At 50.3% G+C, this 140,000-nt stretch overlaps 4 protein-coding genes across 4 annotated transcripts in view; 1 reads left to right on the top strand and 3 right to left on the bottom strand.

Moving 5' to 3' along the window:
- Positions 1–7,106, bottom strand: part of Coro1c (coronin 1C) — a 71,605-nt gene extending 64,499 nt beyond the window's left edge. Inside the window, exon 1 of the mRNA XM_032886457.1 lies at positions 6,986–7,106. The gene's annotated coding sequence lies outside the window, so the exon portion shown is untranslated. The remainder of the gene's footprint in view (positions 1–6,985) is intronic.
- Positions 7,107–41,818: 34,712 nt separating this feature from the next.
- Ssh1 (slingshot protein phosphatase 1) lies at positions 41,819–98,319 on the bottom strand. Its single transcript, XM_032886634.1, has 15 exons — positions 98,202–98,319; positions 93,722–93,762; positions 73,650–73,753; positions 69,555–69,619; positions 69,026–69,147; positions 63,279–63,347; positions 62,142–62,207; positions 58,529–58,723; positions 57,197–57,290; positions 55,595–55,723; positions 53,085–53,131; positions 51,954–52,100; positions 49,860–50,060; positions 46,578–47,127; positions 41,819–43,639 (listed from the first exon to the last, which is right to left on the bottom strand). The coding sequence occupies exons 1-15, from the start codon at positions 98,268–98,270 to the stop codon at positions 42,413–42,415; spliced, it is 3,126 nt and encodes a 1,041-aa protein (XP_032742525.1). The 5' UTR covers positions 98,271–98,319; the 3' UTR covers positions 41,819–42,412.
- Positions 98,320–106,097: 7,778 nt separating this feature from the next.
- Positions 106,098–126,748, top strand: Dao (D-amino acid oxidase). The gene is made up of 12 exons (XM_032886623.1): positions 106,098–106,442; positions 112,255–112,454; positions 114,436–114,550; positions 117,066–117,142; positions 118,000–118,065; positions 119,940–119,994; positions 122,028–122,132; positions 122,884–122,966; positions 124,233–124,350; positions 125,030–125,128; positions 126,176–126,315; positions 126,492–126,748. Exons 2-11 carry the CDS (start codon positions 112,264–112,266, stop codon positions 126,305–126,307), a joined length of 1,041 nt encoding a protein of 346 aa, XP_032742514.1. The 5' UTR covers positions 106,098–106,442; positions 112,255–112,263; the 3' UTR covers positions 126,308–126,315; positions 126,492–126,748.
- Positions 126,749–128,408: 1,660 nt separating this feature from the next.
- The window catches only part of Svop (SV2 related protein), a 60,325-nt gene continuing 48,733 nt past the window's right edge, over positions 128,409–140,000 (bottom strand). Inside the window, exons 12-16 of the mRNA XM_032886696.1 lie at positions 137,477–137,584; positions 135,161–135,272; positions 133,792–133,873; positions 132,418–132,507; positions 128,409–129,979 (exon numbers count right to left, since the gene is read on the bottom strand). Coding sequence (XP_032742587.1) covers positions 129,773–129,979; positions 132,418–132,507; positions 133,792–133,873; positions 135,161–135,272; positions 137,477–137,584 — 599 coding nt within the window. The 3' untranslated portion in view covers positions 128,409–129,772. The remainder of the gene's footprint in view (positions 129,980–132,417; positions 132,508–133,791; positions 133,874–135,160; positions 135,273–137,476; positions 137,585–140,000) is intronic.

Below are 140,000 nucleotides of genomic sequence, written 5' to 3'. Positions count from 1 at the left end.
AGCTCCGTGAGTGCCCCAGAGCAAGCCTTCCTGGCTCTGAGGAGACCAGCTGGACACCTGGAACAGACAGATGGACAGCCAAACAGATCAGATGAACACAAGCATAAGGTAGAGACAATGGACACATGTTTGAATAGGCATCTCCAGATAGATAGGTGTGAAACCCAGGCCTCAGTGTGAACAGGCATCTCCAGATAGAGAGGTGTGAAACCCAGGCCTCAGTGTGAACAGGCATCTCCAGATACAAAGGTGTGAAACTGTGGCCTCAGTGTGAACAGGCATCTTCAGATACAAAGGTGTGAAACTGTGGCCTCAGTGTGAACAGGAATCTCCAGATAGATAGGTGTGAAACCCAGGCCTCAGTGTGAACAGGCATCTCCAGAAACAAAGGTGTGAAACTGTGGCCTCAGTGTGAACAGGCATCTCCAGATAGAGAGGTGTGAAACCCAGGCCTCAGTGTGAACAGGCATCTCCAGATACAAAGGTGTGAAACCCAGGCCTCAGTGTGAACAGGCATCTCCAGATACAAAGGTGTGAAACTGTGGCCTCAGTGTGAACAGGCATCTCCAGATACAAAGGTGTGAAACTGTGGCCTCAGTGTGAACAGGAATCTCCAGATAGATAGGTGTGAAACCCAGGCCTCAGTGTGAACAGGCATCTCCAGAAACAAAGGTGTGAAACTGTGGCCTCAGTGTGAACAGGCATCTCCAGATAGAGAGGTGTGAAACCCAGGCCTCAGTGTGAACAGGCATCTCCAGATACAAAGGTGTGAAACTATGGCCTCAGTGTGAACAGGCATCTCCAGATAGAGAGGTGTGAAACCCAGGCCTCAGTGTGAACAGGCATCTCCAGATGGACAGGTATGAAACCGCAGCCTCAGTTTCATCACCTGCCCCCTAAAGTTAAAGATGCTTCCCTCTGCAGAGCCTGAACTTGAATTCAGTGTCTAAAATGCTCAGGCCAGAGGCTGGAGACACGACTCACATGTGCTCTTACTGCTCTAAGAGTCCCTAGGTAACTCCAGCTCCAGAGTGGATGGAATGAATGGATGCCTTGGGCTTCCATGGGCACCTTTACCACCCTGCCGCTGCAGTGAATTAAAGAGACAACCCTTCTGCAGAAAGACGTAAGGGGATGTTTTCACTTAGACCAGAAATGATCATAGCTAAAGAACACCAACTGCAGTCAGGTCCTGCGAGAGACACAGAGGGTGAAAAGACACCTTTAACCCCAGCACTCAGAAGGCAGAGGCAGGGGAATCTCTGTGAGTCCCAGGCCAACTTAATCTACATACTGAGTTCCAGGACAGCCAGGGCTACAGCGTGAGAACCCATCTCAAAACAAACAAGAACAAGTATGTCACCTTAGGACTCAGCTCTACCCACTCCTCTGAGCGCCAGTCCGGCAGGTAGTACCGCTGACCTGTGCCACCAAGGCCAGCCTGTATGCGCCCAGTGGCTCAATCATATCAAACCGTTGGCCCTGGTGAAAGAGACTGTCAGAGGGAGGAAGCCCAGACAAGTAAGCCTGGCCTCGGGGAAAGGTCTCACTTCAGTTTTACATCTGAGCACGCTTGGAGTAAGAAGCTGACTGGGATTCCTGAGGGGCGGAGGGGAATCACCCTCCCTTCACTCTCTCTCTATAAAGATGTCAGCAATCAGGAGCCACACTGTCTTCAGATCACCTCCGCTAGCACTCACACAGGAAACACCCAGTGGGCACTGGTGACTAAGCCATGAACAAGGAGGCAGGACCTCAGTCTACCCTCTGTGGGGCTCATCCTGGCCTTCTGTTTCCACGGGAAAGAGCTTTTCTGCTGCCTGTTCAGATTCAGACCTAGATCCCTGTGGCATACAGCAGTGATAAATTATGATATTCCAGGGCAGGAGCAATGTCAACCAGTGTGAGAGAGTTGTCAGGGAGTCAAACCTCCCATAGGACAGGAAGGATCCAGAGAACGGGAGGGGAGAGGCATGAGCAGGCACCTCAGGAGACCTGAGAGCCGACAGCTCAGGGAGCGGCCCAGAGAAGACACAGGAGCAACAGTGCAAGACGAGGCAGGTTGCCATGAGAAACTATTTCCATCCACGGTCACGTTGACAAGTCTGGGGCTGGCAGCACACACAGCTCAGTGGCTGAAGATGTTCACGGCACAAACTGCCGTGAGAGCTGGAGCTCCAGAACCCACACAGAGCTGGGAGTTGTCTGATGACCTCCACAGGAACTGCGGCATACGTGCCTGCGTATGTCTGCTGTTCATATACACACGCGCATGCATACATGTACACACACCATTCACATGCGCACACATAATTCACACATACTCGAGAGGAAACAAAAATAAATCTGAACGTATTTTAAAGGATGGGCAGCTACAAGATTTTAAAAAGCAACCTTTTTCTATTCAGTAGCCCTCTCAGGGATTAATTCAATTCTTTCCCCAACCCTCTTACATTTGGCTTTTAACTTATATAACTAAACTGCCAGAGTATTTGGGAGTTGAGGCAGGGGGATTGGTGTTGAGGCCAGCCTGGGCTAAAGAGATTCTGCTCCAAAACATAAGGAAAAAAAGAAAGAAAGAAAGAAAGAAAGAAAGAAAGAAAGAAAGAAAGAAAGAAAGAAAGAAAGAAAGAGAGGAAGAAAACAACAAACCAGACAGATAAAAACGTGACTTAAGGGCTAAGTGAATAATTTCTAGTTTGCGGGAAATGGCTACTTACAAAAATTTAGTTTTGTACTTCAATGGGCACAATCAGGAAACTAGCTCATGAATGGCAAACTGTATAACTGAAAGGGTGCTTACAAAAATAACTCTTAAAAAGTAAACCATCTTTACTTTAAAAACAGGTGAAGCATCTAAATGGAGGGGTCTCCACAGAAGACAGGCAAGTGCCCACAGATCTCCTGAAACAACACTTTCCATCACCGGTACACAACAGAAGCCAGACCCACAGGCACTCCTCCCCACTCACAGGCTGGCTAGAACCAAAAAGCAGGGAATACAGTGTTCACCGTGAAGATACACAAAAACTGCAGCCTTCACTCATTGTGGTGTAAAAACACCCAGCACTGCAGCTGCTCTGGAAATCACCATGGCAGTTCCTCCAAAGAGTTAAATGCAGGCTTATCAGATAACCAGCCATTGCACTCTCGGGTGAACACACGAGAGGAAAGAAAATACATTTTCACACACACACTGACGAATGCTCACAGCCGACTTACGTGTAGTAACTAGCCCAAAAGGCAAACACCCAAATACCCATCAAGCACGAATGAACAAACAAAACATGGTGTGTTCACACGATGAAATATCGTTCAAGCATAGATTATTCCACACACACTACAGAATACATAAATCCTAAAGTATGTTGATAAGGTGAGGAGCGAAGCCCACCTACTGAACTGCACACGTCCGTGGTCTGCCCTAGGATGGCAGAACCACAGAGGCGGTCAGTGGACCAGCACTGAGAAGGGAGAGCGCCGGTGGGAGGCTGTGGTGCACAGAGGGCTTCTCAACCTGGGTGGGGAAATGCTCTACACTGGGCTCAGTGGTTAATGGCTGCGCTGCTCTGTGATACCCTCATGAACTGTGCACCTCATGTGAGTTACAGTGCATGACATGTGAATCAATAAAGCTGCTGCTAGGGGTTGGGGATTTAGCTCAGTGGTAGAGCGCTTGCCTAGGAAGCGCAAGGCCCTGGGTTCGGTCCCCAGCTCCGAAAAAAAGAACCAAAAAAAAATAAATAAATAAAAATAAAAAATAAAGCTGCTGCTATGAAACAAAAAAGACCTCACTGTACGCTGTCAGAGGACTAAGCAGGTGCTAAAATAGTAGAGAATCTGGTTCGTGAACTTCAGAACCTCAACTAGGGCAACGAAAGCCCAAGAGATTCCATTACTCAACATCTAGGTCCTAGGCCGTGCTGAAATATTCATGAAGAATTCCATGTTTTCATACAGAAGGCCATCTCTAGTTTAAAAGACGCCGGCAAGTGCACAGAGGGGTTTTGGTAACTTGTGAAGCAGCGAAGCCATCAGATGGAACACAAACTATCCCAGGAGCCTTTCCCACATGGGTCAGCGGGCTGAGTAGCTCTCACTATGCCACCCCCAGGAGAGGTCAGGCACTTCAATCACTGTTTCTAAAGCTTCAGTTTGTGACATTGCAAAATACTAAATGAAGATTGCACTCTCACAAACAACTGAGCCTTCCACGTCCCCACTTACTTAGCTAAGGGACTAATAACATCTCAAATGCCCGATCACAGAAGCATTAGAGCGACCCCCCTCACAGCTGGAGTGGATCCCAGAAATAATGTTTAAAAAATGGCATTTAACAATCCTGAATCTAATCCTAATTCATGAATAGACACAAACACTGATCAGCATGGTCTAGTCAGACAGCGAACCGTGAAACAACAAGTGACCGTGCAAACTTTAATGCTCTGCAGCAACGATTCTCCAGGATGGTTAGGTTAAATACATTCATGACACTCAGAGACTGGGAAGATGAGGCTAAGGTTAAGTTAAGAGCACTTGCTGGGGGCTGGAGAGATGGCTCAGCAGTTAAGAGCACTGACTGCTCTTCCAGAGGTCCTGAGTTCAATTCCCAGCAACCACATGGTGGCTCACAACCATCTGTAATGGGATCTGATGCCCTCTTCTGGTGTGTCTGAAGCAGTGACAGTGTACTCGTATACATTAAATAAATAAATAAATCTTTAAAACAAAAAAACAAAGGCATTTGCTGCCCTTCCAGAAAACCCAGGTTCAGTTCTCCAACCCTGCGGGTGGCTCACAACCCTCTGCTGTACCAGCTCCAGGAAATCTCATGTCTCTGGCCAGCAAGGGTACGCTTGTATGCACATAACCACCACACACACACACACACACACACACACACACACACACACACACACAGAAAGCATGTTCCAAAATTATTTTTTTTCGGAGCTGGGGACCAAACCCAGGGCCTTGCGCTTGGTAGGCAAGCGCTCTACCACTGAGCTAAATCCCCAACCTCAAAAATGTGTAGCCCAGGCTGGCCTCGAACTTGTGATCCTCCTCCCTCTGCCTCCTTCAGCAAATCCTACCGGTGTGCGCCACCACAACCGGCCCAATTTCTTAAGGAAGTATGTCTCTGACCTTCACATCGAGTCTGTGTGACTGTCAACCACCAAACAACAGGGCACTTCTAGGGCTATGATACAAGGCAATTCCGCTTTACCACGACTTTTTTTTTTTTTTTTTTCTATTCACATATGTGTCTTAGTTCTGGTCACTATTGCTGTGATAAGACCATGACCAACACAGCTTGGGGAGGAAAGAGTTTATTCAGCTCACGCTTCCACATCACTGTTGATCATCCAAGGAAGTCAGGAGAGGAACTAAAACAGGGCGGGAACCTGGAGGCAGGAGCTGATGCAGAGGCCACAGAGGGGTGCTGCTTACTGGCTTGCTCCCCAATGGCTTGCTCAGCCTGTTTTCTTATAGAACCCAGTACTTCCAGCCCAGGGGTGGCCTCACCCACAGTGGGCTGGGCCCTCCCCCATGAATCACTAATTAAGAAAATGCCCCACAGGCCTTCCTACAATCCCATCTTATGGGGACATTTTCTCTATTGAGGCTTCCTTCTCTCTGATGACTCCAGCTTGTGTCAAGCCAACAGAAAACGAAACAGTACAATATGTAACCTCCTAGATCCGATGTTTAATGCCAGGCCGTCTATCCAAACATTACTGAGTGTGAAACACGCTGCCAAGTCTCCCCAGGTCAGTGTTCTCTAACATATGCAGAACCAAGTGCAGTCTTCAGCTGCTCTGAGACAGGAATACGAACTACAATTTGCCTTCACAACTGAGCCGGCGGCAGGAAGCAACTGCTTGTACTTAATCATGTTCTTGCCTCTGCTAGCAGGCCCTAGTGTCAGGGTTCTGCCAGACAAGGACAATGAGACGCATTATTATATAGGGTGACTAAGAGCCTCGCGAGTACTGTTTTAGAATATAATCCCAGTGAGGAAAGCCGCGGGACAGGGGTACAATATTTTGTGCCAACCATTTCCAAAACTAAACATATGTGGCCCTGTGTATAAGCACGCTCTGCGGTCAATTCTTTTCAAATGCTTACAGGAAGCAACCCTGGGAGAGACGAACAACTTGCAATTTGCTTCTCCCTCTGAATCCCACGACCGAAATGTGTAGAGCAAGCCATTCTGACACCACAAAACAAGGGCAGCCTACATGAAGGCCAAATATAGGATGTGATTCTAAACCACGACGGAGCGAAAGCCTGCATTTCCTTTTCCAGCACGCAAAAGAAAAAAAAGCCCTTTGAACACTCCCAAAAAAGGACGTCGGGGCCGGCACCTCCCTCCGGGAGGAAGCCCCTTTCTTCTCAGCAAGCCCTGCAGCCGGCCACTTCCCCCAGTGCATTCACATCACTGGAGATAGGGCTGCCGTGCGAACGCCCGCCAGGGGACCGGCGGCAGAGCTGGGCTGGGCGTCCCCACCCTCTACCTCTGATGTCATCCTAGCCATCTCGGCGCGGCTGAGCCCCACCTGCCCCGCGGGTCACTAGGTTCCGCACCCGGACTCCCTACAGTGTTCCTCCTCCAGGCCACGCCGCTGCAGCCCGCCCCTGCCCCAGGTCTTCAGGGTCCAGGAGGCTATGCACCAGGAGCCAGGCGGAGCCCCGCCCGGACGCGCCCCGCACACCCAGCCCCGCACACCCGGTCCCGCACACCCAGCCCCATGTGAGCGCTCGGCCGCGGCCTCTAGCAGCCCGCAGACACCGCCTCACGGCTGCCCGGCCCACGGCTGCCCGCAGACGACCATTCCCCGGCCGCAGCGCCCGGGCGCGCGCGTGCGCCCCGCGCACTCGGCGCCTCCGGCTCCTGTCAGCCCCGAGCTTCACACTCGGGGCCCGGAGGCCCGCCCGCCCCAGCTCGCTCCCGAGCCGCCCCGCCTGAGCGCGCGCCGCTCACCAGAGCCCGGGTGCCTGAGGCGCCGCCGAAGTCCCAGCTGCAAAGCCCCGCGAAGCCTTCCAACCGCTGCCGCCTCCCGCCTGGCACTGAGCGCCGCGCGGGGAGGGCGCGGCCGCTGCTGCCCAGGCCGCGTCGCGCGGGCCCCGCCCCCGCGCCGCGCCGCGCCCAATCAGAGCCGCCGAACCGCGCTTCGCCACGCCCACTTCCGGAAGGTCTGGGTTAGGTGCCGGGTGCTCCTTAGAGCGCCCCCTCTGGTGGCGTGGGGAGACGCAAGGAGGCTCGAAGCACACGCCCGCTTTCCGGGGCACTTGAATGGCCCGGTGGCCACGCCCACGGGCTCCTTCGAGCCCCACCCAGTTCTTTAGAACCCGAGCGGGCGTTCTTAAACTCCACCCATGGCCCTGAGGACCGCAGCTAACTGCCCACCGAGTCCCCCCAAACCTAGCTCCCCTCCAGGTCAGTGCGGCAAATCCCCGCTCGGATTTCCTGAAGCCCCGGGGAACCTATTATCATCCTATTTGCAGTATCCCAATCCCTGCCCACGGTCCTGAACATACTTAAACCAGAAGCCCCGCCTCCATCAGGGTTGGCTCAAGCCTCTCACCCACGCTCTCCCTCTCCCATGCTATCAAGGGCAGGGTGGCAACCCTTGGGCTGGACCGCACCTACCAGAGAAAGCTAAAGACTCCTTTCCTCAGGTGAGGCTTTAAAGACTAAAGTCCCTCCATATGAGTACGCGGATTCTAGTCCCAGCCCTATTACTCTCAAATGAAGTGAGCCAGGGACCAGTTCGTTCACCTTCAGTTTCCTAATCTTGAGTATAAAGTTATCACATTACTAGCCAAAGCCCCTTCAGAAATATCAAGCTTTGAAATACCAAGATCTACGGAAACTGGGTCCACGGAACTGGGCTAACTGAGAGGTTGGGACATTTATTTCCCAAAGCAAGACATCTGTACAGTTTGTAGGGGAATAAGTTCTCACTTTGTTTTAGCCTCAAAAATGTCCAGGAATCAGTGGTTGGCGTTCAGAGTTAGAGCCCCTGAATTCCTGTTGAATGAATTAGGTTAAACTGCCACCTCAAAACAGAAGGCACATGCCTTTGGTCCCAGCACTGAGGAGGCTGAGGCAGGTGGATCTCTGTCTGTAGTTCCAGGCCAGCCTGGTCTACATACCCAGTTCCAGGACATCCAGGGCTATGTAGAGAGACTCCATCCCAAAAATAAAATAAAATAAAAATCAAGCAATGTGTGTGTGTGTCTGTGTCTGTGTAAATTATGTGCTGTGTAAATCAAGGTCTAACAGAATCAAACAGCTTGCTCAGCAAGTTTTCACCCTCTTCAGTGTGATTGGTGTGTTTATTTTACGTGTATGCATCTGTGTATGTAGTTACACCACCTGCATGGAGTGCCCTCATAGGTCAGAAGAGACTGAGCTAGCCCCGACCTGGAGTTCCAGCGGGTTGTGAGAGGACCCCTTTGGTGCCAGGAACCAAGAGTCCTCTGAAAAAAGCAGGAAGTGCTCTTGATGGCAGAGCACCTCTTCAGCCGGGGCTGGGTTTCTTTATCTGTGACTATGATAACAGCCCCTCCTTGGCAGTGCTCAGTCTCTGGCTGTGACACACATACAAGCCGCACCTATTGCTGTCTCTGCTGTGACTCAACCGTATGGAGAGTGGGTTGTGTTTTGCCTCTAAGCTAACCAGACGGACTCAATACTTCATACCCGGGAAGCTTTGCCACTACGCTGAAAGCATATGGCGATGTGGAAAAATCGGTTGCTTTTGTTATGATCCTTAATGCTTAATTAAGCAAGGGCATAGACTGTGAGGGCTGAGTGTGTCGGGGAGAATGGGTGCAGACTGCTTGAGAGAGAACTAAGAGACACAGAGAATGGACCACGACTTTGGAAACAGAAGCTACCCAGCTGAATACGGCAGGCACTGGATGCCTGATGGTTACAGAGATGTCATAAATTCTTTCAGCAACCCCGTGGCCATAAAAAGACTTCCCAAAATCCGGCTATAAAAGTGAAGACATGGAGAATTAGAGACGTTAACTTGCCTAAAGTTACCCAGCATGGACGAGGTGGAATCCTCATTGGTCTAACGACATAGCCAGCTCCCTTAGCTGGTTAGTGATTACCCGGACTGCCTCAGGGGCAGCGGAGGAAAGTGAAAAACCATGGACTTTGGATTTTTGACAGACTCATTTAATTCAGACTGAACTTAAGGTCATCGTGTTACAGATACTAGACAAATCAGTTCCTGATATCTTTCTGGTGTGTGTGTGTGTGTGTGTGTGTGTGTGTGTGTGTATCATACATGGCAATTATGCATAAAGTGGGTGTGTGCATGCGGAAGTCAAATGAGGGCATCAGGTGCCTTGCTCTGTCAAGGTCCATCTTATTCTCTTGAGACAGAGTTCTCACTGAACCTGGAGCTGGGCTGGTACCCTTCAAGAATCTCCAGCAGTCCTCTCTACACCTCCAACAGAGCTGGGGAGGGAGGGGGAACTTCAGCTGTCTCCAGCATCTAACTGTAGGTACTTGGGATCTGAATTCAGGTCTTATCTGCTGGTCCCATTTCCCCTCCTTTTCTACTCTCTACAGAGTTTGTGACCCCAAGGTTCTAAAGTAGAGCCTCTACCAGTAAGCTCATCCCAACCATTCCAAGTACCCCTAAACATGCATGTCGAACCCAGGTGTATGCGCACATGGGGAGGCCAGAAGACAACATTGTGACAAGTCTTTATCACACCCTACCTTATTTTTTAAGATAAGTTCTTTCAGAAAGAAAAAAAAACTATGAATTTACTAATTATTGACTCCCGTTTTGTAACAGTTTCCTCCAAGATTGAAACATTTCATTCTTCAGGGAAAGCTCCTTAAGCAGGAAGATAAACAACTCAGGATACTTCAAGGAAGTCCCTGAAACTCACCAGATTCACTCGCTCCTCCCTACAAAAAAAGCAGAGAGTTTCTCTGAGTCAAGCCCAGCTGCAAAGAAGACTGAAACCAAACCAGCTGCCTGGAAGAGGTTTAGACCAACCCAGGCACCTGGAAAGGACACTCTAACCTGTCGAGATACCTGCAGGCTGTGTAGTGTGCTCTCGGTTCCCAGCTTTGTGGGCTGTCACCCATGCTGGGGTGGGCTTTGGTGATATAGCTGTCTTTGAGTCATTTCTGTTCCTGTAAGTAACCCTTCACCTATACTCCTGTATAACCCCAATAAGAAACAGGGAAAGGGACTAACATTTGAAATGTAAACAAAGAAATATATCCAATTAAAAAAATCATTGTTCACAAAGTTGGACTTTGGTGGTAACTATATTTTGGTCTTTCTTGGGCTCCCTATCTAGGGTGCGTAGACATATGTGTTGTGTCTCCCTGGGAAAGTTTTGTCATACAACAGCTCAACCAGCTGGCCATCCAGCTCCAGGGGTCTACCTGTCTTCACACTCTAGCCCTGGAATTAGAGGTGCATGCTACAGACCTCGATTTCTGCATGGGTGTTGGGGATCCAGACTCAGCTCCTCACGCTTAAGCACTTTACCTGCTGTGTGAGCTATCGATCTATCTGTCCCCCAGTCTTTGAAGGATGACATTAGAAGTAAGGTTAACCAAATTCCCACAAATGGCACCACCACAGTGAGGGTCTCAAGGATTGGACTTCCCACTGCTGTCTGTTTCTGATCCTGGTTTTATCCCTCCTCTCCCTCCCCACTGCACTGTGGTATGGAAATGTGAAGCCAGAAGCAGCACCTTACTCCATACCTGCCCACATGTAGCCGACTAGCTTCTCCTCCAGAACCAGCAAGAAAACTGGATAACCCTTTGCTATGGGAAAACTTGACCACTCAATAGCAAGTAATTTTTCTGTAGCAAATAAGGATATGAGCCTTAAGTTGCCAGGGCAACTGGAAGCTAAAGAATTAGCCCCAGGGTAGCATTAAATGAATGAATGAATGAATGAATGAATGAATGAATGAATGACAAGAGGCTTGAGTAATGACAAAGGTCATGTTTTCTAACTGACCCATAGAAAAGCTTGGAGGGCTGGAGAGATGGCTCAGTGGTTAAGAACACTGACTGTTCTTCCAGAGAGGTCCTGAGTTCAAATCCCAACAACCACATGGTGGCTCACAACCATCTGTAATGAGATCTGATGCCCTCTTCTGGTGTCTGAAGACAGCCACAGTGTACTTATGTATAATAAATAAATAAATCTTTAAAAAAATATTAAGGGGTTGGGGATTTAGCTCAGTGGTAGAGCGCTTGCTTAGCAAGCTCAAGGCCCTGGGTTGGCCCCCCCACTCCGGAAAAAAAAAAAAAAAAAAAGGCCAAAAAAAAACCAAAAAAAAAAAAAAATTAAAATTCACGCTACATTGACCCAATCTTGATTCTCTCAGCTTTGGGTATTTGTTCTGTAGAACAGGAAAAGCACCAAGTGAGTAACTGAGCTCCACACCGGGTGTTTTTCTTTCCTCTTCTCCTCAGTGCCGGAGACTGAGCCTCTTGTTACCTGTGTATCCTACAACCACTGAGCTGCCCCCTCGGGCCTACACCATTTTCTTTCCTTCCCTGTTTTGGAACATTATAGAGTAACTTGTAGATGTTAAAACTAAGACAAACAAATCGACCAGAGCCTTCAGCCATTTCTGGCAAAACTGTAAGGCAGCATCCAGAGCCTGTCACTGGCATTGACATAGTCAAGATAGAAGAGGGTAAACTGCAGGATGTGACATTGAACTACGCCTCCATCCTGCAGTCCAACCCCCTTCACGGCTGGCCAGCACTCACTGGGTCTGTCTCTCTAAAGTTGGGCTTCCTAAAGCTGTCATAGAAATGACATTGTATAATCCACACGCCATGGATATCAGTCCTTTACGTCGAGGGCAAAGCTCAGGCGGGAGGCGTGCACAGCCTTTGCACAAATGGACAGTGTGTTCCTTCTTAGTGCTGAGTAGTGTTCTGGGGTATGTATGGGCTTCACCGTGTAAATATTAAAGCCATTTACATTTTAGGGCTGGAGAGGCGGCTCACTGGCTAAGAGCATCAGCTGCTCTTGCAGAGGACCATGGTTTGGTCCCCAGCATGTGCATGGTGGCTCAAAACCAGCTGTAACTCTAGTTCCAGGGGATCTGATGCGCTCCATTGGGGTAAAACACAAATGGTACACGTATATGCATGCAGGCAAAACACTCACACCCATTAAGTATATACATATTGACATATGTGTACATAAATTATACACACACACACACACACACACACACACACAGCACTAGAGAGATATCCCAACTGTTCAGAGCACTGGCTGATCTTCTAGAGGACCCAGGTCTGATTCTCACACACAAGGTGGCTCACATCCATCTGTGACTCCAGTCACCTAAACACTTTGTTCTTACAATTCATGAAGTCAGAGATAAAACAGACCAGTGATAACCCTGTATAAAAAAAAAAAAAAAAAAAAAAAGCCGGTGCATGCCTTTAATTTCAGCACTTAGGAGACAGAAGACAGAGGCAGGTGGATCTCTGTGAGTTCAAAACCAGCCAGGGCTATGTAGACAGACACTACCTTAAAAAACAAACAAACAGTGGGGTTGGGGATTTGGCTCAGTGGTAGAGCACTTGCCTAGCAAGTGCAAGGCCCTGAGTTCGGTCCCCAGCTCCGAAAACAAACAAACAAACAAACAAAAATAATTTTAAAGAAGTGGAGATTTGAGGCTGGAGTGATGGCTCAATGGTTAAGAGCACTGACTGCGGGGTTGGGGATTTAGCTCAGTGGTAGAGCGCTTGCCTAGGGAAGCGCAAGGCCCTGGGTTGGTCCCCAGCTCCGGAAAAAAAAAAAAAAAAAAAAAAAAAAAAAAAAAAGAGCACTGACTGCTCTTCCAGAGGTCCTGAGTTCAAATCCCAGCAACCACATGGTGGCTTACAACCATCTGTAATGGGATCTGATGCCCTCTTCCAGTGTGTCTGAAGACAGCAACTGTGTGCTTATATGAATATGCAGAAATGGCCCACCTATAGTATTTAATAATGACAATAACAATGATTTAATAATAATGATGATGACTTAATATTTAATTAAGTGGAGACTAACCAAGGAAGAGGTTCAAGGCTCACGACCTCTGGCCTCCACAGATTCAAGCCAAGCCTATTGACACACACTTAACACCAACAACATGAGAGGCAGAGGTTGGAGGATCACTGAAAGTTTAAGACCAGGGTGGTCTGCACACAAGTTCTGGACTACTAGACTACATCCCGTCAAGATCCTGTCCGAAAAATATATAAGCCATGTATGGTGGTAAACACAGAGGAGCAGGAGTTCAAGGTCAGCCTTTGATAAATAAGGATTTTGAGGCCAATCTGAGCTACATGAAACCCTGTCTCAAGAAAACACGTATGTCCATGTACCACTTGTGTGCCTGGTATTTGTAGAGGCAAGAGGGAATCAGATCTCCTGGAACTGGAGTTACAGACAGTTGTAGGGTGCCATGTGGGTGCTGGGCATTGAACCTGGGTCCTCTGGAAGATCAGCCAGTGCCCTTAACCCCTGAGCCATCTCTCCAGCCCTCATTTTTATTTTTATTTTACTTTTTAAATTATGTATATATGTGTGCATGTCTGTGTGTGAGTATGTGTGCACATTCATGAAGGTGCCCTCTGAGCCACCTGATGTCGGCCCTGGGAAGTGAACTCACGTCCTCTGGAAGAACAGTCCCTGCTCTAAACTACCCAGCTTTCTCTGAAGTCTTGTTTTGTTTGATTTTTGGAACAAGACCAGCCTTGAGGCCTGGTCTGGCCTCAAACTCACTCCATAGCCAAGACTGGCCTTCTTGCACTCAGGTGAACGAATTCACTCAAAGAGACCAGTAGCAATTCCTCCACAGACAATGCCCCCATGACCTAATTACCTGGTTCAAGACCTCCCCTCTCCCACCTTTGAAAGTTATACTGAGTCCCAGCCCAACTTTGCTGGAGTCTAAAATCCCAGCACATGAACATTAGCATGTGAGTTCACAGATGTGGAACCCATGAGCCATTGAGGATCAGCCATGTGTGAGGGCGTGTATCAAACTCCTGCTCCCTTGCTGTGTACTCTCCTTTGGTGCTCTCCACTAGAGATGTCAACATAGAAAAAGGGTGTGGCTAGCCGCAGGAGACATTCGGAACCCCATCCGAGAGGCAAAGATGACTCCAGAACACAACTTCTACCCAATCCTTTATGAAGTCAACGTCTTTGGCCTTCAAGTGTTCACACCTCTGGGTAGGACTTTGCAGCTCAATAGAAACATGGCACGTGGTCCCAGACGACTCTCCGTGAGGAAAAGTAATCCAGGTTACCAGAAGCTGCGGGCGCTTTCTTAAGCAGGACGGGACTCTCTAAAGGAATGTATGTTATTTAATGATGTACAAAGACCTTCCAGATGTGCCAGTCTCCTTGGAGACTCGGGCACACTAAAGATGTAGCTCAGGCCCCTGAGGACCAGACAGCCAGTGGAGCAGAGTCAGGTTCAAGCGATAAAGTCTGAAAATCAGAAGCTCTGAGGGTGCAGAAGACTGAAGCCCTAGCTCAAACAAGTAGAGGAAAGCTGGTTGTGGTGGCCCGGGGCCCTTAATCCCAATATCTGGGAGGTAAATCCCAGAGTGTCCTCCGGGCTACATAATAAAGTCAACCTGGGCTATGTCAGGGCCTGTCTCACAAAGGAACAGAAAACAGGCAGATGGTAAAGAAATTCAACCTTCCTCATCCTTCGTGTTCAGGCTCTATGGTGTGTATCCATGGGATCATCCACTCTACTCTGTCCCCCCATTTGTATGTTTATTCATATGTATGTATGTATGTATGTGTGTACGATGTATGCATGGTGCATGTATGTATTATGATGTGTGTATGCATGTATGGTGTATGTATGTATGATGTATGTGTGTATGATGTATGTATGTATGATATATGTATGTATTATGATGTATGTATTATGGTGTGTGTATGTATGATGTATGTATGTATTATGATGTATGTGTGTATTATGGTGTATGTATGTATGTATTATGATGTATGTGTGTATTATGATGTATGTGTATATTGTGATGGATGTATGTATGTATGTTTCTCATGAGGGCTCTCTGTGTGTAGCCCTGGCTATCCTGGAACTCACTCTGTAGATCAGGCTGGCCTCGAACTCAGAGGTCCACCTGCCTCTGCTGCTAAGTGCTGGGATTAAAGGTGCGCGTGGCTATTTAAATGTGGGTGGCATACGCACTCATCACCCAGCACTCGGGAGCAGATGGAAGCAGGCAGATCCTAAGTTCCAGGGCAGTCTGAACCCGTTGCCTCTGGAAACCCCCTCCCAGACTCCCAGACACACCCAGAAACCATATTTAATCAGCTACCAGGACATCTACTGTGTAGTCAAGTAGACACACCAGACCAACCGGGATGACGGGGGTGAGCTACTCTGTTCCCACTTCCTGTTCTGTAGTTACTCGTTTTCCTGCAAATGTCTTCAGTGTTGGCCGTCAGTCAGACAGGAAAAGAATCCCATAAATTCACGGTCCCTAAGCCCGGTGCCTCCCTTTGGTAGTCCTCGGCAGAGCGCCCGATGGAAGGTTTCCAGATAATGCAGTACCGCCAATTTTCCAGCACTTGAATGTGAACCTTGTCACCCAGAGTGCTCGGTCACCACCAGAGTCTCCTTACATCAGCAATAAAACATGGATCTGCACTGTGAGTGCAAAGGTGCCCTCTGCGCATCCAAAGCACGGCCAGGCCTGCACCACTCAAATCGGAGACCTCCACCACGTCGTAGGGAGAATTAATGCTAATCAATACAGCAAGGGCTTGCACGGGTGGCTCTCAACTGTAGGCGCCTGGTTCCCGCCTTCACCCCTTCCCCTGAGAGACATACCTTACCGTGATAACTAGAGACATTCTGGGTTGCAGCAGGCAGAAGGGTCTGAATTTTGATGGGCAGACCCAAGGATTCTGTTACACAGTCTATAATGTGAAGGACCACACCCACGAGGAAGTGTTAGGCCTCAAAGATGGAAGGACCCCGGCTATTCAGATGCAGGAAAACTTAGTGATTCTTACTGGGTGAGGGACTTGAAAGAATATAGCTGCGATATCTCGTACAATCAGGGACAACATGGTAGGGATGGCGAGATGGCTCAGCAGACAGAGGTGCTTGCACACAGGCCTGACGAGCTCAGTTCGATCCTGGCTCTCCAAAGTGGCAAGAGAGAACCTAATTCCACCAATGCTCTGTGGTGTGGATGTGTGCAGGATGAGCCTGCATTCACACACACAGGAGCTTAAATAATTAATTTTTAAAAAGGAAGCGTTGCCAGACATTGGAGGCATGTGCCTTTAAAGCTCTTGGGAGGCAGAGGCAGGCACATCTCTGGGAGTTCGAGGCCAGCCTGCTCTACAAAGCAAGTCCCGATAGCAAGGGCTACACGGAGAAACCCTGTCTTGAAAAACAAAACAAACAAACAAAGGAATCCTAGCACCTAGCACTTGGGGGTCAAAGGGCATGGGCTATGCTCACCACTGCAGCACTGCAGCCTGCTGACCCAAGCCATGACCTCATCCGCCTGTCTGACCAATGCAGCTACTTTGAAACTCTGTAGAGATCACCCAGCTGGTGCCGTATTGGAGACCCCCGTGCCAAGCTCAAGGCTGAAGCCTCTTTGAGAACATGTCATTCACTGGGGAGAGCCTTCAGGGGTAGAGCAGTACCCAGTGTACCCTGCCATCTGCCCTGCCCCATTTGGTGGCTGTCAAAGCGTGACATGGAAGTCGAGGTTTCTAAGAGCTTGTTCTGTGAATGACAGAAGCAGGGACTTTGGGTGAGACAGAACATCAAGGATAGTCTTCCCCTTCACCCATGTTGCAGGCCCTGCGGCCAGCATTCCACATACCTTGTCTGAGTTCAGTCCTCTCACCCCCACCCCTCAGTGCTGTCATGAGGATATAATACTTCAAGGATAAAAGCCAACGGTCTGACTGAGAGCGCAGACATGAGAGTAAATCCACTCATCCACCAGTAGTGATCCATCCTACCTTCTGATGCCTCAACTGACTTCATCTGTAAAATGGGACGCTTACCGCACGAGCTGTGCAGGACTCTCTGGAAGACTACAGGCTTCCATAGAGACTAGGTGCAGGAGAGATGCTTACAACCACCTGAAATCCTAGGTTCAGGGTGATCTGAAGACTCTGGCCTCCATAGGCAGCACTTGCATTCATGAGTTCGCACGTATATGCACACATGCACACAAGAATACATGAATACACAGGTAAAGTGAAAGTAGAACCTTATAAAATCATGAGGATGGATAGGTGGATGGTTTAGCAGTTAAAAGGGTGATTCGCTCTCCCAGAAGGGATGAAATCAGTTACCAGTACCCATGTCCCCCAACTGTGACTCCAGTTCCAGGGGCCTCTGGCAGCTTTAAGGACCTGCAGGTGGATCTCTATGTGTTTGAGGGTAGCCTGATCTACACAGCAAGTTCAGGCCATCCCTGGCTACCTATTGAGACCATAGATAGATAGATAGATAGATAGATAGATAGATAGATACATACATACATACATACATACATACATACATAGCTAGATACATACATACATAGCTAGATATATACATACATACATACATACATACATACATACATGGACACATAGATACATAGATGGATACATAGATGATAGATACATATTACATAAATAGATACATAGATACATACATATATAGATACATAGACACATGGATACATAGGTGGATACATAGGTACATAGATGATAGATACATACTACATAAGTACATAGATACTTAGATACATAAGTATATATATACATACTTACATAGATTCCATTACAAAGGGAAACTGGAACAGAGCCTGGCACACTGCTTGTGCTGGGTGTGCCCTGGTCCCCACCAAGAACACTGCCATGCGCATAAGGGACTTGAGCCTGCAGGAGGGGACTTCTTCAACCACTAGCTTCATTTTACCAAGTCAGTGCTGGGTGGAAGTCTGGAAGCAGTTCTAACAGACATTCACAGCCTCATCCATTCTAGAAATTCCAGGATGATCTTTTTGCCATCCAGGGGTCCTGCCCTGAAATCAAAGGGGATGTGCTGTTAAAGGTCCCATGAATCTACGGGAATGGGAACCTGAATTGTCAGAAATCACATGGGGTTGCGATGGTCCCCAGATGCTTTCCTCTACAAAAAGAAATAGTTGTGTGCGTTGTGGCCCTCCTAAGTGCTAAGTACCTCCCTACATCATCCATTGCTCCATTAACTTTCATAATGATTCGGGGTTGGGGATTTAGCTCAGAGGTAGAGCGCTTGCCTAGGAAGCGCAAGGCCCTGGGTTCGGTCCCCAGCTCCGGAAAAAAGAACCAAAAAAAAAAAAAAAAAAAACTTTCATAATGATTCAACGAACTGCCTATTGTGGGCCCATTCTACAGATCAATAAACTGAGGCCCTGAGTGCTGCTGAAAGCATTTGACTCACACCACACAGCTGGATTCTAAGATTGCGTTTGTCTTATTTTGTGACACGGCCTCACCAAGGTACCATGGGGGCTGTATAGTAATAATTGTGTAGTCACTGGACAGGGTTAACACACTCTAGTCTGGGTACTAGCTCATGTTCATCTCCCATTGGATCCTTAAGATACCTCAAACAGCCAGGCTTATGCTGGTGTAGGAAGAGGCACACAGATCTGTGAGTTCGAAGCCAGGCTTGTCTACAAAGAGAGTTCCAAAACAGGCAGGGCCACAGATAGAGAAACTCTGCCTCAAACAACAACAACAACAACAACAACAACAACGAGAGCTTAAACAGACAAATTACACTTAGTATCTCCTTCAGAAAAGGAAAATAAGTAAGGCTCGAGAGGTCCAAAAACTGCCCAGGGTCACACAGCTTGTAGGAAGTGTGACTGGAATTTGAACCCGGTCTGCCGCTTATGTAAACAAGGTCATGTTGGATACCAAGGAGACTCCCACTCCTTTAAATATTTCCCAAATCCTACGATGTCTTGGATGCTGAGTAGACATTCATAGAACATGCTAATGACAAATCCAGGCCCTGATAGGCCTTCGAATGGCTCGGGGCTTCATCATGTGGGGCAGCTTCCAAAGATGAGGGACAGAGAAAAGGAAGCCCACTTCCGTTCTGTACCGCTTATCCCAGCCGCGTGGCTGGGCCGCCAATGAAGCCAGATGTTTTTGCTTACTCTCCTCTTGAGAGTACAGAGAAGAGGGGAATTAACGTAAAACAGGCTGGGCTTGCTTGCTGCCCAGCGTGGTCTATTAGATGGTTTAGCTGGGGACGAGTAACAAGCTGTGAACATCCTATTGTGGACACGCTCGCGGCCACAAATCAAAACCCGCTCTCCACGAGGGAGCAGAGCCGAGAAGGCGAGCTGCTGCAGACGTGGCATCCAAACACACCCTAAGACACAGGAACTCCTATCAGAAGGTTATGCAATGTCACACATGGGCCAGTCCCATGACAAAACAGGAAGCAGCAATCTGGGGGTGGGGGGACGACTCTGGAGTGCTGGGTCATAAATCTTAAAGGTGCTCCAGTCTTTGATCCGCTATCTATTGCTGTAAAAGACGCCACCGGAACCATCTAGGCAGAAAATAACATGCTGACATTCGATTTCTGAGCTTGGGAATCCGGACGTCCGACTGCGTGGGCTTGGCTCTGGTGCGGTCTCTCCCGAGGTTGTAACCAGCTGAGAGTTGGCACTGTGGACAGCTGAAGGCTTGAAGGCCCATGGCCTCTCTGGGGTGGGTGGCGCACTCAGCTAGGCTGATTGAGAGGCTCGTGACTCGGAGGCAATGGGCGAGGTGGGGAATGCCTACGATTCCCGCATTCTGGAGGCTGTGCTACCTTTCACCACCTGACATCACCGGTTCTGTCTTGCACCCAGGCCAGCTTTGGCTCAACGTGGAAGATAACACAAGGGATGTGTCTTAGTCAGTTGAAGAGGGTATAAGTGTGTACCGTAGGAGGGCGGCTTGAATACTGAGACCTGAGACGGCTGCCATCTGTTACCCTCTGCTGAGGGCACGCCCCCTGGTTTACAGACAGCCTCCTTCCCATTGAATCCTCACACAGAGCAAGCAGTCGCAGAGCGCTCTTCATTTTCTTACAGGAACAAAAATCTCAACGCAGGGTCTTATCATGACTCTATTCAAATTACTTTGCAGGGGTTGGGGATTTAGCTCAGTGGTAGAGCGCTTGCCTAGCAAGCTCAAGGCCCTGGGTTCGGTCCCCAGCTCTGAAAAAAAAAAAAAAATTACTTTGCAGGAGCCCTGCCTATAGTCCACCGCACTAAGGTTGGGACTTTAACCTTAGTGGACTTTGGGGAGACAAGATGTTAAACGCATCAATCGTAAAAGTGAATGCTAGCAGGCGTAGCTTGTTGAGGACCTCTTGAGAGTAGCCTGCCATTTCTGAAAATATAGCCCACCAAAGATGACACACAGGAAGCCCTGGGTTTGATCCCCAGTACCACATAAAACCAGGCACGATGAGAAGTACCTGCCATTCTAACAACTCAGGAACTGAAGGAAAGAGGATTAGAACCTCTAGGTGGGGGAGGGGGGAGAATGGGGAGGGAAATACCCATATAGAAGGGGAAGGGGAGGGGTTAGGGGGATGTTTGCCTGGAAACGGGAAAGGTAATAACAATTGAAATGTAAATAAGAAATACCCAATTTAATAAAGATGGAGGGAAAAAAAAGAACCTCTAGGTCATCCTTGGCTATGTAGTGAGTTCAAGGGATAGCCTGGGCTACTTGAGACCCTGTCAAAAACAAAAAAGAAAACAGAAAGATGAATAGAAAAATATAAAGGAAAGAAAGGAGAAAAGAAGGCAGGTATTAGGATTGTTGTAGGCAAGAAAGATGTTCATGGCAGCTTTAGTTACAATAGAAAGAATTAAGGTGTCTTAGAGGCGGTTACTATTGCTGCAATAAAACACCCTGGCCAAAGCAAGTTGAGGAGGAAACAGAAGCGCAAGACCCTGGGTTCGGTCCCCAGCTCCGAGGAAAAAAAAAAAAAAGAGGAGGAAACGGTTAATTTGGCTTATACTTCCACACATAGACCATCACTGTAAGAAATCAAGACAGGAACTCAAGCTGGGCAGGAACCTGCAGGCAGGAGCTGATGCAGGAGTCATGGAGGGGTGCTGCTCACTAGCTTGCTCCCGGTGGCTTGCTCAGCTTGCTTTCTTATAGAACCCAGGAATGGCCCCACCCACAATGGGCGGGGCCCTCCCCCATCAATCACTAATTAAGAAAATGCCCTGCAGGCTTACCCACGGCCCAATCTTATGAAGGCATTTTCCCAACAGAGGCTCCCCGCCTCTTCTGTGACTCTAGCATTTATTGAGTTGACATAAAACTAGCCCGCACAACAAAGACCATTGTGGATCCATCTTATGACCCTGGCACTCCTCATAATGGAATAAGATTATTCAGCAAGCAGACGTCCAGAGGAAGAAGAGGAACAGCATCTCTCTGCTTTGAGCAACAGTGACTTCTGCAGGCGGGTATGTGTTGGGTAATGTAATTCAGGGAGCAGTGGGCTGGACCCAAAGGAAAGCTTATGTTTGCTTCTGTCTTCCCAGGATACTTCCTCCTCAATCCCCAGAAAGTTCACAATTCTGAACCCGGCTGGCTTTTCTGATCAGAGGCTCAGCAGCCACCTGCTGGGTTTGCCCTCGAGCTGTAGACAGCCATCTGGTTCCAGGGACTATCTTTCATAGACCTCTCTAATCCTCTCTGTCACCCGCACCCATGAACAACAGAGCACCCAGGGCTGGGAAAGGCCAGAGGTCCTCCTTGTCCCCTGGGTTATTAGCAGATGCTCCGGTCCCCTCCCCCAGCCCCACCTCCAAGCCAGTGGGAGATACCAGCCATGTTCTTGACCCTTAACACATTAATTATCCTGGGATTGCAAAGAAAACGAGCTCTTTCTGGAAGAAACCTACGGCCCCATCTGGCTCTATATTCCCTAAGGCTCCCAGGCCTGAAAAAAAGCTTTTTGTGGCTACAAACACAGGTTTCTTCCAGGCAAAACGCCGAAACCCAGCCGATGTCACTGACTGGAGCCGAGGCTGATCGAATCAGAGAGGCAGACATTACCGCACCACACCCCAGGTCTAGAAATGACAGGGACAAAGGGCTTGCTGTGATTGTAGCACCCATGGAAGCAGCTGGTGGGCCAGACCAGCTGTGCCGACAGAAGGATTGTCTCTGGCAGTGATGCATCCTGGGAAAGCCACTTCAGCTCCTTGGGTCCATTTCCTGTCCTCTGTCCGTTAGAACAGGGCCTACCTCTCATTTAACGAGATAGCACTTAAATTTTAAGCCAAGTGTAGGACACGTTGAGAGCGTTAGAAAAAGTGGCCGCCACAATTAAGTGACTCTGTTAAAGGGGAGGGAGCGGGAGGATGCTACTGTTGAAATTTGTAAATACCCATCATTCCACACGTCCTTGATGATTCTCAATGAGCTATTCCCAATGGGTAATATGGCGTGCTTTTTAAAAATCACACAGTGGCCTGTTTATTCTGTTCTTTTTTTTTTTTTTTGGAGCTGGGGACCGAACCCAGCGCTTGCCTAGCAAGCGCTCTACCACTGAGCCAAATCACCAACCCCGGCCTGTTTATTCTGAAAGGTGGAAAAGTGTGGGAGCCAATCGGGAGCAGAGCCCACCAAAGGACTCTGCTCAGGGCTACTGGCCCTTTGACCTGGGAGAAGGTGCTGTGCGCCAGTCGGTAAAGAAACCGAGACCCTCTGAACATCTCTCCAGCTCACAGCTGATGTTCAGAGAGTCAGCTATGAGAATGGAGACGTATTCTCGAATATATATATACATATACTGTCTCTGTCTTCAGACACACCAGAAGAGGGCATCAGATCCCATTACAGATGGTTGTGAGCCACCGTGTGGTTGCTGGGATTTGAACTCAAGACCTCTTGAAGAGCAGTCAGTGCTCTTAACCACTGAGCCATCTCTCTAGCCCTGGAGACGTATTCTAAACACATAGCAAATACTGTTTTATTCAGCTGCACGCACACACGCGCGCGCGCACGCACACACACACACACACACACACACACACACACACCCCAATATTGCCTACTAACCTCAACAAATCTTTTTTTTTTTTTTTTTTTTTTTTCGGAGCTGGGGACCGAACCCAGGGCCTTGCGCTTGATAGGCAAGCGCTCTACCACTGAGCTAAATCCCCAACCCAACAAATCTTTTTTATCTCAAAGAAGAAAGAGATGTAGGTTTTTCTCCTTCTGCACCAGAATCTTCTCTTTTCAGCCATTGGCTACTGGGTCCCAGGTCTGCATGCAGGATGCATATTCATGTGCACTGGGCATGTGCACTGCCCGGACTCTTGATCCTTACATGTACTGCTCTACCCTGACTCCATTTCTTCTCCCCTAGTGCCTTCTCTCAGTCCTTGCCCCCTTCTTCTTCATCTTGGCCTGAGTGAGGGAGCCTACCATGCCTACCTTAAAAGGCCCATAGCTGTAGGCTCACACCTCTGGCAGTGAGTTCAACCTGCCCTCATCCCTTCCCTCCTCTCCCCATCCCTTCCCCTCCTCTGCCCTCCCTTCTCCTCCTCCTCCTCCCTCTTCTCTATTCCCACCTCCTCCCACCACCCTCCCCACCCCCATCTCCTCCTCTCTCCTCCTTCCTCCCTCTTCCTTCCTCCTTCCTCCTCCTTCCTTCCTTCCTCCTTGGTTTTCCCTCCTCACTCTTCAGTATTCCCACCTCCTCCCACTACCTTCCCCTCCCCCCATTTCTTTTTTTACCTCTCAGGGTTTAAAGACGGGTGGCGCCTCATCCCAAAATGACATTGAAACCCATTCCTTGACATGGCAAAGCTGCAAGGTGACTGGGTTGTTGAGGGAATAAATAGTGTCCCCAGGGAATGAATGCAGTGTCCCCAGGGAGTGAATGCAGTGTCCCCCAGAGGATGAATGCAGTGTCCCCAGGGAATGAATGCAGTGTCCCCAGGGAATGAATGCAGTGTCCCCAGGGAATGAATGCAGTGTCCCCAGGGAATGAATGCAGTGTCCCCCAGGGAATGAATGCAGTGTCCCCAGGGAATGAATGCAGTGTCCCCCAGGGAATGAAGCAGTGTCCCCAGGGAATGAATGCAGTGTCCCCAGGGAGTGAATGCAGTGTCCCCAGGGAATGAATGCAGTGTCCCCCAGGGAATGAATGCAGTGTCCCCAGGGAATGAATGCAGTGTCTCCAGGGAATGAATGCAGTGTCCCCAGAGGATGAATGCAGTGTCCCCAGGAATGAATGCAGTGTCCCCAGGGAATGAATGCAGTGTCCCCAGGGAATGAATGCAGTGTCCCCAGGTCCCCAGAATGAATGCAGTGTCCCCAGGGAGTGAATGCAGTGTCCCCAGGGAATGAATACAGTGTCCCCAGGGAATGAATGCAGTGTCCCCAGGGGAGTGAATGCAGTGTCCCCAGGGAATGAGTGCAGTGTCCCCAGGGAATGAATGCAGTGCTCCCAGACTCAAGAGCAGTGGTTTAAAGCAAGGCCACCTCAAAGCATCTCAGTTCTGCACATGCTTGCTTGCTGTTTCGTTTTCTGTCAAGTTCTTGTGCAACATGCAGTCTTTGCCCGATACGCATCTGGGCTTTGCAGGGAAGACGGATGGTGGCCACTCCCAACCGCGAGCTGAATGAACTGTGCAAAATAAATGATCTGGTCTCAGGTGTTCTGTGATAGCAACAGGAAACAGAGAGACCAAAGTACCTCAGGGAACAACCCACCCAGCTTCGGAGACCCAAATTTCCTCACACTCTTGCTTCCTCTACCAGCCCTTGTGACACCTCACAACCACCTCCCGTCTCCATTGTGCCATCTTTGTTACATGCAGGCCAGCTAACCAACCATTCAGTGTTCCTTCACGCCAGGCCCCATGCCGGCACTGGCCACCGACCCTCTCGCTGAGGCACTGGAGTCCATCCCTGCTGGCTTCTTTCTTTCTCTCCAAAACATTTTCCACGCAAGCCTTGAGCGTAGCCTCTAGCACAGTGTGCCCACAGCCCTTTCCGTGTTGGGGCCAGTGTCCTAAGTATGTGCTGTCCTCTAGACACAGTGTGGCTAAGGACACTTGAAACGAGGCTCGGGTGGCTGAGGAACTGAACCGTAGTTTACTTCTTGTGAAGTTTAGACACAAGGGTCTGGGGGACAAGCTGACACCGCCCCGTGGAGTTTCAAGCCCCTCCGTGCTCCAGGGCCCCCATGCTCAGTTTCAGTTTCCTGATAATGACCTGCAGCACTCATCATGGCTGGGCCCCACTCATCACCTGTCCAGGCCACTGTCACACTGGTTTGCTTAGAGTCTGTGGAAACGGGAGCACAAGCTTCTGCCTCCACCCAGAACATTCTTCCCTACTCACAACCCCCACTCTTTTATCTCACTCTTTCTGGGTTTCCTTCTGGCTTCTTACACATGCTTTGGAAACTTTGTGTCACTGTGAGGGGCTGCACCAGTGCCAAGCTGCCCCTCACTGCCTGCCTGTCCACCAGAGATGTTCTCCAGAGATTCCCCAGGCTAACACAGGAAGGGGCTGTACGGGGAAGAGGGATGGCGGCCAGCAGGAAGGGCAGGACATGTGCCCACTTCCTTTCAGAATCAGCCATTGCAGGGAGGGCTAAGGAAATGGCGCATGGCCTTGGAGAGAGAGCATGGAGTTTTGGAAGTCCCACAGGCCTGACAGGGACATAGAAGTAGCGTGGTCAGGGGCACACCCCAGCTCTCATCCACTCAGGTGTTCTGTGAATACAATGTAGTGCCATCACCCTGTCTTGTTTGTAAGAAGAGTTGCACATTGTGTCCATACTTTAATCCCAGCTCTTGGGGGGTGGGGGGCAGAGTAAGGAAAATCTCTTTGAGTTTCAGGTCAGCCTGGGCTACATAGCCAGACCAGAAGAGGATTAGACATTGTGACAGCAGAAGGGGATGTCGCTGCAGTGTGGTGGCAGAAAGTCTGTGTGGACCCAATGTATCCCCAGGTGGAACCCTCCTGTGATGCCTGTGGTGTGTCGGGGAAGTGGGGGTGAGGGGTGGGGTATGGGTGAGGTTGGGGGTGTGTGGAACCCTCCTGTGATGCCTGTGTATGTATATGTGTGTATATGTCTGTGAATGTGTGTGATGTGTGTTTGGTATGTATGGTGGTGTGTGTGGTGTGTATGTGGTATGTGTGTGGTGTGTGTGTGTGTGGTGCATGTGGTATACGTGTATAGTGTGTGTGGTGTGTGGTATGTGTATGTATGTGTGTGTGTATGTGTATGTATGTGTGTGTGTGGTGTGTGTATGGTGTGTATGGTATATGTGTGTGGTGTGTGTGGTTTGTGTGGTTGTGTGGTGTGTGTTATGTGTGTAGTGTGTGGGGTGTGTGTGTGATATGGTGTTGTGTGTATGGTTTGTGGTGTGGTATGTGTGTGTGATATGGTGTTGTGTGTATGGTTTTGGTGTGGTATGTGTGTGTGTGTGTGTGTGTGTGTGGTGTGGTGTGTGTGTGTGTGTGTGTGTGTGTGTGTGTGTGTGTGGTGGTGTGTGGTCTGGTGTGTGGTGTGTGTGTGTGTGTGTGTGTGTGTGTATGGTGTATGTGTATATGGTGTGTGTGGTATGTGTGTGTATATGGTGTATGTGTATATGGTGTATATGTGTGTGTGTGTGTGTGTGTGTATAACCCTCCTGTGATGTCAATGTGTGGGAGAATAGAGATGGCCCTGAGGACCTCACAGCAGACCTGCAGCTCCAGCCCACAACCTCTGCAGATCAAAGTGAGGCATGGTCTGCAGGGCACTGAGCTGAGGTTGTGGGTTGGTTGGGAAGATTGACCTGGAGTCCCACAGGCAAGGCCTGGAGGTCGGTAGGCATGGCTGACAGGGATGTGTGGTGACACAACTCTCTTCTGCTTTCCTCTCGGTAAACTGGCAATGCTACCCCAGACCCCTATGCTGCTGGCACTGACTCCCCTCCTCCTGGAGGACAACTGGTCTTCCAACCCCAGGGTGCACTATGTATCCCTTTCTGGACACAGACCCTGGAGTGCGGCAGAGCTGCCCCACTCCTTGTCCTTAGGTGATGAATTTGATGTCCTTGGGAGCCTCAGTTTCCTTGAGTGTAAAGGGGGGGCGAACACAGGGCTTCTGCCCTGGAGGCATCAGGGCTGGAGGTGTGAACCAGCAAGGCACTTGTAGTCACTGGGGAAAGTGCTCCCACACCTGTGTGCAGCACATCCTCAGACCAGGGAGACCCCTGCCGAGGCCGCAGGGAGGATGGTTGAGCTTCGCCTCCGCTGGTACCAGCGGGGACTCGGGCACAGTCGCATGACGGGGATCATGCTGATAGGTCAAATCCCACTTTCCTGTATAAGTAACTGGGTCCCCTGGAGTCACTTTTGGAGGCTCTCTACTCTCTTCCAGATCCTCCCCACACCTCAGCTGCCATCCAATCAGAGGAGCTCTGCTGGAAAATGACCAGTCTCCATCACAAAAGGCCGCTGCAGAGCATTGTGTCCACGTAGGCTGGAAAAACACAGAAAGCCCCTGGGGAAAACCTCGGGGTAAGGTGAATGTTCAGGGCATACATTGGGAGAGTCAGTGCTTTCCAAAAATCTGTGTCCCTACTGTGTGTGTGTGTGTGTGTGTGTGTGTGTGTGTGTGTGTGTGAGAGAGAGAGAGAGAGAGAGAGAGAGAGAGAGAGAGAGAGAGAGAGGGAGGTGTGGTCTTAAGAAGGGGTGGAAAGAGAAGACCACACCCTTGTTTTCTAGTAGCTCATTTGGGGTCACCGAGGCCATGTTCGCAGGGGCTTTAACTACTCAGATGCCTCTTTCGTTTCCACCACAACCCAGGGATCTATGCTTTTATCTGCCCTGAGTAAGGCGTCTGAGACATAAGGTCTAGAAATCACCATTTGTCTGAGGCCACCCAATGGCCATCAATACTGAAATAGAGCTTTAAACCCCCCCCCCCGAGATTGACTTAAGGGCCTGAATCATATCCTTGTAATGCTGCTGAGACCTACTGTGTGCCAGTCGTTGAGCTCCAACTCTCCCGCAGACTGCCTGTGTGTTTCCACAAAAGCGAACACAGACGCTGAGAGAGGTTATGTACAGCCAGGAAGAGGCCGAGCAAAACTGTAACTCGGGCCTGCCCAGCACCCCTAAACCTCTCATGACCAAGAAAGGAAGAGAGATAAGCTCCTACATCCATTTATTACGGTGATCCTCACTTAGTAGTCAACTCAATTCAACAAGTATTTATTGAGCACATACTATATCTGGCATAGGGTAGACCATGATAACTCTGCCCTAGCTGATACCTTCAGGGAGTTCACTGTCCTGGGAATTCCCACAGGGTGCTGACACGGAAAAGCCATCTTAGAAGAGTTTAGTGGAAGTCCTTCCAGACATGGCTGCCTGGAGGAGGCAGCCCCATGAGTCTGTCTGCTTCTACCTGCGCTACCTGTGTAAGTCATTTATGTGTAAGTCTAAGCATCCTCGGAAGAGGTGACCCGAATTGTGCAGTATGACTAAAGAAATGTGTCATCCTTCAGCGAAGATCCCAGTCGAGCCCCCATCGCAGCTGCAGCTATAAGAAAGTGGGAGTGAGGGGTTGGGGATTTAGCTCAGTGGTAGAGCACTTGCCTAGCAAGCTCAAGGCCCTGGGTTCAGTCCCCAGCTCCGAAAAAAAGAACAAAAAAAACAAAAAAAACAAAAAAAAAAGAAAGTGGAAGTGAGAACAAGGTGATCACTTTGTCCATGTCAGGGTTACTATTGATGTCATTAACATCGCTTGGAAGGGAAAGGGTTAATTCGGCTCACCCTGCCACTTCATAGCCCATCACTGAAGGAGGTCAGGGCAGGAACTCAAGCACCGAAGGAACCTAGAGGCAGGAGCTGATACAGAGGCCATGGAGGGGTGCTGCTTACTGGCTTGCTCCTCATGGCTTGCTCAGCCTGCTTTCTTATAAAACCCAGGTCCACCAGTCCAGGGATGGCTCCACCCACAATGGGATGGCTCCACCCACAATGGACTGGCCCCACCCACAATGGCTGGGCCCTCCCACAATGGCTGGCCCCACCCACATCAGTCTCAAATTTTAAAAATGCCCTAGAGTTGGATCTTATGGAGACATTTTGTCAACTGAGGTTTCCTCCTTTCATATGAATCTAGCTAGTGTCAATCTGACAGAAAATTGGCCAGCGCACACTTCCACGGGCTTCTCGAGGGGGTAAGTAGAGTGGGCACGAGATTCTCAGAGCCCAGAAACACAGCCCAACAGACGGGGCACAGACGTGGTGAAAAGAGGGTAGCCACCACCCCAATTCACCTATGGCTTCTCAGAGTGAGGATTGCCTGCGGCTTCAGGGAGCCATGGAGGACTTCTGGTACCTAGAAAAAGCAAAGGGATGGGACTAGGGGAGTATGGGGGATTAGTGGAGCAGGGCGGTAAGGCATTAAACCCCAACCTAATGGGGAGGCTAAGGCTGGATGATTGCTGTTTCAAGGCTAGCCTGGACACTTTTTCTAAGACTCTGTTAGGGAAATAAGGAAGCTGTTTAGCCTGTGTGAGGCCCTGGGTTCAGTCTGCCTCCTTCCCTGCCTCCAAAGAAAACCCACTTTGCATATTCTTGTAACCTTAGCGGGGGAGGGGGTTATATCTTAGAAAATGTATCACTAATACCTGTGGGCTGCAGCTGGTTACACGGGATCAATTCACTTAGCCAGCCATCTAGTTTGACAGATCTGTGCAGAGCCCCTCCACACTAGGGGCTGTTTACTCTGCAGTTGTATAAAGTGCCTCCCGGCTCAGGCTCACTCTTCCTCTATACCCCACAACTGTCACCAAGACTGCATTTTTTGGGCTATTCATGAGAAACATCAGCAGCTCCCAAGACAACAGGGCAGCGAGTTCCATCTGGAGGAGCCGAGCTGGTAGGGAAGTTCTGTGGGCGTGGCTGGAAGCTGGTCCAGGCAGGAAGTTTGGAAGCCTCTGGCTCTTAGGGTTTCAAAGAAGAAAACAGAGAATTAGGACTGGGTGTGGTAGCATCCATAAAGCCAACACTAGGAAGGCTGAGGCAGGATAATTACTGTAGGCTTGAAGCCAGCCTGGGTTACAGTGGGGTGAGACTTTGTCCCAAACAACACCAATTAAAAAAAAAAAAAAATCAAAAAAGGCGGCTGGGAGGCAGGAGGGATGGCTCAACTGTTAAGATACTGGCTGCTCTTCCAGAGATCCTGAATTTGATGCCTAGCATCCACACGGAGGCTCATGACTGTAACTCCAGTTCCAGGGGATCTAATGCCAGCCTTTGGCCTGAGTGTTCTAGGTGCACACACATATACAACCGGCAAAGTAGCACATAAAATAGCACCGAATAAACACAAAGGCAGCCCCCGCCTGGTGGTACAGCCGGTAGCTCCAGCGCTGGTTTAGCGAAAGCAGGAGGATCAGGAGTCCAAGGTCATTCTCAGCACCGGAGCAAACCGAGCCAAATCCAAATGAAACACACACACACACACACACACACACACACACACACACACACACACACAAAGCAAGCAAAGGAAAAGAAAAAAATCCCCAAAACAAAACCAAAAATAGAGAATTCTTCAGGAAATCTGCACGGGCTAGATATGCAGTTAGCCTTACCTCCCAGATAAATGTGTGTGTGTGTGTGTGTGTGTGTGTGTGTGTGTGTGTGTGTGTGTGTGTGTGTCTCGCACGCGCACGTGTACAAACTGTGCACATGTGTAGGAGATCTGGGAAGTTTTCCTAATCCCTGCCCAGCTGTAGACCTTGCTCCGTCTGGTGCCCAGCCCGCCCTCCTCCTTCGTGGGCCAGAGCTGAGCTGCCAGGCGCCACCCCAGCCTTGTGTTGTGGCAGATGTTTTCGGATATACCATGGCAACCGCGGAACAGGATGTGCCTCTGTCGCTGGCCGGCCGCAGCAGGGCCAAGCCCACGCTCCCAGGCTGCCCTGTTCCCCTCCTCAGGATTCCTCTGGGGAGAACTGCCCAGGACCTGGTTCTGGTTCTGGTTCTAGAGAGTGGCAGATCCTGTACTTTGGATGGAGTCTGTCAGGGAGGAGGTGTGCACATCCCTGCGTTTGTGTGCGACTCTTGGTCCTTAAGGAGGCAGGAAGCAGAGGGTCTGGTCAGTGAATGGGCCACCCATTGTCCTCGGACTATTACAGCTTGTCCTTGAAGGATGACTTATGCCCCAGCCTTGATCAACTACTTCACAACTTCACATTGTACACAAGACCACAGTTCTGAGGGGCTTACTATGTGCTCATTACCCAGTGATTTCCCTCTCTCTCTCTCCGTCTCTGTCTCTGTTTCTCTGTCTCTCTCTGTGTCTCTCTGTCTGTCTCTCTTACTGTCTGTCTGTCTCTCTCTCTCTGTGTCTGTCTGTGTGTGTCTCTGTCTGTGTGTGAGTGTGTGTGTGTGTATTTGGGGAGGTGAGACATGGGTTTTCTCTATGTAGTCCTGTGATATATATATATATATATATATATATTATTTTTTTTTTAATAGGATTTTCCCTATGTTGATCAGGCTGGTTTCAAACTCACAACCCCCCTGCCTCAGTCCTCCCAGTTGCTGGATTATAGCTGTTTACCACCATACTTGGCTTACCTGGTAAATTTTAGGGGGGTGGGGTTTGAGACATGGTTTCTCTGTGTAGCCCTGTCTATCCTGGAACTTGCTCTGAACCATGCTGGTCTTGAACTCAGAGATCAACCTGTTGCTGACTCAGGAGTACTGGCTCGAAGGCGTGCACCACCACTGCTTGGCTTTACCTAGTAATATTTATAACTCTACCATGGGTTATTTTGTTTTTCCTCTTTTGTTTCTTTGTGAGCCAGGATGTCATGTAGCCTAGGCTGGCCTTGATCTCCCTTAAACTTTTGCAGAATTGAGTGTCTGCAGAATGACATTCCTCCCCTATCTCACCTCCCCAACCATCCTTCCTGTCAGTGCCTGTGACAGCAGCCATACAGCAGGAGTATGGGCCTGTGAGGAGTTCTACGTATATCATTAGGGATCCTCACAGCAGACATCACTGGCCCTGTTGGTAGCTCTGTCTTCACTGCATTTGTGTGCTCAGCTGTTTTGTTGAGACAGGGTCTTAGTATGTAAACCAGGCTAGCTTTGAACTTCTAATCCCACTGCCTCAGTCTTCCTAGTGCCAGGATGCATGTGTACCTATGCCACTTGGGGCCCTACTTGGATATCCAAGTTCAAGAACCATAGGAAACTTGGCTCTGATACAGCACTTTGGGGAGAAGACCCCCTCCCTTTCTCTCTTTTCTGTTGTTTTGTTTGTTTGTTTGTTTTTTGTTTTTGTTTGAAAAGGGCTGGAGAGATGGCTCAGTGGTTAAGAGCACTGACTGCTCTTCCAAAGGTCCTGAGTTCAAATCCCAGTAACCACACGGTGGCTCACAACCATCTGTAATGAGATCTGATGCCCTCTTCTGGTGTGTCTGAAGACAGCTACAGTGTACTTATATATAATAAATAAATAAATCTTAAAAAAAAAAAGAAAAGAAAAGGAGTCTCACTATGTAGTCTTAGCTGGCCTGGAACTTACTATATATATATATAGCCCAGGCTGGCCTCAAACACATAAAGATCCATCTACCTCTGTCACCAGAGTATTGGAATCAAAGACATCCACCCCCCAAGTCTCCCACCCCGTCCCCATTTCTGCCAGAATATACCTTTTAAAAATTTTTTTTTGCCATAGAGTCTTATGTAGCCCAGGCTAGCCTGAATCTATAGCCAAGACTGGCATTAGATTTCTGGTCTTACTGCCTCCACCTTTCAAGTGCTGGGGTCGCAGGTGGGCACCACCACTCCTGGGTCCTCAGTTCTCTCCTGTCCTTAAGTTGCTAGTTGTCAGGCCTCGTCACTACTTGTCACTCCCTACCAGCTCGATGCTCCCGGGCCTTTGAACTGTTCCTGGCTTTTCTATATCTCCAAGAAGGTGGGCAGAGGTGTGAGGGCTCCTCAGCCTCCAGCCTCCAGGACAGCAAGAGGCAAGCTTGCTTTGGAAACGTGGTCTCTTGTAGCTCAGGCTAACCTTGAACTCACTCTGTAGCTAAGGATGACCTGGAATTTCTGATGCTCCTGCCTCCACCTCCTCAGTGTTGGGGTTGCAGGCACAAGATGCCACATACAAGTTACTGTCTGCCCCCATGCCTGAAATTCAGCTTTGTGTACTTGACCCATGAGTCACATCCCAGCCCTGAATCGGGCTTTCAGTGTTAGATGCGGGTACATCCTCCTCTGGCTTGGGAGCTAATAAATAAAAATCTGGTGAACATTTTATTTGCTGCAACAGTTTACTAAGAAAGGAATTTCGGGCTGAAACTGGTTTCTTTACATGTCTACTTTAGGATACATAGGCAGTTTCCCTTTAAAAACACAGCAAATACTGGGGTGGAGAGATGGCTCAGGGGTTAAGGGCACTTCCAGAGGTCAGGAGTTCAGATCCCAGCACCCACACTGCGGCTCACAACCATCTGTAATGGGATCTGATGCCCTCTTCTGGTGTGTCTGAAGACAGCTAGAGTGTACTCATATACATAGAGTAAATAAATCTTTAAACACACATAGAACACACACACACACACACACACACACACACACACACACACACACCATATGGGAGGGGTGTAGCCAAGGTGCATGGGGCATGAAGTGGTGCCAACCTCTGAAGAGCTGAAGGTTAAGCCTTGGTTCACCTTCCCCAAAAGCAACAGGGGCTTTAAAGATGGCTCCATTAAAGGCACAGGTGCTTTTCTGCAGTCCTGGGTTATATCCTAGTGCCTGCAAGGTGGCTCGCCAACACACCATCATCTGTAACTCCAGCTCCAGGAGATCTGATGCCCTCTTCTGGCCTCCCTGGGCATCAAGCACATGCACTCAGATTTATGAGCAAAATATTCATATGCAAGAGCGAGAGCGAGAGCGAGAGAAAAGAAAAGGAAAGGAAAGAAAAGAAAAGAAAAAGAAAGAAAAGAAAAGAAAAGAAAAAGAAAAAGCTCTTGCCATGAACAAACACTGGGTTTTCCTCCGTGGAAAAAACCACTTGCACTGTACCCAGCCAGCCCTGGGACTGAGACCGTTACTCCACAGATAAACTCAAGGGAAAGACAGCCAACTGAAGGACCTTTCTTGCAGGGCCTGGAGCACATAGGTGATCTGGTCTTGGGAAAACCCATGTGCTGTTGGGTGTGCATGGTGGGCAAGGGGGGGCTGTGGGTGTTGTCTCAAAGTATGTATAGAATGTGGCAGAGTGCGAGCCTCCAGCACTTTCTTATTTCAGTGGTTTCTCCATACAGCGATCAGGATTCCCAGGGCATTATGGGAAAAATACACACTACTGGCCCCTGCCCCGGACCAGCTGTTCTCAATCCTCCTTAAGTTGCACCCTTTAACACAGTTGTGGTGACCTGCAACCATAAGATTACTTTGTTGTTACTTTGTAACTGTGATTTTGCTACTGTTACGAATCATAAGGTAAACATCTGATGGGCAGGGTAGCTGATATTCAACCCCTGTGAAAGGGTCGTTTGGTTCCCAAAGGAGTCTGGACCCACAGATTAACAACCACTGTCTTAGATCGTTTTGGGCTGGAGCCCAGAGAAGTGTGAGCCCCAGGTTGGTATCTCTTGGCATCTGAGAGGGAGCAGGAGAGATGGCTGGACAGTTCAGAGCACGTTTTATTCTGAACGGAGGACTGGGATTTGGCTCCCAGCACTCGCTTGCTTGTTCACTAATTTCAGCTCTTTTGATCTCCTTGGACACCAGGCAGGCATGTGGTGCACAGACATGTGAGCAAAACACCTATATGTAAAAAATAAAATCCTAAGATTTTTTCTTTTTTTTTTCTTTTTTTGGAGCTGGGGACTGAACCCAGGGCCTTGCGCTCGCTAGGCAAGCGCTCTACCACTGAGCTAAATCCCCAGCCCCCTAAGATATTTTTAAAGCCATATTTTATATGTAGTGTTACAGTTTGATCCAAATTAGATTTTTTGCCACCGACCCCTCCCTCCTTTCTATCCATGTTCCTTTGTTTTCTGTCTGAGGTGGAATTAAGGGACTGCATGCTAAGTGAGTGCACCGCCCACTGGCTTCTATGCCAGGCCATAACTAGAGTCTCACTTGGTAGCCTAGTGTTTTGTGTAGTTACTGACTGGTTTTGTCTGTCAACTTGACACAAGCTGGAGTTATCACAGAGAAAGGAGCCTTCCTTGAGGAAATGCCTCCATGAGACCCAGCTGTAAGGCATTTTCTCAATTAGTGATCAATGGGGGAAGGCTTGGCCCATTGTGGTTGGTGCCATACATGGGCTGGTGGCCCTGGGTTCTATAAGAAAGCAGGCTGAGCAAAGCCATGGGGAGCAAGTCAGTAAGCAGCACCCCTCCATGGCCTCGGCATCAGCTCCTGCTTCCTGACCTGCTTGAGTTCCTGTCCTGACTTCCTTTGGTGATGAACAGCAATGTGGAAGTGTAAGCTGAATAAACCCTTTCCTCCCCAGCTTGCTTTCTTGGTCAGGATGTTTTGTGCAGGAATAGAAACCCCGACTAGGGGTTGGGGATTTAGCTCAGTGGTAGAACACTTGCCTAGCAAGCACAAGGCCCTGGGTTCGGTCCCCAGCTCCAGAAAAAAAAAGAAAAAGAAAAAGAAAAAGAAAAAAAAAAAAAAAAAAAAGAAACCCCGACTAAGGCACCTGAATCTCAAGACGCTCCTCCTGCCTCAGCTTCCCAAGTGCTGGGGTTGCCGATGTGATCTTCCATACCCAGCTCCGGCCACAGCCAGGTCTTTCTTTTTGAAACGAGGACACATGTATCCCAGGCTGACTTCAAACTTGCCAAGGATAACATCTGACTCGTGCGTGGTCCTGGTTCTGGGCAAGCGTCATTGTGCCTGGTTAACCTCTCACTTAGCTTTCCACATTAAATTACTCCCGGTTAGTTTTGGTTTACACGCAAGGTGATCCAGGGCTGTTCACGTGGCAGCTTCACTGTGGTGAGGTGATGTGCCTATACCCATCGGTCTCCTGTGAATCCAGTTGGGTGACAAACTGGGATGACCTGGTGAAGAACTTCGGCACCTGTGGGCACCGGGCTTTGGGTTCTCCCTGTGCACACTGCAGGTCTGGAGTGTCTGGCATACCTAGTCTTCAGGTTGGGAGGGCAGGTTGGATAATCTTCCTCACCAGCAGTGACATTGCAGCCAACGTGGGGAAGACTGGGAGTATCCCTGGCTCTTCTGGACTGTGATTTTAAGACATGGTAACCTGACTTCTCCAGTGTCCAGGTATTGCATTGGGGACCTTAAATGTGACTCAAGGGGCCACACGGTGAGGAGTGTCACAGCTGATGTTAACTTTTAAGAGGTGTGGGCTAGTGGAAGAGTGCTTGGATCACTGGGGCGGTATCCTTCAGGACGGTACTGGGGACCATTCTGGTCCCTCCCCGAAGCTCCTCCGATGTCCATCAGTTTTCCTTTGCCCTGCCCTGCACATAGCCCAGCGTGACCTTTGCAATTATGAGCTGAGGACTCAAGATGCTTTATACTTTTAGATTTTTTTTAGGGGGGGGAGGGTTGTTTTGATACAGGATATCTGTAGCCTTGGTTGGGCTGGGAGTCACTGTGTAGACCAGGCTGGCCTTGGACTGAGATATCTGCCTGACCCTGCCTCTCAAGTGCTGGGATTAAAAGCGAAGACCACCAGGCATGACGTGTTTTGTCCTCGTCCAATCCCAGCCACAGGCAAGAGAACTGGAAGGAGGAGGTTGGGGTGGTGCCAGCACCATTGCTCTGGGTCTAACTCCTGCAGCTGTTGAGGAGAGCCTTGAACTCAGTAGGTTCAAGAAATCGAAGAAAGGCGCCCACAGTCACGATAGGGGAAAGGGCACACCGGGCGTCTTGGCAAGGGCCCGAGGCAAAACGCAGTACACACACAGGCACGCACTCACGGGACATGTATAAAGGAAGTGTTTATTCTCATCACGAGAAGCACGCAGACTATTATGTACAGTACACACCAACAGAAGTAAAAAAAAAAAGTGCACTATGCCTCTTCTACTGAAAATTCACAGTACAAAAGATACTGCCTTTTAAATATATAATATAAAAAACAAGAAAAACAATACAAAAAAAAAAAACCCATCGAAGTTGTAATGTGACGAAGGAACCTGGCACGGTGGTGGCTGCGGGCGTTTGAAAGGTGAAGGATGCGGTCTGGTGCCACTCCTCCTCTGGAGTGAGCTGTACCCATGTAGCAAGGAGCTCAGGACACAGGCAGAAGAGGAGGGAGTGTGAAGGGGTGGAGGGTAGGCGTTGGCAAGCCTCTATAAACTAGAGGGCGACCTTGAGAGGTTCAGGTGGTGTGGTCTTGGGCTGTGGTTCAGGGAACGCTGGGCCTGCACCACCTCTCGGCTGCCTGGCAAACCAAATCTCGTCCTTCACTGCCTACCTCAGGTTTTCGGGGTTTGCCGATGTCCGCATAGCCTGCGGGGATTCAGCAGGCTGGGTGGAGTAGTCAGGACCCAGGATGTCAACTGCATAGCAGAGTGACACACGTGGATGGGGGGTAGGGACGAGCTCAGGTGCTAATCTTAACCACCGGGACCGAAGTACCCAGCCACGAAAGATGAGAGCTGAACGGCTGCACGTAAATACACAGTATTTGTAAACGATTATTAAGGCACTCAGTTGTAAAAGAATAATTACAGGGTAGAGGAGGAAGCAGCTGTCTTCTCATGCAGCGAGGCCAAGGGGCCAGGGCAGCAGAGGCTGTGTGTCTAAGACAGGGACTGAAGGAGGGGCTGTGGTGTCTACCGCAAAAGGGAACGGGGTAGTCAACCCTTCTCCAGATGGCCCCTGGTGGCAGCACTGCAGATGGATCCAGGGCGACTTCCCTGCAAAGCTGGTGGACCCACACTGTGTGAGGAACAGCATACACCAGGTTGATCGAGTAGAATTCACTTATAAGTATAGTATGTATAATGCATACACAAGGCATATGCAAATACTTATATGCATATGTCCATACACAGTGGACTCTCACACCTCCACAGTAACAAAACCAAGGGGCTTTGGATAGGGGAACACCAATGACCTTCATCTGCTCTTACGGTCAGCAGGAACCTAGCCTCTAGGGTGGGAAGGAGAGTTTCCCTCACCAGCAGTGACATTGCAGCCAATGTGGGGAAGAGTGGGAGTTCCCTGGTCCTGCTGGATTGCACAGCTAGGCAAGGGACCCTAGGTACACCGGTTACCCTGAAGGCGTTGGGTGTGCCTCAAGAGCCCCGCTGAGCATCAGCCAACCCACTGGGGTTGGAAATGAATTCTCACACCAGTAACTGCCAGCGGGTAGAAGGTAACTCTTTTAGGGGGCGGTGATGTGTGATGTCTCTTGTGTTCTCGTCCTTGCTAAGGAGAAATGGTCCCCGAAGAGCAGGAGATTCGCAGGCCTTCCGGGGTGGTCCCTGAGATTGGTGCCCAAAAGTACAGGGCGGCTGTCAACATCTAATCTCTCTGAACTTGGTTCCATCCTGAGGCACCCTCCAGGCTTTTCTAGGGCAGAGGATGCTGGGTCGGATCTTCAGCTATAGCAATGGGAGCAGAGCAGTGCAGCCATCTGGGAACCTGTGAGAGCCACGGGGATGAACTGCATGTGGCCAGCAGGGCTTCCATACTGAGAACAAGGGGTGGGGGGTTTGGAAAGACACCTTGCTCTTAGTTCATGCAATCGGGCATCCAGACACCCCCCACCCCACCCCCCTGCCCAGTACCCATCTCCCTTACACGTCAGGAAGCCTTCTGTGTGGACATACAAGGCCACCACATGGCTCAGGCTTTTGGGAAGCTATGGAAGGGCAGGCGAGTGAGAGCGAGGAAGAGCAGCCGAGTTCCCAGACCATCGATCAGAGCAGAAGGCTCTTCTTTCAACAAGGACATTCGGTGAAATTGGCAGCCATCAAAACTGGTGGCTCAACGCTGCCTAAGTCCCTGTACCTTTGTTTGCTAAGATTACACACACACAGCTAAACTAGCCAGGCATAGAGCAGCTCACAGAGCTAACATTTTTGGGGGAGGGGTGGGGGGTGGAGGTCAAAGTTCTACACAGCCTTGAACCCAGGGATCCACCGGCCTCCCCATCACAAGCGTATGCGACCGACCGTGCCTGGCTGGAACAAACTTTTCCTGAGACAATACGGGAGTTGATGCCGCTGCTGAGGTACGCCGTAGCTTAGCGAGCGGGATAGTTTCACGGAAGCCTTTCGGGTTAAAGGCGGATCCGTGTTGACAGACAGAGCCAACCCTCCAGGAGGAGTGGAAACCATGACTGCAGGGATTCGGTTCTAAGGATGGGGAGGTTGCCGGGTGCACCAGTGCTTCTAAGGCAGGTGCAGGCAGTCTGCCAGCATCCAGAGACCTCCTCCAGTCCGCCCTCCTCCTGTCCTGGCTCTCTGAACAGAAATTACGGCTTTTCAAAATGAGGGTTTTCAAAAATCCTGCCGCTCTTACAGATGGGATTAAAAAACGCAGCGGAAGCCTATCATTACCAAATCTAGGGAATTATTTTGACACAAAAATTGACCCACCATGTGAAATTGAACTTGGCGACATCTATTAAGCTTGGCCTTTTCTTTTTTCTTTTTTTTTTTTTGCTTTTGTTGGCCGAGGGGAGAGTAGAAGAAACCCACAGGGTTTCAGGAAAAAGTGGATGATCGCTTTTTAAGGTGACTGCCATTGACAGGAGTGGGAAAATAAAGCCCTGTAAAAAAAAAAACATTAATTAAAAAAAAAAAAAAAAAAAGTCACGCCAGGTAGAAGAGTTCTGAGACAGAGCTCGCAAAGACCCCCACGGGAATGAAAAGAGAACTGGCCTGGATCCTGGAGACGCTCGGGCGTTCACCAGGATGGCCGTTTTGAGACTCCGTTCTAACCAGTGCGGTGGAGGCCCCCATCCGTGTACTTCCAGAACACACCATATCCTTAAAGATGCTGTGGTCTCACGGAACTGTCTGGCTGAACCAGTCAACCGCAGGATGGAGCTGTGGTCACCTCCACAAGGACTCCGTCTGCTCAAGAGGTAAAAGGGCAGCTGGCAAGTCTGAAGTGTAGGCGGGAAGGGTTTGGTCTGAGATATCCAAGGAGCAAAGGCAGCCTTCAAATACGTCCCCTGTCTTCCTGCCATGTTACAAGCAGCCCTGGGGCATCGCAAAAAACCAGTCAGCAAGCTTTCTACCGGGGCTCGCAGAGAAGACATCTGAAGCAGGTAACGCCATCTTCTGGTGGCAAGGTTATTTACCACTTCTGAGGTAGAATCGCACTCTGTGGCCCCGACTGCCCTTTAACTCACGATGGACCTGCCTCAGCCTCCTGAGGGTAGGATCACAAGTCTAGACCGTTTACCCTTAAAAAGGTTACGACTAAGCCTGGGGGCACGAAGGGATGACACCTGTGATCAAAACAGGATTTGGGAGGCTGAGGCAGGAGGATTGCTGTGAGTTTGAGGCCAGCTTGAGCTACAGGATGAGAGGCTACCTCAAAAATAAAAACAAAAGCCAAACCCTTGAGAGGCAGAGGCAGATGGATCCCTGCTGAGTTCGAGGCCTACCTGGTCTCCAGAGAAAGTTCCAAGGCAGCAGAGGGTACTGCAGAGAGAGAGGAAGGAAGGAAGGAAGGAAGAAAGAAAAGAGGAGGAAGAGGAAGAAAAGGAAGAAGGGAAAGAAGGAAGGAAGGAAGGCAGTCAGCCAGCCAGACAGTGGTCGCACACACTGTTAATCCCAGCACTAGGGAGGTAGAGGCAGGCAGATCTCTGAGTTTGAGGCCAGCCTGGTCTACAGAGAAACCCTATCTCAAAACACCAAACCAAACCAAAACCCAAAACCACCAACAGAGCCCAGGTGATGTCACAGGGCTGTGCGCCACCATTTGCCGAACACCAAGTCAAGGCTTTCTGCTGGTCGGCCTCGCTGCTTGTCTCTTTTCACGATGGGCACCAGGAGAGGACCATGATTTGAACTCAGAGCCCAGGCCCCCTGCTTCATTGAGCTAACCTGCACTCATACCTGTGCTGTGGCCAAGCCTCCTCTGCCCCATCGTTACAGCATGGCAAGCTGGAGACAAGGAAGCAGTATTCTATTCTCCCCATGGGAAGGGACACTTCGTAAACATCTGTGAAGCTTTTTTTTAACAGACTCTCTCCTCTCAGAGTGGCTCCTGGGGAGCGTCCTGTAAGAAAGTACCCGTTGCTGACCTGCCTTTCCTTTCAACAAATGTGGAGATGGCACTGAACGAGAGCCTTGGGTGGGGGTGGGGGTCACAGTGTCTCAGCGGGATGAACCACATCCCAGACCCACGACCTCATGTCCTGAGGTCCGGAGGTGGTCTGAATCCCAAACAGGATGCCTTGTTAGCAGCAGACAAGGCTCAGCAGTGCCCTTCTCTGTGACTGGGTGATGTAAGCTTGAAGCCAGCAGCTGAGGACCCATCCCCCACCCCCTCGACCGTGGGCACCAGGACTGTTATACGGGCCGCTGCCACTAAGTGCCTTCCTCTGATGATATTTTCTCACTGTTCTTGGGATAGTCAGGTTCAAAGTCTTGATGCTTCTGCGGGTCACCACCCTCAAAAGAATAAAACAAACCAAACCCAAAACCCCCCACAATTCTCTTGGAAAAACCCTTCTGGACACAGCATTGTTCCTCGGATCGAGCCTTGGTCATTACTATTTTATAAATGAAATGCACAGTGAGCGGAGAGGTAGGCCTTGTGTTGTCCTTGGAGGATTCTCCCTCGAGGACCGGATTGAGCCAGGAACATGGGCAGCGGGGACCTCACCACTGTGGCTCCTTTACTCGTTGCAAACTGAGTATTTTGTATGTACACACAGTTTTTTTTTTTTCTCTCACTCTCTCCACCAGGCTGGCCCAACACTCACCAAGTAGCTGAAGATGACTTTGAACTTCTAATCCTTCTGCTTCCACCTCCAGTGTTGGGATGTGGGTGTGTGCAGCCTTGTCTGGTTTTTATGGGCTGCTGGGGAATCAAAGCGAGGGCTTGGCGCATGTCAGGTACACACTCCCAACAACGGAGACAAAGCCCCAGTCTGTGTGTATGCATCTGAACCGGACTCCGGGCTGACAGTTCCCGGGTTGCCCAGGCCCCACCCCTGGGTGTCCCCCCTCACAGGTTCTAGGCGGGGAAAGCTCAGAAGGCTGAAGTCGTTAACACAAATCAAGACTCGAGAGCGGATCAAGACGTTATGAAGACCTCGCAGAGCCGGAAGCTAGTCAGCTTTTGTTCACCCTCACTGGGCTTTTCAAGTTCTCTGGGGCGGATTTCCCTGATGGTTTGGAGGTCGCAGAGGGGTCCCTAGGTGCGGCCTGGGGTTCGGGCAAGAAGGAAGAGAGAGTGCACTTGGCATCCTGTGAGTCGGCGATGGTTGACGTGTCAGCCTCACTGGACAGGTCCTCCGTGGAGAAGTTGAGACTTCCCAGCTTGGCGAGGGAATGGGAACGTTTCAGTGGGGAGGACACGGTGAGGCCGGCCAGGCGGAGCCGCGTCTCGATCTCCTGCGCCCGCTGCTTCACCAGCCCTGGCTTCCCTCGGACACTGTGGATGCTGTCGCTGCTGGAGCTCCGGGTCAGGTTGGAGCTGATGGAGGAGGGGGTGGGGGTGTAGCACGCGGACTTCAGGAAGTCTTTAGAGAAGTCTTTACTGGTGTGATCTAGGCGGAGGAGGAGGGTAGGCGGAGGGCTCTTCTGTGAGGCTCCGCCCACAGGCTTCTCTTCAGTTCCAGCTTGGCTGTCTAGGGCTGGGTGTGCAGGCTCCTGACCCTCCTCGGGGATGCTGGCCTCCAACCTGCTGGCGGCACTGTCCCGGCAGGTAGATGGTGAGTCTGAAGGCAGGCTCTTCAACCTCTCCAGCTCTTTGGTGTGCTTTCGGACCAGGCCTGCCTTCTGCAACTGGATGATGGACTCCTGATGTTGCATCAGGTAGCTATTGGCGGTCGGCTTCTCCCCCTCTTGACTGAACAGGAGCCTCAGGTCCTTTGAGGGCTTCGGATCTTTCTTGGTCGACAGTTCTTCCTTTGCCGCCGCCTCCGTATTGGCTGCGTTCTTATCACAGTGGGAATTCTTCGACGGGAGAGATTTCTGAAGGGCTTTCGAGGTCTCTCTGGAAGGCTCTGGAAGGCTTGCTGGTGGTTCCGGGGCAGACCCGGCTCCAGAACCACTGACATCTGGCTTCCTGGAGCCCGCTGGTAGTAGGAATGGAGAGGTGTTGGCTGGACCTGAGGTTGGCCTCTCCGGAGCTCGGGACCTGCTGCTCGTGTGGGCCATTGGGGAAGACGTGACGTGGGGGAGGAAGGTCGGCTGGGTGCAGATGGCAGAGGAGCTGGGGTCTTCATGCCGCTCCATGAAGGCCTCAGGAGCCCCGCCAGCTGCCGGGTACATGCAGTCGGCACAGGATGTATAGGGAGGCTTCACTTTGCTGAGGATCCCAAACACCGCATCACGCTGCAAGAGACAGAGGACAGTGAGGCGGCTTGATGCCATGCCAAAGACCAAAAGCACGAAGAGGGTAGCCATGGTAGGGGAGGGTGGCTGGCTGGCTGGCTGGCGCCGTGGTGGGGGAGGGGCAGTGCTTTCATTTCATTTGTTCAGGATTACAGACCCCTAGGGACACACTGGATTGTGAACAGAGGTCAGCACAGTGTAAGAGATGTCTTGATTTTCCACAAGCCAAGATGTTGTCCTGGGCAGACCTTAAGCCATACGACTGGGATAGACTCCCAGTACCCCCCCCCCTTTCTCTGTCTGTTTCCATCACCCACCAGGCTGACCCTTCCCTGGCCATGGTCTGGAAAGCAGGGTGCAGGCTCCAGGGGGCTGGAGAACCAGCTCACTGGTTAAGAGTACTTCCTGCTCTTCCAGAGGATTTGAGTTCAGTTCCTGGCACCCGTGCCCGACAGCTCACAACTGCCTGTAACTCCCAGGTATCCAACGCCTCTGCCTTCTGTGACCACTGGCATTCATGTGCATGTATGTACACACACAGAGATGCCATTAAGAATAAAATTTAGGGGCTGGAGAGATGACTCAGTGGTTAAGAGCACTGATTGCTCTTCCAGAGGTCCTGAGTTCAATTCCCAGCAACCACATAGTGGCTCACAATCATCTGTAATGGGATCCAATGCCCTCTTCTGGTGCTTCTGAAGACAGCTACAATGTACTTATACATGAAATAAATAAATCTTTAAAAAAAAATAAATAAAATTTAAAAACATCAAGAAGGGCTGGAGAGATGGCTCAGCGGTTAAGAGCACTGACTGCTCTTCCAGAGGTCCTGAGATCAATTCCCACCAACCACATGGTGGCTCATGACCATCTATTATGGGATCTGCTGCCCTCTTCTGGTGAGTCTGAGGGCAGCTACAGTGTACTTGTATTATGTAAATAAATTAAAAAAAAAAAAGGAACTGAACAGAATTGACTCTGCACCATAGAAAGAGGGTTCTCCTGGGCTGAGAGAGTTTGCCATGGGGGCAACCGCAGTCTGAATACAGCAAAACCCTTCCCTGGCAGCACGCCTTGTAGCTCGGAACCCCTAGTCGCCATGATGGAGGGAGGGGCAGAAATGGTATTTAGACCACCTCCAACACAAACTCAAACATACTTAACTCCATGTTATGCTGTCTCCCAAGGGACTTGCCTTTGGTCACTGGGGCTCAGTGAACAGGACAAGGACTTCTCTTTGGCCTCCCTGTGATTGGCGATGAAGGAGGTGAGAAGGGTAAGGGCGGCTGAGGGAGCCAGCTCTCTTCCTGCTGCCCAACAGTGAGACCCCCTCAACTTGTGGGATAAGCAGCCTTCCAGACGCTGGGTTGGGAGGGGGGGGTTGTCTCATAATTCTGCTACAAATGCAGCCTTCGTGACCTCTTTCCATAATTCCAAGAGGTTCATGTCACTCTGCATGGCCAACGCCTGACTCAGGCTCACAGGCTGTGCTCTTACCCACCAGCTTAGCCCGTCACCTCTCCCTCTGCTTAGAGTCCCCTGTGCTTCCCTGGGTGCCCAGGACACGGCACCCAGCTGTGCCAACATGCCAGGGGGCTCAGCCATCTCTCACCTCCATCACCTCACTGCAGCACGCACGCAGCTACGGTCCCTCACACAGGGGAGTCTCTGCCCAGATCATAGCTCCCTGATCAGCACTGCTCCTCAGCCTGGGCTTAGCAAGTCGCTCCCCATTAGGCCACAGATGATGCACCTCCCTTCTGGGTCAAGCTCTGTCCTCCTTTGTGCCCTTGTGAATAAGTTTGCCTTCCTTTGTTTCATACATGTGGGGCTCAGAGACACAGAGCAGGACCCCGCACTGGTCTGACCCACCTCTAGGTCTAATTCTGCCAGGTTCTGGTGCCAAGTTCCCTGAGCCCATACCCAAGCTGCTCTCCTGGTCACCATGGAGTGACTCACGGTCAGGTCACTGGGGCTAGCCGCAGGACAGTGGTTCCAGACAAAGGCGTTTTACAACATCTGTTCTCTCTGAGGGAAGTGGTGGGCAGAGGGGGAGGCATGTAGTTCCTCTTTGGTCTGCAACATACTTCATTACTTAGAGGACAGCAGTGAACTGCCTGGGGTGGCTAGGTCTGTCTGTCAGTCTGTCTGTCTGTCTCATTCTCCCTCCCTCAGCATTGTAGCACAAAGTTAAATACAAACCAACTTCCTACCTTGGTGTCCCCACTGAGAGTCGTCACTGCCTGTGGAGTGGCAGGGATGGCCAGGGAACATGAAGTTTCTGACCCCAAGCCTTTGGTGAGTACCCGAGAGGCAGAACCCAAAAGCGGCAGCTCCCTTGGCCCTCTGCAAGGACAGCCCCGCTTCTAGGTCACTGCCAGATGTTGGAACAAGGAAGACAGGACCTGGGACCAGCGACTTTCTGAGCAGCCTGAGGTTGTAGCTAACCAAGGCACACGGCGCATCACCCCTCAAGGATGGTGGCTATGAGGGACCCGGAGAGCTCGGTATTAACACAAGGCAGAAGATGAGACACCTGGCGAAGCTAACCCACACACGCTGTCACTCTGCCACAGGGGACCACTTAGGAAGGAGATGGCACCTCTGGAGATTTGTTTCAAAGCCATCTGAGATGAAAAGGTTGGGGGGTGAGGGGGATGGGCACTGCTGAGGGTGCATCGATATGACTCGGGAACACCCCGTATTGACACAGTGAGAACTGGGACAACGGCATGACTCGGGAGCCCCACCTTAGATAAGGGGGTCTTCTGCAAGGCTTGAGTGTCCCCACTGTGTGCACGTGCTACCTAGGCAGGTATAGCAGTCCCCTTCCCTCTGAAATAAATCCCGTGCGCTGAAGTGGGGACTGCACAGTGAGGGCTGCGGGTCGGGTAGAGATGATGTGGCATGCTGCTCCCCACCGCGGTCCCCAGCCTACCTCAAAGTCATCGGGACAGCTCCTCTTGCTGTTGTTGTTATTTAGGTTTTCCTGGTCAAGCAAACCTCTCTCCAGCTGCGTGGAGGCCCGCCTCCACCTCCCCGGTCTTGGGCTGCCGTCCTTCTCCAGCTCCTCCACCTGAGGCAAAGAGCCGCTGCGGGCTTTGGGGCTCCCAAACTCCAGTTTCCTCTTTACATCCTTTTCACACAGCCTGTCACCTTCCTGGGGACTCGGGATCAGCTTGCGCACCTCCACTGGCTGAGCCTCATCCTCTAACAGAGCATCCCTCTCAAGGTCTTCTAAGTGGACCAGGCCACCCGCACCATCACGGTGGGGAAGGAGGAGGGGGTCCGAGAGTCTTCGGAAACAACAGGGGAGAGAGGGTCCTCCCGAGGGTAGGCTTCTCGGGAGCCCGGGGTGGGTGGCATCTTCCAAACAGGGCAGCTGAGTATCCAGGGTGCCATCCAAGGTCTCTGGCAAGAACTCACTGGGCTCTGCTATGGGGTCATCTGCCGGCTGCTGGCGCCACAGTTTGTTATGTCGCTGTTTGCTGTAAGGAGTAAGGGCAGGAGGTGAGCTGAGAGCAGTACCAGCAGGTCCTAGAGGGCCGGGTAGGGGACGGGGTCAGGAAGCAGCCTTCCCTCTATTCACAGCCTACAGGAGCATCCTTTGGAGACTGCTTGCCATGCGGTAACAATGTGGCAGCTGCAGAGGGAGCTTTGACTGGAGGTTACGCCCCCTCCACCTTCCTGTTTGTGCTTATCTTATTGTGTGAATCTTAGTCACCACACGGAGGGCTCCAACCATGAGAGTATCAACCTTTTCACACCTACAATGTGAGAAAACTCAGGGGTCAAGGCAGAAGGCATGCATCAAGCTCTCTGCACACCAGGGTCCTGAGGCAAATGGAGATTCCAGAAAACTCCCAAGTATTTGTTTCAAGCAGAGACTACAGGTCTGTTCTAAATGAGTTCCTCTTTTTATTCCTTTCTTTTTAAGAATCAAGCTCAGGCTAGCCCCAAACTTATTATGTAGCCAAAGCTAGACTTGAGTTCCTGATTCTTCTACCTCTTTCCTTCCAAGTGCTGGGATTACATGCCTGGCTGGAATGAATTCTCCTGATATTTTTTTTTTCTTTTCTCCTGATATTTTTAATTATTACTTGCATCTGACAGCAGACATTCTACCACTACCAATGCCAGCCTTATGGCATTAAAAAAGTTATTTTTTACTAATCCTTGAGAATTTCATACCATATATTTGATCATACTTACCCTGGCTTCACCACCCCAATTTCTGTCTTTTAAAACTACCCACTGAGTCCAGTTTATGTTGCCATAACTCATGGATATAGGTCATGTCAGAGCATGGGCAACCCACCAGGAGCCTCCCTCAGAAGCATCAACTGTCAATGGCTTTCAAGTCAGGGGCAGGGGCTGGCACTGCTTTTATAACACCTTTGAAGGTATAAGCCACGAATAAAAGCAGAGAGAAAGAACTTTACATGACAGAGGTAATCACCAAGATCGCCTCCACCTCCCAGGCTTCAGAGTGAATCCACACTGTGGGGTATGTGGGGTGAGACCGAGAAGCAACTACAGATTGCCTGCAGAAGCTCATCCGTGCACTCCCTCCACTGACTGCAATCCAGGTTCACACCCCACAGTGTGGGTCTTCATGAGACCCTTGGCTAGACTGCGATGTGGGAAAGAAGGCATCAGGTGAACTGGGTCAGGCAACCTTCACTCCAGTTCCCTAAGCTAAGGGAGAGCAATGCATACTTTACCTCCTCCTGCTATTGCCTGGGAACCTGATAGATACTCTTTGAAACAATGTAACAGCCCAGAGATGGCTACAGTGGTTCTCCCAGCCTGCCCAACCCGGCAGGAACACTCTGCCTCTGGATTCCTTCTGTTCTACCCAGAAATAATCCAGGTGGCTGCTTGTGCAGACTGGACACGGAGCTGGGAGAAAGTGAGTCCTCAGATACTGGCATCTGTTCCAGCAGGGTAGGACCTCTGGGGGGAACCCTTACCACCCTTACCACCCCGCCACACATACCCCCCACCCACCTCGTGCAGCAAGTGCTTTCTCTTGTGGCAGTCAATGCATGTGGGTGTAAACCTCTTTCCTGGCACACCTGAAGTCACTGTGTGACATGAGACAAGTTAACCTGTCAGCGTTGCCTCCCTCTGCTCACTTGTAAAGCAAGAAGCTGAACTTTACACTAAGGTGTGGAGCAGTTTTAGCAGCCACACTGGTGAACTTCTGGGAGTCACCTTGCAAAGGACCTGTAGTGATTGCTCCTGCATCCTCACAGAGCCATGCCAGTTCTTAAACTGTAGTAAAGTGTGCCATCTCGATCACTTCTATCTACACAGCCTGGCAGGACAATTCCCAACACCGCGACACCACCGTCTCCGTAACTGTCCCTGGTGCAGAATGCACACCACCCACTAGTCTCTGTCCCTTCCCTAGCCTCTGGCCACCAAGATCGCATTCTCCATCTCTAGGGACCTCACACAAGCTGGGGCCACACAATTTTTCCTGATGGCCCCAGAGTTTGCTTGGAATGCACTACACATCAGAATTGCCCTTTTATGGCGTGAGGAGATGGGACCTTGATAAATGGCAGAGGCCGGACTTGAATTTCCGGGTCAGGCAGTTTTCTAGCTTCAGTTCCCTATGCAGCTTCACCCACAATCAGGAGCTCCTTCATCCAACTGCCTTCCTCCAGTGGACAGAAGAAGATTCCTGTGTGCTCTCCCTGTTTACTGACCCACTCATCCACTGGCGGACTCCGCCTCTGTGCTACCGTGAACAACACTACCTTCAACACAACCTGTGAGCCCGTCCTTCTAGTCTTCCGGGTGTACCATGAGGGACCACCAGCAACTGAGGCCCGGGTGTCACATCCTTAACTTAGAAGATGAACTGGGCTTGGGGGAATATTGCAGGGCTCATGTGTGGCAAATCAGACTCTTCAGCCTTGAGTTTGGCATAAAGCAGGTACTTAGGAAATGAATTCACTCAAGCCCACACCACATACCAGGACATGCCTTGGATAAGGAGTTAAGTACCTTCCCTCGCCCAGCGAAGACAAGCTTTCTACATGTGCCAACAAAATCAAAACGGATCCCTCCTGGAAGCCACTAATCAGAGTCTGAACAATAGTTGTTTTTTACAAGCCAGCTCCCGGGAGGCTGGCTGCCAGTTGTGGGAGCTCCTGGCAGCCTGGGCAGCGTCGTCTGCCAGCCTGTGTCTAGGTATTCGTTCACTCACCTTGCATCCAGGATACCTTCATACTCCGACAGCTGCCTCATAAAGCCTGCGTTGGGCCGCGTGATGCTGCGCTTCTGTTTCACGTAGTTAAACGCTTTCTCCAGGGGCCAGCCAAACTCCTTCATGGCGTATGCTATGACCGTGGATGCAGACCGGCTCACGCCCATCTTGCAATGGACCAGGCACTTGGAATGGTTCCTTCTGCAGGGAGGTGGGTGTGGGGACTGAGAGCAAGGATTAACAGTGTCCCCCACCTACACGTTATCTCACAGCCCCAACCCTTCTCTGCCCTAGTGATCTAACCCACCTTCTAAAGGAAATTATCTTCGCTGTGAGATCAGTTGGCCCACAGTGGGAGAACAGATGAACCTGCATGGCCTGACCCAGCTTTCCAATATACCTGGCTTCAGGATGGAATCTCCTCTGTCACTGGGATACGGGAGGCTACCTACAGCCACTTCCCAGGCATCGCTTGAACTGTTAAATGGGAGTTCTGCAAAAGCCACTGAGCCTCGACAGCAGATGGAGGCCCCTGAATGAGCTACTGTCGAAAAACAGGCCAGCAAGGAGAAAAGGCTGCGCTCTGGGGAGAGTGAGCGCCCAGAGGGAGCATAGGGACGACAGCAATCTGGCCAAGAGAGAATGGAACCAGGGGGAAGATGGAGCCAATCTGCTGCTTGTAAGAAGGCTGTGCTGGCCCGGGCACAGCTGATTTCCGAGATACAAAAGGAACAGTGACCAACCCTCTCCTTGCTGGAGAAGGTGAAGGCTGTAAGGCTGGCAGAGGCTCCAGCAGGGAAGCGAGGATGGGGCCAGGGAGGCTCCAGCTTCCTGTACCAGGTTTACAATTCCACCGTTCTACCAGCCCCAGTCTTTCCTGACTTCTAAACTCACAGGCGAGGAGTCTGTGCTCCGGGAAAGCAAGAAAGGTGGGCTTTGGTAAGGACACGCCTTGTAGCTTTGATTGGGAGGCTCCTAAGTAAGAGGGTTTTTCTCTATAGCACAGGAGTGGGAGTTGGGGATGGGGCACGGGGGTCTTTGCCTTGAACTTCAATACAATAGCTACTCCAAAGGAGAGTAAGGAGGGGCCCCAGGGCTCAGGGACAGTGCAGATGGTCCCATTTCAGGACTGCCCTGTTCTAGGCACACAGGAGCATGGAACTACTCCAGGAAAGGGTACAGCCTGCATTCCTTGGGGAACTCTCCAAGAGCCCGAAGACCAGCATGTACCGGCCCTTTCCAGGAGAGAGCTCCCCAGTGGCATCTGGGCATTGAACCCCAGCTGGCATCTACTGATGATAAACACTGGATTCAATGTCACACTTGAGGGCACCCTGTGAATAAGGCCAATGCTTGCCCACTCTGGTGTCTGGTGTTCTGCACATCTACAGGTTGTTATGAATATTCTTAAGGGATGGATGTGGGGGTTGGGGATTTAGCTCAGTGGTAGAGCACTTGCCCAGCAAAGCTTAAGGCCTGGGTTCGGGTCCCCAGCTCCAAAAAAAAAAAAAAAAAAAAAAAGAAAGAAAACGAAAGGGATGGATGTGTACAGGGCTTTGTATGTCTATGTGGACAATTACATTTTATCACTTGGATCAGAGGTTATTGTGTTGTGTGTTCTTTCACGTGGCAATTTAGTTGAGTTCAAGAGAGTGTGTGGTGGCTGGAGACACTGGGCCGCCACAGAATTGGGGTGTAAATTTCTGGCATGATGGCAACCTGTCTTGGGAACTGGGATGGGTAGAGAGAGAGAGATTGTTGCCAGGCTCAGAGAGAGGCTATCAGCAGTGTGATATGGGATGGAGCAGAGTGGGTGAGATGCTTTGCTGACAGAGATGAAGACATCTAACAGATGTCATGGGGTGCTATGGTGCTGGACCTAGTGTGGGATAAAACACAGTATGATTTTAATTTTACTGCAACAGGTGGCTAAAACAAAAACAATGGTCGACCAGATAGTCCCACCTCTCTGGACATTAGGCTTCTGTATCCAGGATGACCTCTCCTGTCTGCGGTTAGCTTCCTTATCCGGCCCGGCCCGCCACTCATTCCTGCCCCACTATTCCTCCCGAGGCTGCCTTCCCACAGGCTTACTTCGCTTTGTTTATGAACTGATAGGCCTCATTCCAGTGGGCAAGAAGGTCCGTGGTCTCCTCATCATATACTCGGATGTTATGGTATGCAAACAGGCCAGGGAAAAAATTGTCGATTTCTCTAGTGACATTTAAAATGTAGTCGACCCTGAAAAGAAGCAAAGAGCCCAGAGAATCAGAACAAGGGACAGGAAAAGCAAAGTTACAAAAATCTGGCAGAGAAAAGTCAAAGGATATGCACACCACGGGACATGCCTTTGTGGTGAGAGGTCTGTTTACTTATTTATTTATTTTGCTTAATGGTCATCTTTTGCGTGAGTTTTCTTCATAGGACAAGAATGCATTACTCAAAAGTAACCCACGTCATATCAAAACCCCTTCACTTAATGGTACATTCAAGACCAATTTGGGTTATAGAGCAAGACACTGTCTTAAAAACAAAACAAAACTTCTGCTCTTAAAATAGTTAAAAAGCAGAATGTGCTTCTATAACTCTCGTCCTGTTTGAGGGCATCTGCTAGCCCAGACTCTACAGCCCTCCCTCCACCCTGAACCAGCACACTCATTTCCTGAAAACCAAAACAGTTTTGGTAACTGGAAAGGGTCTCAAATAGGTTTCGCCAAGCATAACAACGCCTCAAAGAGAGCTCCCTGAATCACCGTATTTATTCCCGGTAAGACTGAAGCCTGAGGACGGACACTGCTGGGGGGATACCGCTCACCGGAAGTTCTAAGGGTGTACTTTAAACTCTGTTTAGCCTCAGTTTTCAACTGCAGCAGGTTCAAGAAGGCCAGCTCCTTGGACCACAGAACGGTGATTTCGTGACTGCTTTCTTCACAGGCTTGGTTTAAAGGTTTGCTCCTGCCACTGAACATTTCTTAGAGACAGACAAATTCCTGCCCAGCAATGACTGCCCAGGGCCAGGCTGTCCTCCATCCCCCAGGGTGACTAAGTTACACCCAGACCCCCACAATCATCTCAGACTCCAGGAAGAATCTAGAAACCACGGATTACTGGGTCTAGTGCTCTGAAGCACATGAGCCCCTCCAGCCATTGCAGAGACCAGGCTGAGGCAATGGCAGGGCAGAGGCTACCTATGCTGCCTGGAGAGGTGGGGAAGAGGGGACTCACCCTGAGCCCTGCAGCTCCTCCAGATTGGATGCATTCCACTCGGAGCCCTGGAGACAGATCATACAAAGTCCCGTGAGTGTTAACACTCCAGTCTCAGAACTACTTTCGGCACAGAGAGGCTCACAACCATCTGTAATGGGATCAGATGATGCCCTCTTCTGGTGGATCTGAAGACAGCTACAGTGTATTCACTTACATAAACTAAAAAAAAAAAAAGTTCCCACCCTCTGACCCGGTAATTCCGAGTTACAAACAGCTCTTCCAAGGAAATAACCAGGGCTCACACAGACCCTTAGGAACACAGGAGGGACATTTAGGGCTATTCATGGGAAAAACAATGGGACTCAGTAACATAAGTGACAATAATCCTGATGAAGGGCACTTCAAAACAAATCATCCCACTACACAGAAGGCAGAGGCAGGAGCATTGCCATGAACTTGAGATTTAAGGCCAGACAGGAGTATATAGTAGGAGTTGTTTGGTAACTTTTTTTTTTTTTTTTTACACAATAACTTTTTTTTTTTTTTTTTTAGAGATTTATTAATTTATTATATATACAACATTCTGCCTGTATCCCTGTGGGTCAGAAGAGGGCCTTGGATCTCATTACAGATGGCTGTGAGCCACCATGTGGTTGCTGGGAATTGAACTCAGGACCTCTGGAAGAGCAGTCAGTGCTCTTAACCTCTGAGCCATCTCACTAGCCCCGTAAGGGTTGTTTTGTAAAATAATCATCATGATGGTGCAAGGAGGCGATACTCAAGAAACAAAAAAACAAAGAGGGAGACAAAGTCTACTCAGGAGCAGTACAGGCAGAGTGTCTGCTGTCTACACAGCATCAGAGAAAGCCAGTGCTGGGCCCCGGGTTCCAATCCTAGCCCTAGAGGAAACTGAAAATGGACAAATTAACACAGCAAAATGCTGTGAGTGACAGCCTCCCTGTGGGAGTTGGGAATAGTTTTCCTCCCTTCAAATGACTTGTTTCCAACTGTCTATAGCCTGTGTGAGTGGATACATTGATACACTGTATCCAACTGGCTATAGCTGTGTGACTGGACACATTGATACACTGTATCCAGTTGTCTATACCTGTGTGATTGGATACATTGACACACTGTATCCAACTGGCTATAGCTGTGTGACTGGATACATTGATACATTGTATCCAACTGGCTATAGATGTTGTGACTGGATACATTGATATATTGTATCCAACTGGCTATAGCTATGTTACTGGATACATTGATACATTGTATCCAACTGGCTATAGCTGTGTGACTGGGTACATCGATACATTGTATCCAACTGGCTGTAGCTGTGTGACTGGATACATTGATACACTGTATCATTAAAAACTCCGTTCCTAGTCAAGGAGCTGGGAAGAGAAACACAAACAGCAACCACTGATGCACTTGAAAATGCAGCCACTCAGTCCTAGAAAGACCCTCCCTGTCTCCGTATCTCAGTCTCCTTGCCGACTTCCTCTCCTGAGCTCCCCAGGTCCTCTGGGGCTCAGGGTTTGATCATCAAGCAATGTGAGCTAGACTTTCACATCTCAGAGGCAGCCTGGAGCAGAAAATTCCTTTAACATCGCTCACAGGAAGAATGGCACAGGCACCCCGGCTCCCCAGTCTCCACCAGCTCCACAGAGCTGAGTCCTTTGGCTATGACCACCACCTAGTGGAGAGAGTGGAGGGAGTCGCCTTCTCACATCTCAGCGGATAAAGTATGAGACCTGTACATGTGGGGACAGTCACATATAAACAGGAATATAAAATATATACATTCAATGCTCAGGAGGCTGAGGTAGAAGATCACAAACTCTGGGCTAGCCTGAGCTGAGGTACAGCGTGAGCTTCTGTCTCAAAACCTACTTAAAGCCCCCCCACGTGTGTGTGTGTGTGTGTGTGTGTGTGTGTGTGTGTGTATGTGTACATATGTATATACATAGAGACATCTATTTATGAAGACTGAAGGGGCCCCTCGGTAGCTAATACCATCTTCCTTCCACTCCCATAATGAAACACTTTCTCTTCTAAGCAGTCAATGTCCATAACCAAGCCTACAGAATCTGCACTTGCCGGCTCCAGAATGTACCCCACTTAGCCATAGTAATCACTGGATGAGGGGGAGAGACAAGTTGACTCAGTGGGGTGGGGGTGGGTACACAGGACAGGTGAAGTGCAGGAGCGGGAACATGGCCTTGCTGGGTCTGACTTTCAATTCATGATCCCCTGGCTAATTTTAGCAATCTGCTTGCCTTTGAAAATTGGCCAATTGCCTTCTATGGAGATTTACGTACAGACTGAAGATGCCGAGTACAGGAGACACGGTGGGGGTGGGGTGCATCCTTCAGTGGCCTCCGAGGGGAACGGCTCAGCTACCTGTGTTTCCGGTAGGTGCTAAGGCACAACCTTATCTGGGTTGTATATGTCTGTGAGTATGGTCCCCAAAGGGAGTCCCAAAATTAGGTCCCCAAACCAGGTCCCACCAGAACTGGGATTCTTACAAGATAAAGATGGTCGAAGATGAGGGAGGGCTTGTCCATCTGGCCCAAGATGAGCAGCATCTCGTTATCGATGAATTCCTTGAACTCTTTCAGGTTGCAGTTCATTTGCTTCTCCAGCTCATTTCGGATCTGTGGGCAGGACAAACAGGAGAGATGGGGAGCAGAACCTATCAGAAGTGATCTGTGGGCGGGTTAGGAGTGATGGGGCGGAACCTATTAGAAGTGATCTGTGGGCGGGTTAGGAGTGATGGGGGCGGGACCTATTGGAAGTGATCTGTGGGCGGTTAGGAGTGATGGGGGCAGAACCTATTGGAAGTGATCTGCTCAAACAGGAAGGAGCCCACCTCTGCACAGGTGTGAAGCCACAGTGGGAACTGTGGCTATCTACAAAAAGTGTGAGTTTGTCCTCATTCTCTTGCCCAGGGTAATGCATTTAGACACAGGTAGCGCATCTGTGTGGGGTGCAGGCATTCACTCTCTCTACCTACAACGTAACCCAACTGGAGGAAGCCCGTTGTCCTCAACAAAGAAATATGGGTTTTTTTTCCTAAGTTTTTTTTTTTCTATTGAGTTTAAAACCTACACATTTACAGTGAAGTACCAAATACACTGCAGTGGGAAGGTAAAGTCGCTTTCTAGAAGGAAAAGGGATAACAGCATGATTTTTTTTTTTTAAAGTATTAACCAGTTAAAGACGAGGATTTAAGGTTGAGGTAGGAATTTGAGTGAGCCTTGAAGTCAGAGAACTTCTGTAATGGTGCTAGAATTAAAGTTGTGTGCAACCCAAGGCGGGGCCTCTAGATTTGTTCGAGTGTTCGGTTTACATGTATGGCTGTGCACCATGTGCCTGCAATGCCTGTACAGGCCAGAAGAGGGCAGCAGATCTCCTCTAGAAGGTGTTTATGCAGGGCTGCGAGCTACCGTATGGGCATTGGGTATAGCACTCAGATGATCTGGAGGAGGAGCCATCTCTCCAGCGCCTACAGCATCTTTTACTATAATTATTATTACTATTATTACTATTACCACTATTATTGTTATTATTAATTATAGCAATGGACAAAGGAAAAACTGACCTGGGAGAAGCTTAAAAGGCACAGGGAGAAACCTGAGAATTACATCTCCTGTACAGCACAAGGCTGAGGGGAAACACAGATGCAGAAAAGAACACTGCTGACTGAGGTCCCTGGGAGGAATCTAAGGACCTGGTCAGCTGTCCTCAAGGCTCAGAGAGGGCAGGCAACCTGCCCACGGTCTCCAGAATTAGACTAAAACCGAATGCTAAGCCCAGGACCTCCACAGACAGTGCCACTGCAGAGCAAAGTGTGGGGAGCCTCCAGCGTGGACGAATGCACACATATTATACAACAAAAGATCCCGGGCCTGCCTCTGCTGAGAAGTTGGCAAGACAAACTCATGTGATGGCCTTGTGCTTGCTATGGACCGAGGGGGAGGGTTGGGGAAACAGGGAGGGGGGGGGGGTTGGGGAAACAGGAGGGAGGGGAAGGGGGAAAGGGATGGTTCATAGAGGTGGTAGGTGAGTGGGGAAGGGGGAGGAGAATATTTCAGAGGCAATGGTAGGTGACGGGGAGGATGCCTTACTTCCTTAGAAGTCACATTCTCAAGGTCCTGGCTCATCATGATACTCCGGAGTTTGGCTTTAATGAGACGCTCAGTTCTTTCCCCTTCTGTCGGCCTAGGAGGAAAACATATAGGAAGCTAATATACATTTAAACATCTCTACCGTATAGAGAGACACCTCACAGGGACCTCACACCCTCGGTGGTTCTCAACAGGCACAGGGTGTTGTGGGTGTGTGTTCAGCATGGGCGGGGTAGAGAAGCTCCGTCTCCAGTCCCACAGGAGCCCACATAGAAAGAGAGCAGGCCTGGGTAGGGGACCCGCTGCCCATACAGGTCACTTATAGTAACGGCCAACACTCTGGGCTGTCAGTCCCCACCTGACCCTTCTACCTCGGGCCACTGCTGTATCCTCATTAAGTGCTCCCATGAAATGAGAGTCTGTGCACTCCCTGGCAGGTCTGGGGGCCAGCCCTACTAATTAGCTCTCAGGGCCATGGAGTGGAGACCTGGATGGTTCACTCCCCAGCTGACTTCAAATGACTCAATCAGCGTCATCCTTCTGTCTCTTCTCATGACATCTTGGTTGTGTCTGGTCATTTCTCTTAAAACCAAGATCTCAGCTGACACCTTGCTCTGGGATTGGAATGGGAGAGTGTGGCCTCAGGTCACTCTCTTTGCTGAGGGTGCTGTGAAGGCGCAGACAGCCCTCTGGATCAAGGTACCCAAGACCGAAGACTCTGCACCTACTATTGTAAGTGAAGCAGGGATTAGAACCTAAGGGGACACGGTTTAGGCACAGAGTGCAGATGCAGCAGGGCGGCATGTTCCTGTGTTGATCTGATGAAGTGGGGGACTGCTCTCCACAAACAATTGTTTCTAAAGGGAAAGAGGGTGTGTCTATGAGGGGCTGAGGCCCTTGTGAGGCTTCTTCATCTATAGTGTACACACACACACACAAATACACACACACACCTTTTAGAGCAGTGGTTCAGTTCTCAACCTGTGGGTCATGACCTCTTTAGGAGGGTCGTGTCAAATGACCCTTTCACAGGGGTCACCCAAGATCATCAGAAAACACAGATATTTACATTGTGATTCACAACAGTAGCAAAGTTACTAATATGAAGTAGAAACAAAAATAATTTTATGGTTGGGGAGTCAGCCCATTATGAGGAGCTGTATTCACGGGTCACAGCATTGGGAAGGTTGAGAACCTCCGGCCCACAGGTACAGGTTCCGTCAGGTTAAACCTGTCCTAGGAAGGGGTTCTCAGTCAAGGGGCTGCAAGGGAAGGAAGCAGGACCCTGAAAGGACCGTATTGATCAGTGCGGGAGGCAGCCTCTGCACATACTTGTCCACGAACAGCGCGGGGGAGTCGGGCCTCGTGGACTCCAGGTCCTGCATGGCGTTCCATTCATTGATGCAGCTCTGCTCGGAGCTGATGCAGCTCTCATAGTAGGTGGCCCAGATGAGCGCCACTCCCCCCGGGAAGTAGTTATGTCTCCGAGCCACTTCACAGGCCTTGTGAAGCACTTGCAAGGCAGACCTGGGAGGGACAAGGAGAGAAACTCCGGATGGGGCGGGGCGGGGCGGGGCAGGGCGGGGCGGGGCCCAAGGGAGCGGGGTGCAAGGGGGCGCTAGGGGAATCGGGTTCTGCATCTCACCAAGGGTGCTCCCTTCACCAGCAGTGGAACAAGCAATTCAGAAAGGATCCCCTCTTGGAGGCTCTGCTCGCACGGTGTGTGAAGGACACAGCAGCTAGATACAGCTATCAACTCCCCCCCAGAGGCTCTATCAATTAAGCTGGCAAGCAGATAGGCTATCCCTCACCATTTCCAAAAGAATAAACAGATGCAAGCAGCAGACCCCATCCCATTGCCCCTAAGTCTTCCAAGCTGGTCGGGTTGCATTCCAGCAACCAACTCCAAAGACTTGAGATCTGCAGGCAGGGCTGTACTATCTATGGGTAGGAAACGTCTTTAAAGAACAGCAGGGGCTCCGAATGCACTTCAGACCTGCCTCTCTGTATGTAACATCTTGGGGATAGGGGGGCTTTAAAATGTGTATGCTTTATTTAGTTAGCATTTTTTATTTCTTTGAAGGCTAGCCTTATCCTTTGAGACAGGGTCTTTTTTAAAAAAAAAAAAAGTATTTAATGTATGTGAGTACACTGTTGCTATTGTCAGATACACCAGAAGAGGGCATCGGATCTCTTTACAGATGGTTGTGAGCCGCCATGTGGGTGCTGGGAATTGAACTCAGGACCTCTGGAAGAATAGTCAGTGCTCTTAAGCGCTGAGCCATCTCTCCAGCCCTGCCTTTTTTATTTCTTTTGACAAAAACTGAAGGCTGAGAATTTCTCAGGGAATGGACAGCTGAGGGAGGTACGGCAGAGGCAGAAGAGGACGGCGATGGCGCACAGATAGAGCAAAGCAGCCCAACATCCGTTTGTCTGTCTACAGTCTCTGTCCCACCGTCAGGGCAGGATGAGGAAATAAACTTTAGTCAAATGTTTATTAAATTCAGTTCTAGTTCCTAAAATAGGGGGTGGGTAAAACCAACCACCGCCGCCACAAACGATGATAATTAATAACGATTCTAACAACTTGGCTAAAGAGAAAGCCGCAGCGATTATCCAAAGAAACACTGCGGGTCAGAAGGCGGACTTCCTTAGCCCCGCCCACCTCGAATGACCCGGAAGTGAGCATAGCCTAGAGTAGGGGCGGGAAGGGAGGAAGCACTAGCCGGGTGGCCTGAGAGGGTCCTTTGGGACTCTCTTCTCCCTGGACAAGAGGAGTCGTTTGGAAACGCTCATCTTAGGCATCTCAGGCTTGAAGTTTCTCCTAGTTTACTCCAACTCTTTTGTTCTCTCACATGAACGGTTTAGCTAATGGGAGTAAACAACCTTTCACACCACAGCGCGGCCTGACATTGGACCTGCAAACCTGTTGAGCTATACCTAGGTTGAATGTGTGGCCCCAGGCTGGACACACCCAAGAGAGACCCGTTAAGAGGCTGGACCTGGAAGCTGCAAACAGTGCCAAGTCCAGTCAGTGTAGAGGGTCATGCAACCTTCCCTTCCCCGGGATCCTGGCCCTTCAGCTGGTGTTCTGTGGTCTGACCACCAAGAGAACACTACCCATTTTTCTTGGCATGACACGCTAGTTTGTTCATACTTGTGTAAACACCTCCTTTCTTTTTTTTTTTTTTTTTTTTTTTCGGGGCTGGGGATCGAACCCAGGACCTTGCGCTTCCTAGGCAAGCGCTCTACCACTGAGCCAAATCCCCAACAACACCTCCTTTCAAGATGCTTTAAACTCCAAGAGGCAACCAGGGTCTATCTCCCGACCCCCTTGCGTCTCTCCACTCCAGCCGAGCAGAGTGCTTGGACCTTAACTGCACAAACCTAGCACCTACTGTGTGCCAGGTACAAGGAATAAGTGAATGTACCCCAGGATGGCGTTCAGTAGGTCAGCAGGCAAAGCCTCATCTTCAACAGTAATACCTTTCTTTAAATGGGTAAGGAACTTAGACGGAACATTTCCCAACAAAGACACACATATATAAAATGTATATACGTCATTGGGAGAATGTAACAAAAAGACACAGAGGGGTTGGGGATTTAGCTCAGTGGTAGAGCGCTTGCCTAGGAAGCGCAAGGCCCTGGGTTCGGTCCCCAGATCCGGAAAAAAAAAAAAGAACCAAAAAAAAAAAGACACAGAGGAGGGCTGGGAGGCTCAGTGGGCCAGAGCAGGTGCTGTTTGAGCAAAGAACCGGAGTCCCCTGCACCCATGTCTTCTGCTCACAGGCAAGAGGGTCCTACACTCTCTTTCGGCCTCCACAGACCCTGCATTTCGAGCTTGCACCCACACCAAGGCATCAGACACATACAACTAAAATAAAAACTGCTGATCGAGATACAACTCCACAGTCACCGAGATGGTGATCAATAAACAAAAACAATGTTGACAGGGACCTGCAGAAACTGGAGCTCTACTGAAGACCTGTGCAGCTACGGTAAGAAATAAACACCTCGGGGATAAACAATAGGATAGGGCTGGAGAGATGGTTCAGCGGTTAAGAGCACTGACTGCTCTTCCAGAGGTCCCGAGTTCAAATCCCAGCAACCACATGGTGGCTCACAACCATTTGCACTGGGATCTGATGCCCTCTTCTGGTGTGTCTGTAGAGGGCTACAGTGTACTTATATAAAAATAAATAAATCTTTAACAGCAACAGCAAATCCAAATAGGCCAGAGGGCTCTTCAGTGCCATAGAGTCTTCCCCTCAACATGAGGGAGCCTGAGCATGACGTAAAGAGACTGAGATGTAGGACAAATAACAGGGTGAATGCTCTCGGAGGTCCCTACAACAGGGGGTTCATAGCAACAGAAAGCACAGAATCTTCAGGGGCCAGCGGGGTGAAGGGGGACTTCCTGTTGGGGTGACGGGAATGTTCTAACAGTGGATGAGAGAGAGTTAGCTGCGTGACCCTGAATCAAACACCTCCAAACAGCTAAGGTGGCCAGTTATGTTATGGAAGATTTGCTTCTGAACACCCATGCACCCACACACGCACACACAATTAGCTTCCAAATACAAGTGATCATTTTTTTTTTCTTTTTCTTTTTTTCGGAGCTGGGGACCGAACCCAGGGCCTTGCGCTTGCTAGGCAAGTGCTCTACCACTGAGCTAAATCCCCAACCCCCAAGTGATCATTTCTTTTCTGTTGTTTTGCTTGTTTTTTTGAGATGGGGTTTTCTCTGTGCAGCCATGGCTGTCCTATGTAGACCACTATGTAGACCAGGCTGAACTCGAACTTACAGAAACCCACCTGCCACTGCTTCCCAAGTTCTGGCATTAAAGGTGTGCACCACCACTACCCGGCTACAATCGGCTTTTCTATTCATTCTGCCAAGTATAAAATGCTGCTAATGAGTTCAAAGCCCCCCAAGCACACTTACCACATGGCCTGGACAGACACTGGCTTGAATATGTGCATCCTGCCCGCCGTGCTCACACTGAACCCCCTGAGGAGGGAAAACAGGAGACTGAGTGAGAACTCAAGCTTCCAGTCAAGCCCCTTAAGACTCTGGGTAGGTAGGCCCTCCCTAGACTTGCTGTCCAACGAGGGCAAAAGCAGACCAGCACCATCCTTGGTACCCCAAGAGTAAATTACCCTGTGGCGTTTCCCTCATCTGTGTACTCTGGGTCACAACCTGTACTGGCTGGTTTTGTGTGTCAACTTGATACAAGCTGGAGTTATCACAGAGAAAGGAGCCTCCCTTGAGGAAATGCCTCCATGAGGCCCAGCTGTAAGGCATTTTCTCAATTAGTGATCAATGGGGGAGAGGGGAGGACCCAGCCCATTGTGGGTGGAGCCATCCTGGGCTGGTGGTCCTGGGTTCTATAAGAGAGCAGGCTGAGCAAGCCAGGGGAAGCAAGCCAGTAAGCAGCATCCCTCCATGGCCTCTGCATCAGTTCCTGCTTCCTGACCTGCTTGAGTTCCTGTCCTGACTTCCTTTGATGATGAACAGCAACGTGGAAGTGTAAGCTGAATTAACCCTCTCCTCCCCAACTTGCTTCTTGATCATGATGTTTGTGCAGGGATAGAAACCCTGACTGACACACAGCCCCAGGAAGGTCCTGAGTGGGTATTCCATAGCAACAGACTGGTGTGACACCCCCCGCATTGATACTTCCTGAGCGAAATCCCTGAAGGAGACCCAGAACAGCTGTCCTATGGGCCTGACCAGACAGGGACACCACTGAAGTGATCAGTCCGCCACACAAGATTATCCAAAGATGTGGCCCTGTTTGTTAGTGCATTGGGGTATAGGGAATGGTAAGTATCTAAAATGTTTGTTTTATGTGTATGTGTAACTGCGTGACTGTGTACCAAGTGTGTGCCTGCTGCACACGGAGGCCCAACTGAGGGTGCAGGATCCCCTGGAATGGCAGACAGGAAGTTGTAAGCTGCCATGCGGGTGCTAGGAACCAAACCCGCATCATCTACAGGAGCAGCCGGCCCTCTGAGCTTCCGAGCCGTTTCTCCAGCCCCCCAGAAGAGAATCTTTCCAAGTATCGCAGTGTGTTCATACCCGTCCCCATCAAGGTGGATCTTGGTGTCGCTCCACAGTCGAAGGACCATCCCGATTGTACAGCTTTTGCTGAGTGGGTTAGAGAAGACATTGAGTTAGTATCTGCCCCGTGTATGGAGTCTTCCCCCAGTCTCCTTGTCTAGCAGATCCAGGCTACAACCTGCTGGCCTGACACCAGCCTCGGGGTCTGTGGTGGGGAGGGGTTTGCAGCCTGTCTGGGGGGCGGGGCACTGTTCAGTCATGGCTGGATTCTAGAGGACACAGGCATGGGGGGTGGCGGTAACTCCACAACTACAGAAGCTCTTGGGGTAGTGGGGATGCAGCAGAGAGCAGGCAAGCAGTCAGCGACAGCCCATACCAGGCTTCTGTCCTGGGCTAACAGGAGATGGGAGGTCCCCCAGTCTCACTGTTCACTCAGACTTCTGTCTGTCTGTCTGTATGTATGTCTGTCTGTCTACCTTTTGTGCTGCTGCCACTTTACAAACTGCTTCAATCCAGTTCTGTTTTGCCCATCCTAGCAGTGAACCGATACGCTGGCGCCATGGTTACAGAGTCTTATCAGAAGGGTCTCTCAGATCGTGATGAAACCCTTGAGGCATTTAAGGGCTGGCTCTTGAGAAACTGCAGCGATTGTGCCTGAGCAACACCACAGCCCTCAGGAATTCCGAGTTTCTATCTTTGCCAGGTGGTTTACAGGCTCTGGGCCCAGGGGTGGTTGTGGGGGAGGGTGAGGAGAGGGTAACGTTACTCCCTCCTCTGCCCGGTGACTCCCACTCCAGAGATACCGCCTGCCTTGTGCTATCCTGCCTTTCAGTAGGCGTGGGAAAGGAAGTTGGCTTTTTTTTTTAATTATTTAATGTAGGAGTGCTCTGCTGCATATACATCTACAGGCCAGAAGAGGGCATCAGATCCCCTTATAGTTGGTCGTGAGCCACCATGTGGTTGCTGGGAATTGAACTCAGGATCTTTGGAGGAGCAACCACTGTTCTTAATGGCTGAGCTTTCTCAGCAGCCTGGGAAGGAAGTTTTTAAGGTAGCGGTTGTCAACCTGTGGGTGTTGAGATCTCAAAAGACCATTGGGAAACACAGATATTTACAATATGGTTCATAAAAGCAGCAAAATTTCGTTTATAAAGTAGTAATGAAAATCATTTTATGCGGGCTGGAGAGTCCGCTCAGCGGTTAAGAGCACTGACTGACCTTCCGAAGGTCCTGAGTTCAATTCCCAGCAACCACATGGTGCCTCACAACCATCTGTAATGGGATCTGATGCCCTCTTCTGGTGTGTCTGAAGACAGCCACAGTGTACTCATAAGTAAAATAAATAAATCTTAAGAAAAAAGAAAATAAAATCATTTTATGGTGAAAGGGGGGGGGTTCGCCTCAACAGAAGGAGCTATATATATTACAGGGTTGTAGCATTAGGAAGCTTGAGAACCACTGGTTTAAGACTTCCAGGTTCAGTAGGAGATACAGAAACAAAGTCTGGAGCAGAGACTGAAGGAACGGCCATTCAGAGCCTGCCCCACCTGGGGATCCAGCCCATATACATACAGCCTCCAAACCCAGACAATATTGCTGATGCCAAGAAGTGCAGGCTGACAGGAGCCTGATATAACCATTTCCAGAGAGGCTCTGCCAGAGCCTGACAAATACAGAGGTGGACGCTTGCAGCCAACCACTGAACTGAGAAAGGGGTCCCCATTGGAGAAGGAGAGAAAGGATTGAAGGAGCTGAAGGGGTTTGCAACCCCATAAGGGCAACAATACCAACCAACCAGAGCTCCCAGGGACTAAACCACCATCCAAAGAATACACACGGACAGACCCATGTCTCCACCTGCATATATAGCAGAGGCTGGCCTTGTTGGGCACCAATGGGAGGAGACGCCCTTAGTCCTGCCAAGACTGAATCCCCCAGTGTAGGGGATTGTCAGGGCAGGGAGTCAGGAAGGGGTGGGTGGTTGGGTGGGAGAACACCCTCATACAGGAAGGGGGAGGAGGATGGAATGGGGGTTTATGGATGGGAAACTGGGAAAGGGGTCAATATTTGAAATGGAGATTTAAAAAATCCAATAAAATTTTTATTTTAAAAAAGATTTCCAGGTTCAACTGGACTAAGCCTCTGGGCTGGAAATCCCCCGCTTTCCCACTTGCTGTTCTAGGCGTCTGTACAGGGCTAACCCTACTTCCTGTATGGAGCTGGAGATGAGATGTGTGCTGAGCCCCACAGGGCTGGCCTCCTTTACACACAGCAACGTGGAAAAAGCTGATGACTGGCACGCTAGCGGACTGATGTCTCTGGAGGACTAGGGCCCAGCGCACTCTGTGACGGTGACAAAGATGGCAAGAATGCCATCGCCATGGCTGTCACTGCCACGTGAGGACGTCGGTCCCATAGAACTCACAATGAAGTTGGACAGTGATGGAGGGGTGACACACACAGGAAGTGGGGTTAGGGAGACTGCATCGTCACCAGTCACAAGTGATGCTGGAGGGGCGGGTGGGAGGGAGTGTGGGGGAAGGGAGCAGGCTCTAAGTCCCTAGGGTCAAGAACAGAGAAGCTAGCTGAGCAGGAGACACAGGCTCCTGAAAGCCCACTTCTACACGTTTGAAAAAAAAAAAATGGTGGGCAGAGGGTAGTATACACAGTCACCGTGCTCAAAGCGTACCTGAACCAAAAGCAAACGCTAACTTCAGATTAGCCCCGACGCCTAAGGAGATGCCTGTAGCCGCCATAGCTTCAATATAGACTTTCAACCTGGTCCTTGTGTGTTCTCTCCCTGAGAACTCGGGGAGGGGGAGCCTGATGCTCCAGGGTCCTGAAAGCCAGCTCTGTCCTGATCCACCCCTCCCTGATGACATGCCCACTCAGGGAACACGCCCATCTCTCAATCTTCTTATTTTTCTTAAAATTTACTTTACTTGCTCACTTATCTTATATGTATAGATATTTTTGTCTGCACTCCAGAAGATGGCATCGTATCCCACGGGGACAACAGTTAAATAGGCCGTTGTGAGCGGTCATGCGCTGGGAATTGAACTCAGGGCCTCTGGACAAGCAGCCATTGCTCTAACCTACAACTACCCTGTAGAGCCAGACTGTGGCTCTAGCTCAGGGCCTCAACAGGGAGACAGTAGCCTGAGAGTAGAACTCACAGCAGAGGCGAGATGACCACAGGGAGAGAGGGACCCATGAGACCCAAAGCTAGAGTGCGGAGGGATGGCAAGGAAAAGCAAGACATATCAAAATGGGCGGGAAGGAGGGCGGAAGCCCATACAGCTCAGCTGGAAGCAAGATTCTGGGCACAAATAAACGGTGTGTAATGACCTTGGACCATACCAGCACAGGTCGCATCTCTAGTCACGCCCAACACGTGAGCAGGCTAACAGGTGCACACTGGAAAAGCCCCCAAACGAACAAGCAAGGGATGCACAGGAGAACAGCAAACACCAGGAGACACAGGGTGTTCCCAGGCACTGTCGACTCCACTCACAAGAAGCCATTCTTGGACTCCGCCCCTGTGCCACAGAACAGGGCATCACAGTGGCAGCCAGGTTTCAGTAGTGAGAACTCCCTGGGGAGAGCCAGGACACTGGCCCCTGGAATTCTAGCCGTTCCTCCCTTCCCTGGTTGGACATGATCTTGGGAGATGCTGGAGTCTACACGAGCCAACACTGACAATAAGGTGACTCCATGACACAGCCAGGACGCACGGAGTGACAGAACCGTGCTCTGCAACAGCGGTGACCAGAGGGGACCTGACTCCTAAGAAGTTTCTTCAGTGAGGATCAAAAAGAGGGTACAGGGTACAGAAGACAGGCTACTCAGGACTAGAATAGGTTACCCAAACCATCTCCGTGTGATGAGAAAAATTCAGTCTTTGGAAGATTACTACAGAGCTGGGCCATCATCTGAAAAACTGTTAATTGACACAGAAAACATTAGTAACGCCTTAGCCTGGGCATGGAGGCACGTGCCTGTAGATACACTACTCGAGAAGCTGAAGCAGGGGGATCTCGAGTTATGCGCACGCGCACGCACATGCGTCGTACTTAAGCATGCGCTTCGAAAAGACGGCCCCTCCCACGTCTGTGAGTGCCCCCCCCAACCCCCCCCCCTCAACAGCACAGCTCCCTCCCGCAGGGCAGCAGCCCTTCTGTGTACACCAGAACTCGACTATTTTCCCAGCACACAAAGCCACTGACGCAGCTCCTCCGGCTCCTTGTGACAGCGCAACTTTTCTCACGATGCCAGGGGGCAGGGGAAGAGAGTCATTAAATGGACCCATCCCCCCCACCCGATTGCATTCACATCTATCATCCAAGTCTTGGTCACCAGCCTATGACACAGCAGCTTAGTCACAAGAAGACCCAGCTGCGGTCATGTGATCTCCGGGACTCTCGTCTTACTATAGACTCCGCCTCCAACACCTGCCGCCCTGAGTGTGACCTCACTGTGCTTCCTACTGGACCTTAAAACCTACCTTGGCACCACCCACCTGCTTGTACTATCACGGAAGCCTGGCTCCTGTCAACTGCTAAGCCTTTTGCCTCCCTGGCGGTGACACAATCCTCTGTGCTAAGTTGAACCTGTACTGTGGCATCTCTGCTGACTTGGGGGCCAGTCTGTGGCCTCCTACACGGGTCCATGGAAAACCCATCCACATACTGAGTAGGGTGATGGGTGGAGAATGGAGAGAGTCCGCTCTGAGGGATCTAGGGTTTGCAACAACCTCCCACACTCGGTTCACTTCATGCCTTGCTAGGGTTGCAATGGAATTTACTTGACCTCCAGGCTTGGGGAACTGCAAGCCTAAAAGCTTCAAAAACAAACAGCAGGGCCCAGTGGTAGTGATGGCCGCGGTGGTGTCTCACACCTTTAATCCCAGCACTTAGGAGGCAGAGGCAGGTAAATCTCTGTGTGCAGCCTGGTCTATGAGTGGGTTCCAGGACAACCAGGGTTACACAGAGAAGCTCTATCTTGAAAGAAAGAAAAAAAAATCAAACAAAAATTCCCCAAATAGGCACTCTATGGAAGTCAACCACCGGAGCATTCCAGCTACAACCTCCTCCTACATGCGCTGTGTGCCCAGGGGAGGGGGGGGCGCGTCCTCCCAGCTGACTCTAGCATGTCCTTCAGTGTCCAGTGGATCGCACCCTTCAGGAGACATTCCTGGACAGATTGCCTTCACAACTGTAAGGGATCCCTCAAATCTGTAGCTGGCTCCCCAGATCTGCACCATTCGAGGAGGTGGTATATTTACGAGCTGAGGCCTGGTGGAAAGATGGTGTCAGGTCCCACCCTCAGAAGGGGTGAATGCTGGCTAAGCCTAGCTCCCACTGCAGCTGGCTTCCTGTTCCGCCATGTGATCTCTCCTGCACATGCCCCCACCACCGTGATGTCATCCACGTGGCCAGAGAGAGGCCTCACATTAGATTTGCAGGCTCTGAAGCAGTGGGCCAAATAAACATCTTTCCTTTATAAACTACCCAAGTATTGTGTTGTTATGACAACAGAACGCAGTCACATGCTTCCTCTTCTGAAACTCTGAGCGCCATGCACTCTCCAGCTGGCTCGCAGCGGCAGGAAACTAAGGGCTGGGTAGGCATGCCCTATCCCCAGAGACTTGACGCTTCCCCAGTCCTCACCCCCTCTTCTGTAGGGACTCACTGCAGGACACCAGGAAAACCTCTGGCCAACAGTGACCCATCTGCTCTGATGGGAACTCCATCCCTGAGACTCACCTCTCCTTACTGGAAAAGTCAACTCCCAGCAAGATGTTCTCCTCGGTGTCCTGGCGCCCGCTGGTGTACACCACAACCATGTAGCGGACACGGTCGGTCCAGACGCTCTCTAGGCGCACGGCCTGCAAACAGAAAACGGAGGGCACCTCTTTACTCTCTTCCCTTCCTCCATCCCCCAAACCAAGACCAAGGGCTTTAGTTCTTGACCCCCACCCAGAAATCAGGGAAGAAATGAAGGCCGGGTGCTTGTGAGGAGGAAGGAGCAGAGGGAGTACGTGACTGACGCCTTGGGGACAGCAAACTGCTTGCAGCTGGGGCACAGGCGGAAATGTTCAGGCTACATTCAGGTTTAGGAGCGATGCCGTGGAGAGCGGACACATCTCTTCTGGCCCTTTTGGGGAGCTTGGCATAGAACCCAGGGTGTCCGGCATCCCAGTGATGTGTCTACCACCGAGCAGTGCTCTGGTGCCCTGGCTTTGGTCAACAGTGAGAGAGAAGGTCCCCGCCTCACTCAATACCACGCCCTCACCAGTTTGATTCTGTCTTCACAGCGCAGGAGGTTGATCATCACTTGCAGGTGCTGAGGCAGGTCACCTGTGGGACCGACAGGGCGAGGAGGTTTAAGTGACTACGCACCAACTTCCCTAGAAAAGCCCAACTGAACCACACCGCCGCCATGGAACGTTGATTCCAGCAGCCTGGGCCATACAGCGGTACTCTCATCAAAGACTTTGGGAAACACTGGCACGAGGAACGGAACGTGTTATCTACTATTATACCGGAGCAAACAGTCCTTGGCAAGGTGGGGAGTCAGAAACTACAGTCGTGGCTGCAGGGAGGCACGTGCCATGGGCTGGAGAGGAGAAGGACCGAGTACATTTGTCCTCTTCAAACTCTTGGTTGGGCGTTTCCCACACGAGCCAGAGGTTACCCCTGCACCTGGGGAGTGTATGTGGGGAAATCTACCCAACCACTGACGAAAGCTTTGTGCTGGGCGTCCAGAGAAACCATTTGAGGAAAAAACAATCTCTTTACCTCTTTTCACAAGAAGGAAATTATTAATGTCTTCTCTTTTTTTTCCTTCATTGCTAAGTAAAAATATAGTAATCTAAAGGAGCAATCCTCCTGCCTCGGCCTCCCGGGATCTAGGAGTGTGGGTGCATACCACCATTCCCAGCCAGAAAGTATTGGGTTTTTTTTTTTAACACTTTAAAAAGAATGTATACATGTGTGTGGTGAAAGCATGCGTTTATGTGTAGTTGCCTGCAGAGTCCAGAAGAGGACGTTGAATCCCCTGAAACTGGAGTTACAGGAAGTTGTGTGTTATCCAACAAAGATACTGAAAACTGAACTTGGGTCCTCTGTAAAAGCAATGTGCACTCTGAACCGCTGAGCTCGCTTTCCAGACCTGTTCCACTTCTCTCTTTTGAATAGTTTATACAGCCCAGCCTGGCTTCAAACTCACAACTCTCTTAGGGTGGAGTTTGAACTTCTCTGGGAGGCACTCCTGGGACTGTGTCTGAAGAATATGCAGGGCCAGGGAGCAAGCTCCCTGGAGGGCGGTAGGGTATTTCAGTGGATCTTTAGCTGCTGGGGTACAGTGTTACCATAAAGCAGGATGTAGGACCTCAGGCCTGCTTCTCCACACCTGAGGCCTGCATGTCCTCTGAGGAAAGGCTCGCTGTGAAGATGCCCACCAGCAGGACGGTGTACCTAATAGCTCAATAAAACGACCCTTTTCAACAGTATGCAGCGCTCAAAGGAACCCAATGATCCTTTTTATTTTGTTTGGATTCCCCTACAGAGAGCTGAAAGAATGGCTTCTCCCTGCAACACTTGCCTAGTAATATGTGTAAGGCCTTGGTTTCCGTGCCCAGCACTGCAAAAAGAAAATGGAGACAAAGTAACAACCAGACCATGAAACACCCTCTACCCGCTCGCTGGGAACCCTGGAAGGACAGCACTGCTTACAGAAGCAAATGCCCTAAAAAACCACAACTACCTTGACTGTTGCAAAAACACGTTGTCCTTTTAAGGCATGGAGGTGTGACACTGCCCCTCTAGTCAGGATGGGACAGCTCATGTTAAGTGTTCTTCCCACAGTAAATAAGACGGGCAAAACACAGACAAAAGAGCCGCAGAACACGGCCTCCTTCACAGCCTCCCTTGCTGCTGCCACCTGTCAGATTGTTCAGGAGATAGCGGCTCACGTAAGGAATTCCCTGCTCTGCCTCGAGGACCTACCTCATCTCCAATGCCATGGGGCCACACAGCCATCAAGGGATAGTTCTCTGTTTGCCTGGGTCCTCCCAACATCCACCCCAAGTCACAGAGATGAAAGTGATCCCAGCCCCCATGCCTTATAAATGTCTAAGCGAGAGAAGTGGTCTGCACATAAATAAACTGCACATATCCCAGCCTGACATCCACGTATTGATCAGAGGCCAGAAGGCTGGCATGCAGAGGGGAGCAGGGAGGTAGTTTCTGGGGTGTCCCTGGACTGACTGGACTGGCTAAACCTGACCCAATCCCACAGAATTAACCTCTGGCCACTCTCCACAGTGTCAAGGGAGGCAATAGGAAAAGGGAACACAGTGAAGTCTTTGGGGGTCATCTCAGGCCAGCTAGTAACCATTTTCCTGGCTGTGTGTATTCAAGAGAAACACAGACCAGCTTTCCCAGGGTCCAATACAAAGTAGCTTCTTTGCACTTGCAGGCCAAACTCAACTCACCTTAGGGACACATTTCACACTTGATAGGACACCAGCAGATGTGGAAATGACGGCTGCTTAGCTTATCACACTGAAGTCTCATATACCACCCACCGGAGAGGCTGGCGCATGATGTGTGCATGTGTGTATGTGTGTACCTGTCTGTGGAGACTAGAGGACAACCTTGGCTCACCAAGGGCCTTTCACCTTTTGTCCATGATCGGATCTCTCGCCGGCCTAGGTTAGCTGGCCAGTCAGTTCTCAAGATCCGTCTCCACCACGGGGTTACAAACATGCATCTGGCCTTTTCAGTGTGGGCCCTTGGGATCTGAACTCAGGTTCTACTTTTGAAGGAAACACTTTATCAACTGTGTTCTCCCTTTTGTTTTAATTTTGTTGCATTGCTGTTAGAAGTTGCTCTGTGGCCCCAGGCTGCCCTTGAACTCATAGGTTTCCAGTCCCAGGTTTGTAAGGCTAGGTGTGGGTCACCATGCCTGGCCACATGCCTAATTACTAATTTCCATATTATCCGAGGAACAGGCTCAGAAGTCACAGAACCAGGTTTACTGAAGTCAGGTCTGGCAAGCTCCAAAGCAAAGTGGTTTTGTTTGTTTGTTTTTTTAAACAGAAAGTTTTCACTAAGTAACATGGGTATCCTGAAATATATACTATGTAGCCTAGGCTGGCCTTGAACATATGACACTCCTGCTTCCACCCCACACCCTAGTGTTGGGCTCACAGACTACCAGCCTGCTCCAGGTCAAACACTGTTCCCACACACCGCCATGCCTCCTTGTACAGGATGAGGGCTTTCTTAGATGACACGGACCTAAATCTTGGTTGGCAGGATCAGTATATGAGAGCACAGGCAAGGCTCTGGCGCTTACTACAAACTACAAGGTGTGAAGTTTACCTCAGCGCTTACACCTAAGATGAAGCTGGGTAAGCAGCGGCCAAGGGGGGAAAATTCTCACAGGGTGAGGAAATGCCCAGACGCTTCCGGAATCTCACTCCAGCTCTTTTTTTTTTTTTTTTTTTTTTTTTTTTTTTGGAGCTGGGGACCCCAACCCAGGGCCTTGAGCTTACTAGGCAAGTGCTCTACCACTGAGCTAAATCCCCAACCCCCTCTCCAGCTCTTTTGAAAGGTAGAAGGGCCTCCCTAACACCTGGACATTAAGACCCTAATAGGGGACCCCAGAAGGACCCCAGGGGCCAGCACATGTTACAGAGGGCCCCTTGTGGCCAGGCGCCTCCTGAGTTCCACTTTCAGTGTGCCTTCATTTCTGGAGTCGAGTAGCCTAAGAAGACTAGCCTTGGTACTTTTATTATTTTTCAGATTTATTTATTTATGTGAGTACACTGTAGCTGTCTTCAGATACACCAGAAGAGGGCATCAGATCCCACTACAGATGGTTGTGAGCCACCATGTGGTTGCTGGGAACTGAACTCAGGACCTCTGGAAGAGTAGTCAGTGCCCCCCGAGCTGGGGACGGAACCCAGGGCCTTGCGCTCGCTAGGCAAGCGCTCTACCACTGAGCCCCGTAGTCAGTGCTTTTAACGGCTGAGCCACCACTCCAGCCCCAGCCTTAGTACTTGACAGGCATGGTTTTCAGTCCTACATTATTATTATTTATATCAACTATTCAGCTCTCTTCTGTTCTTTCCAACAGGTAGCCATTATAGGATAAAGACATCCTGTCAGATGAGCACCCGGCCGTGACATCACCCCATTGCGCTCAGGTGAGGTACCCCGAGGCTGTCTTCGAAGGGACAGCTGATAGCTGTGGTGCACGCTGGTCCATCTGTCCAAACCTCACCGTAAGCTGAGACGTCCATACACTGCTTCCCTGGCCCTAAACCCAGGAACGACTTCCCACCCACTGTGGCACAGAAATGGTTCGTCCCATCTTCACCTGCATGCTTGTGAGGGTGCTGAAGACTCCGCTGGCCCTGCGGGCTGTTTCCCTGCTGTAGGAAGAGGGCCGCTCCTTTCACCATGAAAAAGCTCTCGCTCAAGCTGGGAAGAACAAAACCAGAGCACAGGTTAGAGCAACTTCCAGAAACACCGGCGAGGCGCACGCCAGGCAGAGGGAACACTTAGGGCGGGCAAATGGCGGGCGCACGCAATGGGGCGAATGGACACGCAACAGGATAAAATGGTACCACTGCTGCTACAGTAATCAGGAGCTTACGATGCTACAGCCCCACGCCACCTCTCGTTTCAGGTGCGCTGCGCCAGGCCAATAGCTCCTTCCAGCACAGGGAGACAAGGCTCTAGGTGTAACTGAGACCCCCCCCCCAGCAGAAGGGTGGTATGACTCACTCTGACCTTGCACTCGCTGGTCTTTGCTTCCGACCCTCCCACTCCCACCTGCTGCCTCCCAGACACTTGCAGCCTCGTCATTACTTCCCGGTGCCGACCCTCGAAGGCATACACAGATGGCCTCCCAGGGTGTCAGCATCCTTCGGAACGCTGCCTGAGGCCTGGGGGCTGGGGGCGGAGCCATAACCGTCCTCAGTCGGGATGCCACCCACTACTCCTGTTAGCAAGTTCACCCTTATAGAATTTCTCAGCAGGATGAGTTTTTGGCCCATTATTTTTAACTAACAAAGAAATATTCAAATTTGTGTTTAGCTCATGACTGAAGGAGTCAGAATGAGGGGCAGGCCTACGACTCCCATGGCTCTCAAGGCTAGCCTGGGCAAATAGAAAGTAAAAAAAGGAGATTTGGGGAGAGATAGCTCAGCGGTACAGCATGTATATAGCATACAAAGGACCCTAAGATCAATTCCTAGGGTCAGACTGAGAGACACACACACACACAGGCAGATACATGTAGAGAGATAGGCAAATAGACACATAGATAGGCAGACAGACAGACAGACAGACAGACAGACAGACACAGAACAATAGGCAGACAGATACACACACACAGAGGTAGGCAGACAGACATGCAGACACACACAACAATAGGCAGACAGATACACACACAGAGGTAGGCAGACAGACACATACAGGCAGACAGACAGACATGCAAACACACACACACACTCAGGCAGACAGATACAGAGAGGCAGACAGACAGACATGCAGATACACAGAGACAGGCAGACAGATACACCCACAGAGGTAGGCAGACAGACACACAGACAGGCACACAGACACAGACAGACACACACACGGGCAGAGAAGGATCAAGAATGACAACCAACCACAAAAACCAAACAGCAAAAATATTCTTCCAATGCTTCACTTATAATTTGGCTAAGACTTTTTTCCCCTTTCTGGGCTGGAGAGGTAATAGTTGGGTGGCTAAGAGCCTTGGCTGCTCTTCCAGAGGACCCAGGTTCAGTTCCCACACGGAGGCTCCCAGCCATCTGGAACTCCAGTTCCAGATCTGGCCTCTGAGGGCACGTCATGAAATCCTTAACGCACTCGAAACACCCACGCACATAAAACTTGAAAATGAACGCCTTAAAAACATTCTTCAGCTTCTACAGACATTCGGATTTACGAAAAGAGAAGCCTTCTCAGCTTTTAACTACTGCCAAGCACCCAAAACCCACTACAAACCCGGGAACTGATGATCCACAGGATACAGCACTGGTTACAATAACCACCCGTAACTCTCCTCTTCTCGGCTTCTTAGCGGTTTCCAGATTTCCCGACACATATCAACTTTTTAAAACAGCTACTTTTGATGTTCAGAGAAACAATAAAGGTCAAACTGTAACACACATTTTAGCTTGATCGGTTCCGTGAAGAGAAACGTTTAAATTCCTGATCTGTAAGATACTGCTCTCCTGAGTCAGCGGCTAACACCGATGACCCGAAAGGAAAAACATCTTAGGAAAGCCGTAATTTTTAAGAACCTTGGAATTAAGAAGATTAATTCCTGGAGAGATGATGATATTATCTACAGCTTGAAAAGGGCAAACTCATCTTTGATACCCAATGTCAGTGACTAAACATGACGGACTTAAAATTAAAGGACCCCGCGGCGGCTTCTCTGACAACTTGGCGTCTGTGATGGTGGACTCATAGTAAAATCTGAACTTTTCCTGGCTAAGTTCTCATGGTAAGGGGCTGGAGAGATGGCTCAGCGGTTAAGAGCACTGCCTGCTCTTCTGGAGGTCCTGAGTTCAATTCCCAGCACCCACACTTAACTGTCTATAACTCCAGTTCCAGGGGATCCAACACTCTTACACAGACATACCTGCAGACAAAACACTGAAGCAGATAAAATAAAAATAAATCATAAGAGAAATGGTGGGGGAGACTCATGGTAAAATCAGACTATCAACGGAAGGTACCAAGGCTCTACTGGACTCTCAAGCAAGGGCCTTTGAACTCTGAGAACCTGACAGTGGATCATGTGACACTCGGCCGTCACAGACCCACACAGCATTTCCTCATGATCCTCAGCACGCAAGCTGCACTTTCCCACGCCATGCAGTCACACACCTGTCCGGAGGAAGCCAGGATTACAGACCGACAGGAATCCTTCTTCAGCCTCTCCTGGCAAGAGGCTCTCAGCGAAGGTGAGAGCCGGCTCAACCCTTCCCTACTCAAAATTTTAACAACAAAGCTTTCCAGAAGGATTCCGATCTCAAGGACACCCAACCAGATCTCAGAGGGCTGAGACCCAGGGAGTGTAAAGCAGCCATCTGTTGACCAAAGACACCCAGGGATAATTCTCAAGGCAGCATCAACTCCTTTTGTTCACAGTTTAAAAAATAAAAAAAAAAAGAACTCTGACCAGAAACCAGAGCATTCTGGAAACTGCCAGACATTAGCAGTGTGACCTTTGCCTTGGAAACCAAGGGCAAAAATTCCCCTCGGTTTCCCTTGTATTTCCTTAGGAAAAAAAAGGAACATTGGTAATGAGTGGGCGGGGCTCACCCTGTGACCTGCTCTGAGGCTGGCTGTTCCTCGGTCTGATAAGACCCGGAGAGAGGGGGCCTCCCCCTCCACCCAGGCTGCTCATTAGTGTACTGGCTGGTTTTGTGTGTCAACTTGACATAAGCTGGAGTTATCACAGAGAAAGGAGCCTCCCTAGAAGAAATGCCTCCATGAGAGCCAGCTGTAAGGCATTTTTCTCTATTAGTGAACAAGGGGATTGGGGGAGGCCCAACCCATGGTGGGTGGAGCCATCCCTGGGCTGGTGGTCCTGGGTTCTATAAGAAAGCAAACTGTGCAAGCCATGGGGGAAGCAAGCCAGTGAGAATCACCCTCCATCTGTATCCTCTGTATCAGCTCCTGCCCCCAGGTTCCTGCCCTGTGTGAGTTCCTGTCCTGACCTCCTTGGGTGATGGACAGTGATTTGGAAGTGTAAGCTGAATAAACCCTTTCCTCCCCCGCTCGCTTCCTGGTCATGATGTTTTGCTGCAGCAAGAGAAACCCTGATTATGACGATTAGTGTCCTGGAACCACCTCAGTTCCTGTCAACAGCCAGCATGCATGCTGCTGGGAACCCCACTGCTCTGGAGTCTGCGAGGTCCCTTGTGTCCTCGAAGAATACCGGTGGCCAAAATGGCCCTCAGCAGCCTGAGACCCAGATGCTGGGTGACAGACAGGAGACTTTAGAGCACGGTCAGGTATGGAATCAACACAAACAAGATAGAGGAGCACTGACTTTGAGGCCCGACTTCTAGGCTGTGCATGGCCTGAGCCACCGTTGGCACGCAGCCGATGGTGTCCACAGGTAGCCAAAAAGAGCTGTCTGAAATGGACAGGCAACACCTAGTTTTCTACACTAAGTCCCTACCAAGAAGCTCAGGACCAAGCTGTGTCCTGTGTCCTCAGCTGTGCCTCTCCCACCCCCACCCCCACCCTGCCCAGCTCTCCAAGACATTCACGTCGGTAATGATGCATACCTTTTTCTCTGAGTACCCAGGCCAAGGATGCATACCAACCATCCATTCCAAATAGTGAGAAATCATCTTTCTGAGAGAGAGACTTTAGAGCCCTAGGAGTTACAGAAAGCATGACCCAGACAGAGGAAGCATCCTCTTTCACTGCTCGAGGGACCCTCCCCACCTCCCTGCTCCAAGCTTTTATCGCCAAAGCACAAGTACCTTCCCAGACACAGCCCGCTGCCCCCTGGGAAACCTTGCAAGATCAAAGTTTCCACAAGTAGGCACGAATGCAGCCCTCAATCCCCACAGCCAGGCTCTCACACAGACAAGAGAGCCCAGGGAGAGCACAGGTCCTCTGCGGCTTACGTACTAACGTGGGCTGGAAACCCCTGAGTGGCAGAGGTACCGGGTTGGCCGCAGGAAGACACAGAAGTCGGAAAGAAAGAAAAGATCCATGGCGGTGGCTGTCACATCCGTAGAAACCCTGCTGAAGCAGATGGTCCCCGAAGAGACCCACACGGCACTGGCCAGCCCAGCCAGAGGCACTGGGGCTTTCCAGGGCAGCAGAGGAGTCCCTCCTCAGACCGTGGTCCCACCCAGAGAGCAAGTGGCTCTTGTGGTACTTGTCTTCCTCTGATATTATGGCTTAAAAGGGCCCTTGTCCCAGCATCTCCTGATGAAAGGGGTCCATTCAGAGAAAGCAAAGCAGGCTAAAGGTCCTCCAGTCACGGCACTCCCACGGGCTTTGCTGCAGGCTTTGGAACAAGCGAGGGGTGTACATGAGGCACCAGCACGAAAAGCAGCTGGCCAACGGAGCAGCACACCTCAGCGCAAAGACCCCATCCCGCGTCAAAACCACAGACCGGCAGACGTCCCGGGTCCTGGGGCACGGCTTTCTTTCAAACCTCCACCCATGCTGCCCAGCAGGGTCGGGGGCGGCTAACAAGGCATTTTCAAAAAGCAACTTTACAGCCTAAGAAAATGCTCAGTCACATTTATAGCCACTGGTGACCCTCAGCTGGGGACACTGCACATGAGAAGAGCCATGAGTGTTTCTGTGAGGATCTTCGAGAGGTGCAAGGTGTCCCTGCAGGTCAAGCTGCAAAGCCAAACCAGGTCTCTGACCCCAAAGGGCAGGTGATGCTGAAAGCCTTCATTTACAGGTTACGCTCAGGAGCCCGGGGAGGGCGTGAAACAGGAAGAAATGGGGACCTGGGCCAGATACTGTCGGAGGAGCACTGAGCAGGAGCTCCCCCGCCGCCGCCCTTGGAAGTCTTGTCCAGAAGCTTCTCCCAGCTCCAAGTATTCATGCAGTCCCCACTAGAGCAATAAGTGAATCACGGAGTTCTTACTCAGCTGATGTGTAAACCATTGCTCATCCAGGAACACACGCCTCACAGCTGAGTCTGCCCCATACCCGTGTCAACCCCTTCTCCAGAAGAATCCACACGCTAAAAGCACAGCTGCCACCTCTGCACAGCTCTGGTGACCCACCACGGTGTCACCAAGAACCCAGAGTACATACTGTGTCCCAGTCCCTCTTCCAAGCATCCAACTGCAGAACACAAAGCAAGACCAAGGGATGGCACAGAGAAAAAACTCCAGGCTGGAAAGGCGTGACTACAGAATGCTTCCGTGTGCCCAGTTGGGTGCAATGGAAGGCGGTCAGACCTCACCCCCAACCCCCACCCCTGAACGTGACCTTTTCTGGAGGCAGAACAGAGGGTTTAGCTGGTAACCACGCAGGTATCTTTAGCCAAATGCCTTCAGAGTCCCGGGCATGCTTGCCTACTAGAGGGGCTCAGACACTAGATGACATGGGATTGACCATGGCGACAGCGCACTGGACCTTGGTAAGTCCTGCTGCTGACAAAATGTTCTGGCAGACGGCAGGCGGCAGAGGCCTTCTGAGGCTCATCGTACCCATCCCAGAACTGTGAGGCAGACCAAGCTGATATCATCGTGCAGACTCACACCTCAGGGGATGGGAAGCTACTTAAATATATGATTTTAGGAATTTTTGGAAACAGGTCACCTCACAAAAAAGGCACGGTACATAAACATAAAGTATAGGGTTCTCAGGGCTGGGGAGATGGCTCAGCGGTTAAGAGCACTGACTGCTCTTCCAGAGGTCCTGAGTTCAACTCCCAGCAACCACATGGTGGCTCACAACCATCTGTAATGGGATCTGGCGCCCTCTTCTGGTGTGTCTGAAGACAGCTACAGTGTGCTCATATACATTAAATAAATAAATCTTTTTTTAAAAAAGTATAGGGCTCTCTAAAGAATAGGTGCTCAATGGGCCGGACTGCTTAAAGCTGAGGTGTCTTCTTAAATTGCTTTGCGATTGCATGCATGTACTTTATGTGTACATATGCACGTACATGTGTGTGCCATCACAGCTCCCGAGTGGAGGTCAGAGGACAGCTGGCTGAAGTGAGCTGTCTCCTCCCACCACATGGGTAGCGAGTTCACAGGCTCTACTCTAAGTTTCTGGGACAGGATCTCCCACTCCCCCTCTACAGGCTGGTGCCACCCCCCTGCCTCCTAAACACTGAGATTCTAGGCTCGGGCCAGCACACCTGCCTCAAACTCAACACTGTTCCAATGACAGCCTTGGCTATCTTGGAACTCACTCTGTAGACCAGGCTAGCCTCCAACTCAGAGGTCTGCCCACCTCTGCCTCCTGAGTGCTAGGGCATATGCCACCATTGCCCAGTCTGATTTAACCTTTGATTGTATTTTGTTTTGGGCACAGTGATGACTGAGGCAAGACCACAGGGAACCTGGAGGTAATCCTAGAAAGGAGCTACAGAACTGTAAAGTTACCAGTTCAGAGAACACTGTTGCAGGATTGCTGACCCCACCATGAACCCAGAGATTATGAACTGGAAAAAAAAAAAAAAAAACCAAACCTGTTTCTTGTTGTGGTGTGGCTCAGCCCTAGTACACACCTCTTTATTGTAAACAAGACTGAATAAAGCCAACCATAGGTCAAGAGGTAGAGCCAGCAACCAGTTGACCAGGAGTGAACATGAGAAAACCTGGGGAAGGGCTGGAGAGATGGCTCAGCGGCTAAGAGCACCGACTGCTCTTCCAGAGGTCCTGAGTTCAATTCCCAGCACCCACATGGTGGCTCACAACCATCTGTTATGGGATCTGATGTCCCCTTCTGGTATGTCTGAAGACAGCTACAATGTACTTACGTATAATAAATAAATCTTTAAAAGAAAAGAAAACTAGGGGAAGACAAAGGAGGGGCTTTGAGTTGAAGGGGATTTTAAGACAGCAGGGAAGAAGGGGCTTTTTCCTTCTGGGAGGTGAGCGTAGTAGGAAGGTCAGCTGGGTGCTTTTTCTGACTCTTGAGTTAGCTGGCTTTCACCACGGCCTCTGGCTCCTGAGTCTTCATTTGGTAAATCAAACTTTTGTGATTTCTGTGTGGACCATATCCCAAAAAGGAGGGCCTTTTAGTTCCCTCCAGATTAATCAGCGGTGACTGACTGCTCTGTAACCACACATCGACTTTTAGTGTGCTTCAAAGATCCTGGTCAGCGGAAACCGGTTCTTAGACCTTGATCGCCCGGGTTAACACGCGAACTCAAGCTGTAGAATGCCAAAGCTAAGAACCTGAGTTGGCCTGGGCTACAGCCATCGATCTGTCTGCACAAGAAGGTCTCGGTGCCCGACTTCACCATCCCTGCCGGCACTCAGAGCGACTGTCAAGAGTGCTTTACACTCTGTAGAGCTCGCCTCTCCGGCTACACCTAATTCTTACAATTCCATTCTTCTGACAAAAGATCCACAACGGGGAAGAATGAACTGTTGGAAGTTGTGAAGCAAACAGGAGCAGAAAGGGCTGGAGACGCTCCCAGCTCAGTATCTTTCCTGCTCCGTCCCCCGGACAGCAGGGCTGCCCGACCTGCCGCTGCTTTAGCCTGGTTCACAGAGACTCACAGGCCCTGTCCTGGCGAAATGAAGTTTAAGACCCAGAGAAGGATGGAGAGTATTTGGAGACAGATGAGGGAAAAGCTGGGAATGGGAGGAAAATTCTCCCCAGTTTCTCCACTGCAGCCTCCTAATGTTCAGAGTCCCGGAGAACCTCTAGCTTCCCCTACACAGCTCTTATATCTCTGCCTCCAGTTGAAACATGGCAGGGTCCGGCTCCAAACACCTTCTTCCAGGTGTAAGGAAACACATCTTCAACTCATGTTCCAAACCGCTCCCTGAGAGAAAGAACACAGGGGTTCTCGGAAAGGCATGGTGCTCTGGAAAGGGGTTAGGGGCAGAAAAATGCTGGCATGGCCAGTTGCTAATGTCTTTGCTGCAGGGCCTCAATTGTTTGGCTGGAGGCGTGGGCTTCCCTCAGAGAGAAGGAATGTCCAGAGGCACTGTACACAGTCAGAGACATTCCCCCCAGCCGGCCACATAGCCTTCCTTCACGCCCAGCTGCCAGGAGTCAGCAGCTAAGACTACGGGGCAAGCTCACAAAAGCAAGACTTTTGTTTCTGCTTAGGCAAGACAGCCAGTGAGCTGGAGCACAGATCTGCAGACTTTAAGGCAGTCCATCCACGACCCTGTTAGGCAGCCTACTACTACAGCTCCTTCCTCACCGGGTACACCAGGCCCTAAGCCTCCGTACAGAGGGTTGGGGTATAAAGGCTGCATTGTGTGGGAACTCTATGGCAGCAGAAGGGACCCAGCCAGCCAGAATCAACAGGAACATGAAAGCAGTATTTTTCAAACAACTCAAAAATCCTCAAAAATGGGTGATCTCAGCTGCCTCAGGTAGTTGTGGCTTCCTATGGTTCGAAGCCCCAGGCCACACTCATTGGTCACTGACAAACAACCTTCCCAAGAGTCCATTCCTTCAATCTCTGGGACCACCCATCTCTGACCTTCTTCATTCCCTGACTGAAACACACCAGCATAAGAACTGACTACACAGTACAAGTGTGGTCGATGTGACCAAGGAACTGAATTGGTATTTCATTAACACATGGTACATAGCGCCACTCAGGATCCCAGCAGGTGGGAAGCAGAGGAAGGTGGGTCTCATGAGATTGAGGCCAGCCTGATCTACTTAAGTTGTTCCAGCAGGGTCTGCGGTCTCAAGGAAAAAGGAGACAGCAGCAGGTGCTTGCTGAGTTCCTGTGAGTTCCAAGCTCAACCCTCAGCACCCCACCCTCCACTCAACCTGCTACAGCACAGAACACAACAGTGTGGGAGCGTCCTGCCTTCCTCTGGCCCCACACCCAGACTACTGGGCTCCTAATCACTGCAGACGACATTCTTCCTTAGCCCCAGAGCTCTCCACCGTGTGTCACCACCCAGAACTAAAACTCCGGCCACCTACCTTACCTAGAGTAGCCACAATTAGTCTTTCCACGCACCGTGCCATCCGCTCATCTGACTTTGGAGTCAGACTCTGATGTATGATCTCCCACATCCCACAGGGCATCCTCTGCTGCGGTCCTTAGAAGCCTGCTACTCCGTCCACTCCAGGTCTCACAGCCTCCTCGCCCACCTCCCCACGCGGTGCTTGATATCTGAAATCAGGCCTTCTCAAGGAAGCTTTCTGTGGCTGCTCTAGCGGAGATTCACAGTTCTTCATTCTAACAGTCAGTCCCTAGACCAAGGTCAAAGCCCCAAGCTTTGTTTCCCCGCCCATGGGTGGCAAATTGTTACCTTGTCTGTTTCTACCAAGGATCCCCATTAGCAACATAAGTAACAAGTCTGACACATGAAACGGAAAAACACAGGCCCTCCCAGATATTTAATCAAACCCATCAGAGGCTGCGGATGTAGCTCAGCTGGTAGAATGATGGGTGAACAACCGTGAGGCTCTCTGCTCTGCAAAGCCAGGTGTGGGGATGCACACCACAGCTGTAATCCTGGCACTTGGGTGAGGGAACCAAGAGGAGCAGAATTCAAAGTCACCCTCCAATACACAGCAAGTCTGGAGTCAGCAAAAACAACTATCATCATTATCAAACCAAATAAACTAGACAACTAGATTGAGAAGTACCTCCATAGGGCGAGATATTAACATAATCTCAAAATACCTTCCCCCAGGATATACCTAGTGGTAAAGAAACCAAGTGATACACCACTCCATGGGTGTGCAGCAACCATGGACCAAGGGCTCTGTCTCTCTCACATGCTGCAGCACAAATCTAGTCAGAAGCAATAATTAACACACTCACTTAAAGGGCATCATATCACTAAATGATGATCTTAGCTCAGTATACCATTAATTCCAGCATCCATGATGCAGAGGCAGGAGGATGTCTGGGGAGTCCCAGGGTTACATAGTGAGGCCCAGTCTCACACAAACAAAGCAACAAAACAAATGGTGGATACAAAGTATCTAGGTCACCGGAGTCAAAGGCTGTGCAATGTTCCGGATGGAAAGCACAGGTTAAGCACAATGAGCAATTCGGAGCTGGAGTCTCTTCTATACAGGACATCACTGAAATAACTTTTCTATAAGCATGAAATGATTTCAAAATTAAAACACACACACACTTTAGAATCCATGTCCCACCCACACTGGTATTAAACCAGCTGGAATCGAGCTAGTTCTATGGCTGTGCTCCACCCCATCTACCTGATCATCTTTTTGTTTTCTGAAACATCACCTCACCATACAGCACAGGCTGGCCTTGAACTCTTGACTTTCCAGCCTCCACCTACTAGGGGCTGGGATTACAGGCATGCACACCATACACACTGTCAGTTTTTAACTGGCCTATTTCACAGCTTTGCTTTCCAACCCTTGGGTCAGGTAGTGACCTCTTGCTTGCCCGCTCCCCCTTTTCCACTTGATGTTTTCCAGAACACAAGCTGGACCGGGATGCTATGCTGTCCTGGTGCTTCTCGGTCTAAGAGGGTCTTTTCCTGATCCACCTGAGAACTAATCTTGTCATTTTCTTGCTCTGAAACCACATTTTGGGGCAATGAGAGCCTCACTTGACCAAGTGGGGCCTCCCATTGTAAGGGGCAGGGTTCTGGGGCCAGTCAGGAAGCCTCTCATCATCCCCCACATGACATCTGGGGAGGCTGCAGCTTTGGCATCAACTACTGCTGCGCTCACATCCCAGGACCACGATTACCCTGGTTAACTGGCAGGATGGGCAGGTGACACTGGCACTCAAGACACACACCTAAGGCGACCTGCTTGCTCATCCCTCCTCCTGGATATCTGGAGGTGTATTTGACAGGAAGAGCTCTTCTGAGAAACTGGCCGGCCTGAGCTTTTGTTTTGACATAGGTCTTGCTATGTTACCCTGGGTTGGGGTGGACGTGGGGGTGGGGTATCTTGGATGGGTGAGTTCAAGTGACTCTCCTGCCTCAGACTCCTGAGTAGCTGGGACCAGAGGTTCACACCGGGTGCTCTGGTTGATGGTTTTACCATGGTAACACCAGTCAGGCAACAGTTGTTTTTCTTTCACTTTGAGGACTAGAAAACCTGAAGTCAGATCTGAGGCCAAAAACTCTTATAGCTATCTGTGTCTCGAGTTCCTCTGGTAAGGGTCCAACTTTATTTCCTCCTTTTCCCCAGTCCTAACCTTCTCAATGTTTTATTTTGGCACTGTGTGTGCATGTGTGTGCGTGTGTCTGTAGGTCAGAGGACATGAGTTAGATCCCTGGAATCCAATGGCCCAATGGCAGAAGGCAAGAACTGACTCCTTCAATTTGTCCTCTGACCTACACACACACACACACACCCTAGATGTCAGGTTTGACAAGCATCTTTCCCTACTGACCCATCTCGCTCAAAGATGGCTCAAGGGTTAAGACACCTGTTGCTGAACCCAGTGACCCGAGTTTAGTCCCTGGGATCCACAGGGTAGGAGACAAGGGCTCCTCTAAATTGTCTTCTGCCTGCCTCATGCAAGTTGCACCACGTGCTCCCATCTGCACAGACACACACAGGCAACAAGCAAACAATGTAACGACAGTGAAACAATTCTAAGTAACTAGACCAGAAAAGAGAGGAAGCAGATCTGTAAAAAAACAAAGTGAGGCAGAGTGTTGTTCCCAAGCTCAAACCCTGTGGCCCCATGAGTCAGCAGAACTTGGGAGGAAATGGTCCTAGCCCAGGGGTTCCCCTTGCAGGCTCCACCTGGCTGGGAATGTCTTCCCTGGTGAGATCACTAGGAGCTTAGCTAGCGGGTGTGGCCTGAGTGGCCATTGATAACACTACAGATGACAATAATAACAATCTTTTGCACCAAGGCAGGACAACACCAGGTTTCCCTCTATATCTCACAGGAGCTAGGGATGAAAAGGGCTTTTGCTCAGTGCGGGGAGGGCAGACGGGTGGCCAAGGTCACAGCCATCCGGGTAAGTTAAAGGTCCTACTGTGCCCACACAGAGCCCACCTGCTGCCAACTGTAAGTGCTTCTGTGGCATCTATTCTACTGAACCAGCCAGAGGGGTTGCCATATCTACCTGTGAAGGCGTCTCCCAGTGAGCATGCTGGGAATGGAAGCCTGTGGCTGGCTCCTATAAAATGGCTCCTTTCCTACCTTCCCTAGTCCTGGCTGCCTCCTCCTCAAGCTAGAGAACACCAACTGGGCCACCCCGGAGCTGCCAGCACCCAGCGCTGTGCACAGGAGCACATATACCAAAGATGTGCTCTAAGTCCTTCCGATCTAACCACTGATGATGTGCTGAAGGCTCTGCTCCCATCTGAGTGGCAGCCAAGGACCCTCCTATTGAAACCCAGAGTCCAATTACCCGGGGGCCAGACCAGGTCCCTCTAGATTGGGCCATAACTTTGACCCAGCCACACACCAAAAATGTCTGATCTTGTCCTCTGTGGGAATCAAACTCCCAGGCGTGTTACAAACCCAGAGGATGATTAGAAGCCCAAAACAGACACAGGCACAGACTGGCGTGCAGTTCCTTTATGGGGACAGTTATCATGGTCGCCTCACAGAAGGAGGCTGGTGACTGGTGACTTTAGGAGCTAGGACCTAATCTTGTCTTTGAGGCGAAGTGACGGAGGCTGCATGGTAGACATCTCCTTCACAAACACTTAGACCTCTTGGTATTTTTAGTAAGTATTTAATTTTATTTATTGGTGTGTGTGTGTGTGTGTGTGTGTGTGTGTGTGTGTGTGTGTGTGTTACTGTCAAAGCATGCTTGTAGAGCTCCGAGGAGAGCCTGTGACTACCTGTGGTATTAGTTCTCTCCTTCTAGCATGTGGGTTCCAGGGACTAAACTCCCAGCGCCTGGACCTGCTGACCCATCCATCTCCCTACATTTCTCCAGTTTGTGAGACATCATCTACGTAGCCCAGACTGACCTGGAGCTTTCGATCTTCCTGCCTCTGCAACCCAAGCACTGAGATGGAAGGAATGGGACTGTGTCTGGCTTCACAGCCCCACTGGAGGATGAAAACTGAGATGGTCTTGGGTGGGCACAGCCTGTAGGAGCACTGCTGTGAGTGCCCAGGCTCCTGGGTTGGAGTGTGTGTGTGTGTGTGTGTGTGTGTGTGTGTGTGTGTGTACAGCCCCCTGGTATTCATTGAAAGCCTAAGGATTGGAATTTCAGACGTTTAATGAACCACACTTAAGTGTAATTCATGTTAACTGCAGAAATGAATTTAATTAAGCTGTGGCAGAATCAACTTCGCTCTCCGCCTCTGCCCTCATCCGTCTCCACTACAGGACACCGCTCTAAATTTTAGAAGCCTAATATACGTTGAAAACAAATTCTGAATTTAAAATAAAACCTACTGGGCTGTCCAGATGGCTCAGTGGGTAATGGTGCTGCTATGAAAACCTGATAACCCAAGTTAGATTCCCCAGAGATGAGAGAAAGTGTTCCCAGAGGTTTTCCTCCGGCCTCCCAAGTGTCCCATGCTGAGCACGGAAGACACGAGCTGAATACAACTGGCAATGTCTGCAGTGAAGGCACCATGCAGACAGGAAATGCAGGCCTTCCAGGCGTGGGGTCACCTTCAGATCACAGTTCACAACACAAGTGGTCTGAGCTGTAAGACTCCACCGGACACCCAGGGCATGCCAGGCACTGACTCCACCAGACACCCCAGGCACTGAAGCTAGGGTCAGGAGAAAGAGTCCTTCCAGTGTCTATGACCCTGCTGGGCAAGCCTGCTTCCTCACAACTGCAAACTGGTACCACAGGGCAACAAACGTATATAGCTTCAGTTGTTACATTTCTAGCAACCTGCCACAGGAGACTGGCGACACACTGCCCATGCTATTGCCCCCTCATGAGGCACAGACACAGTGGCCATTTAACACCTCAGAGGACTTTGCCTGGCAGAGTGTCAACGGAGGCTCCAAAATTCTCTGAAATAAACCCTCAAACGAGGCAGAGGAAGACCCGTACCCATGCAGCCCATGGGCAGATTGTCAAGTGGTCTGCAGAGCAGGACACCATGGCCCAATGAGATGCTGTAGAGCAAGGATAGAGGGCAGCCATACTTTCCGGCAGCTACAAAGGGTAGAATTCCCTAGGGAGCCCCAAGTCAAGACCACAAGGGAAGGAATGTGGAAGAAATGCAGATGGAGGAGAGTTTATGGCTTTTAACTCCCAAAACCACAAAGAACCCAGACAGCCAAGCCTGCTGCCTTGACCCAGAAATCCACTGGGCAGGGGACAAGAATGAAAGGTTTAATGAACGTGCTTGCAGAAACACAAGACTGAAGAAGGAAACCCCACTCCTGAGTTACACTCTGGGGATGACACAGCTGTGTCACCACCCCAGTGTCCCACCTGGCACACAACCACCCGTGCCTGGTGCCAGCTTGAGCAGCTCCCAGGATCAGGATTCAGGAAGCAATGCCAGCAGGGCCACCTGCTCACCAACTCCCATGGTCTTAACCACACCGCTTCCAGAAGAGGCCAGCCACTAGGTACATATAAAGAATGCCAGGGGGTTGCTGTGGGCTTGGAGGGCCTCCCCTCAGCATCCTCTCCTTCATCTGAGCACGAGATGATCACACCTGAGGAAGATATCGAGCCCACACATAACCAACAAACGCAACAGATCCCATACAAGGAAGTTTCCACAGGCTACTAACCAGCCCCAGGAGGCTTTTTCTAGCCAGCATGAGCCTCCCAGGGGCAAATGCCAGGACCTCTCTGAGTAGAGTCTGGTACAGTAGCAGGGATGGGATCCACACACAGACTCACCTAACTTGTGGCCCCATACACTCATCACTCGAAGCATGCTCTCCCATGTCTATAATTGACGACAGTTCCCTTTAGCCCCTTCAACGTGTGTAGGGGAAAACACTGGGTCATATCAGTGATAAGACCCATCCTGGGGGGAAGGAGTGTGACAAAAACACAGAGCTGCCACAGGAGGGGCAGGTGACTTGCTTCATCACAGAGAGAACCCACGTGTGAGTCAGCCTTCTGAAAACAGCATGGTTTAGGGGAGCAGAAGCTGACCTGCAGGACCCAAAAACAGTGATGTGCACAGTTTGGGACAGGTGGGGGTGAGGGAGTGGGGGAAGGCAGACAGGGATGTGGGGACTGGGAGAGCGAAGCAGAGAGGGCCATGAGGAGAGCACTGAAAGTTGGCCCTGGGATGTGTCCAGTAGCAGTGTGGGTGGATGGCACCTTCCAAGAACAACAATCTGAAGAAAACGGCAGGTGAGGCTCGGAAGACTAAACCGGGTCCAGCAAAGAGCTGCAACTGGCGAGCCAGCCTGATAATCTTAGACCACCCTGGAGAACAAACCAGCGCAGCTGTCGCTCAGTAGCAATCAGGAAAGGGGCTGGGGGATACCCCTCCCACCAAAGCAAACACACGGGTGTGCACACTGTGGCGAGCTGCAGGACTACCTAAACATGGGTTAGTTAGAAGTCGCTACACTGTATTGCTTAGTGAAACTAAACTACTGGCCTGGCCAAAACCTTAGCCCTAAACACAGTCGGCAACAATGTAGCACTTAAATCTTCAATCCACAGCTGTTGACACTAGTAAGCGGAACCCAAGGCTACAGCTGTCCTACGGTAATCAAGACAGAAAAGAACCAGCCAGGGAAGCATCAACTTCCACCCCACCCCACCAGCTCCCCAGCCTTTCCCTCTACCTTAGAAACTGAATAAAGGCTGTTTACCATTCCCAGCCCATCCAAAGCAAAGGGAAATGTCTCCCATGCAATTCGGCCTCAAACAAAAACCTCCTGGCCACGTTTGTTTTGTTTTTCTAGGAGAGGCTTAGAATGGGAAGACCTGAGAATGCAAATGAGCAAGAATCTGGAGGAAGAGCAGCCAGAGGCCAGACCTGGACACAGAACTTCCTTGTTAGAAAGCAGGATGATGCCCTCAGCCTGAGAAGGAAGGTGAACTGTCAAGGTGAGTAAGGAAACCTGAAGGCAGGCTAGGAGGAAGAGCAGAAGCCAGAACTCTCTGCTGCACTCCTGGACCATGAGAACCCAGGACCTACTCCTGGGGTTCTCCTTGTGGCCACAATGGCTTTGGGATCCTGTGGTGAAAAGGGCTTATCTCTGACTGGATGGGTCTGATATCACAGCAGCTCCAGGAAGTGAACTCAAAGGGGAGTGCTAGGTTCTGGTTCTGGGACTACCTTAAGCCCTTCAGTCATGTTCCTTGTCTGTTGGTCCAAAGGACTGACTCATCTGGACAGACTGACTGGACTCTAGAAGACCCCTGGGCTACCAGACTGAAGATACAGCTCTAGCATTCATTCTCTCTCTCTCTCTCTCTCTCTCTCTCTCTCTCTCTCTCTCTCTCTCCAGACTGAAGATACAGCTCTAGCATTCATTCTCTCTCTCTCTCTCTCTCTCTCTCTCTCTCTCTCTCTCTCTCTCTCTCTCTCCAGACTGACGATACAGCTCTAGCATTCATTCATTCTCTCTCTCTCTCTCTCTCTCTCTCTCTCTCTCCAGACTGAAGATACAGCTCTAGCATTCTCTCTCTCTCTCCACACACACACACACACACACACACACACACACACACACACACTCGCATGTGTCTGTGTGTGTCTGTCTGTCTTTGCTTTTAAGCAGGGTCTTGTGATGTGACCCTGGTTGTCTTTGAACGCTGTAGGCCTCAGAGATCTTCAGCCTCCAGAGAGCTGGGGTGAAAAGACCTGCACCACCACGCACAAATACTTCCCTCTGCAGAGTATTTCAGGCACGAAACTTGAGCTAAAGATAGTGGTCACTTGGAACACAGAGGTGTCAATGAACTGAGACACCAACCCCCATCCCGTGTCAGGGCCCTACCCCACCTCCACCCAAGTGCCAAGCCAGGGAACGTTTCCTTCTCTTAGTGAGAAGGGACCACAGACAGACACAGTTCCTTATCACGGCTCTAAGTTCTTCAACATTAATTAAGGGTAATTAAAAACAAAGCTAGCTCAATGCTCTCCCTGGCCCAGTGCCCAGAGAGGAAGGGACGGGTGGAGGGTAGAAGGAATTCTGACCCCAGGGAAGGGTCGCAGGAGCAGGCACAGGAAGCTGCAGAGGCTCTGGGGGCCCCAGCACACCCATCAAACTCTCCTCCCAGCTCCGGGCTTGCGCCCAACACCCAGATTCCACTGGCCCTCCTCCTACACACAAAGGCTGTGTGCAGCGAAAGGCAGCCCATTACTGCCCCCAGGAGCCAGTGTCTCAGGCCCTGGAACCTTAACCTGGGCCAAAGCTGCCCCAAAGCGAGGCGGGAAGAGCCAATCTGCCCTTCACGCCATCTAACATGATTGACAAGGACCTGGTAACTGCAATTGCTGTCACTTTGCTTTCTGCGGGTCAGGGCTCCCCCACCCACATCATCTTCATGAACAGCATGTGCCCTGACCAAAGTGGAAGGTTTGCCTTCCTTCACTCAAGTGCGCAAAGGCCGAAGACAAGCCAGAGACGTTTCTAGAGCTTCTGCAAGAGTTTAAGCAGAACATCGGAGAGCATCACTGAACACAGCACTCGGCACGATAACTCAGCACAGCACTGGGGACAGCACTGAGCACAGCACTGGGCACAGTAACTCAGCACAGCACTGGGAACAGCATTCAGCATAGCACTGGGCACAGTAACTCAGCACAGCACTGAGCATAGCTCTGAACACAGCCCCAGGCACAGCACTGGGCACAGTAACTCAGCACAGCACTGGGGACAGCACTGAGCACAGCACTGGGCACAGTAACTCAGCACAGCACTGGGCACAGAACTCAGCATAGCACTCAGCACAGCACTTGGCACAGTAACTCAATCCAGCACTGGGAATAGCACTAGGCACAGCACTGAAAGGCTGACCCATTTCCAAGCCTTCCTTCCCTTTACAATTACTCATCTTGGTCCTCCCACGGTAAAACAGATTTTTCTTTGTAAAGAATAGCCTGGAGGGGCTGGTTCAGCAGTTAAGAGCACTTGTTGCTCCTGCAGAGGACCCGGGTCAGTTCCCAGCGCTCACACGGTGGCTCACAGCCATCCATAGGTATGAATGTGGTGTGTCTATATGCAAACAAAACATTCATACACATACAATAAAATTTTGTTTGGGAGGGAAAAAAACCCTGAACATTTGTTTACTACACTTGAATATTTACATTCAGCAATCAGTTGAGACTTCTGATGGTCAGCCAGGCAACTGTGGTGCAGGCCTTTAGTCTGAGTACTTGGAAGGCAGAGGCAGGTGGATGTCTGAGTTCAAGGCCAGCCTGGTCTACAGAGTGAGTTCCAGGACAGCCAGGGCTACAAAGAAAAGCCTTGCCTTGAAAAACCAAAGACTTCAGATAGGCAAAGAGAAGGAAGCCTGAGTTTTTTGGCCAAAAAAAAAAAAAAAAGAGTCTATATGATTTTAGTGTCCCCTGAGTGAATGCAGTAACTGGTGACAACATCTTAAGGGAATTTTACAAAAAGTATTATCATCTCACGTTTCTGGGAATTTTGCCAGTACTTACCTCTATGTACCTATGCATGCCTGATGACCAAGGCCAAAAGAAGGCGTCAGATCTTATGAACTCGGGATACAAGTAATGGGTGCTGGGAACCGAACCCAGGTCCTCTGCAAGAGCAGCCAGTGCTCTTGACTACTGAGCCATCTCTAGCCCTTAAGAACTGTCTAAGTGGGCTCAACTACACATCAGTCCCAATCTCACACCACGCTTTTAATCCCCACACTCAGGAGGCAGAGGCAGGCAGATCTCTGAGTTCGAGTCCAGCCAGGTCTACAGAGTGAGTTCCAGGATAGCCGGGGTTACACAGAGAGACCTCATTTTGAAAAACAAAACAAATTAAAAACAAAACAAAACAAGCAAAAAGAAGTGATGTTCTGACTTCAAAAATAGCAGCTTGTCAAAGGCAGAAGGAAAACACCACAGGGCGTAGTTCAAACAATGATGATTAAACACAGACAAGAACTTCTGCAAGAAAATATATCAGGGGCCAACGAGAGGGCTGAGAGGGCACAGGTCCTTGCTGCCAAGCCTGAGGGACCTGAGTTCAATCCATGGGACCCACGTGGCAGGAGAAAACTGATTTGCTTCAAACTCTTTTCTGATACACACACACACACACACACACACACACACACACACACACACACGAAAGGAAATAGGGTACAGAAAAGGAACGAATGACATCCCATATTGAGGCAGTTAGTTATAGGCTGCTGGTGTTTAGTAGGAGAGCGTTTGCCTCGCCTCTTGTGTGTGGCCGTGTGTGTGATCGGTAGCTCTCCTTCCCCTAAAGCTGTGAATAGCTAAGCATGGACGATTTTTACTTAATGTTTTCATTTATGGTTGTGCTGTGGCTGGACCCAAAGCCACGTGCGTGATGGGCAAAAGCCACATCCCAGGTTTTTTGCTCGTTGTTTTTAAGGTAAGGGTTCCACTGTATAGTCCAGGCTGGCCTTAAAAACTGAGATCCCGCCACATCCACTCCTGGAATTACAGTTATGGACTACAACCAGAAACGTATACAGTAGCATTTCACCAAGTAGCTTTGGCTGGCCTGGAAACCAGCTATGTAGAGCAGGCTGGAACTCGCAAAGATCCTGACTCCCTTCTGGCGAGATCACACGAGTGCAGCACCATCCTGGGCTTCCATTAAGACACGGGTACAAAAAAACAAAAAAATCCAGTGTTCTTCAACCAAATGCCGCTGAGTGGGCTTACCTGAGGTTCAACTTCCGGTCTTCATCGCTGCCAGCTTCCAACTACAGAGAGAGAGAGGGAGAAAGAGAGTGTGACTCCTCAGCTACCACTATCAGCACTGACAGCGGGCTCCCCGAGTGCCCAGCAGAGATAAAGGCTCCAGGAAGGAGGCTGCCGTGTTGGACACACCCCTGCCCTCTCCTTGCCAACCTGATGTGTTGTTCCTCTGAGTCACTCTCTCCATGAGTTTTCAGGTTTCCTGATGTTTATCCCCATTCCCGCCACAGTCTAAAGGCAGCGGCCCGAGCCTAGCCCCTACGGCCACTGTTTCCCAACACGCTCTTCCAAGCCTTGACTAGACACACTGACTCTGAGCCTTATTTCGGTTTTGCTTTTAAGGGAAACGGGGTTAGGTTTTAAGAAGACCTATTTCTTTGTTGCTTCGGGCACTGGTGAGCAAGCCCGAGGAATAGCATCTAAAAACTCCATCCCAAAGAAGGACCTCACACCTGTCACCCTGGCTACCGGGCAGGCTAAGGCAGGGGAACCGCTTGTGCTGAGAATCTGAGAGCAGCCTGGACAACACAGCAGGCAGGCCATGTCCAAAACCAAAAACGAAACAGAAAGCCATTCCAGACAAGACTTTGCCCATGGAAGGTATCCGGGCATTGAAATCTAAATGTATACATCTTAACCCCGTGTCTACTTTACAACCCCCCCTCTCCCCTTTCTGGGAGAAAACACAAAAGGAGAAGAAAACGCAAGGCGGCCCAGGGAGAGTTGGTGTGTTTTTTTTAAACACACAGTGTGTGGAAGAGAACCTCGGATCAGTGTGATGGCCAGGACAGACACAAGCCAGAGGTCAAGGGCAGCAGGAGTTGGATCCGGAAGGGAAGTGGGCAGTAGGGGATATACACCAAGAGGAGACCATTTCCACCAAGAACGAGTATTCCATAAGGTGTTCCCATTATATGAAGATTCTGTGTACGACTTTATAGATGCACACACAGGAAATGGACCACGATTGCTCCTGGGCTGTATAGGAGAAGAGGAAACCTGGCAGAGCCCACACATCACAGCACCAGACAGAAGCAGTGATCACCACGTGTAAGTTTTCCTTCAACAAGGGCCCTGGGGGGAGGGGGAATTTGGGAGGGTGCTACTGGCATCCAGTGGGGGGAGCACAAGATACTCTTAAAGGAGAGAGAAGGCTTTGCCTCTGCGTGTCCGGGTCAGCAGCGAGGCTGAGAAGCCCTGCTCCAACGTGTATGGAGACTGGCCTATGCCCATGAGAAGAGAGACCTTGAACATGTGTCATCAACAATGACAATATACACTCCAGGAAAGGCTTATGTATTTATTTCTCGGCTCCCCTAGTTCTCACAAAGGAATTGAGATAAGGTTAACTGGAAAAGGACAACCATGATATAATTCAAGATCCAGAAAGTATGGGGGCCGGAAGGGTCCAAAAGTAAGAGGACGAGATGGCTGTGGGGCCAAGGGCTGTGATTTCTCTTGGTTTCCAGGCTTCGCAGCTAGCCTAGCTCTGTCAGGAAACCACCGTTATCCCTGACTCATAGGAGAGGTGGCATTTGGGTGAGACTGGGGTGGGGGGGTGAGTTGGGGACGTGGGGGGGGGAAGGGGACAAAGGTCCCATAATCATCTACTTCTTAGTCACCATCTGAGGTTTCCACCGAGAGGTGATATGAGGTCAGGAATGCCAGAGAATCCCAAAGAAATAATCCAGACCCCTCCAAGGAGCTGACGTGGAGAGAGGAAGCCCCTGGGTGAAGGTTGGGCCAGAGCCACAGCCGACCTAGAACCCAGTCTCCAGGCTCAAGGAGCACGTGCTGTCTCCCATCCGCCTTGCTTCTGGCCTGGGCCCATCTGGAAGGCAGCTTGGCCATCCTAGGAATCTCCTAGCCTGCTTTATCACTGGTGATAAATGCCACTGATGTGCTCAAGTTAAAGAAAAGCCATCTGATATTTAAGGGTTTGTGTATTTGTATGTGTGTGGTATGTATTCACATGTGTGCATGTGCACACATGTGTATATGCATGTGGATGCTGGAGACGTCGGTGTCTTCCATATTGGGTCAGGGTCTCTCACCTTGCCCGTTCTTCCTTTCACTAGTCTGGCCATGCAGCCTGTTCTAGGGGGTTTCCTGCCGTCACCTTCCACATCCCTAGGAGGTAAAAGTCAAGTGGCCTCTGGGCCTCCTCCCAGCAGTGTCTTAATTCTGAGCGTTCTGTTAATTGGTCACTGGAACTTGGTTTTAAAAATTATCACATAGGGAGTTGGGGGTTTAGCCCAGTGGTAGAGCGCTTGCCTAGCAAGCACAAGGCCCTGGGTTCGGTCCCCAGCTCCGAAAAAAAAGAAAAAAAAATTGTCACATAGGGGCTGGAGAGATGGCTCAGAGATTATGGGCACTGACTGCTCTTCCAGAGGTCCTGAGTTCAATTCCTGGCAACTACACGGTGACTCACAGACATCTGTAATGGGATCTGATGCCCTCTGATGGTGTGTCCAGTATATTCATATAGATAAATAAATAATTTAAAGAATTGACATATAATAATTTAAAATGTAGGCTGGGGGAGGGGGCTGCAGACACCTCAGCAGTTAAAAGCACTGGCTACTCTTCCAGAGGACCTAAAAGCAGATACCAGCACCCACAAGCCCCTGTAACCCTAGTTCCACAGGATCTAACGTCCTCTTCTAGTTTCTGCGGGCACCTGCATATGCCCATAAATAGACAGACAGACAGACACATGCAGACATGCACACCTTAATGTGATTTTTAAAATGTGGACAGTGTGTGCAGTAGGGGGCATACACAAGCCCCCTGTACTTGGTTCAACACTTAAAAAAAATAATAAAATGGGCTGGAGAGATGGCTCAGCGGTTAAGAGCACTGACTACTCTTTCAGAGGTCCTGAGTTCAATTCCCATCAACCACATGGTGGCTCACAACCATCTGTGATGGGTTCTGGTGTGTCTGAAGACAGCAATACTGTACTCATATACATAAAATAAATAAATCTTAAAAAAAAAAGAATGATAATCCAATGTCCAGTGAAAATTTTACCCCCATACAATGGATTATTCACTTATAAAAAGCAATGAAATGGGCACATGCATCAGACACAGCATGGACAAACCTTGAGACCGTCACACTAAGAAGGAGAAGCGAGACAGAGGCAATACTGTGTGTTTTCTCTTACATGAACTACAGAGTAGACAAATGTAGAGAAGTCGATTAGGGGATGAAGCAAAGACACCTCAGGCGGCAACTGTGGAGGGCGGGGCGCTGGACTGAGCGATAACCCGCACCGACCCGCACCAACCCGCACCAACGGTCTCTGTCTACTAATACTGGCTTACATACTTCCCAAAGGTAAAGCCACAGGCTGTGACTTACATCCCAACTTAAAAAGATTAAAGGCCTAAAAATGTGTCTAATACAGGGACAGGAAGCGACCAGGTGTTAAATTACCAAGACCGTAATGGAAGTTGGCTGGAAATCCAGGCTGAGAGCCAGGTATGGAGGGAGCTTCTGAAATGACAACATCTGGGCTGCAGAGGCAGGGGGCCAGTCCCAAGGTTGAGACCAGCTTTACCTATACAGTGCCAGGCCAGCCACAGCTGCATGATGAAGGAAAGAAGGAAGGAAGGAAGGAAGGAAGGAAGGAAGGAAGGAAGGAGGAGAATTTCAGCTAAAAGGCCTGTACTGCCCCTCCCTGCTTCCCTAAGAAGCTCCCGTGGTTTCGTAGGAAGAACACAAGATAAAGGGATAAAAAGCACTTTGTAAAATGATGTAGGAGAACCGAGCTGTGTGGGAAGAGAGTCCTTACTACTATCTAACTTCTCAGTTGCCCTGCCTAATTGTGTGCAAAGAAGAGGCAACCAGAACCTTCTGCCTGCAGATAAAACTCATGAAAGAGTCTCAGACAGAAAGGGCCCTGGAGGCTTAACCTCACAGCCACTCTGCAAGTGTGTCTGCCAGTCCCGGCCAGACGAGCCCCAAATCGCACCGACACGGGCACGCAGGGGTGCTGAGCAGACACACAACCCGGGGAGAGGGCCCAGATTCCAGCTGGCAACTTCCTGGGCCTGCGGGGCTGGTCGAGCACAGCGGGGCGTCCCCTGCAGCCGACTGGGTCATCCGGGGTTTACTCGGAGGCCTTAGGCTCATCAGGGGAGGAGGGGTGGGATGAGACCGGTTGGGGTAGCACAGCCTAGGGCAGGCCGGCCTGGGGACCAGGACTCTCCGGTCCCCATCTACCCCGACTAGGCAGCATGAGCTCAGGCCCCGAGCGCACCCCGGGAACGCGCAGCCCAGAGCGGAGCAGAGCCCTTCTCGGTGCCCTGAGCGCTGGCAGCATCCCCCGCGACCCCGGCCCGGCGCATGCTCAGTCACCGGGACGCGGGGACGCCCGCACCCTAAGGGCGGACGCACCTCCGCCTCACACCTTGCGGGAGGGTGCGGCCGGGCTCACCTCGCTGTTGCTTGCGGAGGACGACGCGGCGCTGGGCGTGGGAGAGCGCTGCAGGGTCACCAGGGCCATCGCGGCGCGGGCCCGGCCCGGGGCCTCCAGCAGCCGGCCCGGCAGCCGCGCCGGGCCCGCCCCTCGCTCCCTCCCTCCTCCCGCTTCCCTCCTCCCTCCTGCGTCCACCCCCCCCGCACCCCCCTCCCCCGTGTCCGCCGGGCCCGCAGTGATGCGCATGCGCCGGTGGCCGGCCTGGGGCGGGACCCGCCGCGCGCTCACGTCCACTGCTGCGCGCCCCTGAGATGACTGCAGCCGCCAGGCCTGGGCCTCTTCTCGACCAGACTCGTGAGCAACGTAGGGAAACTGAGGCCTGGCCAGCAAGAGACTTTGTAAAATAAAACAACAACAACAACAAAAAAAAAAACCGCACTAGTTTATTCTTCCAGAAAAGTTACTCCGCCCATACAAAGTGCGGGGCCTCGAGTATCCAGAAGCCTTTTAGGCGCTGCCCACCCCCCACCCCCACCCCCGGGACTGTTAAATCCGCTTGCAGAGTTACTTCGCGTAGGGCTGGGGTGTAGCCCAGTAGCTGGGTGCCCCGCCGGCTCAAGGTCCTGGATTCCAAGGCCCGCACTGCCAAGGGCTGATCTAATCTGCGAATTCCTCCTGGTGTCTAGAAAGGCAGACTAGCTGGTGGGGTGAGGAAAGGTTTCTCGAAGGAGTAGAGCCTACTCTGAAGCAGGATTTCTGTGAGCTGGATTAACCGACATGAGGGAGAGAGAGAACGGTGGGCCGGCCAGAGGAGTGGGCGCATTGCACTGGCTTTGGAAACGTTGCCCGCAGAGCCCTGGGATGGAGGGAGTGCAGGGTGAGGTGCCCAGTCCCTTTAAGAAGTGCAGGGACCCAGCAAGGCGCTACTGGGCACCTTGGTAACAACTTCTCTCTCACAGAGCCCCCACCGCTACCCTGGACCTCTTGCGGTGCCCAGGCCTTACTGATCATAGGTCTCCAATCCCACTCCACCATCCTCAAAACCCAACGGGAAACCCAGGAAACCTGGCTCCCCGCCTCTTCCAGGTCTTGAGGGTATTAACAGACTCGGTCCTCAAAGGGGATTGTCTTTCTTTTTAAATTTTTATTTATTATTGTCTCTCTGGTGTGATATGTGTATGAATACATGCATGAATCAAATTCAGGTCTCCAGCCTTAGCGGTCTCAGGATCCTTTATATACCCCCTGATCATGTAACCTGCCCTCAAAGGGGATTTTCAGTGGCTTCCACCGCAATGTAAGGAAGTTTCCAGTTGCTCATATCTAACAGCAACGGGTTAGGCGCAGAGTCCCAGTTATAAAGATCGGAGGGTGGCCCCAGTAGCTGCCTACTATGTCGACACAAAGTATCCTCTTCAATGTCAGAATGCAACTGTGTCAAAACACAGGGCAGGGTATACTTTTTGTCGGTGAATCTGGTCCGCAATTTTTCAGCATTCAGTAAGACACTTTTTGAGTGGCAACAGCCAGCAGGGCTCGCCTCCATTTGGAGCTATTCTTTGGCTGATAGATGACTACGAGTGTTCCACAATGCCAAGCTCTGTGTGTGTGTGTGTGTGTGTGTGTGTGTGTGTGTGTGTTTACGTGTGCATGTGTGTATATGTCTATGTGTGTGTATCTGTGTATGTGTGTATAAGTGTACCCGTGTACATGTGTATGCATGTGTCTATATGTGTGTGCATGCGCTTGTATGTATGTGTATGCGTGTGTGTACATGTGTGTGTTTCTGTATGTGTATATGTGTGAGCGCGTATGTATATGTATGTGTGTGTATGAGGGTATGTGTGTATGTATGTGTGCATATGTGTGTGTCTGTGTATGTGTGTGTATGTGTGTAATGTGTGTGTGTGCATGTGTATATGTGAACACAAGCATACCACAGCTTGCTGCAGAGTTCAGGACAGCTCTGTGGAGTCAGTTCTAAAGTTGTAAAGTTGTGGATGTGATTTGTTAGAACAGAGGGGACCTTTGCAGCTCTCTGTTAGCATCAGGCTCAGGATTCTGAGACTTCCTGTCCAAGCCTGTGTTCCTGCTGTGAATATGGTCTTCTTATGACTCACATTGAATGTTTGGGGATCCCCAGAGAAGACAGTCCCTAGACTTGCTTGGAGGTAGTGCGCTGGCTGGTTTTATATCAACTTGACACAAGCAAAAGTCAGAGGAGAGGAGGGAGCCTCAGTTGAGAAAATGCCTCCATAAAATCTGAGCTACTAGCAAGTCTGCAGGGCATTTTTTAAATTAGTGACTGATGGGGGAGGGTCCAGCTCATTGCGGTTGAGGCTACCCCTAGGCTGGTGGTCCTAGGTTCTATAAGAAAGCAGGCTGAGCAAGCCAGTAAGCAGCACCCTCCACGGCTTCTGCATCAGCTCCTGCCTGCAGGTTTCTGCCCTGCTTGAGTTCCTGTCCTGACCTCCTTCAGTGATGGACTATGATATAGAAGTGTGAGCTGAATAAATCCTTTTCTCTCCAAGTTGCTTCTGGTCATGGTGTTCCATCACAACAATAGTGACCCCAACTAAGACAGGTGGATCTGGAATTTTCTCAGATCTCCCAATTCATGGCAAGGGCTGGTTCTAATGCTCTTGGTTTAACCCTGCCACTGGGCCCTACACAACATGCTGTCCTGGGGCTAAAATCATTGTCCTGCTGCCCAGGCCTTGCTGCCTCCTCCTACCACAGAACCCCTCCCCTAACCAATCCCACCCTTTCTCACTTCCTCCTTCAGCTGAAAGATCCCTGTTCTATTGTTAGACATCACCTCTGCAGGGCCTTCCCTGCCACCAGGCTATGTCCTTTCCAGGACAATAGACACACCCACCCACCCACCCACACACACACACACACACACACACACACACACAGTGTCAGGCTGCATGCCGTGCCCTCACTTTTGTATTAATCACCCAGTACCTCAGGCATTCAGCCAGAAATATCCCTAAGAAAGGGCTCAGGAAGAAAGCTGGGATTGCGTTGAGGCAGGGGTGGGGGTGGAGTAGTACCAAATATTTAAAGACATATTCTCACAAATTAGTGACAGATAGTATCATGATTTGTTCTTTTCATTTGTCTCTCTGTGTGTATGTGTCTGTGTGTATGTCTGTGTGTGTCTGTGTGTATGTCTGTGTGTGTCTGTGTGTATGTCTGTGTGTGTCTGTGTGTGTGTCTGTGTATATGTATGTGTGTGTGTCTGTGTGTGCGTCTGTGTCTCTGTGTCTGTGTCTGTGTCTCTGTGTCTGTGTCTTTGTGTGTGTGGTGTGTGTGTGGTGTGTGTGTGTGTGTGTTTGTGTGTATGTGTCTGTGTCTGCATGTGTCTGTGTGTGTGTCTGTGTATGTGTCTGTGTATGTATCTGTGTGTGTGTCTGTGTGTATCTTTGTGTGTGTGTGTCTGTGTCTCTGTGTCTGTGTGTGTGTCTATGTGTCTGTGTCTGTGTGTGTGTGTGGTGTGTGTGTGGTGGCGGGGGCTGCGTGCACATGTAGATGCCCGTGGAGACCAGAAGAGGGCAGCACACCAACAGACAGTTGCCCGCTGCAGAGCTCCAATCTTTTGCAGGAACAGCAAGCACTTTTAATGGCAGATCCACCTCTCCCACCCTGAGATAGCATTTTAGGAAAGGCACACCAGTATATAAATCTGCACAGACCCAAACATCAAAACTTAAACAAGAAAAAAGGATCAGCACCAAGTTTGTGATTTTTTTTTTCTCTCACCCCAGGCTCAACAAGATGTGTTATTGATTTGATTCTGTTTTGGTTTGAAAGTTTGAATCCTGACGCTGGAGAGAGGGCTCAACGATTAAGAGCACTGGCTGCTCTTACAGAGAACTGGATTTGCCCACAAGGCAGCTTATAACCATCTGTAACTCCAGTTCCGGGGATCTGATACCTTTATCCTGTCCTCCTCATGCATGCAAACAAAGCTTCTATATACATAAGATGAAATAATATATTTTTCCTTTTTTTTTTTGGAACTGGGGACCGAACCCAGGGCCTTGTGGTTGCTAGGCAAGCGCTCTACCACTGAGCCAAATCCCCAACCCCGCAAATTAAGTTTTAAAGCATTGCTAGTGTGTCTTTTTTTAAAGATTTATTTACTTATTTAATGTATATGAGTACACTGTTGCTGTCCTCAGACACACCAGAAGAGGGCATCAGATCTCATTACAGATGGTTGTGAGCCACCATGTGGTTGCTGGGATTTGAACTCAGGACCTCTGTGCCCTTAACCTCTGAGTCATCTCTCCAGCCCCTGATAAAAATATTTAAAGAAGAAGAAGAAGAAGAAGAAGAAGAAGAAGAAGAAGAAGAAGAAGAAGAAGAAGAAGAAGAAGAAGAAGAAGAAGAAGAAGAAACATAGATTTACTAAAGAAAAGCAAGGCCTTCCAGGAGCGGGAGAGGCTGCAGGGAGGAATACTCTGGAAGTTTTCTCCTAAACCCTTCACTGGGCACAGCTTGTGGCTTTGCTCTGGAGACCTGTAAAACAGTAGGAAGGGGATCTTCCCCAGCACCCTCCTCTACTCTGCCCATGCGACTTTTAAGGAGCGGAGAGGGGCACCAGTTGGAAGGAGTAACTCTGGAGACTCCATAGAATTTCTTTGTGCCTGTGTGCCTGTGTGTGTGTGTGTGTGTGTGTGTGTGTGTGTGTGTGTGTGTGTGTGTGTGTGTGTGTGTGTGTGTGTGTGTAATCATGTTTGACCTGAGCAAAGTTTAAAAAGCAAAATTTTTTTTGAGTCAATGTGTGACCCAGCCTGGCCACAAACTCACTGTCTTCCTGCCTTTTCTGCCAAAGTGTTGTGATAACAGGCATGTCCCACCACAAGCTTCATAACTGCTAAAAGCAATGTTGGGGCTTGAGAGACAGCTCAATCTATAAGGTGCCTGCCACACAGCATGAGGACCTGGGTTCAGATCCTTAGCACACACTCGAAAACAGCGTATGGAAACATATGTCTGCAAACCCAGACTCAGGGTTGGGGGAGCAGACAAGAGAATCCTCAGAGCTCATTAGCCAACCATCAGCTTGGCAGAATTCAGTGAGGAGTCCTGTCTCATAAAGCAAGGTGACAAGTGGTTGAGAAGACCTTATGACTTCTGGTCTCCATATACGTGAAAACATACCTGCACACACATGCAAACATGCCTGCACACACATGTAAACATGCCTGCACATACATGCAAAATGGCTGCAGGGCAGGCATGTTTGCACGCACATGCACACAAACATGCCTGCACATACATGTAAACATGCCTGCACACACATGAAAACATACCTGCACATGCATGAAAATGGCTGCACGTGCAGGCATGATTGCATGCACATGCACACAAACATGCCTGCACATGCATGAAAACATGCCTGTGTGTGTGCAGAGTACACATGTTACTGAGTTGTCAGTTTTTGTCTCGACATTACGTAAGGTGTTGCTTGGTACATGTGTTGGAGATGAAGTTTGATAGCAGGTAATGTCATCAAATTTCACCATCACCACAAACCCCAGGTCTGTACACCCTATCACTTTGCCCTGGTAGCCTTTTCTGGCCTCTGGCTGAGTCTGGTGACAATAATGTTTGGGGCCTGTTTCGTGTATACTCTGGTTCTTTATGGGGTTTCTTGCTTTTTGTGTTTTTGTTTTGGTTTGGTTTGGTTTTGGTTTTGAGACTGGGTCTCACTATGTAGCCCTGCCTGTGCTGGAACTCACTATGTAGAGTAGACCAGGCTAGATTTGCTGCCTCTGCTTCAGGGTTAGTATTGGGACTGAAGACCTGCACTGTCATTCAGGTCTGGTAGGGGATATTGGTTTTTGTCACACGGAGTGAATCTCATGAATGAGGAAGTAGCTGCCTGGAGCGGTGAAGCTGCTCACCCAAAGGTCACAGTACCAGGAACGGTGAAGCCCTGTGGCTCTGCTTCAGAAACCAAACAGTGGCCGTGCCTTCCGGACAGCTTCAGAAGGGGAAGGTATGACAACTCTGACAGTTTTTCATTTTAGGATCAGAGGGCTTGTGATTGTTCTTTTAACTACTAGTTCAGAAATGAAATTCCTCGTTCCCAGAGCTCTGGAAGGCCGAACCATGCAGCCCATAAAAAACATGTATATCCTAGTCCCAGCAAGTCACCCTGTGGAGACAATGCATGGTGTATTCAATGTTGAGTGAGTGCAGACACATCACTTCACAGAGGAGAAGGAGGTCTGAGTTGATGGATGTTCAATTGGGTTTGAGTAGGTGGCCCAACAGTTCATGGTGGATGCTCCCGAAGCCTGTGGGGGTGCAGTGGGGTGAGAGTGGGCATAGATGTATATGGTAGGGTGGGAGTTGGGGTTGGGGTGGAGGATGGGGGTGGGGGGATAGGAGTTGGGGGATGGGAGAGGGTGGGGGGTAAGGTAGGGATGGGGAGGAAAGTTTGTATAGAAGTCCTCTTTAGTACTGAGCACTCAGCTGTTTCAGCTCTTTGACCTTAGGAGTCTCTGCAGTGGAACATTGGCAGTCACATGAAGAAGCTTCTCTGGCCAAGGCTGACGGCAGCACTAATTTAAAACAAACGTAAGCATAAATATTCTGGAAGGTGGTTGGACAGCGTGCCATTTAGCCAAGCAAAAATAGTAGGCTCCTCCCTATGACCTGTGACCTGTGACCCGTGACCTCTTGAGCCCCGGACTTTTGACCAGGTTTACAGCATCAGGCCTGAAATCTTTCCAAGACAAAAGCAGTCGGTCGCCCCCATAACGTCTGTGCCATTGTTACCCTGCTGAACACGTCTCACCTGGCAGGTTGGCATTGTAGGATGCAGGGCCATCCCATTGCTATCTTTTCTTGTCTACCGGCCTGCATGGTGCCTTTCAGCACTGTGAGGACGACCCTCCAGGGAGCGAGTTTTAGGTAAATTTCAGCCTCGCTGCTCTGTGTCCTGTCTCCAAAGTGTGTTGTGTCTTAGCCATCGGTCTTACCGTTTAGTTCTGGTGGGTAGTCAAGAGCAATGGTAGGTAGACTCCTGGGCCAATAACTCGTAATGGGGTATCCCACAACGACTTGCACTGAAATTTTCATACAATAACCCATCCATGTAGGGTTCATATCAAAAAACAATAAGTTTTAAAGAAAAATCTGTGTAATCTATAACATGGTGAGCAGAAGGACACTGTAGGGAGGCTTTTATATATTCAATTAATGGTAGAAACTCTAAAGGGGAAAAAAAGCAGATTAAAAATAATTTTTGAGGGCTGGAGAGATGGCTCAGTGGTTAAGAGCACTGACTGCTCTTCCAGAGGTCCTGAGTTCAATTCCCAGCACCACATAGTGGCTCACAACCATTTGTGATGGGATCTGGCGCCCTCTTCTGGCCTGCAGGCATACATTCAGGGAGAAAGCTGTATGGTGTATTAATAATAATAATAATAATAATAATAATAATAATAATAATAATAATAATAGAACAGGCTATGGCTGTCCCTCAGAGGCACAGTGCCTGCCTAGTGTGCTTGTGGCCCCGGGCTCTCTCCCCTGTTACACGTGCTTCCTTCATTGTGGTGGATGTTGCTGAGGTAGAAGACTACACCATCACAGTATTCTCATCTGTTCAGCCAGATGTGTTTTGCTCTCACCGTGTCCCGGTTAGAGGTCTAGCCTTGGCAGAAGAAGGACCTGGAGTCCTGCTGCTTTCGTCTCTGGGATACTGAAGCAAAGACCACACATCCTCCCAGCCCAGGCAGGCGTCCCTTCTCAGCCTCATCTGTCTAGCATCCCAGAACAGCAGTGAGCTAGCTGGCTGGCCGGGAAGGGCCTGTCCTCCGCCTTTGGCCCACAGTGGCCCAGGGAACGGTCCTCCCCTCTGCTGGGGTGCAGCAATGGGGGGGGGTGGAGGCTCATCTCCAGCTGGCTTGGGCCTTAGAAACCCCTCCTTCCCCCACCCCCCCAGGCCTCTTCGCAGGGGCTTGGGATCAGCCAGAAAAGTCAGGCAGCTCACTAGAGGGAGGAAACAGAAGGTCCCGTGGCCAGACTGATTCCTGCTCCTGGAGAAGTGCAGTGCCCAGCCCCACCCCTTGCCCTGTGCCCCCTCTACTGCCGAAGACTTTGACCTGGCGTTCCAGTCCTAGCTGGTGGGCAGAGGGCTGAAGTCAACGCAGCCCAGAATCAGGAGCAATCCTGCTGGAGACAGGTTCCTGCACCCCCAGGCCATTTTTCTCTAGACACTTGGCACCATCGGTAAGTAAAGGGGACAGAAACAACATAGTGTCTTCCCCAGTGTCCTCTCCATGCCAACAATCCGGGCTCGACATCAGCGACTGAGATTGGTGGCCCCAAAAAAGGACAGACTTGGGGAAATGTCCCCCTGAGAGATGACACTGTACCCCTGTACCCCTAGGGGTACAGTGTAGTCAGAAGGGGATGGCAGGTTCTGAACCTTACCTCTCCAAGCCTCAGGTTTCCCCTCTGGAACACGGCATTTTTGAACAAAGTTTTTTTCATTATGCTATTGATCGGTTTGGTATGGGGTTGGGGATGGGGGCGGGAATTCACACTCACGCTCTTCAGGTAGAGGTCAAAGGGCAGCTTTTGGGACTGCATTCATCTCTCCCACCACGGGGGTCTCAGGAATTGAATTCAGCTGGTCAGGCTCGGTGGCAGGCACCTCTCGCAGCTGAGCCATCTTGAAGTCTCTGGATGTGGGGACCTTGACTCACAGGGTGAATTTGAGGCTCAGAAGACAGAGGGATAGAAAACGCCTGGCGCCCAGCTAATAAACACTCCCTAAATGGTCTTTATCGCTATGCTGGGGAGGGGGGCTTGGTTATCAGTATCCCATAACTGCTGTCCCAATTAAATGATAACTGGGAATGCACGAGAAGGTTCAGCCACATGGTCCTGGCAGGACCGGCTTGTGCTCGTCTCCGTGCCTCCTCGTTACGGCTGTTTGGCTTCGCTAGTCCTTCGTGTTCTCCATTAAGTGTACGTGACGGTCAGAGGTACGAGCTGCCTCCTCTGGTTGCTTTCCAGAGAGACAAAGAGAGAAGCCAGTGCCGTCTGACTGCTGCCCTGAGATACATTCGGGCTGAATCGGGTGAGACCTGGCGTCCTATAGGATGATAGAGAGACCATCTCCCAGAGGACGTGTGAGGGTGAAGGGGTTGTGTTGTCTCCATTGCATTTTGTGTCCTAGTGATGGTAGGGTCCAATAGGCTGTCCTGTCCTATACTTATGTTGACTTTATAACCTGTCTGTCTGTCTGTCTGTCTGTCTGTCTGTTTCCCTCTCTGATGAATGCCATAGCTTCGCCAGCTCATCTTCCAGGACACACACTCCGAGCACAGTTGATTAGAATGAGTGGCCATGAAGCAGAATTGCACCTCTAACGTAAAACTGGCAGCAACCTCAAGGAAATGGTTGACTTAATAACAGAGCTATGCACGGACTGGCTCAGACGTTCATTGGTGTATATATGCATGATCTTACCTGAGGCTAGACCGAGGCTTCTGTGGTCTAGCTCCTGCTTCTGATGAGGACCACATGCTTTTGTACTGTACTTTAACAATAGCTACTCTTGTCAGGGTCTTTCCTCTCCAATCCTGTTCCCACTGGTGCTCCCACAAATGGTGGGTTTTAGGCTTTGGAACTGCAGGGCTCCCAAACATAGGCCATTTGTCTTCCACTGCCTCATCCTCAGGTTTTTCAAATCATGTGACTCATGTGAACACAGGGCACCACAGTCCGGCTAGCCTGGGCTCTGCTCTTCTCAAACAGGTTGTCTTGGGTCTCAGCCTCAGTTACCTCCACTGAAAATGGGTACATCTCCTCTAGGGTTGTTACGAATATTTCAATAGGTTATGTGTTGACAGTTCACACAGAGACACACAGACACACACACACACAAAGACCCATATACACAGAGGGACACACACAAACACACATACAGATACATAGACACAAGCACAGACACACATGCACAGACACACACACACACACAGACACACACAGACACACACAGACACACACAAACACACATACAGACACATACACACAGGCACACACACACACACACACACACACACACACACACACACACACACAGACCCATATACACAGAGGGACACACACAAACACACATACAGATACATAGACACAGGCACAGACACACATGAACAGACACACACACACACATACAGACACATAGATATACATGTAGGCATGCCCACAGAAACAGACAGTCACACATACAGGCACACACACAGACACATGCACACGTGCACACACGCACACTCGCACGCGCGCGCACACACACACACACACACACACACGCACACACACACGGGCTGGAACCCACACAGCTGCAGCCCTCCCCTCACAGAGATGATTCTTTCCCACCACCCCTGGGAAATGATCCTTTCCTCACGGTCGTGACTCAGGGACAGTCTCTCCCCTTTCCTTGGTTTTCTATCCACACAGGGATGTCTAGTTCCTCCTTAGAGTTCCGCATAGTGGGGAAAACTGGGACCTGTGAGGCACGCACCTCTCACCATCCCTTGGAAGCCATTATCAGAGCCAGACTTCCGATCAGTCTGGGTTTGTCCTCCCAAGGCCATGCTTTGGTTCAAAGTTTCTTCTTTGCCTTTTTTTTTTCCCCTCTTAAGGCAGGAAGTTACTATGTAACCTCTGGTCTTGAACATGCAATCCTCCTGACTCAGCCTTTCCAGTGCTAGGAACACAAGTGTGCACCGCCAGACCTGCCTCATGGGTCCTCCCCCTCTCCCTCCACTTCAACCCTTATCTTTTTGAGACACATAATTGCTATGAAACCCAGTCTGACCTGGAACTTGTAGCTTCTTCTTGCCTCAGCGTCCTGACTTCTCAGATTACAGATGTCTTCCCCTATCTAGACCCCTGATGCCCCATCAGCCCTCCCCCCTGCCCCTCACCTGTCCTTTCCTGGGTCTCTCAATGGTGCAGGCATCAGACATAGGTTCTCTCTCCAGCCCGTATCTTGACCTCGAGTGGAAGCTGCTCTCTGGGTGACTCATCGCCTCACCTGTAAACTGCAGTTGTGTTTGAGTTCCCAAGCACCCAAGACTTTCCTAAGATGTCCCCTCTTGGTGTGTGCATCCACTGTCCGTCCCAGGCTGGGGCAAGGGGAACAATGGGCAAGAGGCATCCTCCCACGGAGTGTGCTGGGGTACGGAGACAAGGGGGTTAGCCAGCCTGCAAGTGTGCAGACAGCGGACAGGCTCCATTCACACAGAGCAGCTCCCCTGGCTTCCCTGAACTCTCTTGGCTCAAACACTGAAAATGTACATCCCAGGAGGGAGCACCCTAACCCTGGGCAGACTGGAAGCTGCTCTCTCTTACCCAGAGGAGTCCAATGACTCGGCCAGGCTCACACACTCAGTATGTCAGAGGTAGGCTAAGCTGTGCGTGTCTGACCTGCTGATCCAGCACACTGTGAGCTTCTAATATTGTTTACTATGGACTGTGTGTATTCTGTACTGAGTACTAAGCATGTGTACTGAGTACTTGTGCTGGGTAATCCTGTGTGCTGTATACTGAGTACTTGTACTAGGTAGTACTGTGAGCTGCATACTGAATACTTGTGCTGGGTAGTCCTGTGTGCTGTATACTGAGTACTTGTACTAGGTGGTACTCTGGGCTGTACACTGAGTACTTGTGCTGGGTAGTACTATGTGCTGTATACTGAGTACTTGTACTGTATACTGTATGCTCTGTACTGAGTACTTGTACTGGGTACTATGTCCTGTGTACAGAGTACTTATACTGTATACTGTGCTCTGTGCACTTGTATGCTGAGCACCTGTATTGTGTAATCTGTGTGCTGTATACTGAGTACATGTACTATTACATACTGTGTACTGTGTACCGAGTACTGAGTACTTGTACTGGGCACTGGATACCATGTCCCGAAGGTCTCCCAGGCACCATTTAGCAGGAACCACTGCAGAGCTTGGCACTGAATCCTCATGACAGCTGATGAGACTGGAGCACTCCTGTCTTTCTTGGGGCTGAGGGTGGGGGTGGGGATGGGGGAAGGGTGGGGATGGGGAGGGAATGGATGGAATGGGTGGGGAGGGGAAGGGAGGGGTGGTGAGGGGAAGGGGAGGGGTGGGGTGGGGGAGGGGATGGGTGGGGTGGGGGAGGGGCTCTTCCCTAAACCCTCAGCACCCAAGCACAGGCCTCAAGCTGCCTCCTTCTGTTTGTGGACTCGGTACCCAATTTGGCGTCTGAAACCCCAGCAGAGTCCAGCTTCTGTGGCCTGCCGCCACCCCGCCACCCCCGCTTTGCAAAACTAGGCCATATTGAGAATGATCCACTGTTCAGGGCCCCAGGCCCACGTTGCCAGGAGCTGGGGTCTGAGGGAGGCCAGCCGAGTGTAAGAAGGGGCAAGAGTTTGGCCCTTCCGGACACACACAGTCCCCTTGTTCTGCCTCGCAGGAGCTGTCTGAATAGAGCAAGGTCAAAAGCGGCTAGGCCTAAACATCTGAAGGTGTAGCCAGCCCCCTAATCCAAGGCTGGCCTATTCCTCTGCCAGAAGAGCAAGTTCTGAGGGCAAACCCTGCATCAGACACGCTCAAAGCCGCACTGGCTCGTGGGCAGCGTGGTGCACAGTCAGGGTGCTGTAAACGTGTACAGGATTTATTTGAATCGGAGTTACATTCCAACACCAGCACTTCTGGAGATGTGTGTGAGGTACTTTGCCATTCTGAGCCTCAGTTTCCTTATCTGTAAAATGGGACTAAGAACAGCAGCCCTGACCTCAGAAGGACAACCGAGGCTTAGGTGTAGGGATATGTGTAGTTCTGGCTCAGGAGCACAGTAGGTGATCCCGGAGGTCGGCTCTCTACAGTACCAGAGCTGTTTGGCCACTGGTGTCCACCCCTGAGGGAAATCTAAAGCTCGAGGGGCATGTTACCCAGGGCTGACGGTTAACAGGGTTGAGCTCTATTTGAAGCCAGTACTCCTGACTACCAGACGAATACCGGCAGCCAAAGCTAACCTCGTGGTGGGGCACCCGGGGAGCTGCCACAATTATCAGCTGAGTGACCTTTGGCACGGGATTCGCCTCTGTTCACCCCAGCGCTGCTCCTGGTAAACTGGGAACAGTGAGGATGGAGAGATGGTTCAGCAGTTAAGAGCACATTCTGGGACTGGAGAGATGGCTCAGTGGTTAAGAGCACTGACTGTTCTTCCAGAGGTCCTGAGTTCAAATCCCAACAACCACATGGTGGCTCACAACCATCTGTAACAGGGATTCAATGCCCTGTTCTGATGTGCCTGAAGACAGCTACAGTGTACTCATATAAATACAATAAATAAATCTTTAAAAAAAAAAAAAAAAGAGCACATTCTGCTCTTCCAGAGGATCCAGATTCAGGTTGGGGGCTCCCAGCCATCTGTAACCTCAAGTCTGGGAGTTACAGATGTCCTCTTCTTGTCTCTACCTGCACCTTGCACTGAGGGATGTGTGTGTGTGTGTGTGTGTATGTGCATACACATATGTAGACATGTAAAAAAATGAAATGTGTATGTGTGTGTGCTTGTGTGTCACTCTGTGTGTGAGTCTGTACTTGTGTGTATCTGTGTGCGTGTGTATCTGTATGTGTGTGTCTGTGCATGTGTGTCTGTGCCTGTGTCTATGTATCTGTATGTGTGTTTGTGTGTGTCCCTCTGTCCCTCTGTGTATACAGGTGTGTGTGTGTGTGTGTGTGTGTGTGTCTGTGTCTGTGTCTGTGTCTGTGTCTGTGTGAACTGTCAACACATAACCTATCGAGATCTTCGTAACAACCCTAGAGGAGATGTACCCATTTTCAGTGGAGGTAACTGAGGCTGTGACCCAAGACAACCTGTTTGAGAAGAGCAGAGCCCAGGCTAGCCCAACTGTGGTGCCCTGTGTTCACACGAGTCACGTGATTTGAAAAACTCAAGGATGAGGCAGTGGAAGACAAATGGCCTATGTTTGGGAGCCCATGGTGATGGTGGTGATGACTGGTACTCTCCATCTTCCCTCTTGCAGGCTGGGGTGATGCGCGTGGCCGTGATTGGAGCGGGAGTCATCGGACTGTCTACAGCCCTCTGCATTCATGAACGTTACCACCCAGCCCAGCCTCTGCACATGAAGATCTATGCGGATCGCTTCACGCCGTTCACTACCAGCGATGTGGCTGCGGGATTCTGGCAGCCTTATCTCTCTGACCCCAGCAACCCGCAGGAGGCGTGAGTGAGGGTTCCATGCGGTAGTCTGGGGGCCCACGGAGCTGAGTCCACATAGGGAGCCTCTCACCACTGTCTTCACCACCAAGGACAAATCCCTGGTGAAGACTTGACCTGGAGCCATGTGTTATAGAGCTTTTGGGTAGAGGGGGTAAGTTATAAGCTTGGGATCATCTAGACTTGAAATCATAACAAGACTAAGATTAAATAATAACCAGTCAGGAAAGCCCACCTACCTGTAATCCCATCCCAACACTCAGGAAGCAGAGGCATGGAGATTCACTGCAATTTGGAGACTCACCTGGTCTACCTGGCAAGTTCTGGGTTAGCCAAGACTACATGGAAAGACTGTATAATTTTAAAAATTTATTTATTTATTTTATATATACAAGTACCCTATACGTATATACACTTGCACACCAGGAGAAGGAACTAGATCCCACTACAGAGGGTCGTGAGCCACCATGTGCTTGCTGGGATTTGAACTCAGGACCTCTGGAAGAGCAGCCAGTGATCCTAACCACTGAGCCATCTCTGCAGCCCCTATATTTTTTAAGTAAATATATAAGGAATAATGGATAAAAGAATGAAGAAAATAACAAACTGTGCACCAAGCAGACACAACTGGGGTCCCAGAGCCGACAAAAACCGCCCTGGGCAGCATTGTTGACCCCACTACCATGATCACTGAGCCAAATCTGAAGCAAGCTTTGCTAAACACTGGCCAAGATGGTGGCCAGGGGCCAGGTCCATACCAGGATACCCAGAGAACAACCGTATACCTCCTGACTTACTTCCTGCCCACATACCTCCTCCCACCCATGGGGGTAATCAAGCCTATCCCGTGAGGTCTTGTTTACAGATGTCGTTTGACTGGAGTGAAGCCTGTCACCTCTGTTCCTGGGGAGGTGCTCAGTTCTGGGCTTGACCTGCTCAAAGCCAGGTCAAGGCCTTTGCAGTGTGAGCACAGGCCTCAGGCACCACCTTCAGGGTACACAACAGGGATGCTTTTCCATCTGAGAAGCTAGGTGTGGGGGAGCTTTTTGGAGCACTGTAAGAGTGAACTCGGTGGATGTCTTCTCAGTGTGTTACACACGTCCCTGTCGTGTGACACCACAACACTACCCAATCTAGATTCTGAGCAATTCTGCCCAGGGTGTTTAGTGACCAAGCCTCCAGTGCCATTTTGGTTAGGGATAAGTTTGGATTTACAAAGCAAGAGACTGATATTCTAAGGGGAGTGTCCAGACGAGGCTAACTTTATCTTTAAGAAGTTGTACTCAGGGTGGGAGAGATGGCTCAGCAGTTAAGAGCACTGACTGCTCTTCCAGAGGTCCTGAGTTCAATTCCTAGCAACCCCATGGTGGCTCACAACCATCTGTAATGGGATCTGATACCCTCTTCTGATATGCAGATATATATGCAGAACACCGTGTATATAATAAATAGATTTTTTTTTAAAAAAAAAAGAGGAGTGAACACATACAGACAGGAAGTGCATTTGCTTTTTGTCCTGATTCAGATGAAGACCGTACCTTTTCCCGTTGACTGGGATCTAGTTGTTAAGTCTTTTTTATTTTCTCAAGACAGGGTTTCTCTGAGTTTCCTTGGCTGTCCTGGAACTTGCTCTATAGACTAGGCTAGCTTAGAACTCACAGAGATCTGCCTGCATCTGCAGAGTGGTAGGCTTTAACTGGGTAGTCTGAAAAGGAACAGAAGGAGGAAGGGGTGGGGTTGGGGTTTCTCAGCTCCAGATCATCAACATCTTAGAAACAGTAGAGAATCTGTGTGCAACAAAGATTTTACTGTGTGTGTGGCGTGTGTGTGTGTGTGTGTGTGTGTGTGTGTGTGTGTGTGTGTGTGTGTGGTATTAATACATTTGCATAAGGTCTTACAAGACAGGGTACTAAAAAGACTTTAGTTCCTTGATGTCAGCTCAGGATTGGTGAAAGAGACTCAAGTGTGCTGTCTTTTATACTTCCAGGGAGTGGAACCAGCAAACTTTCGATCACCTTCTGAGCTGCCTCCATTCTCCAAACGCTGAGAAAATGGGCTTGGCCCTAATCTCAGGCTACAACCTCTTCCGAGATGAAGTCCCGGTGAGCCAAGAGTCCTTGACCACGAGGCAGATAAGCCATTGTACAGAGAAACAATGGAATTTAGATCATTTGTTCTGTGGTAGAAAGAAAGGCTTATGAGGACCAAGTCACCAGGGCAATCTATGCGGGGAGTGGGGTGTGAGAGAGGTAATGCAAGACAGAGAGAGGGCGAGAGATTGTCTGGACTGACGGGAACTAGGTGTCCTTGCCCAGGGTAGTTGATACATGAGGGAAGGTTGACAGGCACTCTGCTCCTGGAGGACTAAGGGCGGTTCCTCTTCTGCTTTTCTGGTGAACAAAAACCCATCGTTAGGCTTCTAGACCCAACAGCAATCCTTCTGTTTAGGACAGTGTCACTGGAGTTGCCATTCAATGGGAGATTTGGACCTAACGGGGCATAGATAGAGCTGGGGCCCTGAGCTGGAGGAGTACTCAGAGGTCACAGACTTATGGTCCAGATTAGATCTGTCTGTCTGACTGTCTACCTATCTATCATCTGTTGGTCAATCAGTTATCTATCATCTATCTATTGATCAATTATCTATCTATCATCTATCTATTTATCTATCATCTATCTATCATCTATCTATCTATCATCTATCTATCATCTATCTATCAATCATCTATCTATGTATCTGTCTATCTATCATCTATGTATCTATCTATCATCTATCCATCTATCATCTATCTATCTATCCATCTATCATCTCTCTCTATCTATCTATCTATCTATCTATGTATCTATCTATCATCTATCTATGTATCTATCTATCATCTATCCATCTATCTATAATCTATCTATGTATCTGTCTATCTATCATCTATGTATCTATGTATCTATGTATCTATGTATCTATCTATCTATGTATCCATCTATCATCTGTCTGTCTATCTCTCTATGTATCTATCATCTATCCATCTATCTATCTATCTATCTATCATCTGTCTGTCTATCTCTCTATGTATCTATCATCTATCCATCTATCTATCCATCTATCATCTGTCTATCATCTATGTATCTATCTATCATCTATCCATCTATCATCTATCTATCCATCTATCATCTATCTCTCTCCATCTATCTATCTATCTATCTATGTATCTATGTATCTATCTATCTATCTATCATCTATCTATCTATGTATCCATCTATCATCTGTCTGTCTATCTCTCTATGTATCTATCATCTATCATCTATCTATCCATCTATCATCTGTCTATCTATCATCTATCTCTCATCTATCAATCATTTATCTATCATCTATCTATGTATGTAAGTATGTATGTATCTATCTATCATCTATCTATCATCTGTCTATCAATCATTTATCTATCATCTATCTATGTATGTAAGTATGTATGTATCTATCATCTATCTATCATCTGTCTATCAATCATTTATCTATCATCTATCTATCTATCTATCATCTATCATCTGTCTATCTCTCTCCCTATCTGTCTATCTATCTATCTATCTATCTATCTATCTATCTATCTATCATCTATCTATGTATCCATCTATCATCTGTCTGTCTATCTCTCTATGTATCTATCATCTATCCATCTATCTATCCATCTATCATCTATCATCTATCTATCATCTATCGATCATTTATCTATCATCTATCTATCTATGTACGTAAGTATGTATGTTTCTATCTATCATCTATCTATCATTTATCTATCAATCATTTATCTATCATCTATCTATCTATCTATCTTTGTACGTATGTATGTATGTATGTATGTATGTATCTATCTATCTATCTATCTATCTATCTATCTATCTATCTATCATCTAGCTATGTATTTGTCATCTATGTACCTATCATCTATCTACCTATCTATTTTGATGGAGTTGAGGGTCAGGGCTTTGCGTGTCTTAGGCAAGTGTCTTGGTATGGAGCCACATCCCTGCCTCAGGTCCACTGAGCCGCTGTCTCTACTCTACTCCTGATCTTCTTCTTATGCTAACTGAAAGGAATAGACCTGAGCCTGATTGTGTGAGTTCAGATCTCAGCTCTCAGGGCTGGAGAGATGGCTCAGCAGTTAAGAGCACTGACTGCAGGGGATTGGGGATTTAGCTCAGTGGTAGAGCGCTTGCCTAGCAAACGCAAGGCCCTGGGTTCGGTCCCCAGCTCCGGAGGGGGGGGGAAGCACTGACTGCTCTTCCAGAGGTCCTGAGTTCAATTCCCAGCAACCACATGGTGGCTCACAACCATCTGTAATGGGATCTGATGCCCTCTTCTGCTGTGTCTGAAGACAGCTACATGACATACATGAGATCTCACCTCTCCCTCATAGCTGTGAGATTTAGACAAATTCCTCGACCTGTCCCAGGTCCGTTGGCCTGTCTGTAAGGATGCACAGCATCCACCCAAGTGCCTGGTTGTGAAGATGGAACAACAGAGCCAGAGAAGCGAAGGCTGCAGACCCGAGCCACGCCCTCTGAGTCTCTGTTCTTCTGCTGATCCAGTCTACCTGGCCCTTGAGCCTGTTTCTGCTTCCTCCTCAGGACCCTTTCTGGAAAAGAACAGTTCTGGGATTCCGGAAGCTGACCCCCAGAGAGTTGGACATGTTCCCTGATTATAGGTAAGATTCCTGTGGAATGAAAGAAAATGAAAGAAAGAATGGGAAAGGAAAGGCCATGGTTGCTCCTAGGTGTGGTGGAAGAGGAAGCTTACTGGCAAGACAAACGTGAGAATAGCACAGACAGAGCCATCCGGGAGAGTCCAGAGTGGACATAGCCAGAATGAACCCTGTGAGGAGAAGGGGGAGGGGAATCAAAAACAGAGAGGGGAGAAGCAGGTGCAGCAGCCAGAGGACCAAAGGTATAGAAGGGACAGGTAACCAAAATGGTTGGATTATACAGAGAGGGGCAGGCTAGACCCCTGGACTGAGAGTTCAGAATATGGGGTGGGGTATGCCAGCCATGCCCTGTAACAGGCAGGGACTGAGGGATGCTGGGAGAACCATCTTTGCTACAACTTGGTCTTGGCCATTCCCTCCAGGGTCTGGGACTTAATGCCTGTCCTGGGCAAAGAAACCAGGGCATGACAATTCAGACAGAACAGTATAGAAGGTACCAAACCCCAATCTCCCATCCCATCTCTCTCTTGGAGCCCTTTGTACCCTGTCCTTCTGATGCTTCCTGAGGGCTTTGGGATGAAATGCCAGCCAGCTTTGCACACTAGATATGGGCTACCTATGAGCTCATGAGGTGTTTGCCATGCCTGCTCATATCATGATCCATCAATGAGAAGGGGCAATGGGGGTCCCACAGTGGCCTTTGAAGGAAGGACCCGATGGTTTCAGGATCATTCTTTAGGCCTCACCTTCTAATCCCATCAGCTCCCCACATATCCATGTTGGGGGACTCAGAACAACACTGAGACAATCGTCAAACAGCAGATTCTGACTGTTCCCTCCCCACTCCCCTCTGACTCTAGCTATGGCTGGTTCAACACGAGCCTCCTTCTTGAGGGGAAGAGCTACCTATCATGGCTGACTGAGAGGTAAGACCTTAAACTTCCCTTAGGAAGGAGATGTCCCAGGGACCAAGATGTGAGAAAATAGTGGACAAACTCCACGCTGAAGATCTTGGGGTGCTGTGTGGGAGCTGTCCCTGGTCCTGATCGCCACGGTGGGTTGAAGCCATGGTTCTTCATCGCACAGAGCATCAACCCACTTGCAGAGTTCAGTTGTTACACTTCTTAGCAAATCCCCTCAAGGCTTCAAGCTCATATGATAATGGTTTTTTAAAAAAGATTTATTTATGAGTACACACTGTCGCTGTCTTCAGACTCACCAGAAGAGGGCATCAGATCACCATTACACGTGATTGTGAGCCACCATGTGGTCGCTGGGAATTGAACTCAGGACCTCTGGAAGAGCAGTCAGTGCTCTTAACCACTGAGCCATCTCTCCAGCTCTAAAGATTTTTTTAAAACTCTGAAATGAGTGGAGACTCTAGTGGTCTGGGAAGACGTTTTGAAGTATGGCCTCCTGGGTCCTATTCTGCATCTACTGAGTCAGAACACCAGGGCAAGGGTCCAGATTTGATTTACTTATTTGCTCTTTGTCTTTTTGAGACTATGTAACCCTGGATGGCCTGGAACTCACAGAGATCCACTATCCTTGCTTCCCAGGTGTAGGGATTAACGGGGGTGGGATAGGGGTAGGGGTGGGAGTGGGGAGTTGTCTCATGTCTAGTAGGTCCAGAATCTTATATGTCAGTATATTCTCTGGGTGAGTATAGTTATCAGCTAAACTCGGGAACTGTGTCATGTGAAACCTCTCCTGGGGAGACACATACATTACTACTCACCCCACATAGGAAACCCACAACTGACTAAAGTGATCATTACATCGAAGTCCAACTTGGTGAGCCAATGAATTTATTGAATTAGTAACAGGAGTATTGGTAAGGGGTCAGTTACAGGACTTGAGATGGCTCAGTGGCTGTTGCATCAAAAGCCCAGCCCAATGCAGGTGTGAGCTGCAACCCCGGAGCTCCCTGTTCATCTCTAAGCAGCTGCACAACTCAGATACTCTCCTCTGGGCTGCTCAGCCGTCCGCAAGTCTCCGTCCGCAAGTCTCCTCCCTCAGCTCGCCACTGCTTGTATAACCTTGGGGAGGGGCTGGGTGAATCTCGTGTGTTCTCAGTCATGTGAAATTTGTTACTTTGTATGTCTCAGGAGAGTCTCGGTTCCTTCCAGAGGGGAATGTTACAAATTTGAGGAAATTGTAACACAATAAACCACTGCTCTGAGGTTTACCACTCTTGCTCTTGGGACATTGTGACCCCTAACTAGCCTCTTTCCAGGTGTCCTATCACGATGAAATTACATAGTTAGGACTCCCTCCCTAGGGAACCCTTCCAATTGTTTGATTTCTAGTTCTTTTGATGAATTTTCAGGGCCTCACGTCCTCTGGGAAGACATGTCACTACTGAGCCACATCCACAGAGCCCTTCTCTGGGACATTTAAAGAGAGGGATGGGTGTCCCTGGGTAGGGCACGCTGGTGTCATGCTCCTGACAAAGGTGCATATGACACTGGCTCAGCTCTGCCTCCCTGCCCTTTCTCCCCTAAAGTTTGTCCCCTAAAGTTTGATAGAAACCAACATGGTAACAGACTATAATGAGATTCTGGTCTTGTGTCCCAAACCCTCAGGGGACAGCTTGCTCCATGACCTTCTCCACGAGCTCAGTGATGGGCTAGAGGTATTTTTTCAGACCAGTGGCCCAGCCAGTGCTCACGAACTGAAAGACCACACAGGGGCATCGAGTGGGGCTAATGTTCACAGGAATGTCCCCTGTCCCACCCTCTATGAGGGATGTGGCAGAGAAGTGAATTTGGGGCGGTTTTGATGTATGTCCTCATCCCAGGTTAACTGAGAGGGGAGTGAAGTTCATCCATCGGAAGGTGGCGTCTTTCGAAGAGGTGAGTGTCCAGTGTGTGTGTGTGTGTGTGTGTGTGTGTGTGTGTGTGTGTGTGTGTGTGCATGCCTGTATGCGTGTGTGTGTGTGGTGTGTGTGAGGTGTGTAAGGGTGTGTGTGTGTGTATGGTGTGTGTGTGTAGGGTGTGTGTGTGGGGATGTGTGTGTGATGCCTGTGTGCGTGTGTATGTGTGTGTGTGTGTGAGTGTGTGTGTGTGAGTGTGTGTGTGTGTGTGGAGTGTGTGCATGCCTGTATGCTTGTGTATGTGTGTGAGTGTGTGAGTGTGTATGAGTGTGAGTGTGTGTGAGTGTGTGTGTGTATGAGTGTGAGTGTGTGTACGAGTGTGTGTGTGTGTGTGTATGTGTGAATAGAGAAGGGAGGGAGGGAGGAAGATGCTCCCTGCTGTTGGGCGAGAGAGCCCCTTCTTGGACTCTCAGGGCTGCTGTAGGCCTATCCAGGCTCTAACTCCAGGAGGACTTGAGCATTCTGAGGAAGGTGTCTGCCTTGATATTGGTGGTGAGAAGGGAACAAGGGAATCACAGCGGCCAGAGGGACTCTGGTTATATCTGCCCCCAGACATGACTCACAGTCAGGGACACCTTATCCTGGAGTCAGCTCTACTCCACTCCCCAGCCCAGACCCTTCCGTGCTGCCCATGACATCTGGGCTGATATTCCTGCAATGTCCAGCACTCAGATCAGACCACATGCGCACCACCACCACACAGTGATGAGGTCAGGACCACTGCATCCTAACAGCTCAGCTCCGTGGCTTCAGTTAGTCCCAGCATGCAGAACAATGCTTGGCGCAGGGAAAGTGCAGCATCTCCAGCCACTGGTACTGAGCTCATTGTGGTCAGGCCTGGTCCTGATGGACACTTGGGGTCTGTGGTTGATTCTGAAACCATTCTCCTCCGTGGCTCTACGATAGCACACACTTAGCAATGTATGTGTCCGTGAAGGCCTTGGGGGAGTCACCAGTGATGGGCTGGAAGCATGGGGGTGCTTCCTGTGTCTGACTTGACAAGTTCTCTGGCCACAGGCAGCACTGAAGCAAGTGTCCTGGCAGAGAGAAGGCAAGGGAATAGGCTCAAAGGGGTCTCATGGAGGGTAGTGCCATCTTGTCTTGATGTGAACTTTTCTTTAAGGTTTCAGGAAAGTTCCCCTCCTCAGTACTTTTTCTATCCATCAGTCTCTCCTCAGGGTCACACGGCATCCTTACGGTAGCCTGTGAACATTATTGGCTTTGCTAGAAAATCATTGTCAGCCGGGTGGTGGTGACTCATGGCCTTTAATCCCAGCGCTTGGGAAGCAGAGGCAGGCGGATGTCTGAGTTTAAGGCCAGATTGGTTTACAGAGTGAGTTCTAGGACAGACAGGGATACACAGAGAAACTCTGTCTCAAAACACCCAAAATAGGGTTGGGGGTTTAGCTCAGTGGTAGAGCGCTTGCCTAACAAGTACAAGGCCCTGGGTTCGGTCCCCAGCTCCAAAAAAATTAAAAAGAAGTAAAAAACCCAAAATAGAAGAAGAGGAGGAGGAGGGGAGGAGGAAGGAGGGAGAGAAGGGGGGAGCAGTGAGGAAAGGGAGGGGGAGGAGGGTGAAGAGGAGGAGGGGAGGAGGGTAAAGGGGAAGAAGGGGAGGAGGAAGAGTAGGAGGAAGAGGAGGAGGATGATAAAGAGGAGGGGAGGAGGGTGAAGATGAGGAAGGGGAAGAGGAGAAGGAAGAGGAGGAGGGGAGAGGAGGAAGAAGAAGAGAAAGAAGAAGAGGAGGGGGAGGAGAAGGAGGAGTAAGAGGAGGAAAATTATTGTCAAACGAGAGTAGCTGAGTCTCGGGAGCTAAAAGGACATTTCTGTGGTCAGAAACTGAGTGAAGACAGTGGGGAGATTTGGAGCCAGGGTCGTTGGATCCACACTGGCACACCTCACCCCAGTTCCCCAGGGAGCAGGCAGCTGTGATGTAAGAGGCTGGAGGACGGATAGGAGAGGGCACAGCACAGTCCTCACCCCTTCCTGTCCCTGACTTGTTCTTGCTGCCAGGTGGCGCGAGGAGGCGTGGATGTGATTATCAACTGCACCGGGGTGTGGGCCGGGGCTCTGCAAGCAGACGCCTCCCTGCAGCCAGGCCGGGGCCAGATCATCCAGGTGAGGAGATACAGCCTGTGGTCCGTGGAGAGCTTGCTCTGTCTTCCCCCGCCACTTCTAAGCTTCCACAGGGTCCATGTTGATGGAGTGACTGCAGACTTCGAGGGAGTGACTCACTGAAGAAATAGGGACCAACCTACTCCCAGCCCTGCTGTTTTGGAATTTTGTAAAAAGTGCATTTAGGAACCTTTTCACCATGTAGGAACACAGCACAGCCCTGAGTTACAAAAAAAATAGGGAACGTTTATGCAGTGCTTATCAAGTGCCAGGTGCACACCTAAGTACTTTTTTTGAGTCAATCGGTTAGTTTGTATCACACTGCCATCTTACCTGAAGCACAGAGATGTCAAGTAACATGAGAAAGGATGCACAGCAGGAAACAGTGAGCCGAGGGTTAGAGCCCGGGTGAGCCAGCCTGTGGTGTCACTGTTGTTCCATGCCTCTTGTGCTGTGTGGGAATGTCCATGTACATGCTTGGCATTTGCGGGCATGCCTATGGGTGTGACCATATGCACATGTGAATGTGCATGTGCGCATTTGTAGGTGTGCAGGGGTGTGTGGTCCTTGTGTGTCCGTTTGCTCTCTGAGCTCAGGTTTTCCTGTGGATATTTGGTGAGGATATGGGATATACTTCAAGGAACAAGGGGAGCTGTCAGGTGACCCTGCTGAGGCTGAGCACGGAGGGAGCAAGCCTAAGGGTAAACCACTGACCTTGACCTCACTCCCAAGATGCATCTGTCTTGACTAACAGGTGGAGGCCCCTTGGATAAAGCACTTCATCCTCACCCATGATCCCAGCCTTGGCATCTACAACTCTCCATACATCATCCCAGGGTAAAGCTCTGACTGATCTAAGGTCATAGAAGGGAAGGCTTCATGGGGTCGTGACACCCCATCCACCCGGCCGGTGTTTTTCTTCCATCCCCCGGGATGGCGGGATTCAGTCCTGATTAAACTTTACCTTGAACATTCATTCTGGTAGCAGAGGTGGAAAGGCGAAGACGAAGGTCCTGGGTATGCAGGCAGTGACCTGGGTTGGAATGTCTGTAGAGGGGGTGGGAGAGCAATTGGGTTTAAGGTGCTCACAATGTTGGTGGTGGAGGCTGTGTTAGGGGATGGTGGGCTACTGGTGTTGAACGACATCATCGCGGCAATGTAGCAAGTTTATCGGTGGGGAAGGGTGGTGCTGAAGGGGCTGTTAACAGGCATGGAGGGTGTCTCAGTTAGGGTTTTTTTTTTTTTGCTGTGAACAGACACCATGACCAAGGCAACTCTTATAAGGATAACATTTAATTGGGGCTGGCTTACAGGTCCAGAGGTTCAGTCCATTATCATCAAGGCAGGAACATGACAGCATCCAGGCAGGCCTGGTGCAGTAAGAGCTGAGAGTTCTACATCCCAAGGCTGCTAGTGGAAGAACTCACTTCCAGGCAGCTAGGAAGAGGGTCTTAAAGCCCATACCCACAGTGACACACCTCCAACAAGGCCATACCTCCTCCAACAGGGCCACACCCACTCCAACAGGGCCACACCCACTCTAACAAGACCATACCCACTCCAACAAGACCACACCTTCTAATAGTACCACTCTGTGGGCCAAGCATACACAAACCATCACAGGGGTATTTGAGTGCAATGTCAAGGAGATCACCATCATCAATGGTGGTGGAGTAGGAGTGGCATCCGCTGTAGATGAAGACCAATCATGCTTCTAGCCTGGCAGGGATGATGGTTTCAGAGCCAATGATGGGTGATGTGGTGGTGTGATGGCTGCCTTGGTACTGATTTTATTGGCAAGGTGGAGATGACAATGCCATGGTGATGCTGCTTTGGTGGTAGAGACGGTGACGGGGTCGGTGCCGATGACATTGCTGGCGGTAGCGAGGTGTTGACAGAGATGGTGGGACTGGTGGTGATGGGGATACTGGGGATGGTGGCACAGGGATGGAGACCATGATGGCAGTGGGGTGTGTTTAGCAGGGGCAGCAAGGCTGACGGGAGTGGGTGATTCAGAGGACGTGATAGTGAGGGAGAAGGGGAGGGGGAGACGCCTCTGCCTGCCAGACATTGTCTTCCTTAGACCTCTTTATTTTTGTATAGTTCCAAGACCGTTACGCTCGGAGGTATATTCCAGCTGGGGAACTGGAGCGAGCTAAACAGCGTCCATGACCACAACGCCATTTGGAAGAGCTGCTGTCAACTGGAGCCTACCCTGAAGGTGAAGGGTTGGTGATGGCTTCAGCCAGGGCAGCTTGGTCCTGATGGGAAGATACCTCCATGGGGATAAGTGGGCCAGTAGCCCAGAGAGAGACTGGGATATGCAGTACACAGTACCCAGTACCCAGATGGGGTATCCAGTATCCAGTACACAGCACCCAGACTGGGGTATACAGTATCCAGTACACAGTACCAGACTGGAGTATCCAGTACACAGTACACAGTACCCAGACTGGAGTATACAGAAAAAACACATGCATACACACTTATATACACACTCACACAAACCCATACACACATACACACACAATACATATACATATATACTTATACACTCACACAAACTCACGTACACATGCTCACACACAATACACATACATATACAGTTATACACATATACACATTTATACTTACATACAAATACACATGCAGACTCATACACACATTTGCACTCTCACACACTCACATACACTCAACTCACACACACACTCACACATACTTACACACTCACACACTCGTGCATGCTCACACACTCACACTGTGGGATGTGTGTGACTGCTAACATGACTAGTGTGGTGACTAGCAAAGGGGGCGGCGATGAGAGTCTGAAAGCTAACTCACAGCCGCCTAGAATGTCAGTCAGGAAGCAAAGTCATCAGAAGGTTTTCTTTTTCCCCCAGAATGCAAGAATCGTGGGTGAACTCACTGGCTTCCGGCCAGTCCGACCTCAGGTCCGGCTAGAAAGAGAACGCCTTCGCTTTGGATCTTCAAGTGCAGAGGTGTGTTGTGTCAAGGGCAGCAGTGTTTACCCAGCTCCAGCAACAACCCAGTCATTCCTCCCCCTCCCCCACAGGCCCCTCCCCTCCTCCTTCCCCCATATAAGGGGACATGGAGACTTGAGATGGGAAAGGGCTGAGTAGAGAGACGTGGTACTTAATGCCAGACAGCAGGGCAAACTCATGGCCTTTCAGAGTCTGCCCCGAAGCCCTTTGGATAGGAACAACTTTCTTTGGCCTGAGGAAAAGAACCAGGACCTCCATTGGAGACATTACCTAGTAAGGCGGACCACGGGTAAGGGGGCCAGGCTCAGGTGTGACTGGAGCTTCCTCAGAGACATTGTCCTTCTGGAGGGGCTCCTCTGGGTCCCCTCACCAGGGGTGTGAGCAGGGTGGGCTGGAACCGACCCCTGCACCCAGGTTAGCTTTCTCCTCTTATCTCAGACAGGGGTGCACGGAGGGCATGAGTGTGCGTGTAGACAGGTGTGTGTGTGACCGAGTGTGCGTGTAGGCAGATGTGTGTGTGAATGAGTGTGTGTGTAGACAGTGGGTACAGATGATTGTGTGCACGTATGGAGGGACCGTGGCCGTCTCTACAAAGCTGAGTGTGTGGAGTATGAGAACCAAGGGATCTGGGGCAGCTGACCGCTCTGAGGGCAAGGTTTCTCGGTCCTGCATTTCCCGTGCTGCTGGGTGGAGCACCCTCTCCTTTTAAGCAGAGTGTAAGAGTGTGGGAGTCAGCCTACACTCCTCAGACCGTTCCCTTTAAGCTAGTCCCAGGCCCAGCCCACGGCCCCGGTAAGGCATTGACGGAGCTCCGGGCATCCACTCTTTTTTTTTTTTTTTTTTGGTTCTTTTTTTTGGAGCTGGGGACCGAACCCAGGGCCTTGTGCTTCCTAGGCAAGCGCTCTACCACTGAGCTAAATCCCCAACCCCCGGGCATCCACTCTTTAGAAGGCTCTTTCCTGGTCTTCCAGGGTAACCCAGCGTTCCCGGCCACGCCCTGAGGTCCCTCCCACACCTGGTCACCATCTCTCTTGCTTCTCCCAGGTCATCCATAACTATGGTCATGGAGGTTACGGGCTCACGATTCACTGGGGTTGTGCAATGGAGGCAGCCAACCTCTTTGGGAAAATTCTAGAAGAAAAGAACTTGTCCAGGATGCCTCCATCCCACCTCTGAGGACTCTGGTGAATACCGCCTGCCCCAACCCCTTCAGCCAGTTGACAGCGTCCTTGATGATTCCCTCCCCCAGCTCCAGTCCCAGCCCCTCCCCCAGCCCCTCTTCCAGCCCCTCCTCCAGCCCCCGGCTTCCTTTGGCAAAGGCCTGAAGGGAGGAAATCCTGCTGTTCCCCTCTCTGCCTCGTCCTTCCAGGGCAGTGATGCTGGCTGGTTCTAACCAAGGCTGCATGAGACAGGCGAGATCTACAACCATGATGCAATTCTTCTCACGCTGCAACGACTGTACTAAGGCTGGTCCTACTGGGTGGCAGGACCTGTGTTCAGTCCGATACAGAGTGGTCTGGAGTCTTTTGCTTAGAACTCTGATGAACGGTTCACGACACGATCCATGTCTATTTGTAGTGATGGAGTGATGGGAGGAGAAGGAGGAAGAAGGGGAGGAGGGGGAGGAGAGGGAGGAAGAGGGGGAGGGCTCCCTCCTCAGCACTCTGCTGGTCAACATCATTAAAGCACTGGATATTAAACTCTCTTGAGGATTGATCCTAAGACATACCTTCCTCTCATTCTTGCTACCTCAAGACCACTGTGGTCTTGAGGAGACTTGATCCTGCTTATGTGTGTGAGGGGAGGGGAGAGGGGGGAAGGGCATGGCTCAGGACCTGGAGCAGGCTAGGTAAATGTTCTACCATTGAGGGGAACCCTGTCCTCTTGAGTCCTGAAGTCAGAGAAGCGTATCACCGTGGGCACAGTGAATGTCTTCGTTTTAGCCTTCGTTAATGTTTTGTGTCTGTGAGTGTAAACATCCACCATGATGTGTCAAGGTCAGAGGACAGCCCATAGAAGTCAGCTTTCCCCTCCCACCGTGTGCGATAGGGGCCCGAATCCAGGTCCTCAGGTTTGGCAGCAGAGCCTTACCCACAGAGTCACCTTACCGTTCCACCAATATCTCCTGAAGTCCTTTCTCTTGTGGAGAGAAACAGACAGCGTTCCCACCAGAAAAAAAACTATTTGGTTATTCAAGGTGTGTGCATGTGTGCATGTATGTGTGTGTGTGTGTGTGTGTGTGTGTTTGTGTATAGGGGTCTTGAGTTAGGGTTTCTATGTAGCTGAGGTTGGTCTTGAACTCATGAACCTTCTGCCTTTGCTTCTGATTCTCAGGAATTAGTGTGTGGAATCATTCCTTAATCTCTCTCTGTCCCTCCCTTTCCATGTGTGTCTCTCTGTGCACATGCGAGTGCATATCTCTCTTTCTCTCTCTCTCTCTCACTCTGTGTGTATGTGTGTCTGTCAGTCTGTCTGTCTCCATGTCTCAAACATGTCTCTGTGAATGTCCGAGTGTGTGTGTGTTTCATTTTTGAGGGTGTCTCAGCCACGAGACTGGCTTCAAGTTCACTGCATTTCTGAGGAGTGCTTCTGCCTTCCAAGTACTAGGATTACAGGTGTGTCCTTAACTTTGAACTTTAAAAAAAATTCCTCCAAGAGTTAATGTTTCTCTCTTGGGTAGGAATTACAACCTTCTTCCTTGTAGCCCCTGGAGAACATGCATACCACCCTGCCCCCACCCCCCCAGTGTCTTTCCTACTGTAGCTGGGTAGTTTGAAGATAAAGAAGTGAAAGGGAGCTGCTGGGGGGAGGGAAGAGGGGAGAGGAAGAGGGAGAAGAAGATGAGGAGGAAGAGAGGAAAGGAGACAGACAAGGCAAAGGAGAGACTGTTTCCTTGGAGAGAGGAACTGCCCAGAAATAACTTGAGATTCAAGAAAATGTGGGTGGGTGTGGTGGTATGCAGGGGAGAAAGATCAAGAGAATAGGGCTAGCCTGGGCTATACTGTGAAAGTCTGTTTCAAATATCAATAATTAATAACAATAATAATCAATGTGGCTGTCAGAACAGGGTAGGGGGTTGGACACCAAATCATCCTCATGAAGAAGAGGCCACTTCGTCCCATTAACAGAGTTGTCTCTGCCGAACTCAAGGACCCGGATGCTGCCCGCCAGCTGGACCAACTGCTCCTCATAGAGAGGACTGACTGGGATGGAATAAGTTAGCCGACTTTCCAGTGAGCTGTCACTGATACACGGTGACCAGATTCAAACCCCGCAATGTCCGCCACCAACGTTTTAATAAGAGATGAGCGCACAACGCACATTTGGCTCCCTTGCGAGGTGTCCATCAAGCAAAAGCGGCCAGTTTCCTCTGGCCTTTGATGGGGCCTGGCCATCTCCTTCCTCCCCCTTCGTGCTTCCTTCCTGAATCTCAGAGGGTGGCTCGTGCGTTCCGGAATCTGGGAGTACACGTGGACTGCCTTCAGACCTACCTTCCTCCTGAGGCCAAGACAACAGCCTCCTGTCTCCCTCTGAGATGGGCTTTCCTGATCCTCGAGCCGGGACATCCTCCCGGGACCCGCCTCTGTAGGGCCAGCCCTGCCCTTGACAGAGGAGCAGGAGAGAAAGCAGAGGCAGAGCCGGAAGGGGCAACAGGTTCTCCGTCCCAAGACTTAATGGGCCAGCACTTGGTGCTTTGCCATGGAGATCCCTAAGCTCATGCCGCCACCTACACACAGACGAGTCTGGAAGCCTGAGGAAACCGGGACTCGCTATGTAGTGGGGCTGAGTGGGGGTGGGAGGGTAAGAGAGAGGGCCCAGAAAGGCCCTAACTGCTTCAGGGGTGACTCTGGCTTTGGTTTTGGCCCTTAGTCTCCCCTCTGCTAGGCCTCACTCTCCGATTTCCAAGTCAGGGAATGGGTTAACAATTTTCTGGGTCTGTCGCCTGGTGGGTACCTAGCTCTCCCCAGAAATATAACAGGACCCTCTGCAGCCAGAGACAGAGGCTCCAGAACGGGTCAATGGGGGATGATGCTTGGCTCAAATTCACAAGCACATTCTTCAGTCAGTTTCTACCCGGCAGGCCCTGAAGAGGCATCTAGAGGGGCCCAACCAAGGAAGCAACGGGGAGGGGGGTATCTCAGGCTCCAGAAAAGCTGCTCTAGTCGGACACTAATTAGCTTGTCTTAATTCCAAAGACATCCTGGGGCCAGGGTGCAGGAGAAACTTACTGGACAAAATGGCGGGTGTCACAGGGGTCTGGGCTGAGACTGTATCTATGGAGATCTTTGGACAGTGGCTCTCCAAGGGTATGACTGGGTAACCACGTGACATCTGCTCAGCTGGCCCTGAGCGCCCTGGGACCCTCCCACACTAGCAGCTTCCCCCATGCAGATCCACGGCGACGTACAAACCTTCCCCCACCACGGAGAACCCCCTGGAGTGAATGCAGCCCCATCTTCCTGGGGCGGGCAACCCTCGATGAACATAGGCCAAACACAGTGAAGACACAAAACCCTGTCGGTCCACTTCGCCCACTCGGGGAAAGTTCTTGATGTCGGCAGTGACCGTTAGTGGCCCAGCTGGGCTCTGCCAGCTTTCTAGGCTCCAGGCCTCAAAGACCAGCTCAACTCCCAGGGGTCACTACTCCTGAGAGCCAGAGTTCGACCTGGGGACGCCTGTGCTGTTTGTCCCTCGGCCAACCATCTCCTGGCCCCACTCCCGATGGCTGGACTCCTGCAGTGCTCGGCCTTTGGTCTCGATGGGCAGAAAGCAGGAGGCCAAGGCAGCAAGGAGGCAGCAGCCACTGTAGACAGCCAGGGTCAGGTACACGGAAGATTCCAGCATCACCTGCGGAAGGAGATGCAGGGCGATAAGAACGGCTTCTCGGAGCCGTGGGCGGGACACGTGAGCACTTCACCCCGCAGGCCAAGCTCCGGGTGTGGTGATGGGCATTTATAGTCCTTGCTCTGAGAGGCTGAAGTAGGAAGGATTGCCTGAGTTCAAGGACAGCCTGGGCTACACAGTAAAGCCCATCAGGCTTGAGATTCTGCACACCGCCAGGCATAGTGGGTACCCATCACCCCAGCATGGGGGGGAGGGTTACGGGGGTTTGCGTGGGGTGGGTGGGACTGATCCTGAGTCCAAGTTTTCACCAGACATATAGTAAGAGCCTATGCCGAAAACCCCAAACCAACTCAACAGGACTCCCAAGCCATTGCTAGGGTCTAGCCTGGGCCACACTCCCTGTCTGATGACAAATGTCAGACCACAGACAGGACAGAGCTTGGTGCTCTGTCCCCGAGGGACCGGCATGGAATGAAGACATTCTGAAGAGACACATGCTGCCCTCCCTTTGACTATCAGACTGCTTTGAGGCAAAGGTCCCGCAGAACTGGGAGTCGGGATTGGTTGTACCAGGGATCTTGTGCCAGAAGGAGGAGGAGGGGGAGCCTGGGGTGGGCCAGAAGGAGCCTGTGTTCTGGGAAGAGATGTCAGGCTTCTGAGCACAGACAGGCCACCTATCAGCTGGAGCTGATGGAGGGGACCACAGTGTGACCAGGACCACAGAGCTGTGTGAACCTCTTGCCCTCTGCTTCAACCTATATCTCACACGGGGACCCCGATGATGGACTTGGGGGGCTGCCACTCTTACGGCTTCTCTCCCCAGCAAGGCTGTGTAAATGAATCTTTGCTTTTCTCCCTCTCTGTCTTTTCACTCCGCACACTGAGGATGGCTTGTTAGGATCTGCAGGATCCAGGCTTTGGTCCTGACAAGTCCGGGGACATTAGAAATGACATAGAAGGGACAACAACGCAGAGATAGATGTCAGCACCCCGATTTGCTGAATCACCCAGAACAGTTAAATCGGTGCAGACTGGGAGCAGGCCGGTGTTTACTCGGGGTGGGTGCGACCCCTAATGGATAGAGGGACTTGGGGGACGGTAATGAGAACGCTTTAGAAGTAGACAAAGTGGGCTGCACAGCGTCATATGGTGTACGAATGCCACCAAATGATTTGTTAGAACACAGCCCCTTCCGGTGCTACTGGGAAGCCCCTTAGAGGGGCAGCTCCACACTTCAGCAGTTTCCTCCCACCCCAGCCCCGCCCAGTCCCAGCCCAGCCCCCACTCCGTGGGTGCAAATTGCTGACCACTTTCAGGGGCTGCAAGAGTTTCTTAGCTCCTGTAGACTCAGAGAGAGTCCAACCTGCACCTCTTCCTGGAAATCCGAGCTCATGTTAACTAGGCCTACTTCCTCACAGCCCAGGACCTCCTCCCTCGGAGACCCAGCTTTATCTAGCGGGACTGAAGCCGCAGACCCTCTCTGTGCTGTGTAGTCTGTCTGCCTGTGGAATTAATAAGGCCTGAAGGATACGGGACACTGGGACTTTCTTTCTTTCTTTTTTTTTTTTTTTTTTTCTCTCTCTTTTTTTTTTTCAGAGCTGGGGACCAAACCCAGGGCCTTGCGCTTGCTAGGCAAGCGCTCTACCACTGAGCTAAATCCCCAACCCCCGGAACTTTCTTTTGAGTCTATGCACTTCTCTTCTCCCACCCCAGAAATTGCTCCCCCCACCCCGTGTATGTGTGTGTTTGTGTGTGTGTGTGTGCGCGCGCGCGTGTGTGCACGAGCATCACATGTGTGGAGTCGAGAGGACAACTTATGGAGGGACTCTTTCTGCTTTGTGGTTTCCCAGGTATCCAACACAAGTCCTCTGACCTGGCAGTAAGCGTCTCTCCCTGCCGAGCCATCTTGTCTGCCCAAATCTTTCAGGCATTTAATAAAGAGACCTACTCCTTTAAAAAAACAATGAAAGCAAGAAAGCTGGATATTTAGACCCTAAACAGGAATGGGAATGTTTTGTGCCCAGAGTTACCAAATTTGGTAACTCACCCAGATCAGCCGATTCAGAACGGGCGACAGACACCTGTTCCACTGCAAACTGGTGTCTGTTGTTTGTTTTTTTTGGTTCACAGTTATCTTAGCCCCAAACTCTGCTCTCAAGTCTTCCTCTCACTTCAGCCTCCCCAAACTAGCCAGGACTGACTGCCTCAGCTACCCCACCCAGTGTATGCAAATTACTCTGGGTCCTATCTTCTGGTACCTTAAAGGCTTTCTATGCAGGGAAGACCTGAATTTTATTTCAGCATAGTCTGAGTCCCTGCCTGGTGGCTTTGGGCCTTTTATCCTGAGCCCCTCCCCTCCTTGGGTAGGTTGCTGGGAAATGTAGTCCAGTCTGTCGGCACAGCCGGCTGCTACCTGGACCTATATTTGGGGCAGCACTTGCCTGAGCTATGAATGGAGTGATGAGCGCGCCCACTCTCGCCATGCCGCTGCAGGTGCCCAGGCCCAGCGCCCTCGTCGCCGTTGGATACACCTGGAATGTCAGGGAGTTAGCCAGATGTCATGGGGAAAAAAACGCAGGAACTCCTCGCTCCTTCCCACCCGGTACCGATGGGAGTAACACCTGCCTGCAGGCAGGATGAGAGACCCGCAAAGGGGCTAGGAGGTTCCCCGGAGGCAGAGAGCATGAGGTTGCCTGTCTCATAGCCTGCTTCATGGTTTTCGCACAATTGGATTCTCCTGATTAACATTGGCGGGGGATGGGTGAGTATGGAGGGCTTGCCTGGCATGGTCGGACAGTGGGTTCTACCCCAGTATAACCAACCTCCCCCCCCAAAAGAAACCCCCAAAAACAAAACACCAACTATGTGAACTGTTCAGTAGGGGTGGATGGATACCACGTATAATACGCAACACACACTTAATTACTGATGTATTAATTGCCTAGCATATGATTGCTACTCAATACAAAATGAATAAAGGGATTAGTACTACAGTTCGCTCCTTTTCCCCCTCCCCCACTTGCTGGAGAACTTAAAGCTCTCCAAACCGAACTTGGCAATGACCTTTGAGCAACTTTGTATGTCCCGTGCGTGCGTGCGTGTGCGTGCGCGCAAGCGTGCGTACATGCCCTTAGTGGCCAGAAGAGGTTATCAGAGCCTCTGGAGCTAGAATTATAGGCAATTGTGAGCCGCCCAAAGTGGGTGCTGGGAACCAAACTCAGTTCTTCTATGCGCTCGTAACTACTAAGCCATCTCTCCAGCTCCTAGTCTGGGTTCTCAAAGTCTACACAGAAACCTACTGCTCAGCTGGGTACCAATCACCTATTTAATTAGTTCTTCATGGTCACCAATTGCCTTCTGGCTGAGGTTTAGCCAGGCTCAGAAAAAAAAAATTTTTTTCAGTACTGAGGGTCAAATCCAGGGCATTGAGCAAGAAAGGCAAACGCTTCGGCGCTGAGCTACACACTCAGTTCGCAAGCCGCAGAGGGTTGTCTCCATGAAAGTAGGATGTGAGCTGCCCTAACCCCATTCACTTTAGCTCTACACTCTTAGGCAACCTCTGGAATTCTTACACTGAGCTTAATGCTTCTATGAGCAGCAGCAACAACAAAAAGATTACAAAATAAGTGGGGATAAATGAATAAATGAGGAGACACAGGTACCCAGACCCAAGAACCATAGAAAATCTGGGCAGACAGCATCCCCACCCCCACCCCATGCCCCGCCTCCCACCCCATGCCCCGCCTCCCTCCCCACGCCCCGCCTTCTACTCTTCATCCCCCTACCCCCATCCCACTCTCAGGCACCTCTCCTACCTCAGGCGTGTAAACGTAGGCTGCTTGGAAGCCTCCAGAAATAAACGCTCTTGCAATGAACAGTAAGAGGGTTAGCACATTTCTGGGGAGGAGAAAACAGCAGGAGAGAGGGGGCTTTTGTTTTGTGTCTGATTCTCCCTGCACCATCCCACCTTCCCTAGAACTGACATCCGAATCTGCAGAGATCCCCTGCCAAGCGCCCATCACATCTGCATAGCACCCCAGAGTGCTGACAGTGAAGATGGCTCTTATAGAACGCTGGTCTCCATCCGGCACCCCCGCTGACAGACAGGAATGCCCTTGCAGCTGGGGTGAGAGTTGGGGGAACGGGTCTGAACGGCTGTAGTCCCCAGCTGAGCCTCAGCCATAGAGCATGTACTTAACATGTGTGAGGCCATGGGGTTGGGGATTTAGCTCAGTGGTAGAGCGCTTGCCACGCAAGCGCAAGGCCCTGGGTTCGGTCCCCAGCTCCTACAAAAAAAAAAAAAAAGAAAGAAAGAAAAAAGAAAAAAAAAAAAGAAAAAAGGAAAAAAAAAAACATGTGTGAGGCCTTGGGTCCTTGGCTGAGGCTCAGCCAAGCCTTGGGTTCTAGCAGGGCTGTATTTGGCATTTTTAGGCCACTCCAGATCCCCAACCCTCGGCTCTACTGTTCCTCTTGATAACCCAGAACACCAACCCTTCACTCTAAGTTCCGTCTTTCCCCCCACAAGTGGCCAACTGATTCCCAAACGGGATTGATCTGGGATTCCTCTGGGGTCAGGTATATATTCAAAGGTTCTTAGGAGTTGGAAAACTAAAGAAATGAGTCTTTGTAACAGGTTTTTTGAAACAAGGTATCTTTCCATCAAACAAATCATCTTTAACACAACTTCTGTGGCCAGGCTTGTACTGGAATTCTTACACTGAGCTTAAAGCTTGTGTGTAGTCACTGTGTGATGGTTTGAGTAAGAATGGCCCTCATAGGCTCCTATATTCAAATGCTTAGTCATTGGGGAGTGGCACTACTTGAGAAGGATTGGGAGGTGTGGCCTTGATGGAGGAAATGTGTCACCGGGGGTGGGATTTGAGGTTTCCACCGTGCAGGCAAAGCCCAGTCTTGCTCTCTCTTCCTGCTGCCAGTAGATGGGATGTAGAACTCTCAGCTCCTTCTCCAGGGCAACTGCCTGCCACCATGCTTCCCGCCATGATGATTATGGACTGAACCTCGAAAACTGTAAGCCAGCCCCAGTTAAACGTTAACCTTGAGGTTCTTAAAGAAACAAAGACCCATGGTCCCTTGCTGCCCTGGCAGAGGCTTTGGCCTTGAGCCTGGCCGTCTGGCCCCCTTACTTAGTTCTGGTGAGGGTCTGGGGGTCCTCCTGACACTCACCTTCCAATGCAGATGAACAGCAGGAGGCTGCAGAGGGAAAAGATGATGAAACACAGAGCCATGGTCTTCTTGCGGCCCAGGCGGTCGATGACCCACAGAGTCACAAGGACACCTGCCAGGAGAGCGCGACAAGGTAGGCGGCTTCTCAGCTGGTTCCTGATGACCCGCCCCATGCCATCCTCTGCCCCTGAGAGTGGACCAGCCCAGCGAATCCATGAGCTCCAGATGCTGGCCTAGCTTAGCTTTCAGGCTGAAGGTTGGCATCCGCTCAACCGGGCAGCAGAATGCCGCGGCTGGGACTCATGCCTCATTGGATCTAAGCCCCCTTGTTAATACGGAGTTGCCTTGTAACCCGGAGCTGGTCTTCCCTGAGCCTCTGTTTCTTTATCTATGTACGGGACTCGTAAAATGGTGCACCCTATTTCCATAGAGGCAGCACAGCATAGAGCTTTCAATTAGTATACCATATAGTATATTATTACTATATAATCATAATTCTATTTTGAGAATATACTTATATATCTATTATTCATCAAAAGGTCTTCTAAACTAAATACCACCGGATGCCTTTGATTCCAGCATTTGGGATGTGGAGGTAGGAAGATCTCTGTGACTTTGAGGCTAGCCTGGTTTACATAGTGTGTTTCAGGGTAGCCAAGGCTACATAGTGGCTACCCGGTCTCAAAAAATTAGAAGTTAGGCAGGTGGTGGCACATGCCTTGAATCCTGGCACTCGGGAGGCAGAGTTCTGGTGGATCTCTGTGAGTTTGAGACCAGCCTACCTGGCAGAGTGAGTTCCAGGATAGCCAAGGTTACACAGAGAAACCCTGTCTCAGAAATTAACTAATTTAATTAATTAATTAAAAATAATTAAATGCTAGCAAAGCCCCATTCTTCACATTTATTTAATTATTGCTTATTGTGTGTCAGGGTCTATTCTAGGAAGGTGATGGGTGTTCCGAACAAAACCAAACAAACGCAAACATAACAAGAAGTGAAAAGAGTCAACATTTCCCAGCAGTCACATCACGGAAAGCTAAAACCTCCGAGTCGGAACTCTCCCTTCCTAATGTTATTGAGGGAGACGTTTTAGAATGGCTGTCGGTGTGGGGCATGGTTCTGAGCTCTGCCAGCAATGGGACACTCAGTGTCTTAGGCAAACTCTTACATCGCTCTGGGACCAGGGTATAAGTCCAAGGCGCTGTCTGTGAAGGTGACCCAGGCAAGATGGTGCACTGAGGACTCTGCAGGCTCCTCCACTCTGGCTGAGCAGAATATAGTGATTGTGGAAAAATGGGAAGTGGCGGGCGGGCGGTGAGCCTGAGCGATGTTAGGCTACCTATAGTTCCTTTTAATAGCATTGGTTCAGCATGGGATCTGAAATTGTCCTTCTTGGATGGTGAGGGAGGGAGGAGGAGGGAGGTTGGAAAGAAGAAGGAGGGAGGGAGGGAGGGAAGGAGGAGGCAGGGAAGAGGGAGTGGGAGGGAGGGAGGGTGTTTAAGTTTGGAAGTTTGATGCCCCTCCTCACATACTCGGTGTTTTGAGGGGAGGGTCCTCCATGGCTCCAACTCTGTACAACGCCTCAGCGGCTCTTTTGTTCTAGGCTACCATTCCAGAATTGTTTATACAACAGCTTTTGAGAGCAAGGACACTGTCCCCTCAGGAACAATGACAGAGGACCTGGCAGCCAGTTATAAAGTCCTGTGTTTCTTAAGCTTGAGGTTCCTCTGTACTGTGGTTTGAACATGTTTTGAGGGATCCCCTAGGAATCATGTGGCTGGGAGCTTAGCCCTCAGTGTACTGATGTTAAGATGGATGGTGGCTATGGCCCCTGTCTCTCTGGCTTCTTGTCTCTCCTTCCATGGGCCCTCTCTACAGTGCTACCATCCTCTAGGAGGTTCTGACCAGAGCTGAGCTGATGCTGGCTTCAGAACTGAGCACTAAATCCACTTCTTTGTAAAGTATCTAACCTCCGGCATTTTGTTACAGTAACAGAGTAGAGTGCCCCCCCACCCCCACAGATCTTCCAGCTGGGTCTTCCTTATCCTGGGTGCCGACTGGGCCAGTAGGACCTGACATTATTATGACCCTTGCTACAGTGTAGCTGCAGTAAGGCTCTGTGCACTGCATTAGTCTTGCAACTCTTGCTGCTTACACCCACAGCCCAGGAGTCTTGCTCTTTGAACAGAATGTTTGACCTAGCCAGCCTAACTGGTTAGCCTGCAGGCAGAGTCCTACCCCCAGGCCTCCACTGATTTTTGTAGCGTATAGAATGGGACCTATTTATTTTGGCAGGTTTCTCTGCCCCAGCCTCACCTGGGAACTCAGACAGGGTGGTCCACAGCAGGTCCATGTAATCCTCTTTGCTGAGGTACTCACAAGCCAGGCTGCATTTGGCTTCCACCGCCTTCTTCCGGCTGGAGACTAGAGTGGGGAGAGAGGGGTAGGAATAGTCGGCCACATAGTTCTACACTGCAGTTTGCTGTATCCCATCCCTTCTTGCCTGTGAACAGTGGGCTGGGTAACCAACCGTAAAATCTACAGTCTCCAGGGCTTGGGAGTTGCGGTGCTGTGGTTTGGCTCTGTGACACCACAGAAAGAGCTGGGGAAACTGACAGGCTCAGGGGTGAACCCCGAGCAGAAGACAGAGCACTAGCTTGATCTCTCTGAACCCTGCTTCTGCCCGCTAGTGAGTTTTTATGCATTTTCTCCTATTTTGAGGTAGGCTGTGTCAGCATAGAGAGCTGAGGTGGACTGCCTAGCGGCTATGCAATCACAGGGTTGTGTTACGTCAGACCCTCCTAACACAGGCAGGATGCACTTACCGGTAACTACTGATTTCTGTCACATGATGATGAACCCTGTGTAATTAGCATCTCCAAATTGCCTGCTCCCACCATACCACAAAGTGTCCGGGGAAATCCCACAGAAAGACAGAGACGCTATTAAAAGCCTCTTCCAGGGAGTCTTGACCAGGTCCTGGGATTCTTATCCTTCCCCTCCCCAGACCGCAACATCCGAACAAGCCTCCCCACTAAAGTTTACCCATAAAACGAGAATCCAGAAGTCCACCTGCGTGGCTGTGGCGCTATGTCTATTGAGAACCCACGCCCACCCTGCAGGATGTGCCTGTGTCCCTGATGTATTTCAATTCCCACGTCCAGAGGAAGCATCCTGAAATACTGCACCACACTAACAAAATCCAGACTTTACCAGGCCTCTGAAAAGGGCTCCTAGGCTGCCGCCCCTCTATGCAGCCTGTCACTGGACCCCCACTGTTTATCCCAGGAAATCTCTAGCGGGATGAAGGGAACATTTCCTTACAACTGATGCATAAAAAATTATCTACATGTATTCACACAAATGCACCCCCCACACACACACACGCGCGCGCGCGCTCTCCCTCCTCTCCCCCCACCCCCGTGTCACACACACACACACTTGCATCTCTTATATAGGATTGCTTTCTTGCTAGGCTACACCAGAATTGTGTAGCCCTCAAAGCTGGAAACATTTAATGTATGGCTCTTGACAGAAGAAGCCAGTCAACCTCTGCCTTCTGACAGTGCAGTGGGTCCTCTGATTGGCTCAAATGTCCACTGCCTGAGGACTGTCCCCTCTGTCCCTCTGCTCAGTCAGTTACCCCACACACCCACCTCCAACCAGATCTGCAACTGGGTGCTTCTGCAGGGCTTAGCTTAGCCACTTATTAACAGACCAGGTAGCACGGACAGTACCATCTCTTTGAATTCTTACAGCAGTAAGAACTTTCGTGAGTATATGCTTGAATGAATTGTGCAGGATATTGAGCCCAGGCCTCATGTCTGCTAAGTGCATGCCTTACCACTGGGGTCTGTTCCCATCACCCAGAGTATAAAACTACTGTCTACAAGCCCTTAGGCTTTACATGCGAGGGTGAATGGGCAAACCCTGGAGAAACTTCGTCCTTTTATCCTACACCTTGACTTCAGTAACCGAATTCCCGTGTTGCCTTCAAAACAGAACCCCAACCAGAAGGCTGAACGCCGGTGTGCTGCACATCTTCAGTTTGTCAGGTGATCCCTGCCTCGCACTGCAAACCCTCTGGGGAGCTTTTAAACCTGACTAATGTGTGGGCCTCACCCATGCTGACTGAATTGGTCTGGAGAAGGTTTAAATGGCGCTGGCGCTGTGTCAAAGTTCCCAGGTGGGAGGGTGTGGACGGGCAGTAGAGCCCTTGTCTGGCTTGGGGTTTGGGTGGAGGCTCTGGGTTCCACCCTGAGTGGGGAATTCCCTGCCCCACAGGGTGGAGATACGCGCTCCGGCTGACTCATTCTCACAGGCAAAAGACACATCAACCCCTGCCCCGGTTCACATGCATGAACCGTGCTTTTGGGGGCAAGGGGACTTGGGAAGATTATTTTGGCTGTGTGCAATAACTTGCCTTTAAAGCTATTAGTGAAAAATGAATCAGGAGACCCCAAGGCTAGGATAAGATAGCCCAGTGTTTGGGGATCTTCTGTAGACAAGCTCCAGGCTGCTGAGTTTCTGACCAACCAGAAGCCGTGGCTCCCAGGAGGGGTTCCAGGACGCTCTGTTAATCTATCTGCGCTATGGGTCCTTTCCTGTCACACTTGTGTGAGGTTGGTACTCATGTCCCCCAGGAACTGCTGGTCCCCAGAGCTAAGTGACAGTATGTAACCTGGGGGATTTATGGAAACATAATGCATTCAGTTTTGTAGAATGAGGTTTCTCCAATTCTATAACTGCTCTTTCTCTCATTCTGTAAGTTTTCTGTTGTTTTGGGTTTTTTTGTTTTTGTTGTTTGTTTGTTTTTGAGACAGAGTTTCTCTGTGTGGCT

This window comes from Rattus rattus, chromosome 16 (assembly GCF_011064425.1).
Source record: "Rattus rattus isolate New Zealand chromosome 16, Rrattus_CSIRO_v1, whole genome shotgun sequence".
NCBI classification, from domain to species: Eukaryota; Metazoa; Chordata; class Mammalia; order Rodentia; family Muridae; genus Rattus; species Rattus rattus.
The sequence above is the reverse complement of the archived record's forward strand: the minus strand, read 5'-3'. Positions and strand labels throughout refer to the sequence as shown.

Coding starts and splice junctions, on each gene's coding strand:
- Ssh1 (XM_032886634.1), bottom strand. CDS start 98,270: ATGGCCCTGGTGACCCTGCAGCGCTCTCCCACGCCCAGCGCCGCGTCG. Junction 69,148..69,554: donor GTGAAGACAGAATCAAACTG/GTGAGGGCGTGG, acceptor TTCTGTTTGCAG/GCCGTGCGCCTAGAGAGCGT. Junction 62,208..63,278: donor ATCCACCTTGATGGGGACGG/GTATGAACACAC, acceptor TTCCCTCCTCAG/GGGGTTCAGTGTGAGCACGG.
- Dao (XM_032886623.1), top strand. CDS start 112,264: ATGCGCGTGGCCGTGATTGGAGCGGGAGTCATCGGACTGTCTACAGCC. Junction 112,455..114,435: donor CCCAGCAACCCGCAGGAGGC/GTGAGTGAGGGT, acceptor TTATACTTCCAG/GGAGTGGAACCAGCAAACTT. Junction 122,967..124,232: donor TCTCCATACATCATCCCAGG/GTAAAGCTCTGA, acceptor ATTTTTGTATAG/TTCCAAGACCGTTACGCTCG.